Source organism: Callorhinus ursinus, unplaced genomic scaffold, assembly GCF_003265705.2.
Source record: "Callorhinus ursinus isolate GAN/ISIS: 27379988/994484 unplaced genomic scaffold, GSC_fseal_2.0 scaffold16, whole genome shotgun sequence".
In the NCBI taxonomy this organism is placed as follows: domain Eukaryota; kingdom Metazoa; phylum Chordata; class Mammalia; order Carnivora; family Otariidae; genus Callorhinus; species Callorhinus ursinus.
The window spans coordinates 36,965,371-37,109,220 of NW_027397078.1; the positions used below are offsets into that span (position 1 = coordinate 36,965,371).

A 143,850-nucleotide genomic window follows, 5' to 3' on the forward strand; every position below is an offset into this window, starting at 1 on the left:
GTTCCTACTCTTTCTCACAGATCCTCTCCCCTTTCGCTGCGCTCTGCAGGGTGCCCATTATCTCCCCCCGCTCTCTCTCCCCATCCCTCCCTGCTTTTGACTCCCAATCCTCCAGAAAATGGCTGGTGGCCCTATCAAGGCAGGCCACATGGTAGTTTTCTGGACAGCCTCGCGTTGCCTTCCCTTGAGTCGAGCCCACTCCTGCCACTCGCCTATGTGGATGAGTGTGATAACGAGTCTCCAGAGAGGGCCCCGACAGCTCTGCTACCCCCATATGTGCGTGCTGCAAGAGATGACTCCGTTTCCCTCCGCTCGAGTCCCGGCTGCATGTGGTTTACTTTGGCCAATAGGACTGTAGTGAAAGAGACATTCTGGGACTTCTGAGCCCAGGTCTTAGCAATACTGACAGCGTCGCTTTCCTTCCTCCTGGCAATCAGCCACTGTGTTAGAAGTCTGACCACCGTGGCTGGGCCAAGCCCCAACTCTTACACCATGTTGCAAAGAAGACCAAACTATTCCAGAGAGACTGGAAGAGAGAGACAGACAGACCAACTGACCTAGCGGAGTAGCACCGAGGTCCCCGCACGTAGAGGCAAAGCTTTCTGGAACATTCTGGCCCCGCCCAGCTGCCCTGTGATGCAGCCAAATGAATGACCCTCGCTGACACACACGCAGGAGGAGAACGGTCCAACTGAGCCCTGCCCCAGTTCTGGACCCACCATGTTGTCACAAATAACAAATCGTTATTTGAAGGTTCTAAGTTTGGGGCTAGTTTGTTTTTAATAACATCGTGCATAAGGTGAAACAGGAAAAGGGCAACAGCCGGAGAGGTGGATGGAGGTCTAGGAGGTGCCTACCAATGAGGCCATAAATGAAGCCAGGAGGAAGCAGCAACCGCCGGCTGCAACAGACCTGTCTTTCCCTCCTTACGGCATTCCGGCCTCACCCAACCCCTATGAGCCAGTTAGTCTTTGGGGGAGAAGAATGTTGGTGTAAATTGTCGATGCAACCTCCATAAAATCACTTACCTGAGATTTAACCCTGACCTCCACAGCCCTGCTCTTCTCCCTGTACCGCCAACAGAGCAGCCTCACCTGGAACTGCCTCGCCGGGACCAAAATCAAGATCCCCCTCTTATGCCCCCTGAAGGCCCAAGCGAGAAACCTCCTTCTGTAGTGTACCTCCCGCCCCCATCCCCAACCTCAGCTGCACACAGCCGTGTGTGGGACCCTGTGCCAGTAGCCCAGGATTCAAAGAGATGAACCCTCCAAGGTTTGACAGCAAGGAAGTCAACGGAGGAGGAAGATAAACACATAAACCACAGCACTAGCGCACGGCAGTGGGTGCAAAAAAACAGGGGACTCTTTAAGTTTATTTATTTATTTTGGGTGGGGGGAAGGGCAGAGGGAAAGAGAGAGAGAGAATCCTCAGGCAGACTCTGAGCTGAGCGCGGGGCCCGATGTGGGGCTCGATCTCACGACCCTGAGATCATGACCTGAGCCGAAATGAAGAGTCAGATATTTAACCAGCTGTGCCACCCAGCACCCCGGCAAAAGACTGTTTAGAAAAACAGCAGTTTGGGAACTTGGATAAGGCACTGGGGTGAAAAAAATTATTATTTAAATTATTTGAAGCTACTCAGGGCGAAATAGAGATTTAGGTTTTAATTAATTTAATTACATAGATAAAAATCCCTCCAAATAATTAGAGGCTTCCAAAGTTAGCTGCTCAAGGGGCACCCGGGTGGCTCAGGTGGTTAAGCGGTTGCCTTCGGCTCAGGTCGTGATCCCGGGGTCCTGGGATCGAGCTCCACGTCCCGCTCCCTGCTCGGCGGGGAGCCTGCTTCTCCCTGCCGCTCTGCCTACTTGTGCTCTCTCTCTCTCTCTCTCTCTCTCTCTCTCTGTCAAATAAAAATTTTAAAAAATCGAAGTTAGCCGCTCGAACAACTCGAGATAGCGGAATAGTCTGGTAACCATACCCGCAAGAAGACAGCCTCTTGCAGAGTCCTGAGCAGGTCCTGGGAGAATGTGGAAATCAGCGTGAGAGTTCTTGCCATCGAGGATGCTCTGGAGACATCTCAGTCTCGCCCCCATCTGACTTTGTGCCTGAGATGTCTCCAGACACTGAGCTGTGTCTCTCCATTTGGCTTGGCGGGGGGGGGGGGGGGGGGTGGGGGGGGGGGGGTGGGGGTGGCGGCGGGGGGTGGGGGTGGGGATGTCTCTGCAGAGCCCAAGCTCACTAATCCGCCTGAGCAGGTACCGTCCAGAAATGTAGGGGGTTCGTGTGCTTGGAACAACCCTCAGTTAAGGAGAGATGGGGGGATAAATGCCTGCACCTCCCCCGTCTCAGAATGGCAATTCTGGGGCACGTTCTATACCATTCCGTAGGAGTCCCTGGTAGGACTGAGCCCCAGGTGTCCGCAGCTACACCCCCCTCATTCACATGCTCCGTGTTGGTTTCCCCACCCTCCCTTCCTCCCTCCCACTTCCCGCAATTCCCTCTCAAATAAATAACCCGCATCTAAGTCCTTATCACAGACGCTCATCTCAGGGGCTAAGACCAAGCAAGAGGCAGCTGGAAAGGAGGGAAAGAAAAGACGGGGTGCTGAAGGAAGATGGCGTACTTTGGGTGAGAGGCAAACACAAACCGCCCAGAGCCCCCACTGCCCGACGGCTGACCTTGCCTGAAGGGGACCCTGCGGGTTACATGCGGATGAACTGAGCAGCTGTTGACTAAAATCCGAATGCTCCAGGTAGGACTCTGCAAAAAATGTCTCTTTTTAATAAAGGATGCAGAAAGTAATACTGATACCCCTGACTCGGATGGATCTCAAGCCTATGCTGAGTGAAAAAGCCGATCTCAAAGCGTTCCATGCTGTGTGATTCCTTGCATATAAAACCACCTCGAAGTGACAAAATCATGGTGAGGAAGAACAGATCAGCAGTAGTTAGGGCGTAACAGGAAGGAGTTTCTTCGTGGTGATGGAATGATTCCCTTCCCTGACTTCGATGGTTTCTCGAATCTACGCATGCAATTAGATTTCGTAGAAACACACACACACACAATGTCGTGACAATGAATCAGTATCTTTATGTAAGATAATATCTTTGGGGAAGCTGAGGGAAGGATATACAAGAACTCTCTGCTACTTTTCCAACTTCTTGTAAGTTTTAAACTATTTCAAAATAAAAAGTTATAAAATCGAAAAATATTTTTAAAGATCAGAGAGAGAGAGAGAGATACAGCCAGTTTTCACTTTATTCTCCTTCAAATGACTGTTGTGGCCATTTTACTGGCATACAAGGATGAACTAATGAGATAATCCATGTCAAAGGCCTGCCCCAGTATGTCTGGAATGAACATTATCAGTTCTTATGAGTATGATTATGATTGCAAATACAATACAAATTGTTACTTCGGCCACCTCACCAGCCAATAGATTTTAGTGAAGGCATTTATTCTACTGCTTAAGAAAAGGGAACTGAAGAATTGTCTGTTTCTTCATCCTGATTCCTCCTGGCCCCAACTGTTAAAGAGAATTTCAACTTGGCTGAACGTGATTCAAATTGAACCTGGGAAACAGAGGGGCTGATATCAGCGACCAGGAAACCAGTCTTTGATCGGGGCATCTTCCAGTGAACTTTATGCAACGAATACATTGAACCTGATGCCGATGAAAAGAAGATCTGCCTGCCACATGCACAGTTTCCACACAGAAGGCTGTGGGGCTGAGATGTAGGTGCACACGTGCGTGTCTGGGAGCGCCAGGGCATAAGCAACTGTTTGACTAAAAGCCATATGATGGACGGAGAGTCGGGGCCAGGTGGGGAGGCAAAGGCTGCGAGCCGCACGGTGGGAGGTCAGTCACCAGGAGCAGATGTTGGAGACAAAAGCAGGTTAGTGGGAGGAAAGCAGAACTGGCGGAGAGTCTACGGAGTTGAAATCTTTTCACATGAGCAATTAAGCAGATCATCGGTGGGAAATGTTTACCAATATTTTTGAACTATTTTTGTGTCCTCGATGTTAAAGAAACCTTAAGTGTTAGAGTCAAATTTTAACTTAAAAAAATTCTCAAAGTTGTACATTCCCTGGCCACCTCCCTGGGCCGTGTGTGTGTGATATACATACATATGTACATCTATGTCACACACACGCGTGCATATATAAAACATTATGTATAATGCTGAATGCGTGTATATGATATAGATGTACATATTGATAGCCCAGGTTGGTATACAGATATGAAAACTAGCCACCAGTAGTATTTCTTTTTTTTTTTTAAGATTTTATTTATTTATTTGTGAAAGAGAGAGAGAGAGAACGAGCAGGGGTGAGGGGCAGAGGGAGAGGGAGGAGCAGACTTCCCGCCGAGCAGGGAGCCCGATGCGGGGCTCGATCCCAGGACCCTGAGATCATGACCTGAGCCGAAGGCAGACGCCTTAACTGACTGAGCCACCCAGGCGCCCCGCCACCAGTACTATTTCTAACAGAAACGTATATTTTTTCCAGTTTTACTGAGAAATAATTGACGTACATCACTGTACAAGGAGTTCGGCATGGTGGTTTGATTTACATATTTTGTGAAATGATTATCACAATAGGTTGACTTAACATCTATCATCTTGTATATATAAGAGGAGGAGCTTCCTGAGCTCAAAGTTAAAGGGTGAATAAAAGAAGGACGTGGCATCAAGACAGACGAAGTGCTGAGGTCGGAGGTGACGCCATGGGCAAAGGTATGCGCTGGCTTGAGCCGGGAGCCCAGAGGTTGAGAGATTGGGCTGGAGAGCTAAGCAAAAGCCATGCCATGATGGCACCTAAACTCCTTGCTAAGATGTCTGAACAGAACCCAAAAGGTGATGAGGACACCCTGAAGAATGTCAAGTATGTTTGTATATCAAATTTGGCTTGCGGAAGGTGGCTCGGTGTCAGTGCAGGGTACCGAGTGATGTGGAGTCAGGATGGACGTCACCAGGAGGCCACTTAGAGGCAGTTCAGACAAGACATGATGAGAGTTTGAAGTGACAGCAAACATGGACAGGAAGCCACATATTTGGGGGGTATTTAGAAGATAGAATCAGCGGGTCTTGGTGGCCAACTGGTAGAGGAGACATCAGTGCGGACTCCTGAGTTTCTAGCTGCAGGAGAAGGGCATACATGAACAGGACAGACAGAAGGGAGCCCAGACTTGGAGGAGAAGGCAATGAGTCCAATTATGAACATGCACGGTTTGAGGCCCCCGTGAGTGGAGACGTCCAGGAGAAACAATTCTGGAGTTGAGGGTCTAGGCCTCGGAGGAAAGATCCGAGTGTGAAGCAGAGTTTTCGAGATGTTTGCAGCCGACAGCACAGGAATGACTGGCTGACACTTAGTGAGGTAGGTGAAGTGAGAAGAAATTCAAAGCCGGGCAGCGGGGACCGCCAGGTTTACAGGATGACGTGGAAGAGTGAGGGGGCGAGGGGACAGAGAGGGATTTATCAAGGAAATGGGAGCAAAATGCAGGCAGTAGGGAAGCACCTTTCAAGATGGAGAGAGTAATGCTCAACCAGGAACATGTCTGAGTTTTCTGTGGGCTGAAGAAAAGGTGTCATGTGGAAAACACGAAGATCAAGAAGAAAAATATTCAATTTACCAAAAGTAATGATGACTAAGATCCATCTAAGATTAATGTGTTATAGCGTCATGCTCTACAAGTGGTTGAGAGGTTTTACGTGACTTCATATGTGGGCACGTAATTTATGTAGAGACCTTTCTCTGAAGATGAGAAAGACTGTAAAAGCAGGGTCAGTAAACTTGGTCTGCAAAGGACCAGACAGTAAACATTCTCAGCTTTGCGAGCCAGTCGTCTGTCACAACGACTCAACTGCACCGCCAAAGAACAACCATAAACACCATGTACATGGTGAACACGGCTATGTTCTAATAAAACTTTATTTACAAAACAAGGCAGTGAGCTTAATTTGGCCTGAGGACCCTAATTTGATGGCCCCTCTATAGTTACATCTTTCCAGACCTTCCCTCTCTTCACCGTTGGTTGCCAAAAGGAGGGAAGTGAACAAACCATGTTCAGAAGAGCACAGCTTTTCACAGGAAGGACAGACTGATGCCGAAAACGTGTTGTCGCCACTTTGGCCACCACAGACTCTAGTAAACGTTCATGGGAATCGAGAAGAGTTAGCTGCTGGCAGAGAGAAAGTTCTTCTGCCTCTTAGCGTTAATTGGTGCCGCACCTGCAAATTAAAACGCGTAGAATTTTCACTCCAAGCTCCAACTATATGCAAGTGCCATTGTTTTGTTTCTTGCCACTACTCATGTTTTCTTAAGTCTCTTTTAATAGTCTGGGTAAAACAGAAAGAATTCTAATCAGGTACAGACGTGTGTTTTCGTTCTTTTCGCAAACGCAGTGATTTATATATGCAACGTTGACAAAGAGGAAAGGCATTTGAAGTCTTAAGAGGGAAACTCCTCAGGAAAGTCTTCAGTGTATGGAATACAATGCAAGATTGCAACTCAATTAAAATATTAGAAATGTTGTCATCCCTTTAGGGAGAAAAGAGTCAATATTTTGTGTGTGTGTGTGTGTGTGTGTGTGTGTGTGTGTGTGTCTGCTTACGGCACTGATTCATCTGGGTTTTGAGCACTCATCCCATGCAGATGGTGGATTTCGGGAGTGCTCGGCTTAAATATTCCTAGCAATAGTAGAGTTGCACTTCGTGCCTCCTCTGAAGGCTCAGCCATGTGATTCGCCTTGGCCAATAAAATGCGAGCAGATGTGATGCGTGTCCCTTACAGGCAGAAGCTTGAAGAGCCATGGATGGCTCTCTTTCCCTTGGCCACGATGACCAGCAAATTACAGATGGTAAATGTTCTTTCAGCCTGGGTCCCCGTTTCCAGTATTCAATTCTCATCTGGTGGGTGCTCAATTTTTCTGACTAGACCCCGACCAATAAAGATGCTGGTGTAATTTAATACCCTTGTCTGAACAACAGTTCCTCTGAAGAAGGGGATAGACCATTTTTCCGTAAGTATTTTCCACTTTGCGGGCCATATGGTGTCTGTCACCACCATCCACCTCTGCCCGTGTCTCGGGGCGGCAGCCTAGGTGACAGTCAGCGAACGGGGGTGGCTGGGTTCTGGGAAATCTCCCTTTACCAAAGCAGGTAGCAGCCGGGTTGGACCTTCAAGCTATAGTTTGCCAATGACTCTAGACTCTCAACGTACCTCAGTCTTCTATTCTCTGTGTATTTCCTCCTGGCCAGGGAGGGGCTCCTAGACACTCCAAGGAAGGAGGCAACCATAGCTGACACATTCATTCATCGTGTGTGTCTCAACTGCTGCGGGAAAAGCTTGCTAGAAATCAAAGTTTGACTCGAAATGTAGCAGCAGCAGAGGGGCAGAAATTGCTACGGAAATAAACATTTTGGTATCGGGATTTTTTTCTACAATTATGTGTGCTTTTGTATTAATTCAAAATTCCCCATAATAAAAAGGGGGGGCAGGGACGAAAGAGGAGGAGGGAAAAAAATCTCTAATATTTCATGTAAGCTTTTTGGAAGATGATTTCTGGGAATTAATATAATTCATGGCTTTGTATTTGGCAAAATTCACATAAAAAGAACATTATGGCTGGAATCATGGCCAGTATTTTATCTTGGAAATAGCATATGCATTTTTTTTAATGATTTCTCTAGTCCCTGAGAAACTATAAGGGCTCAGCTGGCCCCTTAATCTATATGACATTTTTATGACAATTAAAATATCACCCTAAGGAGGGTCTTTTGTTCCATTGTCAGATTTTATTGGGCTAGCATAAGCTAACACAGCAGAATAAAATTATGCAGCTAATATTATATTCGAAACATCAATTTATTACATTTAAGGCTATACCAAGAAAATACACTGGCCTTCAGTGTCAACCAAACAAAATGAGTCACACAAATATTTAGGATCTGATTATAGTTTCTCCCTGAGAGTAGGTTTCTCTGGATCAGTTAACAAGATTCCTCCTCCCAGACATAATGAGAATTTTAACAGCCACTAAAAATCATCTTATGTCCTTTTGTCAGTTCCTTGCAGTAGTTGTATATAAATTCATCTACCTCCTTCCAAAGAAAAACTGCATGTCTTTGGGGGGTGGAGGCACTGCTTTCTCTCTCCGCCCCCCTCCCTTTTGAACTGTAGCGTGACACAGATATGTGATCGAACCATTACTTCCAACACTTGTAACTGTAGGACTTGGGCCAAGTTGCCTTAGCTTTTTGAGTGTTGGTTTCCTCATTTGCTAAAAATAAATAAACAAGTAAATAAATGCCCAGGATTAAACTCTATAAAGCTCTCAGCACAGTGGCTGACCCCTAATAAGTAGTCAGGAATCGCCAGCTGTTTTCCTTTTTGTAGAACCACTAACTTTTTTCCAAAACTTCACTGCCCCTCTTGATCTAGTTTGATTACCAATCAATAATATTTCACCAAAGATCCTGGACTTAGTCTTAGGGGATCCTGCATCCTTATGCGGTCTTGTATGTGGTTAATCTAGTTAAGCTATAGAACCAACAGGGGAGGGGCACCTGGGTGGCTCAGTTAAGCATCTGCCTTCGGCTCAGGTCATGATCTTGGGGTCCTGGGATTGAGTTCCACATCGGGATCCCTGCTCGGGGGCAAGTCTGCTTCTCCCTCTCTGTGATCTCTCTCGCTCTCACTCTCTCTCAAATAAATAAATAAAAATCTTAAAAAAAAAAGAAAGAAAGAAAGAAAGAAAGAAAGAAAGAAAGAAAGAAAGAAAGAAAGAAGAAAATAACCAACAGGGGAACTCTCAGAATACAATTTCCTAGACCCAATCCCAGTCCCACTGAGTTGTAAGCGTGAAAGACAGGGCCCTGGAATGTACATTTGTAAGTAGCTCCCAGGGCGGCTCTTAAGCAAGTGGCTCGGGATCATCCACACAGCTCGCCTTGTTGCCACGCCTACGGCAGGGTTCACAATCAATGTCATGATTCATTTCCTCACTCAAGATCCTTGGGCGCTTCTCACACCTCTGGACAATATCCAAACTGCACCTTTCCAGAAGACGAACCCAAGACATGCAAGAAAAATACAAAAAATGCACCAGAAAACGTTCTTTCAGTGTTATGATCTTCAGGCTAATGCCACATTTTATTGCCATTGCTATTTTCAGCTGTAGGGCGGACTGAATTCAAGTCAATACAAACCGGAAGATAAAAAGATCGAGCAGCACAGCCTCCCAAATGTCACCGAAATGGAGGGGAGCGGCCCCTGGCATGACAGGCTTCAGGGTTCTATTCACATTCCATCCGTTCTCTTCATCACTCTTTCTCGAGTCATTTCTGCAGAATAAACGCCATCTCTGAGCGGTGATTTCTCACGCAACGTTGAGTTTTCAGTTTGCTGTTCATAGAGTCGGTATTGTCCCAAGCACACGGGCTGGCGGCAGAAATGCTATTCCCCCCCCCAGAGCTCGGACGGGGCCCGCCGCGAAAAGCCCGTGTGCGCAGCCGACCGCAGCGGCCGAGCGGCCGTCCTCCGGGGACCCGCGCCAGCCCCCGCGACACCGGGCCCGCCAGCTTGGACACTGGCCTGGCCGAGCAAGTACGTCTCACGCCAGGCCACTCGGTCCTCTCAGGGGCACGTACGATGACAAAATCAAGCCACGGTCCTCCTTTTACTTCACTTACTCCCTGATGGAGTCCTTTTGGCTCTTGACTGGGTCTTCTCGCTGTTTAAGGGGCGGTCCTGATCAGAGCCCACCTTAGTCAAACAGCAACAGCAGCCCCTTTGGGGAAGAATTTTCCATTCTTCTCTGAATTATCGTTTACAACAACCCTAGAAAATAATCTTATCGCCCCCTTCTAACCAGTGGGGTTAGTAAAGGTCTGAGTGGCTTGTCCAAGGGCGAAGGGCAATGGGTGGAGGGGCCAGTTCTCGCCCAGGATGTAAAGCTCTTAGCGCAGCCTGCCTCCTTCCACGTGGCCATTTGCAAAAGGGTCAAGGAGGCAACATTGATTTTTGCCTTACTTTTCACTGGCCCAGCTTCGAGAATTAACAGTTCTAGGGGCGCCTGGGTGGCGCAGTCAGTTGTGTCCGACTCCTGATTTCAGCTCAGGTCATGATCTCAGGGTCATGGGATGAAGCACCGAATCGGGCTCTGCGCTGAGTGCAGAGTCTGCTTGGGATTTTCCCTCTCCCCCTGACCTTTCCCTCCCCATCCCACCTCATGCATTCTCTCTCTCTCTCTAAATAAATACAATCTTAAAAAAAAAAAAAGAAGAATTAACAGTTCTAAGATGAAAAGTACAGCATAGGGCATAGAATCAATAATATTGCAATAATGGTGTATGGGACAGACGGTAACTACACCTATCATGGTGAGCATTTCGTAATGTGCAGAATTGTGGAATCAATATGCCATACACCTGAAACTAATATAACATTGTATGTTATTTATACTTGAATAAAACAAATTTTTTTATGAAAAATACAAAGGATTAAAAAGCAGAGTTAGCCGTTCTAAATATTTGTACCAAATTAGGTGGGGTGTTTGTTGGAGGAGAAAGACTTTTAAGGGTACACCTCCAATGTTTATGAGAGAATATAAATAGATAGATAAAATAGTGTTTCATAAAGGAAAAAATATCTATGTATATATGTATAAAATCATATATATAAAAAACCTGAATACACATAGAGTTTGGTCCCTTAAGCAAATAAATAACTTATACCCATTTTGCTCATAAACAATTGCTATGGCTGATCCACACTATCATGGTTTTCCTCTTTTCATGTTGCCTAATCTTGATAATGTTTACATAATCAGTCGATGCCCTATTTCCGCTGACGGCTAGGACTGGGGTGAATCTTTTTCTCAGTTGAGACAGACATGTGGCATGGGATGGTCACTGGATGGGGAGGAAGGTGATTCCATCCTGGTTCCAACTCCGCCACAAACCTTTGGTAACTCACCCATGCTCCCAGGCCCCCATTGTCTCCTCTGTAAAATGGGTTGGGCGACCCTCACTCCTTAAAGTCTGGTCCTTGGACCAGCAGCATTAGCATCATCTAGAAGCTTGCCAGAAATGCAAAAATCTCAGGCCCTAGCCCAGAACTGCTGAATCAGTGCCTGGATTTTAACAAGACCCCCAAGATTCGAATGCACAGGCCCTCATGTAGACGGCTTCTGTGAGTATGAGGGTACCTCACCTGGGGCTCTCTGCACCGCCCAGCTCAAATTCCTCACTCAGTGGTTCTCGGCTCTTGCCGAACATTGGCATCACCTGGAGAGCTTTGAAAACTCGGATGCCCAGACCAGTTAGCTTTGAATCTCCAGCAGTGCAGGCCTAGTGAGGCCACGGTTTAAATCTTCCCACGTAAGCCGAAAATTAAATAAATAAACAAATCTTCCCAGGTGATTCCAATATGCAACCCTGGTTGAGCACCTAGGCCTAAGTATTCCTCCCCTGTAGCCCATTCTCTGGTGTGCTTGTTACTCTACCACACATGCTTTTTCCAACCCCCGGGGAGTAAAAACAGAACTTGGTCCCTTCTCTTCTGGCCACTCTCTAGCACTGGTCGCAGGGCAATGACCGTGGCAGCCCAACTTGTCAGCCACTGAGCCCCGGGGATTTGGCATTCACCTTGGACATCTGCAATTTTGGCTTACAGACAGCCAACCAATACTTCTGCCAAAGCACTATAAACAGAACCACCACCTGTAACGATGCCTACTTGTTAAGCTCCTCTGGGGTCTGAGCGCTATAGAATGCAAGGAAGCAGAATAATCACACATCCTGGCCTATTTCTAAACACATGCCCCTTCTTGAGCTCTCGGAAGAGAAGGTCAGCAGAGGTGGGAGGACAGAGAGAGACAAGTCCAAACCAGACCAAAATGGAGGCCAGTCTGGCAGCTGCCAGGTGAAGATCATGGACAAATGAGACCCGGAGATGGACAACGGGTCCTCATGGAGTAGTTCTCATAGCTGCATTTGACGATGCGCCACACTTCCTTCTTTCATGTTCCTGAGGTCCTGGGCTAATGAACTCCGTCATGGATCGTTCCGTGTAGGCCGCACTGTGGTAGGCAGAGTAATGGCCCCCAAAGATGTCCACATCCTAATCCCTGAAAGCTGAGAAGGTGTTACCTTAGATGGCAAAGGGGACTTGGCAGGTGTGATATAGTTAAGGGTCTCGAGATGGGGGATTATCCAGGATTATCCAAACGGGCCCGAGGTCATCACAAGGGTCCTTACACCAGGAAAGGAGGAGGGTCAGAGAAAGGAAGTGACGATGGGAGCAGATTTTGGAGTGATGCCATTGCCGGCTGGAAGGGAGCCAATGAACCAAGAAAGCAGAAAAGGCCAGGAAGGGCTTCTCCTCCAGAGCTTCCAGAAGCTCCCAGCCCTGCCAACAGCTTGATTTTAGGCCCATTTTCAGGCTTGTGGCCTCCAGATCTGTAAGTTAATGAATTTGTGTCGCTTCATGCCACTAAGTTTGTGGTGATTTGTTATAGCAGCCGTAGGAAACTCAGCCCCCAGAAACCGGGAATAAGAATGGCCTTACTGTCACAGTCAAGATTCCCCAGCCAACAGGGGCTAAAACCAGGTTCCTGGCCACCTTGACAGAGTCTCGTGTTAGGAACGTGTCACTCGCTGGGGTGTGGTGCAGGTGACCCAAAGACCTCAGCCCACTGGGCCTGGAGAGGCTCTTCCAGAGAGAGCACCGTCCCCCAAGGGAAGGACACTTTCTCCCCGCCCCCCATCCCAACCATGTCCCTTATTTCTTTAACAACTGCCACTGTCAAAAGAGGTTAGGCTTCCCAGTTTGTCTAACCATTTAAGATATTTTAAGAAAAACGCTGTATTGTTTTGCCAGGAAATCCTCTGTGACAGAGATACATAATCCACACCACCAGGGAAGCCAGCAATTTTAATCCGTTGTTGCAACAGCAAATTCATCCGAAAGATCAGGAGAAGTAATGTTGCCATTTGTGTGCGCACACTTGCATTCGATGACGTCATAATGATGCTCCGTCAATACCCTATTATTGTCTAAGCGTTCCATCAGGCTTGACACACTTTGTTCGAGTTTCGCTATACCTTTTGGTACATAACCATAAAGAGACTTTCACCAGAAGCAGGAGATCTCTCGTTTTGGATGTCCCAGTGATCCCATCAATGGCCCAACGACATCGTATGTCGTTTCTCCAGCAACACCCAATTCTCCATTCTCCACATCAACTGGGTATCGTGCACTTTCATTCAGCTGGGACACTAACTACCCCAGAGGCCGGGGAGGCTGCTCAACCTCCTAGAGTGCACGGGGAGGCCAAGAATTATCCAGCGCCGAATGTCAGCAGCGCTGCTGTGCAGGAACCCGCTAGGGAGCAGGGGTTTCAGGTAAGGCCAACAGGGAGTGATTGCAGACTCTGGGCCGCGGAAAGAAGCTTTCTCAGACAGGGAAGGAGTCAGCTGGCAGGCCTACGCTGTGTGGTCACCACACATGTGTTTTTGCATCCACGTCATTTTAGCTCTCTTGGGATTTAGTCAAGTCTTTTCTGAGTTACGATTCTGTTTTTTTCCTTTATTTTGTTTCCTTTTTTCTCTTAAATATGCTCAGAGTAAATAAAGCCTTTCTCACTTCTGTCAGGCAGAACCAAGATGGAGGGCAGATGTCCCCAGGGCACCAGCATATTTTCCAAGGACAGTGGGATGGTGGTGAGCGTGGAAATTGTGTGAGAGAACCCCAGGGGAAAGAAGCAACCCAGGGTGAAGATTCAGGGGTGCCTGGTCCACCAGCCACCTCCTCTAGAGATCTTCTTTCTGGGGCTAAGACCACAGAAGTTTGGGGCTTGGTTGACGAAGAGGGGCTGGGTCCTTTCCACGTGTGAGTGTCATTACCACCAAAAGTCATGGACCAGAAGGAAACATTTTGGAGACAGCATCTAGAACAGTCTATGGTGTGAGCGCCAAGCAAGTCTGTTCTCAATCATAACCCCCGGAGAACATGGCCTTTGTCTCCGCTTGCTTCAGATAACATTTTGTGATGAGCAACCAGAGGTGGGGGCTTCATAAATGCCCTTGAAAGACGACGGGGCGGTCACTGTCTTCTTGTAATGTTTCATCTGGGGGTAAAAAAAAAAGAAGTTTCCTACCTGGGATGTGGGCTCTTTGGCGGCAAGAGTTCATGTTCAAAACTCTGAGTTGATAGAGCTCATCCCAGCGGTGGTTGGTGGTTTAGGCTCCTGCCACAGCAACATCACGTAGGACTCGCACCACCTGGCTCCTTGAAGGTGAAGGCACTGGGTTTGAATGTCCGATGGAGGTGCCAGTCTTGGGGTGTGGAGGGGGCCCCTGCACAAACCCAACCCGGGGTCACACTGTGCATTAGAGAAGGTGAGCTGGGGGCTCCTCTCTGGGGTGCTCTCAGTTGTGGGGGGGAGACCTGACTCTGGGACAAGGGAATGCTCATCAGAGACATAAGAACACATCACCACGGAAATAGCAGACGCATGGGACTTTTGCCCCTTTGGTGGCAGGATCTGAACCCCTCTAGGACCCTGAGCCAACAGTCTTTCTAGAGAACCAGAATGTTTCTGTTGCCCATTAGTCAGGGTTGTGCTCAATGGGGAGCAGAAGTTAAATAGAATCTGTGCTGAGCTGACCTCGTGGTGAGCCAAGCGGGACCCCAAGATCACCCTGTGTTTAGTTCTCCCAAATCTGGGGTGCATGCTCAGCAGTGAGCTGGATGCCAACTTTGCTCCCAGTCTGTGGGAGGCAGAGAAGCGGGAGGCACCAGAGTCCTCCCTCCATAGCTAGAAAGGTGCTAGCCCTGGGTAATGCTTCCCGGTCATTGTAGTTGTTTCCACTATGACCGGTACCAACCTGTGTGTATCCCTTTAGTGAAATGACACAATGTTTCCATAAATAAATTGAAGTCTTAGACAGCGGGTCAACTCAAAGAAAAAACCCCTCGTAAATAAAAATATAGGTAGGACAGGGCTGTGGCACAAATCGGAAGTTTGTAGGGAAAAGACTGGTATTTGGGAAACATGATAATCTCTCACGTCTTCCAAACTGAAGAGTAGTGCTGTCCCGGAGCAGGGACCGTGAGTTTCTGCTGCAAAGTTCCAGACAAGTAGACCCTCCACTCTGGGTGACCCCAGATAGGTGCAAGTCTAGAAACCAGAATCGTAGAACTGACGGGCCGTTGAAAGACACAGCCAACCTTTTCCCTTTATGGGGGAAAAGGTAGGGGCCAGATTGTTTTAAGTGAGTCGTCCAAAGTCATAAAGTTAGCAATTACTGGAGTTGGAACTCTGGTCTCCCGCCGGCTCACCCCGGTCCATCCCCTCTCCAGATTCTACCCGTTAAGCTCCTGCCCAGCCTTCTAGACAAAGACTCCACAGGCCTACATTTGTCTAAGAGACAGAGCTAGCACACCAGCTCCCACACCAGGGTGCTAATGGAATTTCCAGCCTGGAGATGAGACCCAGAGCCAGCATGTCCAATATCCGGATGGGGTTGTAAAATACAGGAAGCAGGACGTGGGGAAAAAATTGCACATGGTTCACGAGCTGAAAACATTCATCAATCCCCAAACAGTGACTAGCTGTGAAAGAATGAGCCTGTAGGTTACACAGAAAGAAAACTACTTTTAACAAATATTAACTAAGAATCTATGGACAAAGATTTTTCTCTTTTCTTTCTTTCTTTTTTAAGAGTGTATGAACTTGGGGCCCCTGGGTGGCTCAGTCGGTGAAGCGTCTGCCTTCGGCTCAGGTCATGATCCCAGGGTCCTGGGATTGAGCTCTGCGTCGGGCTCCCTGCTCGGTGGGGAGTCTGCTTGTCACTCTCCCTCTGCCCCTCTCCCTGCTCGTGCTCTCTGTCTCTCAAATAAATAAATAAAAATCTTTAAAAAATAAAAAAAATAAAAGTATGAATTTTATGATGTCAGGTTCGTCTATGTTTGACGATTCATTTCTTATGGCAAATATGGGCCAAAAAAAGAGGCAATCAGTTGATTGGACAGACTTTCACATACTCTAAGGGCCAAAATAAACTCCTTGGGTGAGAGACCAGGGGACTCAACCTCATGAAATATTTCACCTCTGAACCTGAGGCCTCAAACCAATAGTGCCCTGGGACACAGTGCACTTCGTACAGAGAGAACAGAGAGAAGAACCGTTCCAGCGGTGAATGACTGTGCCCAGCTCAGCTTCAGGAGAGCTGGGCTGTGATGACCTTTTATATTTTGAGAAGGTCAGGCCATCTGTATCAGACCAACTGTGGCTTATCGTGAATGAATTGTGCCGAACAGATCATGTATTCCAAGTTCGTACCTGTGTTGAAGAAGAAGCCAGCCTCCTCGGCTGTTGGTAGAAGGTGCCAGTATTTCTTCCATTTTAGAGGCGGCGTCAGAATAAGCAGAACACATTCAAGAGATGTGGTCAGAGAGCAGCAGATGCCAACACATGTAATCTGGCAGCTGTATGTCCCAGGAACTAGAAGGTTCCCATTAGCAAAATAATGGGTCATTGGTTCCTAGCAAGTGAAAACTTATTACTCAGAATTTATGAATTGATAATCCTATTTATCACAGGAATATGATGACTCATTATTCCCCCACCCAGAAAGGAAGCAAGTTTTTCCCTTTCTTGTAGTTTCCACTGACCATGTTTTTGAGCAAGGTCGACTGACGAAGATCATTTCCCTTGTTACCATGTACAGGTGTGCCTCACTGCGTGCAACAGGTAGATCCAGAAAAATATGAACACACGACATGTCTGAATATGGAAGTCTACTTTCAACCCCCGATGAGAACAAGCAACTTGAATGAAACTCGTGGCGAATGATCGTCTATCGTTAAGTCCTTGTTCTTCACACTGGTCATTGTCAGGTCTCAGAGAAAACTCCCATTTTTATTTATTTCTGTATTTATCAGAGAGAGCACAAGCAGGGGGAGCGGCAGACAGAGGGAGAAGCAAAGTCCCCGCTGAGCAGGGAGCTGGAAGTGGGGTTCGATCCCAGGACCCTGGGATCACTACCTGTGCCGAAGGCAGACGCTTAACCGACTGAGCCACCCAGGCGTCCCGAGAGCTCCCATTTCTTTCAGGCTGCCTCCAACTCTTTTCTAGCGCAGAAGAATGAACAACTGAATAAGTGCATTCATTCACTAATTTTTGATCTTGTACAATAATGAAGACTCCAACACAGGAACATATGACAAATCACAACCTATTTTTTAGTTTTGCAAGCTTTTTAAAATTTTATTTTCTGTGGTACACACCGTGCTATCTGGGCAAGTAAAAGGGCAAAGGTTGGTAAAAACCTTCCAATTAACTGTGCATTAAAATTCCCTGTGCGTGTTGCCGGTGGACTGGGACTGTCTCCGGAGGGCTGTGGGGCCTAGGGCAGGTCACATGGGGTAACTGCGTCGCCTTGTACTGAGATGTATTTCCTCAGGGGAAGTCGGGTTAAAATGAACTTCAAATATCCCTCAGATCTAGAGAAACCAGAGCTGAAATGTCAAGATCAGGCGATAAAATTGTGATTAAAAGAAGTCATCACAAGATAGGAAAAGTCACAAAGGGCAGTATTCAATTATTTCCTTGCATCTGATGATCGGGTCTCCCCTGTCTGTGCCAGAGGGCGGGGATTCAACGACGAAATAGACACCGCCACGCATTTCAAGAAACTAGTCAATAGCAATGAAAATGCACTTGCATGAGATGCTGGCTAGTCTCCAAGGGCTAAGAAGCCTGGGGGGCCATGGACGGTTTTGCAGGGGTGAGTATCCAAATCTTTAAAAATATTCTTATCATTTAAAAAAATTAAAAATATCCATGTGCATATGGAGATGGATATATACATTTCGGAAGCTGTGAATTAAATCACAAAATCGTTGGATGAATTTGATTTCAGACTCGTTATTCTGCAGCCAAGCTTGGTTCTTCTCACATTCCCTGAATCATACATTAGCAGCTCCTCTTAAAAATACAATGTAGCCGCTTTCCCACTGTGTTTACAACCACGCCTGGCTCTAAGTTCTAGTAGGAGGAAAAACAAGCTGAGAGAATGATGAAGTTCACGGACACGTCATTATAACAGGATAATTAGGTATAGTTTTCTCTTTTAAAGTCACCTGCCTTTAAAACTGGGACTGAGGTAGGACGTTAGGCAGGTAGCTTCTTCCAGCTGCGTTAAGTAGACAATTTCTTTTTTCCTGAAGCAAAATCCTGTAGGTAAGAAAACAGTCCATTGGTGGATTTCAAAGAGAGTTAGTTTATTTTCCCAGCAAGAAATTCAACTGTAAATTCCCCGAAATGATTTAGGTTTGAAATGACTCAATTCTAGAAAACACATGTAGGCCACAAACACCAAGATAACAGAGACTGTTTTTGTCTTGCTTGACACTGTCCCCCCAGCACCCTGACCAGTGCCCGATACGCCGTAGACGCTCCGCAGATGGGAGGGTGGGTGGACGGATGGGTGGGTGGACAGATGGACGGGTGGATGGAAGAAAGGAGTAAGGGAAGGATGGGAGGGAGGGAGGAGGAATGATCAGTAAATTTCGAGTATACCAACCTGGCTCCTTTGGTCAAATTAACCAGAAGTTCTGATCGGCTCCCTAAAAAGCAGTACCTGGACATTATAACACAACCCTACAGTGTATTCTTTGGAGTCTGTGGTTAAGTATTTATTTAACAACATTAAAATGGCTATAGTTCCCTTTCCATAGCATGGTTCATCTCTTCTCAGCCAATCATTTTATTATCTTCACGAAGTCCCAGATTAAGGAACCCCTCTGGCTCGGTTATAAACTGATAGATGAACTGAACAAGCTCCACCTGGCTATCGGAATAAAGCTAAGTGTGCCCAGAGCGTAGGGCAAAACAGGTAAGCAGTAGCCTTCGTGTATTTTCTCTCCACCAGGTTTATTTCTGTCTAGGTTGTGCCCCATTTCACATTTGCTTTTCCAAGTTCAGGGCCAACCCCACTGTGATTTGTGCCCAGAGGTCATCACACTGTGTGTAACGAACGCTAAATCATTACTCAAGAAAAGGGCACTAAGAGCAGTAAGTGCTTGAAACGGAACTTGATTGATCTTTATCCTCAGATAGTGGTTTCTGGCCTCATGATAAGGTACTTCTTTCTCTTTCTATTGAGTGGCAAGTGAATTTCCTTTCGCAACACGCAGTGGTATATTTATCGATTTACTGCATCTGTCCACATGCACCGAATCTTTCTTCATTTAGCCACTTCTTTTGACCTCTGGGTGAGACACTCGGGTAAAGCTAGGGCTCCTCCTCATTGCTTCCTTATCCTCTCACCCAGCATCGGCTCAGTCAATAAACCTTTAAAGCCTGCAACTTTTCGGAGGCCCTGCTCTATGCCCCAGACATATGACCACACCCCGGAAGGAGCTCGTGGCCCAAGACAGGGAACAGAGAAGTGAGTGAATAATTACTTTCACTTGAAAAAACTTCTGTTAGAGAAATATTTGCCAAGGCTCAAGTATAAGCACGGGAAAGTGGCCACAGCATGCCCCTGAGCATGAAGAACCTTTCTCAGACCTCTTTGAAAGCCAAGTTTCCACCTTCGTGACTCAAAACACAGTGAGCAGTCCCATGGGAGACTACAGTTCTCTCCTTAACTGGTCAAAACCACACCGAAACTCCCTCCCGTTTCAGTTGTCTGTTGCTGGGTAACCAGCCACTCCGAAACTTAGTGGCTTAAACCAGAAACGATGTGGCTGTTTTCCTCATGATTCTGTGAGTTGACTGGGCTTAGCTGGTAGTCCTTCTGAGCCATTTGGCTGTATTCAGCTGGCATCTGAGCCAGCTGGAAGGGCCAGGAAGCCTTCACTCGCCTCTGGTGCCCAAGTGGGCTCTCCTCATGGTCACCGGGGGCTTTCTCATAGCACGGTGGTCCCAGGATAGTCAGACCTCTCAAATGGCAGTTGACTTCCAAAGGGAAAGACATTAAAGCGGCCATTCTTCTCAAGGCCTGGGCTCAGAAGTCCCGGAACGTCATATCCTTGACAATCTATTGGGCAAAGCAAATCACAGGCCACAGTCCAGATACCAAGGAAGGGGAAAATAGATGCCACCCCTTGACTAGTGGAGCAGCAGACCTGTACAGGGAGGAGAGGAATTGATGGTGGCCATCTTGGAAGATGACCTCCCCCATTTCCTAATATGGAATAGCCCCTCCCCCTTTTACCTAAGATTGTCGAGTTACACCTATAACGATAAATTTCAATACTGTGCGACAGGTCACATAAAAGAAGTAAAAATTTGCCACCATGTTGTCAGAAAAGGGGAAATAACACTAATTTTGTAAGAATGCATCTGGAAATTCCACACAAAAGTGCAAACCCTTTGTGGTGATCCTCAAACCCTTGAACTTTAGTGGAGGTATTTAGGGCATCTAAATAGCTGCATGAATGCACATGTCTTAGGGAAAAATAAATGGTGAGTGGCGAAGTGGTTTGTACAAACAAAAGTTTTTTTCTCGGACATACCACACAGTTCAGTGCAGCCAGTCAGGTAGGCTCTGCTCCACACAAACATTCAAGGACACAGGTCCCTTCTATATAATGACTCAACATCCGTGGGGGCTTGAAGTCCTCCACTGGATGCTCTGCATTAGGTCATCCCTGAGGGAAAGAAAAAGTAGGGGAACTGTTGATGGGCCAGGCACAAAGATAGTGTACAACACATACCCCGTCTAACAGCGAAGAATTCTGGGAAATGTGAGCAAGCTACATGCCCCGGAAAGAAATGGAAAGCCATTTGGTGACCATCTAATCAGACTTTGCCACAAACTCTAAGTAACCCGTCCCTAACTATCCAAAACATAGATGACCTCTGTTCTTGAAAAAAATAAAGTTTAATTTGTGTTAAATGCCTGTTAGCTGCCATTTAAGAAGAATTAGCTACGAGATATGATTGTGAAGAAATATCTGGGCAGGGTCCTGTGAAGAGCTGTAGAGGCCCAAAGCTTAGACAGATGTAACAGAAACTCCATCCACATCCAAACCCCTTTCCAGATGTCAACCTAAATAAAAACAGTACTGAACTGAAAAAAATGAACGTAAGGAAGTCCAACAAGTTTCTGACTTTTCCCTTGATTATTAGTTTGTTATTTTTTTCAAGATATCTAATCTCACCCCAAGGATGGGGTGTGAGTGTGTGAGTGTGTTGGGGGGTGTGTACTATTAGTGTCCCGAGCCCCTGCACTGTCTGCCTATCAGATAATCATATCTAGCCCAGTACCCAAAGAACAAATGTCAGAAGATAAGGGACAGGAATAAAAAAAAAACTTTGGCAAATGCACAGTCTTCCCTAGCGCCCTCAATCCCGGCTCCCACCCCCCACCATGACCCACCTCAACATTACTTTCAGCCCAACTCTGACCCATCTTGTAGATGGCAGAATGCTGCTGCTCTACATCGTTAAACTTCACGACTTCCTGGGTCCTGGGTAGTTTGGAAGAGAAGACCATTTGAACAGAAAACTTGGGTTTGCATGTGCTCGTTTGTTTTTGTTTACTTGTTTAGCTTGAGTCCTAAAGGAGTCTAACCAGAAGGTTTCTCCATCTAGCTTATTCTGATACTTCAGATATTGGAGGCTGAGATCTCCATACTATTAATATAATTGTGATCAGCTCATAGAGAAGATGGTGCGTCTTTTTGCAAGAACATGGAAATAAGGTTTAGTCAGCCCAGAGTGGGCTAAGCTACAGCAATAAAACTCTCAAAAGCTTGGCACAACACAGGCTCACTTCTCACTTACGCGAAGACCGATGCAAGCTGGCCAGAGCTCACCTCCATCTGGTGGCTCAGGGGTCCAAGCTTCCCCCATCTGGTGATGCTGCCATCATAATATGTGAATCCCCGGGTTGCCATGCTTGGGAAAGAGGTTTGGAAAGGCACACCAGCTTTTCATTTCCCTGGCCCATAAGTGATACATGCCGTTTCCACACACAGTTCATTCACTAGAATTTGTCAGATGGCTACCACTTCACTCCAAAGGAAGCTGGGAAATATAGGGGAGCACAATGTAAATTTGATGACCAATCATCTTTGCCATTTGAGGGAAATAAGTTCGCTATCAGCAAGTTAAACAAGGCAACATTCACATATCAAGGATGCGCTCAGGAAGTCAGGAGCATGTGGGTAAATGGGCGACTGAAGAGCCTGGGAGGCATCCAGAGCTCCGGGAACAGCTTGCTGCTCTGGAAAATCATTGGTTCATCTAGAGATTAACAGGCACGGGCGCTTTTGGTCCCTGGCACTGGGTCAATTTTTCCTTTGCCTGGGAAAGAAAGGATTCCCAAACTGACACTTTTCTCGATGAGGAAAGGTGCCGCGAGGCTCTTGTTTCAACCCCAAATATGATATAGACGTGCTGCCGAAAGGGAAGAGAACTGCAGATACGAGTCTAAAATTCCTGAGATAAAGCTTCTTCTCCCAAAACGGTGACTTGCTCTCCTAATGATGTTATGAGAGAAGAAGGAGAGAAAGACTGCCCTTTGGTGCTTCCAATGAGAAGAGTAAATCATAAGCAGAAAACACCAATTCTCATCATTTTTGCCCCCGATGAAATCCAACCACTGGGTCATGCTGGCCAAGCTTGACTGCTGGCTTGCCCCCATTGGCCCAGCCCTCCGTCTTGAAATGGGCATCCCCAGTTCCAACATTTGAAAGACAGAGAAAATCTCACCAACAGATTGCTAAAAATCCCAAAGCGGCTAACATGTACAGTTGACCTTCGAGCGACTCAAGGGTTAGGGGCACTGACACCCCGCACAGTTGAAGAATCACATATAATTTTTGACTCCCTAAAAACTTAACTACTGGGGCGCCTGGGTGGCTCAGTCTGTTAAGCATCTGCCTTCGGCTCGGGTCACGGTCCCGGGGTCCCGGGATGGAGCCCCACGTCGGGCTCCCTGCTCAGTGGGGAGCCTGCTTCTCCCTCTCCCTCTCCCTCTGCCCCAACTCCGCTTGTGCTCTCTCTCTCTCAAATAAATAAATAAAATCTTTTTTAAAAAATCGCAGGGAAGAAAAATGCGTTTATGTACTGTATTGCAAAAAATCCACGTGTAAGGGTACCACACAGTTTAAGCCTGCTTTATTCAAGATTTGCTGTAATTATTACTTGATACTGTCATGGAAAAAAGAAACCTCTTGTGTTTGCCTGCCTCTTAGTGTTTTGAAATGTCCATCTAAAAACTTCCAAGAACCAATAAGATAATTAGGACTATCAAAAAGAATGCCTTGTCCCTGGTTTTGGTAAGCCCACAATTATACCAGCATCAACTTAGAGAGGCAAATCAGTAAGTGATTGTAAGTGATTCCATCGTGTTATATTCTTTCTAAAGAAAGGCTACTTTTTTAAGGGGGCATGATACCAGTCTACCTATAGATTCGAAAAATGTGTATAATAAAAGCCAAATACGGTGGTGTTTACCCAGGAGAGAGGCAGGCACTGATTCTGACAAATACAAATACTCTCATTCCTTAGAGATAAATACTATTGAGAGAGCTGGGTGGTTCTTCAGAGTCACCGGGACCTGGACAGAGTAGCCCTTGGGATCATCCACCAGCCTCAATGTTTTTTAAAGATTTTACCTATCTATTGGGAGAGAGGGAGAGAGAGAGAAAATGAGTTGGGGGGGGCAGAGGTAGCGGGACAAGCAGACCCCCCACTGAGCAGGGACCCCCCCCCCCCCACGCAGGGCTCTATCCCACGACCCTGGGATCAGGACCCGAGCTGAAGTCAGACGCTTAACTGACGGAGCCACCCATGGGGCCCCCCACCAGCCTCAATTTTAATTCCTTGTTATCTACTCAGTCTTCTCGTTTCTAAGCCAACTCCCCCGATACCTGGACCCCGGGACAGAAGGCTTCAGAGTGGCTGGCGCAAATACTCCAGCCCTATACAAAGTTAGTGCTTACATTTGTGTTCTGTGTTATCCCTCAGTCTCTTAGCAGACTGGTTACCTTGGGTAAATTCCCAAGAGCCCAACATCTGTGGTGACATCGACAAAATAGGCTTTCTATTCTCGAAAACCCGGAACACGGTGACCCCCTGCATTGCCTTAACTGTCAGCCGACCACCTCATCTCGCCTCACTCACCTCTAACTGCACTAGTAAAGCCTCCTGCCCTGGGTGCACCCACATTCTCTCACGGCCACAGGGACTCGGTACAACTTTTAAATAAAGTCATTCTCCTTTGTTGTAGTTTGTAATTTAACAGGAAAGGACACAAAAAGAGCCCAGTTCTTTAAAGTACAAAGTAGCAATCAGATCATCCTTTGCTGGTGAAATTTATCCAGCTACAAACATGATTGTACCATCGTTTGCCTTCCGTCTGCTCCTTGGGACCATGGGAGAAGTTTTAGGATGCTGTATACTGGATTTCCAGAACAAAATACCACAGAATGCCATTACTATTTGTATTCATATCAAATCTCTGCAGTTAGAAGTGAGGTTGATGAACCGGACCCTCTATTTCGTTCCCTCGAACGCAGGGCATGAGAAGTCACTATGGGAATGCATTCTGATTCTTGTTCACTCGGAAAAATAAGGATTTTATTCATTTTTGTTTGCCTGCCAGCGAAAATAACAGCAATTTCAGCTCGGTTTCTTCATACCATATGACTTGGAATTTATGCCTTTTACTTGGCTGGCTTCCGATGGCCATTTATAGACCCATAATTTTATGGACCACCTTCCCATAAAATTCACTCCCAGTTTGTAAAGCCAAGGCCGGTGATGCACAAACCAGGTGTTTGGAGACACATTAGACAGAGTAGCTCAGAGCAATGATAACACCGAGTCCAGGTTAATGACAGGTTTCCTTGGACCTTGGATTTCCAGGCTAGGCAAGCTCAAGCCAACCCCCAGACAGAGCGGCTCCAGACCCTTCCTTAATGTGCCTGTTGGCAGAAGGCCACTCCCATGGAAGGTGGTCTTCGGAATTCACGTGGTCCTACGTCGGGTGCTGCCCGGGGTCAATGGCTTGGTTGTAGCCCCTGACTGCACCCATGTCGAGCCCCTGACTCATGAGAGTGCCGTTAATAAGACATCAAAAGATAAAAGCATAAACTCCAAATCCAGGCCTGCCTTTTATTTCTAGGGCTGGTTTCAGTGTGGTGCGTGGGCCAACTCTGGGGTGGTTCTGAGGAGAAGCACGCGTGAGGTGGCGATTGGAAGCCCTTTGTTGTGCCCCCTCAAAGCTTGGGCTCCTCTCCTTCCCCCTCCCTCCCTTCCTCTTCAAGGTCCCTTACGTCCTGAGTGAACAGCAGTCACTTTCCCAGGTGCCCGTGGGTCAGGTGAGTTCTCCAGGAAGCAGACCCCAAGATGGAGTTAGGAATGCAAAAGGTGTGCTGGGGAGAAACACCTGAGGGAAAAAAGGGAGGAAGAAGGATTAGGCAGAAGACGCTGCCAGACTTGGATGCGGACCGGATGATTTCTCCCTGAGCCCAACAGGCAGAACGGCAAGAGCAAGAACTACCCCTACAGGAGTCCTGCACTGGGAAGAAATGGCTAGAATCCTGGGAACACGGCCTTGTGCGGTCCTTAGCCAGGGACTGCCCTATGAAGAGCACGACCTTGGTTCTCAAGCTGAGGCAGTCGGCCAAACACACTCTTCACAGGTCCGCGGCAAGCTTTTTCTCGGAACTTGAAGGAGGATCTGGGCACCACGTCTCCGTGTCTGCCATAACCAGCCACTTTTCCACGAGGAAATAACCCCACTCCCAATTCCATGTAGCTCTAGCTGGGCAAGGAGTTGAGACCCTTTGCTTTCTGGGTCACAGGGACGAGCACATGCCCCAAGGAGGGACAACTGGAATCAGTTTTGAACATTGGTCATAAGGCGGTGAGGGTCTCTCTCTTTCTCTGTGGTCATGAACTCTACAGACCACATGAGCATATTGCTTCTTGAGGGCACCTTGTCCCCATGTGGGTCAGCCTGTCTGAGGATCAGGAAGACGCAAGCGTAGTCAAGAGAGATGGAACAAGGGACAGAAAGGTAGAGACACGCTGATGGTGGGTGAGACACATTTATGGGCCACTTCAAATCCTCTTGGCCTCTGCCCTGACTCCATCCACTGTTATCAACATTGATTCCATGCGGGCTTGGACCAGCCTCACACAGGGTCAACCTCGCCACCCCGGGACTTCTCTGGGGCTGCAACAAGTTCATTTCCACCTGGGGGCTTCGGTTCTCGTGGCACACCTATGGAAGCTGCTCAGCAGTCACAAGGGCAACCTATAAATGTGGGAGAAGTCAACACCCATGGGCCACGCTTGATGAATGGGGCACAAAGCCAATGAATCAGAGCTTCTCCCTTTTGTCTTTTGAAGACTCCCACATCGCCAGGCAACCCACTCATGCATCTTTCACTTAGTTCTCCTGCATTCCCTTTCCAATGCCTCTCCTACACGAACTATTGGCACATAAGCCTTTGTCTCAGCTTCTTTTATGGAGGAACCCAGACCATGACAGATAACACTCTTTGAACACCTGGATCCAGCTATCCCTGAAACTACTCCCTTGGACTTCCCAATTCCTTGAACCAATAAAGTTACAAAGTTTCTTTTTTTCTTTCTTTGGTGTGTGTGTGTGTTTAAGCTAGTTTGGGTTGAGTCTCTGTGATTTGCAACCCTTACAACCCCATTTTCCTCTTCTAAGTCATTCATCACCCCCATCACATCACCGTGCCTCCATGCTCCCCACACCTCTCCACCCTCCCGGTCAGCCCCAAGATGACGAAGCGTCGCCAGTGACTCGTCCCCATCCATCTCCTGCCACGGACAGCCAGATGCCAAATCCTGCAGCCTTTCGGTATTTCGAACTTATAGTGTGGCTCTTATAGACAACATGTTGAGTTTGAAATACCTGAGGGATCTCCAGCTGCATCCAAACAGGAGGTTAGAGAACCGGTCTGCCGTTCCAGAGATAGGTCAAGGCCAGAGATGCAGCAGAGCTGGTCAAAACCGAAAGCGTGGACAAGGTCGCAGAGGCAGGCTGTACGTGAGAAGGCCAAGGCTGGAGCCCCTTTGGAGGAAAAGTTGCTTGTCATTGCTCTCCCCAACATTGTAAGCATCTTCCTCAAGCCCAGAGGAAATCGCAGCAGCAGAATGTCAGGTGCTGTGGAAGGTAAAGGGGGCCCTAGGAGGTAGCAGAACCCTTGCTGGGAGTCTCTTTCCCCCAGTTCAGACTCCAGCTGTCTGGGCACCAGCGAGAATCTGGATGAGGGAATGAAAGGAAGCCATTCTAGCATCGTCAGCCACACCTCTGAGCGTCAAGCCTCCCTCCAAGACAGTTCCTTTGGGCGCCTGGGTGGCTCAGTTGGTTAAGCGACTGCCTTCGGCTCAGGTCATGATCCTGGAGTCCCGGGATCGAGTCCCACATCGGGCTCCCTGCTCAGCGGGGAGTCTGCTTCTCCCTCTGACCCTCCCCCCTCTCATGTGCTCGCTCTCTCTCTCTCTCTCTCTCATTCTCGCTCTCTCAAATGAATAAATAAAAAATCTTTAAAAAAAAAAAGACAGTTCCTTTGTCAGCACCAATCAGATTACTAAAGACTACTGGCTGGGGCAGGAACACGGCTTGGGCAGGGGCTGAGAGCGGCTTGGGTTCTGCCCTCTGCTCTAGCCTCTACTCTCTAATTGGTTATCTTCGATTTCCTGTTTTCCCATTAAAAACCTCTCCACTTCTGGTGGTTGTTGATCACTTCCACGGTAGAGCAGTGGGTCTGAAACGTACTTAGTTCCCAATTTGTGCACAGCTGGACTCGGGGAAGGTCCCCAGGCTTTGCAATCACGCTCAAAGTGCATCCAGAAGGATTAGAAAGGGGACGGGGAAGAGTTGACATCCCACAACCCCGATCAAACTCGGCTCAGACAAGACTGGTAAGTGTGCTCGGAAGGAGGATACACTATGAGGTTAGCTGAGTAAAATGGGAGGTGACAGCTGATTTTTGAGAAGGCATTTTAATAAAGTTTCTAAGCAAGGAAAGAATACTTGCTGACAGACAGCGGTTGCTACTGCGATAATAGACAATTTTCTGGGGCTTTGACTAGGAAGGCATTTTGTCTTAACCAACGCGTCCATATTGCAAATGCCAGACGGTTGGCGTGGGCAGCACACGGTTCATAATGACATTTGAAACTTTGAACGCTGGAATTCTCTGCTCTTTTATTTTTTCCAAGCCTACTGCTTCTAATCTTTGCCTTTGAGGATTATATAGTAAAAGACAAGATAAATTCATCGGTCACCATTCCTAAAACGTTAGTTTGCCAAAACTGATCTATCGCAGGAATAAACAGAGTCCAGCTCCTGGTGCTCGCGTTTTTGCAGGATCGTGGACTCCAGTGAGGTGGTTGGGGATGTAGAGGGGTGAAGAAGCTGAACTTCAAAACGCAAAAGGCACAAATGTTCCTTTCACCTCCCCAATTCTGCGTTCCTCCTTGGCCCACACATTCATTTGTAAAGAGAGGCTTTACAGCACCCACTTTCCTGAGCCTCCTTGTATTATCTATAAAAACCTGTGGACTAGCTTGGCACAGGGGTGTCAGATGGTTCTTACTGCTTTCAACATCATGATTTTGCAAATGAGGTATGCACTTTGTCCAGCGGAAAAGTACTAATTGAGTGTCTGCCATAAGGTCAGACGAGGGTTCGGCAAAGTGTGGCCCAAGGGCCAAATCCCACCTGTGCTTATGTAGACATCACTGGAACAAGCTGGCGCCGTGAGCCAGGAGACCAGCCGGAGCCTCAGCCTCCACCCCCACAGCCCCCTCTGCGCCCAGACCTGCCTCTGGGGCCAGTCACCACCTACCCGCTGGGGCCTCTGCTACTGGCCTCCCATGGGCAGTTAGCAGCCCAGAACCCTCCAGCTGCCCAGGTTGAGATGGCTTCACTCTTCAAGAGGAGAGGGGAAGGGCGCCTGGGTGGCTCAGTGGGTTAAGCGTCTGCCTTCGGCTCAGGTCATGAGCCCAGGGTCCTGGGATCGAGCCCCGAATCGGGCTCCTTGCTCAGCGGGGAGTCTGCGTCTCCCTCTTCCTCTGTGCCCCCCACTCATGCTCACTCACTCTCTCTCTCTCAAATACATAAATAAAATATTTTTTAAAAAAGTAAAAGGAGGACAGGGGAGTGTGCTGGGACCCGGGGGTCACTGAGGCAGGGAGTAAACTGACCAAGGCAGCATGTCTGTCCCCCGCCAACCCTGCCCCACCCTTGTTCCACCCAGCACCAGGACCCAGCTGTAAGGGGAGGAAGCATCTCCAGCAGATGACAACTGGGCACAGAGTTGCCCACCATGAAAGCCCAGCCCCCCAGGGCAAATGGGGCATGGCGCAGTGGGACGTGTCTCTCATTATCCCAAAACCCACATAATAGCCTTAATTCTGCCTCCTGGCTTGCAAAGCCTAAAATATTTACTATCTAGCCCTTTACAAATTAAGTTTGAGGGGGAATAGTCCAAGATGGCGGAGGAGTAGGAGACCTTAGTTTTGTCTGGTCCCAGGAATTCAGCTAGATGGCTATCAAATCGTTCATATCAAATCCTATCAAATCATGAAACCCTGTGAACACAACAGGAGATCTAAGAAAAGAAGAGCTGCAACCCTACAAATAGAAAAGTGACCAATTTCTGGAAGGTAGGAGATGCAGAGAAGTGATTCCGAAGTGATATACGGGAAGATAAACTGCGGGGAGAGGGAGCCTCCATCAGCCAGCGCCGGAAAGTGATAGAGTAGCGAGCACAAAATCAGAACTTTTAGAAGTCTGCTCTGGTGAGGGACGTCCCTGCCTGAAAGGCGCTCAGGTGGCAAAGGGGGGTGGAATCCTAGATGAGACAGTGTGGTCCCAGGATCCTTGGGGTCACAGAAAGACTGGGGGTCCCTGAGGGTGGCAAAGCTCCCAGGTATCGGAGTGGGGAAGCCGGCTGTAATCAGCGAGCCCAGGAGTGGGTTCTCAGCTCTGGGTGGCCATAAACCCCAAACCGTGGCACGGTCGGGTGATCGCTGTCAGAGCAGGGGCCCAAAGAGTGGCAGACCAGTGAGACCCCACCCCCTCCCCCGGAGGAGCGGCGTGAGTGTGCACCACAGTCTGCAGGGTTTGGAGACTCGAAATGGGGTCCCCTGCCTGAGATACAAATGCTGAGTCACAGGCCGGGTGAGCACAGAATGTGGACGGAGACCAGGGAAACAGGAGTGGTTGATTGCTTTTTTCTGAGGACGCACTGAGGAGTGGGGCCCGGAGCTCTTGGCTCCAGGGCTGGAGATTGGGAGGCCGCCATGTTCATTCTCATCCTCTAAAGCTGTGTCTTCAGGGAACAAAAGCCACATAGAACAAGCCAGAGCCACTTACTTAGCCTGGCCCTCTGGCAAAGGCGGTGCAATTCCGCCCGGGGCAAAGACACTGGATGGTCAGCGCAACAGATCCCTCCCCCAGAAGATCAGCAAGAATATCCAGCCAAGACCGAGTCTACCGATCAATGAGAACTGCAAAACTCCAACACTAGGGGAAATAGTATACAGAATTCATGGCAGTTTTTTCCCCACGATTCTTCAGTCTTTCAATTATAATTTTTTTCCTCTTTCCTTTTTCAACCAATTTCTTATTTTATCAACTCTTTTTTTTTAATCTTTTTTAATTGTCATTTTTACAGTTACACTCTATCCTTTCATTGTATTTATTTTTGTATATATATATATAGGTTTTTCTTTCTTTACAATTTTGGGATGCAGTTTCTTCTAACAAACAGATCAAAATACACCCAGAATCCAGTGTATGGCTCTGTTCTCTTCATTTGCGTGATCATATTCTTTTTTTGTTGTTGTTAAAGTCTTTTTTAATTTTCATCTTTGCAGTTACATTCTATCCTTTCAATGTACTTAATTTTATTTTTGTATATACATGTTTTTCACTCTTTACAATTTTGAGATGTAGTTTCTTCTAACAAACCGACCAAAATACACTCAAGATTTAGTATATTGCTCTGTCCTGTCACCTGTCTGTTTATATTCCTTCTTTTTCTTTTTTTTGTCTTTTAATTTTCATTTTTACAGTTACATTCTATCTTTTCATTGTATTTAATTTTATTTTTGCACATATAAAATTTTTCTTTCTTTACAGTTTTGGGATCTAGTTTTCTAACAAACAGACCAGAATAAACACAGGATCCAGTGTATTGCTCTGTTCTGTTCACCTGTCTGATTATATTCTTTTTTTTTTATTTTTTTTTTCAGTTTTGGGTCTCTTTTGATTTGTTTAGTGTATATTTCTCTGGGGTCGTTATTGCCATTTTAGTATTTTGTTCTCTCATTCATCTATTCTTCTCTGGACAGAATGACAAGATGGAAAAACTCAAAAAAAGAGAACAAGAGGCAGTACCGACTGCCAGGGACCTAATCAGTATGGATATAAGTAAGATGTTGGAATTAGAGTTCAGAATAACGATTATAAAGATCCTAGCTGGGTTTCAAAAAAGCATAGAGGACACTAGAGAATCCCTTTCTGGAGAAATAAAAGAACTAAAATCTAATCAAGTCAAAATCAAAAAGGCTATTAATGAGATGTAATAAAAAAATGGAAGCTCTAACTGCTAGGATAAATGAGGCAAAAGAGAGAATCAGCGATATAGAAGACCAAGTGATGGGGAATAAAGAAGCTGAGAAAAAGAGAGATAAACAACTACTGGATCCCGAAGGGAGAACTCGAGAGATAAGTGATACCGTTAAGCAAAACAATATTAGAATAATTGGGATCCCAGAAGAAGAAGGGGGGGCAGAAGGTATATTGGAGCAAATTATAGCAGAGAACTTCCCTAACCTGGGGAAGGAAGCAGACATTCAAGTCCAGGAGGCACACAGAACCCCCCTCAAAATCAATAAAAATAAGTCAACACCCCAACATGTAATAGTGAAACTTGCAAATCTCAGAGACAAAGAGAAAATCCTGAAAGCAGCTCGGGACAAGAGATCTGTAACCTACAAGGGTAGAAACATTAAACTGGCAGCAGACCTATCCATAGAGACCTGGCAGGCCAGAAAGGACTGGCATGATATCTTCAGGATGCTAAGTGAGAAAAATACGCAGCCAAGAATACTTTATCCAGCTAAGATGCCATTCAAAATAGAAGGAGAGAAAAAAGGCTTCCAGGACAAACAGAAACTAAAGAATTTGTGATCATTAATCCAGCCCCACAAGATATATTAAAAGGGAGCCTTTAAATGAAGAGAGAGCCCAAAAGTAACACAGACCAGAAAGTAACAGAGAAAAAGAGAGATAAACAACTCTGTATGTTTATATACATACAGTATACATACACATTCTTCTCGAGGGCACATGGAATATCCCCCAGAGTAGACCACATACTGGGTCACAAATCAGGTCTCCACCGGTACCAAAAGATTGGGATCATTCCCTGCATATTTTCGGACTGCAATGCTTTGAAACTGGAACTCAATCACAAGAGGAAATTTGGAAAGAACTCAAATACATGGAGGCTAAAGAGCATCCTACTAAAGAATGAATGGGTCAACCAGGAAATTAAAGAAGAATTTTAAAAATTAATGAAAATGAAAACACAACTGTTTAAAACCTTTGGGATTCAGCAAAGGTGGCCTTAAGAGGGAAGTATAGCAATACAAATCCTTCTCAAGAAACAAGAAAGCATTCAAATACACAACCTAAACTGACACCTAAAGGAGCTGGAGAAAGAACAGCAAATAAAGCCTAAACCCAACAGAAGAGAATCAATAAAGATTACAGCAGAAATCAACGAAATAGAAACCAAAAGCACAGTAGAACAGATCAACAAAACTAGGAGCTGGTTCTTTGAATTAATAAGATTGATAAACCCCTGGCCAGATTTATCAAAAAGAAAAGAGAAAGGACCTAGATAAATAAAATCATGAATGAAAGAGGAAAGATCACAACCAACACTGAAGAAATACAAACAATCATAAGAACATATTATAAGCAGTCATATGCCAACAAATTAGGCCATCTGGAAGAAATGGACGCCTTCCTAGAGACATATCAACTACCAAAACTGAAACAGGAAGAAATAGAAAATTTGAACAGACCTATAACCAGCAAGGAGATTGAAGCAGTGATCAAAAATCTCCCAACAAAAAAGAGTCCAGGGCCAGATGGCTTCCCAGGGAATTCTACCAAACATTTAAAGAAGAATTAACACCTATTCTTCTGAAGCTGTTTCAAAAAACGGAAATAGAAAGAAAACTTCCAAACTCTTTCTATGAGGCCAGCATTACCTTGATCCCAGAACCAGACAAAGACCCCACCAAAAAGGAGAACTACAGACCAATATCCTTGGTGAACATGGATGCAAAAATTCTCACCAAGATACTAGCCAATAGGATCCAATAGTACATTAAAAGGATAATTCACCACGATCACATGGGATTTATTCCTGGGCTGCAAGGGTGGCTCGACATAAATAAAAGAAAGAACAAGAACCATATGATCCTCTCAATAGATGCAGGAAAAGCATTTGACAAAGTACAGCATCCTTTCTTGATTAAAACTCTTCACAGTGTGGGGGTAGAGGGAACATACCTCAATATCATGAAAGCCATATACAAAAAGCCCACAGCAAATATCATTCTCAATAGGGAAAAACAGAGCTTTTCCTCTAAGGTCAGGAACCTGGCAGGGATGTCCACTCTCACCACTGTTGTTCAATATAGTCCTAGAAGCCCTAGCCTCAGCAATCAGACAACAGAAAGAAATAAAAGGCATCTGAATCCGGGCGCCTGGGTGGCTCAGTTGATTAAGCGGCTGCCTTCGGCTCAGGTCATGATGCCAGGGTCCTGGGATCGAGCCCCACGTCGGGCTCCCTGCTCAGCGGGGAGTCTGCTTCTCCGTCTCCCTCTGCCTGCCTCTCTGCCTACTTGTGCTTTCTCTCTATCTCTCTGTCAAATAAATAAGTAAAATCTTTAATTTAAAAAAAAAAAAGGCTTCTGAATCGGCAAAGGAGAAGTCAAACTCTCACTCTTTGCAGATGACATGATACTCTATGTGGAAAATCCAAAAGACTCCACCCCAAAATTGCTAGAACTCATACAGGAATTCAGTAACGTGGCAGGATATAAAATCAATGCACAGAAATTATTTGCATTTCTATACACTAACAATGTGACAGGAGCAAGAGAAATTAAGGAGTCGATCTCATTTATAATTGCACCAAAAACCCTAAGAAACCTAGGAATAAACCTAACCAAAGCAGCAAAGGATCTGTACTCAGACAACTATAGAACACTCGTGAAAGAAATTGAGGAAGACAGAAAGAAATGGAAAAACGTTCCATGCTCATGGATTGGAAGAACAAATATTGTTAAAATGTCTATGCTACCTAGAGCAATCTATGCATTCAATGCAATCCCTATCAAACGACCATCAGCTTTTTTCACAGAGCTGGAACAAATAATCCTAAAATTTGTATGGAACCAGAAAAGACCCTGAATCATTGTTTATATTTCTTTGATGTTGGTTGTAGTTATATTATTATATGTAATATATAACATAATATATATTATACACTTTTTTAAAAAAGATTTTTATTTATTTATTTGACAGAGAGAGACACAGCGAGAGAGGGAACACAAGCAGGGGGGAGCGGGAGAGGGAGAGGCAGGCTTCCCGTGGAGCAGGGAGCCCGATGCGGGGCTCGATCCCAGGACCCCGGGATCACGACCTGAGCCGAAGGCAGACGCTCAACGACTGAGCCACCCAGGTGCCCTATATATTATACACTTAAACATTATATGTTAATTGAATTTAAATAAATAAAGAAAAGAAAACAATCAGAAAACAAAACAAAACAAAAACAAATTAAGCTTGAGACCCCTGTGTCCATTCTCATAAACACTTTGTCCAGGAGTCAAATCATGAAGGTGAAGAGGGGGCTGCACAGGGGGGACGCCTCAAGAGCCTATGTTGGGAAATCGGAAGTTCTTAGCATGTCTTCAAAAGAGAGACACAAACTGTATCTTCACAATACCAAGTACACACACTTCTGAGCGTCACATGGACTTCTGACCTTTTGCGTCACTCACACACCAGCCTTGGTCATAGTGGGTATTTGCATGCCACCTACTGGGCACAAGCGGCCCCCATTCAGTGGAAAGGGGGGTTCTCACTCCCACAGCAGGCTGTGTGCGGGACAGTTGGCCGGAGGACTTGAAGTACCCTGCCACAGTCGATTTTCACACTCCTGGCGGAACAGAGTCTCTGAGCCTCTTCGGGGTCGGGGCTGTCCTGTGCATCGTAGGATGTCTCTCGGCATCCCTGGCATCTACTCATGCAGTGGTTTGAATTATGTCCCCCTCAAAAACTATGTCCAAGTCCTGACTCCCAGTACCTGTAAATGGGACCTTATTTGGAAATAGCATCTTTGCAGATGGAATTAAGTTAAGGATCTCGAGAGGCGATCACCCCAGACTTAGGGTAAGCCTTAAATCCAATGACAGGTGTCCTTATAAGAGAAGGAGAGGGAGACGTGAGGCACAGGGACATCGGGGGGAGGCCATGTGAAGCGGAGATGGGAGTGATGCCACCACAAGCCAGCGAGTGCCAAAGATTGCTGGCGGCCACAAAGAGAGGCATGGAACGGATTGTCCCCCAGAGCCTCCCTGCCAACACCTTTCAGACTACTGGCCTTCAGAACTGAGAGAACGAACGTGTCTTGTGTCAAGCCTCCCAGTTTGTGGTGGTTGATGTGGCAACGTCGGGAAGCGAATACGATCCACCGGAAGCCAGTAGCACCCTCCCCCAGGTGGGACAGCTTGAAATGTCTCCAAATATTGCCAAATGTCCCCTGAGAAGCAGAGTCATCCCTGCTTGGGACCCACTGTGTTAGCATCACACTTTTTAAACTCAAAAGGGAAGGAACCTTCTGATCTAAAAAGAAGGAATGCCCGAGCCTGTAAATGCTCCCCGTCACCATACACACTGAACCTAGGTTAGTGGGAACGTGGGGGTGGCAACTGAATCGCGGGAGTTGAAATGCAGAAATAATCCGTGCCTCTCTTTTTCGTTGGTTAGACATTCTCCCCCAACCGCCACTGGACACAAGCAGGAACCCTTTCTTCTTTCTTTTTCTTTCTTTCTTTCTTTCTTTCTTTCTTTCTTTCTTTCTTTCTTTCTTTCTTTCTTTCTTTCTTCTTTCTTTCTTTTCTTTCTTTCTTTTTTTTCTTTTTTTATTGTGTTCAGTTAACCACTGTATAGTACATCGTTCGTTTTTGATGTAGTGTTCAGTGATTCATTAGTTAAGTACAACACCCAGTGCTCATCACCGCACATGCCCTCCTCAATACCCATCACCCTGTTACCCCCTCCCCCACCCTCCTCCCCTCTGAGACCCTCAGATTGTTTCCCGGGGTCCATAGTCTCTCATGGTTCATCTCCCCCTCTGATTTCCCCTCCTTCAGGTTTCCCTCCTTTCCCCTATGGTCCTCTGTGCTATTGCTTATGTTCCACATATGAGTGAAACCACATGATAATTGTCTTTCTCTGCTTGGCTTACTTCACTTAACATAATCCCCTCCAGTTCCATCCATGTCGATGCAAATGGTGGCTATTCATCGTTTCTGGTGGCTGAGTAATATTCCATTGTCTATATGGACCACACCTTCTTTACCCATTCATCTGTTGAAGGGCATCTCGGCTCCTTCCACAGTTTGGCTGTTGTGGACATTGCTGCTATGAACATTGGGGTGCATGTGCCCCTTCTTTTCACTACGTCTGTATCTTTGGGGTAAATACCCAGGAGTGCAATAGCTGGGTCACAGGGTAGCTCTATTCTTAACGTCTTGAGGACCCTCCATACTGTTTTCCAGAGTGGCTGCACCAGCTTGCATTCCCACCCACAGTGTAGGAGGGTTCCCCTTTCTCCACATCCTCGCCAACATTTGTTGTTTTCTGTTTTGTTAATTTTTGCCATTCTAACTGGTGTAAGGTGGTAACTCATTGTGGTTTTTGATTTGTATTTCCCTGATGGCTGGTGATGTGGAGCATCTTTTCATGTAGCAGGAACCCTTTCTAATGCATTCTGATCACTAAAAACTGAGAGAACTATCATCTGCAGTTCTTTGTGAAGTGGGAGGTGAATCCAGCGTCCATCACATGCTCTGAGACCCTCCCTACACAGATGAGTGTCTCCATCCAGGAGGAAGTACGAAAGTTCATAGAGGGGCTATTTTGGTGAAGAAGGGCTCCCAACCCTTGCCTCTTCCACTACCCATTAAAGGGAAATGCTGACTTCATCTCTATTTCTGGGAACAAACTTGGGCCATTTCCAAACAGCGAGTGGCTGTCGTTACTGGAGAGAAGCGTGGGCTCAAGAATCGGGGGGCCCGGTTTCGGAGGAGAGCTCTGCAGTGCACTGGCGGAGTGAGCCCCTCGAGCCCCCAGGCCTCCCCAGCCCTCCCCAGCCCTCCCGGCCTCCCCTGCACAATCATCTGTACGTGGTGTGCTCAGCTCAGAGCGAGTGTTCCGAAGCATAATGAACTTGCAAAGTGCTCAGCCTGGAGTTTGCCTGGCAGAGTAAAGTGTTCAGGAAGTATTTGCCATTATTAACCAGAATGAAGCAGGTTCTCGAATAAGCCAACGAATTTGCTGGGAACATAAAAGTCACTGGTGCGTTGAAGGCACCACCGGAAGTGCAGAGCTGCAAAACCTTCAGGTTCTGGACCAAAACGGAGAGCGCTCAGGCAGAGAATTTTCAATTATCTGGATGAGGGATTAACCACAGATAGGGTGGGTAATCAAAAGCGGCAGTTAATCCAGAAATAACTAGACCGCAATCAGCTGCTGCCATCAAGAATGGGTGGACTTGGCTCCCGGCAGCCGCTCACCCACCTGCGTGTGAGGTCAAGGTCTCTGCTCTGAGAAGCTGCCAGCCACAGAGTGAGAGCAGACCTCGGAGAGCCGCCAGCCCCGACCTTGATTTGGTTACAGTTAATCCACCAAGTTGATTCCCCAAACTAACTGAAAATAGACTGCCAGACATCACAATTATGTTGGATCCCCAAGAAGTCATCCAGAAATACATAGTTCATATCTTTGGGAGGCAACGTTTGTATCCTCCACAGTGCGGAGCTTCTGATGAAGCAAAGGTCGGATCCAAGATGATCATAATCATGTTAGATTACGAGAGAAGAACTCTGTGGTTCTGTCATTTTTAAGATTGAGATTGAAATCATTCTTCATACACATGAATGCGCTCAAGGGATCTAATGCCTACAAAGGTCAGGGTGCACATGCACATACGACTGGAGTTGCAGTCAAAGGCAGCCACGATAACACACGAGAAGTCCGGACTGAGAGAAGTCAGAATAGAGGAGTCGGCTCATCTCCAATAAATCAGGGAAGTCTTCACCAAAAGTACCAAAGGAGTCAAGAGAGTGCGGGGGGGCCAGGTAGTGAAAGAACAGAGACAGTCTGGCTGTCTGGGCTGGTTAGGGACCTCCGAGACATAGGGGGTCACACCCACCAATGACTGAAGGGAGTCACTATACACCCCAGCCCCCTTGGCCCCTGTGGGCGTGACAGCTCTGGGGTGCATACTCTCTAGTGTCCCCCACATCTCCGGCTGTCCACAGCAGCAACTTGCTGGATAGCCCCCTTTGTCGGCTGCCTTTCCCTCTCTGTCCCCCTTCCCCCCCTGTTCCCTTACACTGTTCCCTGACATCACCTTGCAAATAAACGGCTTGCACTTGAATCTTGGTCTCGGGGTCTGCCTGTCATGGCGGGGTGCTTGGGAGTGAGGGCAGAATCACTGTGCTTCAGAAGACAGCCACTGGCCAGGTGGACAGATGACAGTCGGGCAAGGCAAAGGGCAAACAAGTGGAAGACCTGAAACTTCTAAGGCGGCCCAAGACACAATAACGTACCCCTAGGCCCAATGTCCCTACTTGAGGAAGGCGCAGATGAGTGTTTTTCAGCCTTGACTGTGTGCTCTATCTAACGCTAGGTGTTAGCTTTCATCCTTTCGTAACATGTCCTCTTTTCATTTATTCAAGCCTGGCCTTGATTCACAGCCACAAACACTTTCTGAGCCATAGAAATGGTTATATTGCATACAAATATACAATGCACTCGGTTATAAGGCTTTGGGATAAGACCAAGAGGAAAAAGATATATTCCCAGTCGGCGGTGAGCTGGTAAATGTTCTCCAGTGGGGTCGGGGCGGGGGGGCGGAGCCTGGTTTATAGTCTCTGCCGATTTCTGTGGCGTAAAAATTCCCACCATGACCGATTTCAAGCTAGGAATGTCACAGTGACCAGCTCACAAAACTCCTGCGGATTTCACCATCGGTCTCGTGAGCTGGTACAAGTTCATCACACCACTGCTTAGGAATTCATAATGACAATAAATGCCTAGTCTAGGTAGACGATCTACCTTATCAGATTGACCCCAACGTGGAAAATGACTCAATACCACAGAGCTTTGTTTCTTACTCTGGTGACAGTAGCGGGCAGATAACAGGGAGCCAGGAGGTCCTCCTCCGAAGTCATTCAGAGGCTTCCAAGGTCACCCGGGTCATCTCCCTCCCACCCCAGGAGAGCAGAAGACTGCAGCAGATTGCACATGGGAAGTTTTTGATGGGCCTCGCTTCTGCTCACATTCTGTTGGCCAGGACCAGTACAGGGCCACAGCCAACTGCAAGGAATGCTGGGAAATGTAGTCCAGCTGTATGCCCCAGGGTGGGGGTGGGGAAGGAGAGTGCAGACTTGTTGAGCATCGCCTGTCTCTGCACAATCACAGATTTGAGTACACATGTTGTGTCAGGTAGTGTGCTCACCAAGTTTGTACGGGTAGATGAATTAACGTCTTTTATCGCCGAGAGCCGAAATTTAGAGAGCTTAAGTGATTTGCCTAAGGTTGCCTAGGAAGTAGAAGAGCCTGGACTCAAAATCATGTCCATCCTATGCTGAAGTTAAAGCTCTTTGCTTGCTCATCTCTACCTGGCTTCCCCTCTATAAAAATGGTGGCTGGAGGTAATGTGATCCTAAGTCAGAAGCCAGCCGAGTCGGTTCTCCTTTGGAAAAGACATAGTTCTCAGTCTGGCCCCTTCAGACACTGTCTTTTTTCTTCCTGGTGAGCTTAAGTAAGAACGGATTCTTCTGGGTACAAAGTGGGGCCCCATGAGACTTTCTGGCCATTCCAGGGTGCGAGAGCAGACAGCCACCAATAAAGTTCTGCATCGGCAGCTGCCAAGCAGTGTCTGAACAGTTTGTCAACACAAAGTACTCAACCAGGGCGCCTGGGTGGCTCAGATGGTTAAGCGTCTGCCTTCGGCTCAGGTCATGATCCCGGGGTCCTGGGATCGAGTCCCGTGTCGGGCTCCCTGCTCCTTGGGAGCCTGCTTCTCCCTCTGCCTCTCTCTCTCTCTCTCTCTCTCTCTCTCTCTCTCTCTGTCCTTCATGAATAAATAAATAAAATCTTAAAAAACAAAAACAAAAAAACCAAAGTACTCGACTATGCAGACTATTTCTTCTTTCTATAAAATATAAAGTAGTATGTTTATTTCTCCAGTATCCTTCCCCAGCCTTTTGCCTCAGCCTCCTCGAATCCCCAAGAAAGGAGTCAAGTTGCAAACAGTGCCCTGGGATTTGCCCACAAACCCGAGTCCCCCTGTGGGGGTGTTTGTGCTGGTCAACTTCATCCGTCTTGGATGTCACAGCTGAAAGCAACTTTTAGAACCACTTCTCTAAAGATTACGATGCTCTTTCTACGTAGTTATATTCTTGTTCCCCTTCAGATGCGGTTATTAGATGCACCTTTTGGGTAGTTTTCTACAAAAGTAAACAGAATTGCTTAAACTTCTTCTATCTAAAAGAGAGAGAATCTATTAACCAAATCCAGAAATACTGAAATTTAATCTCATTTCTATTCTCTCTCAACACCGAACAGCAAAAGAACTTTCCAGTCAGTGGGGCATTTCTCCCTTTGATGTGACACGTTCAGTAAAGTCATGGGCATGGATTTGCCGAGCCGTTAGTCTCTGCGGCATTTAGAGCCTGCCACACTTCTTTCTGGTTCAGTTTGATCAAAGATACACCAGGACACGTAGAGTCTGCAGACTCGGCTTTCATATTCAGCCTTTGGAAGTTCAGGATCTCTCAACTGAGCAGCCCTTCCCAGGCCATGAAAGACCAAGCCGATTACCATTTTGTTTTGACACGGAGTGTTTTATGTGACATTTTACACAATGGTAGATGGGTCTCTTTTGGGGAAACGCTCTATGTCTCCCGAAAACTCTGCCAGGATTATTTTCTTGATTTATGCCAAAAGGTCACAACGAAAGAGCAGGTTTTCGGCCCTTATCCATTCTTCAAAAATATGTGCTGATTATCATCAATACACAAGCTACTAGGGCTGACGCTGAAGAACGATAATGGAAACATGGCTTCGGGAGTTTGAGAAGCTCACAGATTTGACCAAGACAGCAAATCCTGGTTTTTCACCTTCAGAGGTCCCACTTTACAAAGCAATACTCTATGTTAGCTCTGGGCCAAAGAAATGAAACAGAATCACAAGTGACCCCATTTGCTTCCAGGGATCGTGCTCTGGAATTGACAAGTAAGCTACAATGGAAAGCGAGGGCTGCTCCTTTTAATGCTCAGACTCCAACTTGAATGTCAAAGGGCGGACGTGAAGCCATCGTGAGCTCACACAGTCCCATCCGTCTTGGAAACAGCACGCGCCTGGCAGTTACATCCTCTGGGTCGAGTAATTGCAAAACCAAAACCCAAATCAGATGCTGTGATTTCACCCACCAACAGCCCTGCTCGGAGCCTGTAAGCATTGTTTATACTTTCCCATGTCAGTCTGCCGGAGTCCCCTCTCTGCTTTTCCTCTCCCATTGGCAGCTGGTGCTGTGAACGATCGGTTGAAACAAACATTCTCTCCCAGGGCAGGCCCGTGTGTCCCCTCGCTCTGGGCGGCCAGTGCACGGCCTGGAATTACGTGTGTCTCGGTGCGGTTTTCGCATGAGGCAGGGCAAAGCCTTCAGAGGGGGAGGCTCCGAGGGGGACGGAAGACCAGGCTGGATTCTTCTCTCTGCCACCGCCCTGCCCCCCACGGAGGTGTCCCTTCCCCTTGACTGAGATGCCTCTCTGGGGACAGTTGGGAGCTCACGTTACAGTATGACTTCTGGGGCCTTTGAAGTCCCAGCTGCAGGCGCCAAGCCTTGCAGATTCGGGGCCCGCCCTCCCCACGAAGGGGAGGGCCGCACACGTGAATACAAGTGCTCGGTGAAAAAGGAGCACCTGGCTGAAATCGAAGCAGAGAATGTGCCTTTAGCTCCAAGCAGAAGGGGGTTCATTTAATCACACAAGAATGTTCATCTCTACAAAGTGCTTGATTCAGAAAAACCCAAACCTCAAAAAATAAAAACGAAACCAAAAAAGCCCTTCAGACTTGCCGGCACAGCCAAGGACTGCATGAGATTTTGCTAGCGCTCCCAGGGGCGCCCCCGGGGAAAAGCAGATCAGCAGAGGTTCCGCAGGAGGATGCGCAGAGGTTTTCCTTTCGGCTGCCCTGGTGTCTTGTTCTGCCACTCACGCCCATGCAGTCTTACTTTTTCCATTCCTTCTCGTGCTCGCTCTGGCTCTCTACACCCAGGCCTAATTTCCCGGAGGTGGTGCCTGGGCCAGGCGTGTGCGGGTACGTGTGCATGTGCATGCCTGTGAGTGTGTGTGTGTGTGTGTTCTGGTTTTTGCATCTCCTCTCCATCAACACTTTCCCATTACCTTAGACCAGTGGTCCTCAAACTTGAGCTGCACCTGAATCGGCTGGAGGGCTTGTTAAAACACAGGTGGCAGGGCTCTGGCCCCCAGCTTTCTGAGTCACTAGCTCAGGGTGGGACAGAGGATTTATTCAAATCTCTAACAAGCTGCTGGCTGACTCTGACGTTTCTGAGCTAGAGACTGGCTGGTTAGACCAGTCTGACTCAGAGACTTATCTGAGCTAAGGTGACCTGTCACGTTGTCGGAAAAGGTTCCTGGACTTAAAGTCGCAAGAAGAGCCAAGGAGAGTATGAGCTCTAGTCGGACCACCACCTAGCTGTATGAACTTGGGCAAGTCCCTGGAGCCCAGGGGTTCTCAATCTTGACCACACTTGGGGATCAGTGGGCAACCTTTTCTAAAGGTGATGCCAGACCCCACCCAGGATGCACTGAATCAGAATCTCGGGGCATGACACCGGGGCATCAGTGTGCTGTAAGAGCTCCACGGGCATCTCTCCTGTGCTTTACCCTCTCTGGGCCTCAGCTTTGCCCTCTGAACAATGGGTATGATAGTTTTTACCTCGCAGGACCATCGAGAAGAAAAAACATAAATATTAAAATGCCTTCATAAACGAAAAAGTATGAGTCAAAGTACCTTCCCTGGCAGAAAACAGATTTAAATTTTAACAGAGATCACTAATACCACTGTTAGAGTCTCATCAGGACAGATTGTTTCTGGCACAAGTTAAACTGTTGGAGAAACTTGGAGGATAGAGAAGCATTTGAACATGCTCATCTTATTCCACCAACACACACATCTCTCCTTGCTTTCGTTCTGAAAGCATCTCTTCGTATTTTCCACCCAGTGTAAGAAAGTTGAATTACTCTTGGTCGCTGTCCAGTGGTCTGGTGACCCTGACGGACTCTAAGCCAGGGGTTGGCAAACTTTTCTGTACAAGGCCCAGTGGCAGATACGGTAGGCTCTGCAGGCCCTGCAGTGTCTGTTTCCGCTTCAAAGCAGCCACAGACGGTTGGGAAATGAATGGGCGTGGCTGTGTGCCAATAAAACTTTATTTACAGAACCAGGTGGCAGGCTGGACTCGGCCCGCTGTGCTGTAGCTTGCGAACCATTGCTCTAAACTGTCAGGGAAGACACAAAAATGCTCAAAGTTGATTCATGAAAGCAACGGGGGAGTCTTTTGAACGAAACATGGCGAAGAGCCATTTTCTCTTTGTGCCCGTGTGTGCAGGCCGACGGTGGGCTAACTGAGGGCCCGGCCGGGCACGATGCACCGCAGGGGGACGTGCAGTCTTGCACTTCAAAATTACCCAGTTGGCGCCAGATGTATGCCCGAGGAAGATGACCGCAGTCTTCCCAGGCGTGCGGTTAGGTTCTCTGAAAGAAAGAAGCCAACGCTCCCCCCTCTCTTACGTTGTTGCTTTCTGCTTCGGGGAGGGGGACACTCTTTCCCAGGCACCCAGAGACACCAAAGCCTGTCCACCCTGTCTTTGCCTAACTGTAGAGATTTGCACCCAGCTTTATGAAAAGCTCACCAACACTACCCCGAAGCAGGGTCCCTTTGTCCACGCTTTGTAAATCCCAGGGCTCCCTTCTGCACCATTCGAGTGGGAGGGGAGGGGGACTGCCGCCACGCCCCACCCCTGCACACGCACACCCTCGGCAGCCACCGGAGACACAGAGCATCACGTGGCAGCGCGGTGGTGAGCGGGACAGTTTGGGGGCTGAGAAGTCGGACTTAAGAGACCTCATGCCAACGTCCACAATAGCCAAACTGTGGAAAGAGTCAAGATGTCCATCGACAGATGAATGGATAAAGAAGATATGGTATATATATATATATATAGACACACACACACACACACACACACACAAACACACACACACACAATGGAATATTATGCAGCCATCAAAAGGAATGAGATCTTGCCATTTGCAACGACATGGATGGAACTGGAGGGTGTTATGCTGAGTGAAATAAGTCAGTCAGAGAAAGACATGTATCCTATGACCTCACTGATATGAGGAATTCTTAATCTCAGGAAACAAACTGAGTGTTACTGGAGAGGTGGGGGGGGGGGAGGGATGGGGTGGCTGGGTGATGGACATTGGGGAGGGTATGTGCTACGGTGAGCGCTGTGAATTGTGCAAGACTGTTGAATCACAGATCTGTACTTCTGAAACAAATAATGCAATATATGTTAAGAAAAAAAAAAGAAGAAGATAGTAGGAGGGAAGAATGAAGGGGAGTAAGTCGGAGGGGGAGACGAACCATGAGAGGCGATGGACTCTGAGAAACAAACTGAGGGTTCTAGAGGGGAGGGGGGTGGGGGGATGGGTTAGCCTGGTGATGGGTATTAAAGAGGGCACGTGCTGCGTGGGGCACTGGGTGTTATGCACAAACAATGAATCATGGAACACTACATCAAAAGCTAATGATGTACTGTATGGTGATGAACATAACAATAAAAAAATTTAAAGAAGGGGAAAAAATAAAAAAGGGAGACCTCATGCCAAGTTGCTCTCCACCTCGTTTCTCTGGACAGGCTCCTTCGGGGATGCAATCATCGCAGCCACTGCTCCCCCGTCCCCCTGAAGTTCCCCTTAGAGAATAGAGAACTCTGGATCTTAGAGCTGGACATCAACTCAGGAGGTCTCGCTCGGACCTGCCACCTAAGGGAAGCGCTCAAACTTCACTCTGCACACAAACCTCCCGGGGAAAATGCAGATTCTGGCTCAGCAGACCTGAGCGGGGCTTGGAATGCTGCATTTTTTTTTTCTGATGTAATAAATATAGAATTTATGATCATTTGGTTAAGAAACAAGGCTGAGGTTTCTCTTCACCTATTAATCACAAAGTATTTGACTAAGATAGGAAAAAACATGAAACTGTTTAAGTTGTTAAAATTAAACATTTTAAAAAAAGATTTTATCTATTGCCATTGAGGTGGGGGGAGGGAGGGTGTGCGAGCAGGGGGAAGGGCAGAGGGAGATGGAGAGAGAGAATCTCAAGCAGGCTCCACACTCAGCATGGAGACCCACTCGGGGCTCGATCCCATGACCCTGAGATCGTGAGGGCACATACTGAATGGAGCCCTGGGTGTTATACGCAAACAATGGATCACGGAATGCTGCGTTTTTGACCAGCTCTGGCGATGCCGAAGAGGCCAGTCCCTAAATACCATTCTGGTTATCAAGCGCAAGGTCCCAGCTGCACAGATGATGTGCTGGACGTCCATTAAAGGTGACTCACGTCTCCCAGGCCGTTCAGCTCTGCAAAGAAACTAAGAAGGACACTTCCTGGACACTCACGCTCCCGCCCCCATAGCAGTGCTCCCCAAGGACAGGTCTTTGGAACCCCAGTCCCAGGAGAAAGAACTTTCCAGTTAGCTAGCCACAGAATCCACTCTTGTCCTCGGGCACCTATTGGCGTCGTGCGCGAGCACGGGATTCTGGGAGCACTTTGGCAAGTGCGTCCCCACTGCAGGCGGACCTACTCCTTCTCCCCAGTCCTCTCCGCACTATTGAGACTCCTGCCCCACGGAGCAGCTGGACACTTGGCAACTCCCCGGAGAAGGTAAATCACCCACAGCCATTGCCGGAAATGCTCATCTTTCTGGGGACGGACTGAAGTTTGAGAAATGTCAGAAAAGGAAACCAGTCCGTCGAAAGGCAGCTAGCTCCAATTTCCGCTTGGGTTAGTATTGGCTGGAAACAGGTGGGAGCCCCGAGTGAGTGTGAAATGAACACGGAGCCCCGCAGAAGGAAGGAATGTTCTACCAGCAAGCATCCTCTGGACTCAACCTGTCACAGGCAGCCTGCGGGACGAGAGTTTATGTATGTGTTTCCAATTTCTCTGACAGAATCTGTTTGGATTGAGGGCGGCTGTTTAATCTTTGGAATATGTGTTCCATAACAAACGCTGGAATCACATCGAAATTGCTCCCTGCGCTCTGTGAGCCAAACCCTGACTAAAGGGGTTTGGAAATCCCCACAAGGTGCTCTTTGCTTATTGCTCATTCGGAAAGAAAAGACCATTTCTTTAATGAAATGCAATGTTGAGGAACTGCCAAGAATAGATGCTCCCTATCTGCTTTCACATATGGTAGCTTCTTTCTAGCCAATTAACTACCAATGAACTGGGGACGAGCTGTAACAGGCGTGCCGGGCTCCTCTGCGCTGGGCCAGAGCACGTTGCCCCAGGAGGCCGTGGAAGTTTCTGGTCCCGTCTCAATTCATGAAAGCCCAGGAAGAAGCCTGCCTGACCCAGACGTTTATTTGCGAAGCCATTCTGGTTAGCTCTAGCTAAGCTCCCAGAATTAAAACTGATGGGTTGTCACCTTTCGGACAAATCCTGTTTGTTCATTCTCCCCCTCTGGTTTTTAACTACATCGTGTTGAGGGGAAATAGCCAAGGCCCACAGAAGGCTGGTCTTTCATGACTTTTACTAATGAGACTTATTTCTACATTAACACCACGCTGGAGAGATTTTTGTCTGGAGGTGCAATGGTATTGGGTTTTACGTTGTCTGAAAAGAAGCAAGTTACACACAGTCTTCGTGTTTCGTGAACTCTTGCTCCAAATTTTAAGCTAATCAATAGTTCAGTACCACGCCTATTTATGCTTTTCTGCTCTCTGAGCCGATACAAAGCTACAGAGAAATGGAATTTCTTACCAAGTGATTTCTTTTCTAATAATTTACCATTACTTTGGAGTCAGTGAGGCTTTTTTTTTTTTTCTTTGTATTCCTTAAGAGATCTGAGGTTTTGTTTTTGTTTCTTTTCGAGTTTTTGGAAATGACTGCAGATAGAGCTGGAAAGAAGGCAACTGGTTAGCCCGATCTGTGTTACTCATTTTAGAGGTCTTACAACTCAACTGAAAACAACATAAAGTTAATTTCCAACTGAAGCTACCCGGAGGGCTTCATAACGTGAAATGGTCCCTGCCAAGTGCCTTATGTACGTGTCTCTTGTTGAACTCTCACAGCCACGCGGCTGGTCAGGAGCGACAGCTCACTCGACAGAGATGGGATAATCTCGGCTCAGAGAGGTTCAGTCCCTTTGACAGTGTCACACAGCCAAAAGGCAGTGGAGCTGGAATTCAAGTGCAGTCCTATCACTAAGCCTGACTCCCTGAAAACTCACTATTGAAATTCTGTCAGAATGTTGGTTGTTGGCTCTCAGGGTATCATTAGGCCATGGAAGCTTCCAGGCAGGGCTTTAATACCACTGATACGTGCCAGTGGCCTGACCTAGGTCTCCAACCTCAACGATTCCCCAGAACTCTGGACTTTGGTGTCCGACAGAGCTCTCCAACGGAGCACTTCACCTAGTCTCGCCCACGTCAGTGAACGGCCACGTAGTCGCGCCATTGTATACCCACTCCACTGGCAAATCTGTTGGCTCTACCCGGAAATATGACCAGAGTTCAAGAGCTTCTCTGGGACAAGCCTCCATCATAACTCGTGTATTTGAAATAGCCTCCTAGCCAGATTCCTGACTTCCAGTCCCGCTATACAACAGCCAAAACGGTTCACGTACAATGCAAGTCAAAGCACGTCCTTCCTCTAAATTCCTTGTCTGTACCTGGCCCTGTGACACTTGGAAGCATCTGCTTGTATTAGCCTCCCACCGAAGGAAAAACAAAACCAACTTCAAATACCCCACACTCATCTCTCCGCAAGCACCATCCATCCCGCAGCCACTCACCCCTGGTGGGACCCCAGGAAGTTAGGCCTGTTTCCACCTCAGGACATTTGCATTTGCTGGTCCCTGTGCTGAGGACGACCTTCCCTAAGCTGTCCCCAGGCTGGCTCCCTCCCCCAATTAGAAGGGATTCCTCTCACTGCTTCTTCTAGATCATCAAAGAGATGTGGGCATTCTCTGTGTTTTTTCCTTCATATTTTTGTAAAGTTGAAAATTAAAAAAAAAGCAACTGGCAGGGAAGGACATAATTTAAGCTCTTGTGATTCCCGAAGTCATAGATAAGAAGTTTGAAGGGGGGACAGAATTAATGTTAGACCATGGCCCAAGCTGTCCTGCCCGGCCTCCGTGCACAGGGCAGAAACACAGACGGCCCGCAGACAGTGCTCCTGCCCCACCCTTGGACGTTTTTATAGCCCCAGTCTGAACTGTTATTTGGCCATCACCCACCAGGCTAAGATCAAGGGATTTTAAAGCTGACCAAACTGACGTCACCATCTTGCGTGAAAATCTTAAGAATCAGTCTTTAACTTCCCCGGATACTTGAGCCGTCACCGGAATCAGGTTTCCAGAGGGTCTGCTGGGCAGAAACATGCTGCGAAATCAGTATCTCTTCCACTTACAACATGCTTCTTGAGGACTGTGCTTGTTTTATTTTAAAAGTAAAGTTCAAACATTTAATTTTTAATAAGGTGCCAACGTTTACACAGAAGGTTACAATTAAAAAAAAAAAAAACCACATTGCTGTGTGGTTGTTCCAACACCAAATGCGAATAGATCTCATAAAAGTCGCATGTAGGCTCATTCCCAGCACACCTAGGACGGCAAATAAATAGTTATTACTGCACCGGTGAAAATGGAGTCTGGTTAATGTTCCCAAGTTAGATACACATGCTCCTCCCCACCACCACCCGCCCCCCCATGTAAATCATTTCAAAGGCTCGGAGTGGAGGGCGATAAAACCCTGCCCACGTGAAATGAGAAGGAAGGCGTACTATTACAATTATGTAACTCGGTAGTGCTCCTCCTTGCGTCTCTCATCGCTTCCAGCTCGGCATCTGATAATGAGCACAGAGCAGATTTGCACATGTTGATAATGTAAAGTAACCAGTTCTCACCTAAGCGAAACAAATTTTGCGAGTTTCTGGGACTTTTTAGGGCCAAAAATAGATCTACTGAGATGTCTTCTCCTTTGTAAGGTTTTTGGGAAGTACTAAATAGAGGACTTGGAGATTGCCTGGTGGTGAGTAACAGCAAACACGGAATAGTGATTTGCTCCTAACACATTTATCTTTCCATGAATGCCATGTGCACATCTGCAGTCCCAGGGGATGCGCTGAAAAACGCAAGAAATTTGAATGTCCCTTTCGGGATACGCTTTATTTGGTGGCTGTCCCTTCTACAATGCATTTCCTTCGTAGCAGAGAGGGAGAACAAGCAACAGGTTGATGTGCCTCGTCAGAGAACTCCTTTTCCATTCTTCATTTATGTTTATTTACATAAAACACTGACTCAGAAAGAATCCAGAAAGTTCTACAAAGGCCTAAAGGCTTTGGTTCTGGAAAAAGATAAAAACACATTATTCCGAGAAATGTTTATTTTACTTCCACATCTCAGTTCTACTCCTCTTGCTCATCAAATCACCACGTAAAGTGGACGAAGTTCTACATCTGGATACAGCAAATACCTTCAGAATCCCTACCCGCGAACTTTCACAAGAAAGAGTGACAAAGAGCTTGGGAACCAGTCCCCCATCGGGTTTTGTCTGGGACCCCAGGCCGGCAATCAACTCCCCCATCCTTGACCTTCACCTACCTGTCTGACCCCGGCCTTCTGTCGCCAAGAGCCCGAACCCCACAACAAATGAGAGGTTCGACTTATATGAAGGAAAACAAGGCTATCTGAGTCAAGGAGCACTCCCAGTGGTTTCCCGTGAGCCTGTGGACTCCTCTACACTAGGCACTGGGGAGGACACAACACAACGCCCCTCGGCGACCTTGGCCCAGAGTAAACTGTCCCTTCATCCTTCCATGGTCTTGGCTGGAGGAGGAGGAAATTCTGTGGTTTCACTGACCTTTGGCCATCTGTTCACTTGTTTCGTGTTCCCTTCCGAAGCTCCTTATTTCAGCTAAAAGGGCGTCCTGGATTATATAAATCCAGGCTATGACTAACGGTCTTTTGGGAGGCCACGTGGAAGTAAGAGGGAACTACAGGAAGCAATCTTTAAGACCGTTTAGGATTTAAAGTCCAGAAGAATCCAGCTTCACTTGCATGTGTTCCATGGAAACCCCGGTAACAACACTAATATTAGGATCTGTTACTCGATACTTACATGCCGCGAACGAGACACGAAGATTGAATTCTCTACCACTGACTGGTATTTCCACGATGAAGTGGCTATTCGATATTAGTTTGGAGGAGCCAGCATGAGCTGACTTAACTTTTTTAACCCAGAGAACATGTCAGTACATTTTCTTATGCCGACTAGAAGTTTCTAGGTTTTTATTAGGGCTAAGAAATGATGGCTTCTGACTGGCAGTTCTAGGTCAAATCTGACAGAAGGGGTGGGAAACTATGAGGTGAGAAGAGAGTGTCTAGAGGGTTTAGCAAGAAAGAGGGTAAGGGGGACAGGAAGGACGACAACAGGCACCCAATCCAGCGGACAGCATTCCCTCCCCAGGACCGACGCCCCTTCCTTATTAAGAGAATCTAAATTTCGTTCAGAGACTAATATGTCTAGCTAAAAACCTTCCTTCCCACATTCACATGCAGCTAGGGGGAGTCATGTGACAGAATTCTAGCCAATAGATGTAAGCTGAGCATCTCCGGGAAAGTTTTGCTTTCCTGATACGGGCACTGCACCTTGGCACGGGTCTCTTCCTCCCTCTTCCTGTCTAAGAAGCGGACATCCTACCTGGCAGCTCAGGAACCACCTTGTGGCTGGCTCAGAGGCAATGAGCCAGAGGACAAAGGATGGCAGGAAACAATACCAAAGGGCATGAATCCTTGATGATAATACGGAGAGAGCCGAGAGTGCCCGACCCCCGGGTTTCTCATTCAACTCTCCACTGTCTGTTGGATTTTTCTGTTATTTGCCGCCAAACGCACACCTGCTACGTCAATATCTGGTAACAAGGCTGCAAAGGATGAGGGCCTCCCAGTGAGCTGGGAAGAGCCAAGACTGATGTGAGGGGGAAAGTGGGAGCAATCATACTCACACAGATCACACCATGGACCTAAACCACAGCTATGTGCCTTCTCCCAGAAAAGACCAAAGTCCTGACTAAAGAGATAAATGCACCATAAGTTCAATACAAAGGTGCCCAGTGCTCAAACTTGCTGTCTACGATTTAACTCTGCCCTTCTGTGCTCTGCGTACAAGCATGAAAGTGCACGCTTAGACATTAATGCTGGACGTTTTGCATCCTACGGAGAAGATAATGGAACAGATTTAGAATCAATTTAGTATTTCTCTTACAATCCATTTGGAGGAGTTCCCACTGAGACTTCGTATGCCTCACCCTCTCTGCAGCCATATTTAATAAGATCTGAAAGGAAAAATAAGTAGTAACACCGGGTGGCCTGTTTTGACCCTCACGTACGCTATTTGGAAATTAAAAGCACACTTACGACAAGCTGGCAGCATATAGGATATGGCCCATGGAAAGTGCTGGACTGCTCAATATTTAGGAATGCACGGGCAACAGCAATAAACAGGTGAGGCACATGCAACACATCTGCAACACAACAAGCAGGTGTGTATACCCTCCAAATCAGCACGAGTCCCTCTGCATGGGAGGAAATATGGGCAGCACGAAACACGCCAATAGTTCATTATGCAGTCCCGAGATGCTGGTCTTGCACAGATAAATGATTTCTTCATACTCTGTCACTGCAGGAGACCCTGGATGTTGGTTCGGAAACTGATGGAGAAGCAAAACGCTAGGCGGAGAACAGGAGCAAGAAATGGGACGGTCATGAGTGGACCAACTGGCAAAAAACTTTCAGCTTTCACTACGTTCCAATTTAATTTCTCTTGTCTTTTCCAACAGAGCAAGTGCAAATATCTTTAGTCCGATTCAGTAAAATAGCAGCAAAACTTCAGGAACCAATAAATAAAAGATGCTGACAGGCCAATACTCCTTTGCCTTTTGGACTCAAAGCTTCACAAACATCAGCCTTAAACACAAGGGGCAAACGTTTCTGGACTCAGCATTTGTGTTCCGTGTCCCTGGACAAACCACATCGTTTACACCCACCCCCAGGCCCCCCTGGCAGTTAATAATCTCATTAAGAAACACAGCTGGAAACTCACAAAGGGTTAAAGCTCTAAAATGCCTACTCATTGATGTCTTTTTTTAAAAAAGGTTTCATCCTTCTTCTTTTCAAACAAAGCTTTTTTTTCCCACTGCCCCCAGCGTACAATCGTTCATTAGGATAACAACATATCATTTGTTTATTTCTTTTAAAATGACAGTTGTGTTTTTCTCAAAATAAATGCCACCTTGTTTCTAATTAAACATGATGGATTCAGGGTCCTGGTTTGCCATCTGGGCCATATGTCTCAAAACATCCTTTTTCGTGATGATGCCAAGAAGTCTCCTGGAGAAGAAACAAAATAGAGAACAGGGGTCAGCTCTGCAACATTGACTCATGCCTGCCCTAACCCCAGGGCCTTTTCCACTTGGATGCACAGCGAGACATTTCCCAGCTTTCCTGGCAGTTGGGTGGGGACAACTGAGTCCGCTCTGGCCAACGGCACGTAGGTAGAGACAGAAGATGCCCCTCCCGGGTCACCTGCACATTTCCTGACACTGTCTCTCAGGGGGCGACCAGAGGCAGAGGAGCCAGTGAAGGACTCTGAGGTCACAGAGGACTGACCTAGCAGCCACCAGATTCAAAGACCTGGGTCCTTGGATGACTCTGTGGTGCAGAGCCCACGCCTGCTGAAGCCCACACTGGACGTGACGTGGGGGGGGAAATGAATCGCTATTGTGTTAGGCCGCTAAGATGGCAAGCTTGTTAATTAACAGCAATAAACCTACGGTGACTAATACGCTCTCCTAACTTTCAAGACGATAATCAATTGAGAAAGGGCTTGTGAAAGCCATTGTCGAAACTGGACCACATCACAGAAATTGCAAGTATAAGGTATTTTAAGTATAAGATAACAACCGATCCTATTTTAAATCTATCATACTGGACGGGTAAAGTCTGACATTCATGTCTCCGGCCAGACACGTGAATGGCCTCCTCTTCCAAAATTCCATTGCTTTCAACTTGCAAAAACAAGGCCTCTTCCCAAGGTTCCTTGTGTAAGGCCCCCTAGACTACACACTGCACAACCCCAAGGAACAGCGTTCACAAACATGACAAGGTAAAGAGTGCCCTGGAGTGTGCAGAACGCACTGGCACAACCATTCCCGGCAGCCCTTGCCTCAATCTCGATTTTATTAACTACTTAAATGACCACCTGCTGGTACAAATCATGTCCCCTCAGTAAAGTAAAAGGTTTGAAAGAAGGGGATGTGCACAGCTTCTCTGGAGAAAGAAAGTTCCACTGGCCAAATGAGTCTGCAAGATGCTGCTCGTCCCGTCCTCAGCACACCCAAGAAGAAAAAGAGTGAGAAGGAAACAGCGTCAGGCTAACGCTGGTATACTGCGCAGCTGTTAACATGCAAGATTTCTACTCTGTATCTGTGTAAAATGACGATATGCCCCCACGTCCGAAAACACAATTGTAATACACTGTGATTTATTTAATCAAAGCCAAAGTAGTCAAAGTCATCTCCTGTGAAACAGAAGGGAATGTGAAGAGGGAATGCAAGTATTTGGAGCAGCGTTCGACTCAGTTACCTCTGGTGAAATGGATGCTGGGTAGTGAAACTGTCAGGCTAGAAGTCTGACTTCTTTGTCCCTGACCACACTGGACCGTGACCAACCCTGAAAAGGTGACTGTTTTCTGGTTTTAGTTTGCCCATCTATGACCCTGGGGGAGACAGCGGGTACCACCTGTTCCCCTCTATCTCATGGGAACATCTGCAGGAGAGAGGAAAACTGCAAAAGGGGACTTGAAAAGCATGGATGTCAAAGCGCTGAAAGTGTCAGGACTCTACCGTGATGATCCAAAAAACAGGGGGAAATGTACAAAAGCGAGACAGAATTAGCAAATCGACATTCTGGAACCCCCAACATAATAATTAGTTTAGTCAATAATTATCCATGGATTCCAAAACCACTGGGTAAACGGTTGCTGGAAAACCCAAAATTCACCTGGTCTCAAAGGATCCCTCCACAGATTACGTACAGAGAGAAAAATGTCCCTTTACAATGGAGGGCTCTGGCCACCACCCCCTTATCTAAGTGGCAGAGCTTATCACCAACAGGGCTGGAAAAGCTGACATTGTGACGTCATCTATGTTGGCATGTCGCCAGAAACTACTTCGACCAAATCAAACCACGGGGAAGCAATCAGATTCAGAATGTGAGACTACTGATCTGGACTCTTCAAAAAAAATCTGTGTCATAAATAAACAAAAAAAGGGCAGGAAACCGTTCTAGATGAAAGACGACAGGGGCAAAACAACCGAATGCAGTGTGTGAGCCCCGAAAGAGTTCTGGGTTGAAACTGGATACGCACTGGATATTGAACGATATATTGAGTCATTGTTAATCTCGTATAATTACAGTTTAGTGGTGATCTAAAATAATTTCCTTAACTCGCAGAAGACGGATGCTTGATTCATAGCTGCCAAGGTTCGAATGTCCTTCAGTAGGTGGATGGATACCCAAACTGTGGTCCCTCCAGACCAGGGAATATTATTCAGCGCTAAAAAGAAACGTGCTGTCAAGCCATGAAAAGCCACGGAGGAACTTTAAGTGCATATCACTAAGTGAAAGAAGCCAGTCTGAAAAGGCCACATCCAACTCTAGGACATTCTGGAAAAGGCAAAAGTAGGGAGACAGTAAAGAGATCAGTGGTTACCTGAGTCGGAGGGAGGGGAGGAGGGATGAACAGGGAGAGCACAGAGGATTTTTAGGGCAGAGAAACCACTCTGTGTGATACCAGAACGGTGGACACAGGTCATTCTCCATTTATCAGAACCCACGGAACGTACCACACCGAGGGCGAACCCTAACGCTAACTAGGGACCCGAGTCAGCGTATCAGTATCAGTTCATCAAAGGCAACAGACACAACAAATGCAAGATGTTAATAAGGGAAATGGAGGGGACAAGAGAGTTTAGGTAAATGGGAACCTTGTACTTTACGCTCAATTCTTCTATAAACCCAAAACTGCTCTAAAAAATAGTCTATTAATTAAAGAAAACAAACCCTTGTGGGAGAAAAGTGGTCCCCTGAAAGGAGAGGGGTGCTGGTGCAAAAGGCTAAAACCAGGAACTGCTTTCTGGTCCAGCCGTTTAGAGCTACTTGGCTTCAACTGTGTTCATGTATTACTTTAAACACATTTCTAAAATTTATCAAAATGCAATGAGGTTGAAGATGTCCCATAAAACAAGATGCTGCTCTACTAAACCGGCCAAGCGGAGTCGGAGTCCTGACTTAGCGGAGGCGGCCATAACGAAGCACCACGGGCCGGGTGGCTTGACGACAGAGATGACCGTTCTCACGGTCCCAGGGGCCAGAAGGCCCGGACCAAGGTGCTGGCGGGTTGGGTTTCTCCAGAGGCCGCTCTCCTTGGCTCGCAGTCCTCACGTGGCCTTCTCCCTGGGCCCGCACATCCCTGTTGCTTCTTGCCTCTTCCTGTCCTTGTAAGGACGCCAGTCTGATCGGATCAGGGCCCCAGCCCGAGGACCTCATTTAACTCTAATTACTTCCTTAAAGACCCCATCTCCAAACCCAGTCACGGTGGAATGTGGGGCTTCAACATATGAATTTGGGGGGACACAATTCAGTCCACACAGTTCTTCCACTTCATTTAAAATCAAAAAGGGACAGTAAAAAGGCGAGCAGCTTGTCCCTGTAATGCGCCACTAAGAGAGCCGGGGTCGGAGGAGAAATGGGAGGCAGCGTGAGCAGCGGGGTCCACGGAGCAGGGGCAGCTAAGGGACGGTCCTCTGTGGGGGGCGGGGGGCCCTCTGCTGCTGGCGATCGCCAACTAGCAGACAGCCTCTCAACTGACACTGCTCTTTTGTCCTTTGCCATTTTCTCCTTGAAAGCCTGGCTCGGGACCTTGCCCTCTAGAACACCTGGGTAACGCCACCCAAATCGGATTATGTCCGTGTTCCCTAGTAGATGACGAGCTCCCTGGCTTTATTATTGTTTAGACACCTTTTGAGCCTTTGCCAGGTCTCAGCCAGAGACACCCAGAAAGAGGGTGATGAAGCGAATGTTACTTTGAAAAAGTAGGACTTGTTAGTGTTTGCAAAGCCATGAGGACTCTGCTATCTCACACACACACACACACACACACACACACACACACACCCCTCCCGTATCTGTAAAGCCTGGTCTTGTTGCCTTCCTTCACCCTGGAGCAGTCTGGACGACGTTCTCTTAAAGCTCTGTAACTATAACACGGGAAAGTCAAGCTACTCCACAACGTTTCTGGGGAAATACGAATTCAGAGCGGTCTTGGCTTAGAACAATTCTTGCAAAAGAGGAAAGCTGAACATCCACCCGGAAGGACGCAACATCAAATCCAGCAGAGATCCTTAGTGGCGCGACGTGTCCTATTAAATCAAGTGTCTGAACTTCCAGCCCCTTTGGGTGGCAGTTCAAGTGAATCGAGGGAATGATAAACGGCCAATCTATGACCATGAACATATCTAATTAGAATAGCCGGGCTCTTCTGAGAAGGCCACCCCGTCTAAGTCCTGGGGGCCCACCTAGCAGGCCTGGGGAAAGCTGACTCAACCTCCCCCGCCCGCTCTGCCGGTCGAGAATCTCTGTGGGGAAGACTGCACCCAAATGCAGGCTTAGCCACCGGAGGCTCCGTAGACTCGGGGCCTTCGGGGCACAAAGCCTTCCGTGGTTCCTGGTGTGGTTTCACGATGACCTTTGGAGTCCAGGCCCCGAGAAATCCTGCAGACGATGCAGGTCCACGGGACGAGCTGGGGCTCTCGACGCGAGCAGGGAAGGCACATGGTGACGGAATACATCAAAAACGCAAGCTGGCTCAAGACATGCCTGCCCTGGCTGAAAGCCCAAGGAGATGAAAGGCCCGCAAACAAGGATCCCCTTGCCAGCAGTAACGTATCAGCATCTGTGTTTGTTTAAAATATGTAGAGCGAGAGAGAGTGCGATTTTGTTTTCTCGCTGAACATTCGGAGCCAATTTCGGCACCCTGATCTTCACAGGAAAACCTCATGGGGCTGCGTGAGGTGTGAGCGGGCGTTAAGGGCAGAATTTCCTGCCAGAACTGGAAATTCCAATGATAACTGACATTGGATTATTATTTTAAAGGAAAAGAGAAACTGCTATGCACTTGAGACGCCACGGGTGATCACGGTGGTATTTATGCCGGGCGCTGGAAATTCAGGTATGTAAATGGGCTAGAGCGTTTGGCAAAGTGGAGTCCCCGACCAGCAGCAGCACCCGGGAGCTTGCTAGAAATACGGATTCGCAGGCCCCTCCCAGACCCGAGGGATCAGTAACTGCAGTGGCCCCAGCACTCTGGCTTTAACCTGCAGCTTTAATCCTCTGGGGGAGTTCGGCAGCCCACTGAGTACCTTTAAAAATCACCAGCAGAAGTGATCTCTAGCCCCAAACATTTATTTGTTGCTTACCGATTGTCCCTCCCATGTGCAACACACTCCCCTAGCTGCAGTCAGAGCTGAGGACACCTGTCGTGGGGGCTAGGCGTCCTCTGGGTCAGTGTGCACATTCGGCCCCTTGCACAGCCAGCACAGTAGGAAGGAAGCGAGTGAGTAAGGAGGGCTCACTTGGCTGTTCACGGGCACCTAGTCCACAGTCACTGAGATCCAGAGCGAGTGACCTGGGCCAGTGAGTCTTCGTTGCAACGCGGGCCGTCCCGTGCACTGCAGGCTCTCGAATAGCATCCCCGGTCTCTACTCACTAAGGGCCAGGAGCATCCCCTCTCTCCAGCTGGGACATCCAAAATCTTGGGGGGCAAAATCACCCGGGTTGGGAACTGCTTGGATGAACTGGAGCATGGGCTCCACGGTGTAAACTACGTTAGAGAGTTATGGCCTCGACACGGTTAGGGTGCCAAGGTCTCCACAGCCCCAGCCCACTTCCTCCCGTCAGCCTATAGAGGAATATGCTGGGCGGACAACCCTAGCTTCCAGGCTACCCTGACTGAGCCAGTCTCCTCCTCTACCCAAGCCTCCGAAGCCGTGGGATTTGGGGTGTACCTCTGAGCCCAAAGAAGGGCCCCTGGGGCACGGCACCTCTCAGGCCACCATGAACCCTCCATCTTTGCAATGCTAGCTTCCTGGCTTGCGGTAACACAAAGCGAAAGTAATATTGCCTCGGCAGAGACAAAGCCATGGGGGCCACCAGATCTCCCAGCTCGTCGGGAACGGTTGTTCTGAAAACGTGTGGTTGTTCTGAACAGATTGCTGTATTAGGGAACAATCTGAGCATAATGTGAACTTCACATTTGCTTATGGGTCATGTCATCCATGAGAAATTCCAGGTGAATGCAGAAAACTGCCCCCAGCTGAACCCAGGGGCACAGGAATACGGTTGGCCCCTGAACAACACCGGTTTGAACTGCATGGGTCCACTTACGTGCAGAGGTTTTTTCAAAACATACAGGACAGTACCATAAATGTATTGTCTCTTCCTTATGATTTTCTTAATCACATTTCATCTGGCATCCTTACTCTACGAATACAGTATACAGTACACTTCCAGACAAGATGTGTGTTAATCCACCGTTCATGGTATCGGTAAGGCTTTGGTCAACAGCAGGCTACCGGTACTTAGGTTTGGGGGGAGTCAAAAGTTCCGTGTGATTTCTGACGGCTCGGGACGCTGGCGCCCCCAGCCCGCGGGCGCCCCGGGTTCCACCGGACACAGCTCGCAAGCCACAGCCCTTACGGTACCCACTTCTACAAAAAAACTTCGGCACTTCTTCAAGGTACAGCGATCTAGGTATCGTAGCATTTACGTAGTTCCTAAGCACTCACCGGGCAGAGGCTGCGCTCCGTCTTACTAGGTGCGCCCGGTGAGCGCGCCCTCGTCTCCTCGCGAGCCTGGGCCCTTCACTGCCCGCGTCCGCGCCGCGCCGACATGCGGAGGCTTGCCCGGAGCCCGTGACAGCACAACAGGCTGTCCCTTCTCCCCGAGCCAAGTGTCACCCGGGGCGGGGGCTGGGCCCACAGAGAAGCAGCCCAAATCCTTCTCCTTTGGCTCCTCCCCTTTTTGACTCAAACCCTCAGCCTCGGGCCGGACAGCAGCCCCACCGGGAGGTCGGCTGCCCCGCGAGGCCCCCGGGGACAGAGACCGTGACTCATTCGTCTTGTTCTCCTTGGAGTCCGGCCAGAGCACTCACCCACTCCGTGTCACCAGGCACTGCCGGAGCCCCAGCTTCCGGAAGATGTCCACCACCGTCTCCATGGGGGTGTGGTCCGTGACCGTGAACGGGCTGAGGTTGAGGACGCGCCGCAGCTTCAGGGGGTGCGGGCTGTTGGCCGGCAGCTCAGGGGGCTCCTCCGTGAAGTACATGATGGAATTGCTCACGATGCCCTCCTGCCTCTGTCTGGCATTCTCTAGAATGGGTGAGCAGAACAGTTAGCCACACAGAGGCCCTTGCTTAGCAACTCCCTCCAGCCCACACCCACAGGAACATACGCTTTCCCTCTATCTGCATCCTAGAATCCCACAGAGAAGGGGTTCAGAGGGCAAATGCCACGTTCTTAATGAAGAGCTTCAGCCAAACATCTGTGAAATTGGCATCTCCCTTAAGCTAATGCCGTGCAAGGGTCCCCCTGCTGTGACCCAATCGTTCATTGCCAAAGTTTTGACAAGTGGGCCTGAGCAGGGTGACTTCTTTAGGAGAATGCACTGCCTCCTCCTGGGCTCCGGGGCACCCCAAAGGCCCAGGGCCCTCTACCCTTGCTTTCCTAACACTCGCTCACCTCACCATGGGCTCAAGTTGGACATGACAAGAAACCTCGCTTAGCTGCCCAACGACCTCAAGTAAGTTGTTTTTCCTTTTTTTTTTTCTTTTCTTTTCTTTCTTTCTTTCTTTCTTTTTTTTTTTTAAACAAACTGACCTTTAACTGGCCCAAATGGCATTACGAATCCTGAAAGGAACAAAAACCAATAGGACCATCCCAGGCTCACAGCCCAGAAATGCAGCTTAATCCCAAATATGCCCCTTGGGACCAAAGAAATAACTCCAGAAAAGCCACATTCCCCCCACCTCTTGGATCTCCTCTCTTAAAAATGGACCATTTTGTGGATTCCTCAAAGAAAGATAGTAAAACCGTTATGGTAACAATTAGCTTCTTTCTATCTGTAGGCAAGGACATGCAAAAGCAAGCCGAAGAAAAGTAGGGTAACAGGAACTCATTAGAAATACAGCTTTATGCAGTACTAGAAACCCAGGCTATTTTAAGTCACACATGAAATAAATCCATCGGTCTCAAGATATTTCTCCAAGGCGATTTTCCTTCTGTTGGAATTTTAATCTTTCTTTTGGTTCATGGGAAAAGGTTGGGAAAAATGTACAGTGAGGCTTGCCTTAAAATGGATCCTGGTTTCTATAATACATTTCTTGCCTCCTCAAAGACTACCATTCACCGATATTGTTCTTTGAAAAATAAAAATCTAACTGCCTGCTCTAAGGCCGTTTATTGCAATAGAGTACTCTAATGGAAAACTGGCAGCATTCGGGGTCAGGCTGAGTTTGAAAAAGGGTCTCTGTTTAAAAGAGGAACAGTGGGCCCGCTGGGCAAATGCCGGCACATTATGTGGGTCAGGTTAAATGTAGTTACATCAAATGGGATAGGATTCAACCACAAATACCAGATGACGCTGAGGCACAACATGTTTTCAAGTGTGGATGCTACGTGATACACACCGCACATTTCTCTCCTAAATCACCACAGTTCTGGCCCAGAGCACGGAGGCGAGGAGGCAACCATCAACACGTACTTAGGCGCTGCTCCTTCTCGCAGACCGAGAATTCTCTAACAGTCCCACGTGACAGGAACCCATCTATTTCAACAATGAGGTCGACTGGATCAAGGATCAGTCTTCATCAGGACTGGATCAAGCCACAAACCTCAATCAAGTACTGAACACACGATTTGCTGAACCCCTCCTAAAACCAAATACAATTGAGTAAACTGTCGATCCACTTGTCGAAATAAATAACCACCGTCTAGTTCCTCTGAGTCTCCTGATTGGGTTAGAAGCCCTGATTCTCCCAGCAGCTAGTTCAGTGATTTCCTGCTCACCAGTACATTCCCAGCGCCTGGACAATGCCTACTATAGAGTAGGCACACAACTGCTATTTGCCAAATGCATGCATTAATCAATCAACAGGTGAATGAATGAGTGAGTTCTACTAAATGTCAGCGGACTTGGTTCTGCCTGCCGTGTGGAACAGAGCCTATTTCACGTAGGAGACACTGCGAAGGAAAGCCCACGAGCTGTTCACTGCCGCAAAGCATCGAAGGCCCCAGCTGGGCTCAGAGCCGGAGATGTGGGCCATGTTCCTTGCTACTCCAAGAGTGGCAACTGCACCTCTCTCTGGAAGGGCTCGGCTAGGCCACTTTGGAACTCTACTAGCAAGACTTATCTGAACGCTTCCAACGGTGCGAGCGGGGGTGCTACATACAGGCCAAAAGCTGACGAATGGAAGAACCAGCAAGAACGCTTTTTGCCTCTCTCTGCTAGGGTCAAACATCTAGTCCCGGTTTGGACGGGAAATCTTCATCAGTCACCACAATGCCTGCGACAAACTACAGCATATATGCTCACAGAGAGCGGAGGCTGACTCCTGCCCTGACCCCCCCCCAACCAGTCCTCCCAGCGACTAGAACAGTGCCAGCACACGGTGGGTGCACAAGAAATAGTTCCTGTAGGAAAGCTTAAGCCAACTCCCCAACCCGGGGATGATCCAGTGCTACAAGAGTGTAGACTCCCAGACCCCAGGGACTCAGGGAAGCCTGTGTTGGAAAAGAAACCCCCCCCAAAATGCCCAATGTTTACGTATGTAGAAGACCCAGAAGATAAAGAGGGAAATGCACCAAATATTAACCATGGCCTTCTATGCTGTTGGGAAAGTGGGTGCCTTTTTTTATTTTCCCTTTTGCTTCTGATTTCCCCAATATTCTATGAATATGTATTGCTTTTTAAAAAACGGGGGCGCCCGGGTGGCTCAGTCGGTTAAGCGTCTGCCTTCGGCTCAGGTCATGATCTCCAGGTCCTGGAATCGAGCCCCACGTGGAGCTCAGAGCTCAGCGCTCAGCAGGCACTCTGCTTCTCCCTCCCCCTCTGCCCCTCCCTCTGCTTGCGCTCTCTCTGTGTCTCTCTCAAATGAATAGATAAAATCTTTAAAACAAGCAAACAGGAGGATGGGTTAGCCTGGTGATGGGTATTAAAGAGGGCATGTTCTGCATGGAGAACTGGGTGTTATGCACAAACAATGAATCATGGAACACTACATCAAAGACTAATGATGTAATGTACGGTGATGAACATAACATAGTAATAAAAAAATGTTAAAACAAGCAAATAAGAATGTAACAAACTTCACTTTTAATTGTTTTAAAGGTTAAGCTGTTCTTAATACAAGAGGTTTGTTATCTATTGTACCAGAACTAGTATCAGTGGCCACAGCTCCTGAAAAATGAGATACATTTTGTGAGTACCTGCTAAGGTACCTTCCACTTTTCTAGTGGACAATACGATGGCAACGCCAAGCACAGAGAGGGGACTTCAGAGTGCTGGTAAAGTAAATTTCACAAACTATGACAGACCAAGAAATTTTAAGGCCGGAAATAATCACATATTCAGGAAGCTATTCCCATGGCTTTTAGAGCAATGGTTCTCAACCGGGAGCAATGCTGCCCTGACCCTCAGGGGACATTTGGAAACATCTGGAGCCATATTTGGTTGTCCTAACTGGGAGATGGTGTTGCTACTAGCACCTAGTGGTCAGAGACCAAGGATGCTGCTAAACATCCTACGGTGCACAGGACAGCCCCCACGGGAAAGAATGATCCGGCCCCAAATGTCAACAGTGTTAAGGATGAGAAGCTCTACTTTGGAGTCATCATATTTTTAGAGAGAGAATACTCTTATCATCCTGTTCATCAAAAATGCTTCCATGTAACAGATGTCATTAACTAAAAATGTTAAAGTGGAAAACTGAAAGCAACTGTAGTGGTGGTCAGTACAAAGAAGATGTGATAAAAGTAAAATAAAATAAAAACTATTTAGAAGAACAACCAGATGATTTTATGGTTAAGTTACAGTTTACTGCAGCACGGAAAAGTCCCTCTGTGCGTGTGTTTCAAGCCCCAGCAGACGACACCACTGTTCTCCGTGGCCTATTCCAATCATGAACAGCCCTCCCAGGAAGAAACCGCCTTATCCCTAAATAGCCCTTCCAACAGATCTGACACTTTGTTCAGTTCTGGACGCAGATCCCTTTCTGCAAGTAAGCATCTTGCACATGCTGGAGAGCCATCATTAAATCATCCACCAGACAAAAAAAAATGAGGGTTCCCTTAGCTCTTGCCTGTGACTCTAACTTTCCATCCCTTTAATCATCTTTGCGGCTTCCCGCTGAGTCCTCTCTGAACCGGTCCTCACCTAATTGCAGAATTCAAGACTAGAAGAGTCTGAGCCCTGCTGAGCACAGAAAGAGCCTCATGTTTGCAAATAGCACCGAGAGGCAAAGTCCCATTTACCGGGAATTTGCACATGGGTCACACATGGCCCCATGTGTCAGAATGTGATGGGGAAGCGCGCCACATGTCCTAGGTGGGGTAACCGCTCCCTAACAAGGACATCGGCTATGGTCTGGTATTCCAGAGATGGTTGGAAACCAAACCATTTTCAGCTTCACGTGAGCAGTTGCTACAATTTTCTTTCTTTTTTTTTTTTTTTTTTAGATTTTATTTATTTATTTGAGAGAGAGAGAGCACAAGGAGGAGGAAGGGGCAGAGGGAGAAGCAGACTCCCCGCTGAGGAGTGAGCCCGACGCAGGACTCAATCCCAGGACCCCGAGATCATGACGTGAGCCGGAAGGCAGACACTTAACCGAGTGAGCCACCCAGGTGCCTCAGTCGCTTACAAATTTTAACATGATGTATAAGAAAAACCCTTATTTGCCTCATTTACCATTCTTGTTCAAATTATCTTGGTTCTACCTATCTATAATCTTTGCTCCTAATTCCCCTGAAAATGAAACTGGCATGAGACGGTCACTAGATAAATGCTAAAGTCATATTTCTAGAATCACGAAAGACCCCATAATTCTGCAAATACAGGTCACCAATTTCTCCACCAGGGTACTGGGACTCTGCTATTTCCATAGATCAGGGAAACAGCTTTTCTGATTGCTTAGAGTGAAACACCCCTTGCCTTTCCACAAACCACGTCAACAGCAGCTTCTATACTATTATCAGTCTGATTGAAAGCATACAGGTATTATTTACACGGCGTGTTGCCTCTTCAGACATTCCAAACATAGCTTCTAAGAGCACGCTCCGTCGGCAAGCCTAAATTTCTTCACTGCCCGGTTGATGACAATTACTGCTTCCCACTTGATTACAGTAATGGGTTTCAGCAAAATTAGTAAGCTGTCTCTTAGCAGGTGTGCCCGGAGCTGCACAATAGGTAACGGATCCAGTGATGTTACTTTAGTTTTTAAATTTCAGCTTTTGCTTAAAAGACTTGAGGGACTGCATAAATTTTTCAAGGCTGCTGATTACATTATTTTAAAACAAACCCAACCCTGCTCACACGGCTTAAAGCAAACCTCATTATTTATAAGGCAATATTTACGCCCAAAGGCACTTACCTGTTAAGCGACAGGACTTATAATAAAGACAAGCATCACTGAACACATACGCACGAATGTGCTATCGGGTCTAAAATACAAACCCAGTTGTTGCCTTGGGGGAGGTAAATACGTTTGAGCAACAAACTAAAATTAGAGGATGTGGCTTATCCAAACTTATTTTTTTTTTATTATCCAAACTTATCTTTATAAAGCCTTTGATGAAGATACTTTAAAGATATTTGAAAAGCTATTTAACATCACAAAGAGATTTCAGAAATTGAGAGGGCGCGTCAGAAATAGTTAACCAAGGGCAGGGATAAGCAAAGGGTCGTCTGGTGAAGGTGTGTTCCCAGTAGAGCGTGCGGCAATCCTACCCGGGCTCGTCCCACCCCGGCGAACTTCTTAAACACCCTGGAAGGCGACATACGTGGTAAAGTCATCAAGCGTCCAAACGAGCCGTGTCGTGGGCCCCAGCCGGCCGTGAGATGCCGGGATGGGGCGATCACGGCAGCAGGCGGGCTGAGCGGGACGGCACCCTGGGGCGGGGGGCTCTGCTGGTCCCTGCCGCCTCACGAGCGCAGGACGGACTCCACCGCGAGGGGGTTTCCGTGGCTTGCTGTCCTTCTTCCCAGGTCTCCACGTGGCTCACACCCAGGCCTTTATCTTGGGACTCCTACCTCCCACCTCCCTTGCAGGGCAGGCATCCCCAGGCTGCGGACCCGGCAGCCTTGCTTCTCTGAGCCACTGCCTTGGGCACACCGCACCCGGGCATCACCCGCCTGCTCCTCTCCCGGCCCAACAGCCTGCCCCTCGGCCCCGCCGCTTCCAGCTGGCACACCGGGGGGGGGGGGGGGGAGCGTCACACGGAACGGACCCGCGGGCCTCTGAGTACTGAGTGGGACATAGCGCCGCCAAGTGAAGCGAAGGGCTTGTGCGGTGCCCAGGGAGGCGGCTGGGACGGAGAACTCACCCTCGACGTCGGGAAGCCTGCCTGAAAGTCTGTCTCTGAGAGCAGCTCGCCGGGGCCAGTCCGGGCTCCCCCGCCTCCATCCTTCCCAGCTTCACCTGACAACTCCCGAAAAAGGCGGCAGCGGCGGGCCACCCAGCAGGGGCGAGCCCCAGAGGCCGCGTGCAAACGCCGCTGTCACTGTCCAGCCAAGCGGGTCTCTCCCTAGACATCGTTCCTCACAGCAGCGCCTGGGGACCGGCGGCAGCAGCAGCAGCAGCAGCATTCACCGGGAGCTTGGGAGAAATGCGGCCTTGCCCCCATCCCCCCAAACCTACTGAGCCAGAATCCGCATTTTAACCAGATCCCCAGGGGATAGGAATATGCGCGAGAAAGCGTGAGAGCCCCGACTTAAAGCCCTCGGACCTTTGCAGTCTCTCTAACCTCTTTGGGAATTCAGGGGGGACAAAGGAGGCCACTGGCCTCTTAGGACAGCCCGAGCGTCCCCCTCTCTACTCACTTATCGCGAGAATCAGTTCCCTCCTCTGGGCAAACCCAATGAGGCGCTCGGAGTCCCTGGAGACCACCACAGGGAAGCCGTTGTAGTCGGTCTCCTTGATGAGCGTCTCCACGTCCTCCACGGTCATGCTGTCCTGGGTGAGCACGGACAGAGGCGGCTCGCCCCGCCGTGGCCGCATGACGTCGGTGGCCAGTGTGCGGTGGGTGAACTCATCCTTCACGTCCAGAAATGGGTACCCATTTAAGTGGATATGAGCCTCGTAGATGCCTTCTTTCCCAAAGGCATCGGCCACCCACTTGCTGGTCACGGCTGCCGCCATCAAGGGCACAATGTACTCCAGACCGCCCGTTAATTCAAACATGATGACCACCAATGACACCGTCATCCGGGTAACTCCACCTGCAACCGAAGACAGGAATACAATTCTGAAACTCAACTCCAGACCCTAAGAGGGCACGAACTATGGAAATGGACAAGCTGGCTCTAAATTCTCCAGACACCTGTTCTGAAGAGACGGTCCTACACGTTGCCCATGGCAGACCTCTGAAACGCCGGCCAGGCTCTGCTGAATGCAGCCTTGCCCCAGCGGCCATAAGCCACATCTGACTGGGGGGCTTTTCTTCAGTGAGAAGACAACTGGGTGGTCTCTTCACCCAAGACCACAGGCCTGGCTTTTTGGTGAGTGGATCCTATGTGGGCTATGCAGGTTTCCGACACAGCAATTGTGGCTCTGTTCCAAAACCCCGTAAGCTGGGAAACTATAGAGATGCTTAGTGGTTATGGACAGGAGAGGGGCCCAACTTTGTATCCCTTGGTATTAGAAGAAGAATCCATACCAACTCGTACTAGTCTTCCAATGAGCTTAAACTGGAGTTTCTCGATCTCAGCACTAGGAACAACTGGGGCTGGATCATTCTTCGATGTGGGGGCTGTTCTGTGTATTACAGGATGTTTAGCAGCATCCCCAGCCACCACCCACTACATGCTAGTAGCACCAGCCCTGCAGGTGTGACAACCAAAAATGTCTCCTCCATTGCCCGGTGTTCCTGAGAGGCACAACTGCCCCCCCGTTGAAACCACTATTCTGGATGGCCCAGCTGGAAGATGGTGGGGACTCCGTCATCACCCGGGGCCCTGAATGACTGACTGGAGAAAGGCTCTCTACTAACTTACATTACACACACACGCACGCATGCACGCACGCACGCACAGAGCCAATTCTCATTATTCGTGGTAGTTATGATCTACAAAGTTGCCACAAACACTGAATGAGCAAATACTGAATCGCTGCCCTAGGGGAAACACACGGTTAGGTTCCTGCGAGCTTCTGCTCACAACATTTTGGTCAACCCATCAATACAGAATCTTATTTCATGTGTATTTCTGTTTAAAGACACCTTATTTAATACATGTAGATGATTCATTAACGTGGAACTCATCACAGCCAACAGCACTGTAACTCCTGCCTGAGAAGACTTTCTCCGACATGCCTATTTTCTCCGTAAGACACATCCCACCTTCCTGTGCTTAGGATCCCCAGACAGACTTTAGCACTATGTTTGGGGGCCATTTAAAACAACAAAATCATTCACAAAATGCCAAAAAAACATGACACTGACTAGACCACGAAAAGGATACTTGTGTAGGGTATCCGCGCGAAAACAAGAGGGTGGGCCTTCACACCTCGTTCCCCCGGAGCTGGGAACATACGTGCTACAACACCTTACACTTTCCACTGCTCTTGCGCATGTCCGAGGATGACAGCCAACGCCCCGCGAGTATTGGCTTAGGGGTCACAAACACATTTTAGCACGTAGGCAAATCCCCAAATATGGGCTCCACAAATAATGAGAACCGACTGCATATGATGAGCAAGCTCTAAGCCCTGGTGTGTTAAGCCACTGAGATTTAGCGCCTTACCTGTGACAGCAACACAACCTGGCCTATCCTGAGAATGCCAGCACTCGAGCCCATGTCCTCCTTTCTCACCGGGGCCCGAAGCCAGCGCAGCCTGGCGACGGCGCTTGGCCTAGCTCAGCTTTCCTTGCAGCCCGGCCCGCCCCGGCCCGGCCCACCTGTGCCTGTACCTAGGCAGGCCGCAGCTCCCACCATGGCATAAAGTCCGGGGGTGACACAGTCTGCTCCGGGCCTGCACCAGTTCCTGAAGACGATCCAGTCATGGTGATGGTAAGCAAGCTGCTCCACGCCGATCCCCACCATCCTGCCCGCCATGGCTCCCACGGCCATGCTGGGGATGAAGAGGCCTGAGGGGATCTCCAGGGGCACACAGGGAAGAGAAGTATGAGGGAAGGTCTGCATGCCCGCTTCCCCACTCCCGGTGAGCAGTCGTGCCCCCCACAACACGCTCGCCCTGCGCTTGTCTTCAGAGGAGGGGCAACGCTTCCAAATGGAGGTCCACGAGGACAAAGCGGGACAAGTGGCTTCACCCGTTTAGTCAGTCCCAGCTACTGTGACTTGGACAGAATGCAGTCTTACACTTTCGTTTCCTCTCCTTCAAGAGGGGGCCTGGTTCTCCCGCTGGGGATTAAAGAATGAGAAGCCCCACTGCAAATAACATTCGAAGTGTACTCACCACTTTCTCTCTCCCCTTGCGAATCATTCACATTAGCTTTTTTAAAGTTAAATGTCAAGCCGCAGCATGAGAATGGAAGAGAAAGGCACGCGACTGTTCACAAGTCAAACCAAGCAGCTCGGTGCCGCTGCCCAGCACCTTTGGAAGCTTCTCACGGGCTCCCTGTCCCGTTGAGGATACAATGGCCCAACACCTGCCAGAGAGACAGGGGCCATTCCCTCTTCCTAACGAACTACTTTCCAAGAAGTATTCTGAATATTTTCATGCCCGGTGAAAGGCAGCAAAGAACCAGAAGGTCTATGTAGTAAACTAGAAGATTTTGGTGGCAGTGTGTTTCACATTTTGCGGTATGGAAATGCGCTTTCATTTATCGAGTGATCGGACATGGGCTAGAGAATGTGCCCGACTCTCCATGTTCATGGACACGGCAAGTGATCGCCAATCCTGCCTGGGAGTTGCCCAAGATGGTCATCGAGCTGAGGATGGAAGTGGATTTATAACCAAATTCCAGGTAAGTTTGGATCCTCGAGGATGATTTCTAGACTTTGGGATGTTCCTGAAGAAGAAACTTCCTTTCTGAGTGCCCCCCCCACCCCCGATTCCTAGTCATTTAACTCCCTGTAACTGCAAAGTAGACTTCTCCCAGCAGGCACCAGAAGAGGCTGCTAGCATCTTCCTCGGACACACAAATAATCCCTTTGCTTGGAGATGGCAGATCAGAGACAATTGGCTGCTTAATAAAGTCCACCCACCCCTGCTCCTAAAGCAAAAATTCAGGTTTGTGTTTGACCATTACACACTCAAGTACACAGCTTCTTAGCCTTTTTAAAATGAAACAAATCATAAAAGTCCCACACAGAAAGCAATAGTAGGGGAACGCTACAGGGGTTCTGCAGGGTTTGAAATGTTCTGCTTCGGCTCCTGGGTGCTCATTACACACACAAGCGTGCATTTTATGAAAATTCCTCAAGCTACACACAGCTCTGTGCGGATGATATACTCTGAGCCTTCGCTTCTTCACTTGTAAAGTGATTACAATCTAGTTCTCAGACGTGTTGCTTATCAAAAGCATTGCTTCTTGGTGATTAAAAAGAATGTCAAGTGCCCGGCACGAGAAAACGGTCAGTAAGGGTCAGTTGTTTCCCCCCCCCCCCCCCCGGTCACCATTTTACCCTGGCGAGGAGGTGATGAACTGTCCCCCCCGCCCAACCCCTCCTTCCCCCTTCACTGACCTTCATGCCAAACGTAAAGATGGTAATGACGATTTTGAAGATCAGCGCCAGGGCCAGCTGCCACATGGCCGTGTAAACCCCGACGCCGGCCGGCCGGTCCGGGATGTCATCCACAGGCCGGGTCATGTTGGGGTCATTGATGTAGTCACAGAGCTGGGAGGACTCGAGGGCGCCGCAGTCATTGAATAGCTCGGAAATGAGCTCACTCGTGCTCCGGCGCGTGTAGGGGTTGGGGTAGGCGCTGATGGCCGTGATGGCGGTCACCACGATGACCTCCAGCACTGGGTACTTGCCCAGCTTGGTGGTTTTGCGCCTCCTGCACCAGGCGATGTTGCAGCGGATGAAGAGGGTTCCCCACAAGCCTCCAAAGACCCCGAGGAGGATGAAGGGGAAGAGCTCGGCCATATACCAGGGCGTGTGGTATTCCACGTAAAAGAGAACGAGACGGCTGTTCCCAAAGGGATTGATGGATCGTAGCGTGAAGGCTGCCACCAGGGCCGCGAAAAAGGACCTCCACAGGGTCTTCAAGGGAAAGTAGTAACTGACCTGGGACGAACAAGGAGAAAATGAGACTGGCCGAAGAAAGGGCTGCCCTGAGCCCCCAGCCCCTGATCGGCAGCCACCCAGTGGCGCTTAGCGGGACAGTCACACGGACCAAAGATGGGCAGTACTAACTTCCTCAGGCTAGGGTTCATTATCACCAAGGGGCACCAACAAAGTATTTAAAGGACTCAGTATCTAAAAGTGAAACAGACACTAGTCAAGATGTGTCTGAGCTATTTTTTAAGAGAAATGAAAATACTTCATCCTAATTTTGTTTATGTCACAAAGACCCTCTTAAAATCAAATACACCTCTGGATCTGATTCTACAGACAACGGAATAGGTCAAGGGTTGGAAAACCCTGGCCCAGCAAATGTATTTATATGGCACATGAGTTAAGAATGGATTTTTACGTTTTTAAATGCTGAAGGTCAAAAAGAAATATTTTGTGATATTCAAAATATTCAAAAGAAAAGCAATATTTTGGGGCGCCTGGGTGGCTCAGTCGGTTGGGCATCTGCCTTCGGCTCAGGTCATGATGTCAGGGTCCTGGGATCGAGCCCCACATCGGGCTCCCTGCTCAGCGGGGAGTCTGCTTCTCCCTCTCCCACTCCCCCTGCTTGTGTTCCCTCTCTCGCTGTGTCTGCCAAATAAATAAAATCTTTAAAAAAAAAAAAAGAAAGAAAAGCAGTATTTTGTGACATGTGAAAATTATATAAGGTGCACACTCCAGCATCCACAAGGAAAGTTTTATTGGAATGGGGCCATGCCCATCATGTGAGTGTTGTGTGTGGCGGCTTTCCCGATATAATGACAAAGCTGAGTAGTTCCAACCAAGACCGGAAGACCCACAGAGCCTAGAATATTTACTCTCTGGCCCTTTGCAGAGAACATTTGCTGACCCCTGGAATAGATCCATTCGGGGTGCCAAAACCAGAAATGCCTCATTAAGTTATTAGGAGAAAGAGAGACTGCAAAATGCACACACACACAAAAAAAAAAGGCAATTTTTAAAATAATACTGGAAAACATATTTAACAGCAAAAACTGTGGCTTCTTAATGAGCTGCAGGAATCTTGTCAATACTCCTTGGAATGCAGTCCTCAAAGGGTTGGAGATGGAGGTCTCCCGCTGTGCTAGCCATCGACATGTTCCTCAGCCCCCGAAACCACGAATCCGTCCCCCCACCTGCCACCCCTCCTCACCTCCTCAAGACTGAAGAGCACACCCCCGATTGGAGCCCCAAAGGCCACGGAGACTCCGGCAGCGGCGGCGGCGGAGAGCACCTGTGAGGCAAAGAGCTCTGTGTAAGCCCCCAGCCCTGCCATGCAAACCTGCGATGCAGGCGAGCCGGGACGGGGCTTCCAGAAGAGGCCATCACTGCAGACCGGAGCGGAGCCGGCTCACCTCGCGCCTCTTGCCCTCGTTCTTGCTGTACTTGGAGAAAAGGCTGCTGAAGAAGTTGCCACAGCAGCAAGCCACATGTACCAGCGGCCCTTCTTTCCCCAGGCTCAGGCCGGAGGACACCACCAGCACCAGGGTGACGGTCTTGATCAGCAGGGTCCACTTCCCCAAGTAGCCCCTGATGATAAAGCCGCTCAAAATGGTCTTTATCTGAAACAGAGGATGGAGAACGAGGGTGAGTGAGCCGCTTTGAAGCCGCAGCGAGGGAAGTAACTAATTCCCCAGCACTAGACTCAACTTGATCACACCAAGGAGAAGTTACTTTAGTTTTGGATCTGACTATAATTTCATATTAACAGAATTTATAACAACATATAATTTTATATTAATGTTAACTTGAAACCATTCAACGCGTAGCACATCTTAAGAATTTCTAAAGTAGGGGCGCCTGGGCGGTGCAGTCGGTTAAGCATCCGACTCTTGGTTTCAGCTCAGGTCCTGATCTCAGGGTCACAGGATCGAGCCTTGCGTCAGGCTCCATGCTCAGTGCAGAGTCTGCTTAAGACTCTCTCTCCCTCTGCCCTTCCCACCACCACCACCACCCCCACCCCCACCCCCGCACTCTCTCTCTCTCTCTCTCTCTCTCTCTCTCACATGCACAAATAAAGAAATATTTAAAAGAAAAAAAGAATTTCAAGAAAAAAAAGAATTTCTAAAGTAGTAAGAGATCATAATGAGGACTGAAGAAGTAATTATCAGGGTCTCATTTTCTTTATGGCATTTTATCCTGTTCATGTTACCCTCTGTTGTGTTGAAGAGAAACATGTATCTGTTGATTTTAACTGTTAATTTTTGATTATCGAGGGAAGTTCAAGATAAAGAGACAGAAAGCTGGCTAGCTCTGTGACAAAGCAAACAGAACAAAATGTCAGCTCAGCTGTAGGTCGGGGTCGGCAAACTATGGCCCGCGGGCCAAATCCAGCCCACTGCCTGCTTTTGTATGACCCATGAACTAAGGGTGCTTTTAACATTTTTTAAATGTAGTTTATAAACAAGACTACTAGTCTTTTACTGAGAATAGTTGCTAGATTTTGCCTCTCAGCTTACAAAGCCTACAATAGTGACTCCCTGCCCTTTACTGGAAAAGTCTGCTGACCCCTGCTGCAGGCCAGGGGTATGGGAGTTTACTGCGCAATTATTTCAACTTTTCTGTAGGCTTGAAAATATTCTTAACACGATGTTGGAAAAAGAAGAGGCTCAACATTCTAACAACACATCTCCAGGGGACGTAAAGATGATTGACGCCAGGACAACTCCTTCCCTTCCGTCGAATCCTGCCCTCTGGTATTGAGAAGGACTTTGACTACAGGCAGAGTCATCTTGCTCCATTTTCAGATCTGCCACATTTTGTAAAGGCCAAAAAAAAGGCAAATACTGTCTTTCTTCCTAATGGTGCAGTTCACCTTACGCTTTTAGAATTCAACTGGCCGCCAATCTCAGTGATGAATTTCATATACTGGGAGTCCTCTTTACCTAAATCCCCTATCTTTGGATACAGAAGTATCACCAATGGGTAATTTTTTACCCTCCACCTCTCCCACAACTGGCTGAAATGGAGTGAATGTTCACTGTGTCAGCTGGCAATTTACAAGCCTATGATGAGTGAGTCAGCCAATGAAATCTGTGGTCAATTTCGGTTTTCCCGCTGTGTTAACACAATGGGACAAGGTTATCTCTTGTCAGTATCAGGATATTTGCATATCTTCAAAGTGCCTCCTAGTGGACACTGCTCTGCGGAGAAATTAATGTCTCAAAAAGCTATTACAGTCCTCAAACCCTTCTCAAGGCCTTGACGCCCACTGGAATCACCTGGGGAATTAGATACCAGTGAGCACTGGCTCTCCCTGTGGAGATCTGATGCAGTTGGTCTGAGGTGTAGCCCAGGCATGGGATACAGCCATGGGATATACCTGGGGATACAGCCTCCCCAGGTAATTCGAAAATGCAGCCCAGGTGGAGAACCACTGCTCCATTCCTGAAAAGAGTACTACAGGTATTCCTAATTTCTCCTTACTCAGGGGACGGTCCCAAATCACTCTGGCATCATGTCACCTTTGGCGATTTGCGGCGGGTCGTGAAGTGAGCTAATCCTCAAAATTTTAAAGGCGTATGAATGGAGCAACTGCACCTCAGGCATTATTGATAGAGATCTGTTTCTGAATTCACGGAGAAAGACCACGCAAGTGAGCGTGCAGGCACGCATTTCCCAAGAACTCAATGAGCTCCTTCCTTTAAAGCACGAGTGAGGTCTTCTAGCTAGACAGTCGGACAGTGTTTCCTGAACTAGCCTCTAACTAATGGCAGACAGACTGCTCGTGGTGAAAGTGGTCTTTAACTAGTGGCAGTTGGCTTATTTGAGCCCATGCTCGGGGGATCGCAGATCTCTTTATTTAAGGGATGTTTTATTATGCCTGCCACAGTCCTGCCCTTTTGTGTTGCCTCGAATAAAATTATCTATAATTTTTTGTCAGTTAGTTAATGTGGATTTGGACCCTAGGGTACAGTTTAAGAATGTAATACCATTTAGAAGATTACAAGCATCTAAATTACCTGAGCCTCTGCCAGCCACGACATGTGGTGAAATGAACAATGTAATAGGTATTTTGTAATTCTCTATAATGATTTTATAAAATCGTCATGATCAAATTAGGGACTAAAAAAAGCAAATTCATTCCCGGGAAATGCCAAAACCTAATCACTTACTTAGTATGAATTAATAGAGACTGCATCAGGCAGTGCTTTCACAGGATGTATTGGGGTGGTTTTGCAACTTGCTGGTGTTAAAGGTAAAACCTTTCTGGTAAATAAATATTTGTGAGAGTGCTCACTTTTTGTAATGAACTGAAACATCAATTCAAAACAAGTTTTAAGAGGACGTGATTTCTTATAGAGTCAACAGGGGTTCTACCAACAAAGCAAACAGCAACAGAAAGAGGGACACACTTGCCTTCTTCTAACTCCGGATAGCCAAGAACACTTTTCAATGTGCTTTAGAGAGCTTAAACAAGAGCATTTATTACACAAAATAAATGTCCTCTAAGTCTGCATTTTTAAAAATGTTTCCAGGGGCGCCTGGGTGGCTCAGTCATTAGGCGTCTGCCTTCGGCTCAGGTCATGATCTCAAGGTCCTGGGGTGGAGCCCCGCGTCGGGCTCCCTGCTCAGCGGGAAGCCTGCTTCTCCCTCTCCCACTCCCCCTGCTTGTGTTCCCTCTCTCGCTGTGTCTCTCGCTGTCAAGTAAATAAAATCTTTTAAAAATAAATAAAATAAATAAATAAATAAAATAAAACGTTTCCAAAGGAATGTCCATTCCAGGCAATCAAAATGTTTCAGAAGCAAATGCTAGGGGGAATGAGCAATTTGTAAACGTGCCAAAGGGCACCACTGCCCAAGTCCACTCTGACACTTCAAGTCACATGACATCACCTCGGACGAAGAGTTTATTTTCTAAATACCTCAGTGAGTATCTTTGCTAAAATGAGGGAGAATGGGCCTGCATCTCAATTCGAGTGAAGTCGGTTTACACAGCTAGCCGGGTTTTGCCCAGGAGGTTCTTTTTATGCATGAAACATTTATCTACATTTCCTTTTTACTCTGTCCCTTTCCTCCAAGAGCTGGACCCTAAGGTCAGGAGTTTGAAGCTGTCCCATAATAATAGTGAGAATTCTGCTACTACTGAGTCGTGCTAACCAAAACTTAATTATAAAACCTCCATGGGGTTCCTGGCACTTAAAAAGATTATTGTGGGGGCACCTGGGTGGCTCAGTCAGTTAAGCGTCTGCCTTGGGCTCAGGTAGTGATCCCAGGGTCCTGGGATCGAGTCCCGATGTGGGGCTCCCTGCTCCGTGGGGAGTCTGCCTCTCCTTCTGCCTCTGTGCTCTCTCTCCCCTCCCCCCACCCGCTAGTGCACACTCTCTCTCTAATAAACAAAATCTTTAAAAAAAAAAGATTATTGTGAACTCTTTCACAAATGGAGAAATGAATCTGTTACATGTAATATATGGTTAAAAGTGTATTAATAACACAAGCACCCATGGGCCCACCAGCACATTTCAGAGAAGAGTGCGCACCTATGAAAGCCCTGTGTTTGCTTCCTCAGTGGAACCTTCCTGCTCCCCGAGCCCAATCATTTCCTTGCCTGCCTTTATACATTGAGCATACGTGTGTGTCACTAAACAGTGTGTGGTTTCACTGTGGCTGTTTGTGGACTTTGTATAAATAGAATCATACTTTATATATTCTTTTGCCACTTTTTTCACTTGCTACAGCTCTCCTGAGTTTCATGCACACCAACGTGTGCGTGCACGTCCCCCACATAGGGAATATCATGCTCGACTTTGGATTTAACTCCTTTCGAGTTCAGCTGTCACAAATAGATGCCCACTTTGGACGAAGACCAAGTCCAGGCAGCCCCTCCCAGACAGAGCTCACGTCCAAACCCCTTGTCTGTCTACAAGATCACAAGCTGAGCCATGTGTCTCTGGTTTTTGGAAGGGGACGATGGGACTGCCATCACCCCTTTTATTGCTGCTTTAAATTTTCCAATTCCCCATTGGCCACCTGCTCATTTTGGAAAGGCAGCTTGGGTCCAAAAAAGCCTACTGTCAGGCAGTGGGGTCATCAAACTGAGAGGCCAACACCAGTCTGTGCTCTTGAGCGTCCAGGGGGCCTCGGGTCTTAGATACCAGATACGACACAGTCCGTTCTGCCATAATGCTGGTTTTGAAAACACAGATTTGTTCCAGTGTGATTCAGGCATTGGGGAAGAACTAGAGCATAACGTAAATTCCGTGTCTGTTTATGCCCAGTTTCATCTGGGAGAAACACGTAGCTACACAGAAAATGGCACCACCAGAACGGAGCTGGGCAGGAAGGCACAAAACGCACACAGTGTGGGCCTCCAACGTCTACTAGGTCACACGTGCGCTAGCGAGTCTATGTTTCTTAACTGTTTCACATGTGTAAACCGGGCTACTGGGTTTTTTTTTTTTTTAAGATTTTATTTATTTATCAGACAGAGAGAGAGCACAAGCAAGGGGAAGGGGAGAGGGAGAAAGCAGGCCTCCCGCCGAGCAAGGAGCCCGATGCGGGGCTCAATCCCAGGACCCCGGGATCATGACCTGAGCGGAAGACAGATGCCCAACCGACTGAGCCACCCAGGCGCCCCTGGGCTACTGTTTTCCTAGGTTTCTATCTTTTCACATGTGTCACTGATGAAGTTTCTGAGTGTTGTGCTCCTGCTGCCGTTTGCCCCGGCAGGGTGGAGCGCTTGCCCGTGCCATGCTGCACGGCCCGAGACCTGTAGGAATGCCCGTGCTGCACGGGAGCAGAATGGACTCTACGAAGGCAACAGCATGGTGCTGCGGCTTGCTCTTCCAGTTCCTGCCGCAATATGTCAATGCAAACCAACAAAAAGTCAGCATGACATACTCTATTTTTCTCTCTTTCCTGGAACAGGACAACGTTGGGCTTTGCTTTTGACAATCTTTCAATTACTCCAGCCCTTTCCAAGAACTGCCTGGAACAGCGGCTGTGTTGGCAAGTACCACCAAAGAGTGTGGGTGCAAGGGAGCAGGCACCAATGCGGGTCTGTTGCCACCACGGGTCGCATCTTTAAACCCACCATCTCCACCTCTAGGGGCGCTGCTGAAGCACCAGCTTGATTATCGTGAAAATATAAGAACTTTTTTAAAAACATGTTTGTTTATTTGTTTTAGAGAGAGCAGGGGGAAGGGGCAGAGGGAGAGGGAGAGAGATTCCCAAGCAGATGCTGAGCTAAGTGAGGAGCCGCACGCAGGGCTCCATCTCACGACCCTGAGATCGTGACCTGAACTCAAAACAAGAATCAGTTGCTTAATCGACTGAGCCACCCAGACACCCCAGTATAAGAACTTTTCAACTTATTTCTGGCTAAAATGTTCACTGTCTGGCCTTTTGGAGGAACTTGCTCAACTATCATTATTGTAGCCTCCTAGGTCTGAAGTTTAATCTCAAGCATTCCTCTCTATCAGTGAGGTCACCTCCCTCACACTCGGGTTACATGGAAGCGCTAGACGATATAAGAGCTCTAAACTCACAGGGGTGCATTCACAGCGCATGCCCTTGAATGTGGATTTACGTTTTTTTAGAGACTGCTATTACCCTGTCACCAGAGGAGCAAAACGTGGCAAGGGAGTTGACTCATAAGAGAGTTGACTCATCAGTCAACGTTCCGAGCAACAAATCTCCGTTACTGTCTTTTTCACCTGACATCATAGGTGCACTGAAAAGTTTCTCAAGTGCCGCATTTATGTATGTGGTTAATGAACTCGGATCCCACAGGCTTTAAGAGTTATGCCTGGTTTGCAAAGACAAGAATTTAAGTGTTCTGAGAAGCAAAAGCGCATAAATCCTGAACACGGAGCATAAATCCTGAAGCCAGACAGCTGGGCTCAACTTGTAGCCAACCAGCTGTGTGACCTCAGCCAAGTTGCTTAACCTGTCTGTGCTTCAGTTTCCTCATCCATTGCATGAAAAACAGCAGAACCTGCCTCACAGGCTCACTGTAAGGACTCAATGAGTTAACAGATACCAAATGCTCAGGACTGTGCTTGGCACCTAAGTGCTACGTAAGTATTTGCTTTTCTCATTATTGGCACAAAAGAAATTCAGCCACCACTCACCTCTGGTATACCCGAGCCACAGGCATATGGTGCAAATACGCGCACCAGGGAGACGGCCAAAAAGGCGAACAGCAATGCCCACAGGATATACATGAGGTAATTCAGAATGTAAGCACTGGCACCCTGAACAACACACACAAAACGAGAAAGAACACGTGAGCCTTGGCAGAGCCGAGCTCCGCCCCCCCCCCCCCCCCCCCCCCCCCCCCCCGCGGGCAGCGGGAGCTTCCGGGGGCTTGCGCAGCCTCGCCTCCGGCCCTGTGTGTCCGCAGGGAGGCCAGTGCTGGTTTCTGAGCCGTTGCTATTGCGAGGGCAGGTACACACCAACCCAGTCCCAGGCGTCCCTCCGGGAGCTGTTTCCACGTGCCCTCCACCGGGGGAGATCTCCGCCTGCATGGATGCGGCGGACCGCACGCGGCTGGCGTTGTCACTCGCGCTAGAGGTCATGAAAGGCATGACGCCGAAAATTCTGCCGCGGAGCCCCTGGAAGGTTCGTCTTGTCTCGGCTGCGGTGCACCGGCCTCCCTCGGCCTTCATGAAGGCCACATCCACGCCGGGGCAAGCGGCAGAACTGTATCCCGCTGTGGTCCCGGACCCGCAGCATCAGCATCCCCAGGGCACGCGGGCGAAATGCAGACTCTCTGCCCCGGGGCTGCTGAGTCAGACACCCCGGGGGGGGGGGCGGTGAGGGGGGAGCAAAATGTGTTTCAGCGAGCTCGCCAGGCACTTTTAGAGGGAAAAACACGATCACCTCCTTCAGAATAATGCACCGAATAATAATTCCAAATTATCTGATGAATGAAGAATGCTCTCTGAACCAAACACGCAGTCTGGGGTCTTTGATGCTGAGGACCTGGTCTGCTGGGTGGAGACATTTCTCTCGGCCTCAGCTTCTTGCCACCATCTGGATTAGTCAAGTGAGGGGCCAAGGAAAGCGAGGTCACCTACAAGTCAGGCTATGGATAGGGCCACATGTGCGTCTATTAAATGCAAAACCACGTTCCAGGAGACCTGGAGGCCTTTACAATCACATATATTCAACCCTAAGCGAGAGAAATCAGACTGAGGAATACTTTTCACCCACTTAAAACCGTACTTTTTTGAGACTAAAAATAACTTCTCATTCTTGCTAACAGTGATTCTTTGAATCAAAGTATAAATCTTAGAAACGGTTGAAAAGATGGATGGCCATATTTCCCCCCCAAAAAAACGTAGTGCAAATAGGAGACAAGAAATAAAATACGGTGTCCAGCCAATTCTGCCTGCCCACTCCCATCAGCCCAAGTAGAGAATTTTTTGCAGAAGTAATGGAGGGCACTGAGAATGTGTGAGATTTCAAGACCCCTGTCTAACTTCGGAGATTGGAAGGAATTAATTTTCAATTCCACTGAGGAAGAGGTTTAGCAAAATGGCCAAGTGCACTCCACGTATCTTTCAGCTGTGGTATCGGGCAAAAAAAAAAAAAAAAAAAAAAAAAAAAAGGGTGTGGTCGCAGGGGGGGGGGAAGGGATGAAAGCACATCCATCTTCCAGAAAGACATCCTCGCGTCACCCCTCCTGTGAATCTCACTAACCTAGCTCCCCGACCCCACCTGGGTTTCTGATCTGTCCATGACCCAGAGTCACTGTAAGCGCCACTGAATTCAGTTACAAGTTAACCTTCTTCCCAAATGAAGACTTTTGGACAGATGTGAAGCTCTAAGCGCCGTGAAGGCAAGTGCCGGTCTGTAGTTCACCGGGACACTCCTATCACAGAAGGCCCAGAAACATCCTCCGCAATGCACTCCTAAAATGCACTGGAAGACGAGTACTTAAACCATACTGAGATGGCACATCACACCTGCTAGGATGGCTAGACTCGAATCCAGACAATCACAAGTGCTGACGAGGAGGTGGACCAACAGAAACCCTCACACGCAGTTGGTAGGGTTGGAACATGGCAAAATCACTCCGGAAAATATTCCTCAAAAGGCTTAACACAGAGTTGCCATAGGACCCAGCAATTCCCCGACTAAGTCTAGACCCAAGAGAGATGAAAAATATGCCCACACAAAAACTTGTGTACAAACGTTCAAAACAAAATCATTCCTAACAGCGCAAGAGCGAGAGCAGCCCGTGTTCCTCAACTACGGAGTGGATAAATGTGGTCTAGCCATACAATGAAACAGGATTCAGCCACGAAAAGGAAGGGAATGCCAATTTATGCTACAACATGAATGAACCTAAAAAAAAAAGGATGCTGAGTGAAAGAAGTGGGACACCAAAGTCCACATCGTGTGGGATTCCACTTGGAGACACAGAGATCAGGGGTTGCTTAGGGCTGGTGGGTTGGGAGGAGTGGGGAGTGGCTGCTAACGGGTACAAGGTTTCTTTTGGGATGGTGAAGGTGTTCTAAAATTGTACTGTGGTGATGGTAGCACAACTCTGTGAATCTTCTACAAGCTAGTGCTCTGTACACTTTAAATTGGAGAACCATACAGAATGTGAATCATATCTCATAAAGCTCATATTGTGTTTTACAAAAGAAAAGATAACTTATCAGAAGGTATAAAAAGCAACCCTGCTTCTTCAGCACAGTCAGCAAACCACTGTCGGTAAGAGAAACAAGACTTTTATGAACATATACATATATCGTGCATGTGAATCAGTAGGGAAAGCTTTTCCAGCTCTAGTTGGCACATCAGAGCTGGAAGAAGCCAAGTCACACTGGGACTGAGCCAAGGACAGTTATCAGAACAAACACTGGAAGGACAGAACAGACCCTGGAAGGAAGCCCAGACAGGCACAGAAGGCCCAGTGGTGTTGCAAAGCACCCATGAAATGGCGGGCACCGCCAGCCAGGACCCCAGAAACCCACCTCCGACTGATTCACCAGCAGCTCCGACCATTTCTGCCACAGGGGACACTTGTCCCTGTCCTCAAAAGTGGTCTCGTTGGAAGTCCAGCAGCACTGCTCGTGGCTGTACCAGAAGGCAGACAGGCAGACCCCCTCCTTCAAGTCGGTCATCCAGTCGACGGCGAGATCGATGACCCCAGCCAAGGTGCCTGGAAGAAGCAGCAAGAACCACTCAGAGGAACCATCCTGTGATGAGGCAGGAGAACACAGGGCCCGGGGGCCGACGCGGGAGCCCAGCAGCCAGGCGCGCCGAGCCGGAGGCCGGTGCGGGGGCGACCTCACTGCTGAAGGGCCACGGAGAGGTCTCCTGAGCACTTCCGCTGTGGGCAAGGCCGTGCCAGCCCCGTGAGAAACAGAGGCCAAGGGTAGGTGGTGCCCGGGTGGCTTAAATCCAGCAGGAGCGACAGACATGCAGGGCTTAAGTCATCACAAGCCACTGGGGCCAAGCAGCTTTTAGAATTGACCCCTTCCAAATTCTAGAAACAGGGTACACAGGGCCTATAAATGAGGTAACCCCCTCAGTGGCTTTTGGGGCCTGATGCTGGGATCACAAACATTAATATTTCTCAGGCAAACCTGACAATTCAGACAAAAGGGAGGCATAAGGACTATAATAGCCTCATCATTTAAGTAACATTTTGCCACCAAATTTGGAAAATCCCACTTATCAGAACTTTCTGGATTTTTTTAAATCATGGATAAGGGATTGTGGATCTATATAAGTAAGTAACTACTTTAAAGGCGGGTAGAAGTGAGATAAATAAGTGTGTGCAGTGGCCCACAGAAGGCTCCCTTGGATCTCTTTCTAGAATAACCCATTCCAGAGTCTTTTAGGGAGGCAGGGAACACTTTCAGGCTACTAAATTTTTCAAACTTTTACTGGATCCTTATAACAACATCAATTCTCCATCTGCATCTGCACACCTGCACCAGGGCTTACCCGTCCCTGCTCTCCTGTTACATCAAAAGCTGCCCACTGTTCTTGGGAGAACGCCTGAATCCTTAGCAGGTGGCAGACTCGAAGAGCTGGCCCCTCATACCCTTTCCCACCTCATCTCTTTCCATCACTAACTGCCCCCATCCCACCCACACCACGTTCCTGGAGCGCACCAGGCTCTCCTTTCTACACCACCTCAACCAGCACTGTCCTTCCCAGACCTGCCAACCTCCTATTTATCTTCCAGATTCAATATTGACATCACCTCCTCTGAGAAGCCTCTCCTGATTTCCTAAGTCTGGGCTAGATGTCCCTCCCAGGCATTCCCCCATCATCATACCTCTCACATCCTAATCACATGAGTGTGTGTGTGTGTGTGTGTGTGTGTGTGTGTGTGTACAGTGTCTGATCCATAAGTGCGGGGGGGGGTGGAGATCCTGTTGTGTGGTTTGTACGCCAAGTAGGGGTCAGGCCAGATGTCCAGACTCTGTGTCCACTCTAAGTGGGCAAGGGCCACCTGCCTTGTCCACTGTTGTGTCTGTGTTGGGTACGTGGCAGGAACTTTATATCCATAAATCCATAAATGAATGAAAATCAGAAAACCCAGGTCCATCCATTTACTCAAGGGGTAGTTACTAAGCACCGAGTTCCTATGTGCCAGTCCCTGTTCCATGCCCCAGGGATATGGCAGGGAACAAAGCCGACTCAGCTCCCAGTCTTCATGGACGTGCACATCGGCGGGGGTGGGGGGGTGGACAGGACACTGGACAACGTAAGTAAATCAGGGCTCTGTGAGAAGACAGTTAAGTGCTAGGGAGCACATTACAGCATGTGACAAAGGTGCAGCCCCTTTGGAGAACAGCCTGGCAGTCCCTCAAACAGTTAACCACAGAGCTGCCATCTGACCCAGCAATTCCACTCCGAGAGACGTGAAGACACACGCCTGTGCGAAGACTTGCACACGAATGCTCACGGCAGCACTGTTCACGGCAGCCAAAAAGTGGAAACAGCCCATAGGCCCATATTGCTGAACGGAGAAATCGAATGTGGTCCAGCCACACAATGGAATAGTATTTGACAACAAAAAAGAACGGAGCACTGATGCCTGCTCCAGGACAAACCCCAGAAACAGGACGCCGAGTGAAGAAAGCTGACCACAAGACTACATACTGGAGGATTCCACTTATACAAAATGTCCAGAATAGGCAAATATGCAGACACACAGAGTTCGATGAGCAGCTTCCTGGGGCTGGGAGGTGGCTGGGGGCAGCCGGGCTTGATAGCTAAGGGGTATGGAGGTCCTCTGGGGGCTGACAAGAATGTTCTAAAATGGAGTGTGGTGATGGTTTTACAACTCTGAATATGCTAGAAACCGCAGCACTGTATGCTTTGACAAGGTGAACTGTATGGAATGTGAATTATATCTTAATAAAGCTTTTACACAGACACACACAGACACACACACACACACACACACAGACACACACACACACACACACAGACACACACACACACACAGACACACACACACACACACACACACACACACACTGGGGCAAGGGGGATGAAGCTGCGAGAGGAAGAGGTGACTTTTAGAAAAGGTGGTCAGGGAATGCCTCAAGTGTTGTAAGACATTTGAACAAAGACCTAAAGAAGGGGCGCCTGGGTGGCTCAGCTGGTTGGGCAGCTGCCTTCGGCTCGGGTCATGATCCTGGAGGTCCTGGGATCGAGTCCCGCATCGGGCTCCCTGCTCGGCGGGGAGCCTGCTTCTCTCTCTGACCCTCCCCCACCTCAGGCTCTCTCTCATTCTCTCTCTCTCAAATAAATAAATAAAATCTTTAAAAACAAAAACACAAAGACCTAAAGAAGGCGAGGGTGGGGTCCTGTAGATATCCAAGGGCGAGACCCGATGATCATCCCAGATTTCGTTTGCAATCAGCTCATCCCTCCCCCAGTCTTCTGGGCTGACTTGCCCGACAGCGCCGCGTGGCTCGGCTTCGGTCGGTGGAACAACAGCGACACCCAGTGGGGACTCCCGATAAGCGCCCCGCAGAGGAGCCGCCGCTTGGGCCTCTCCATCATGGGAGTCAAAATAAAATGTCCAGGGTGTCGCTGAGGAGAGAGGACTGGCCAGGCAGGGGGACCCCCTGAGTCCTCCCGCACTGTGAGAACAACTGGGGAAGAGAAAAGTGAAGGGGACACAATTTGCTGGCTTTAGCCAGCACACTTTAGCCACCTTCACTGCCAGTGTCATCCCCTTCTCACCTTCCTCCTGTATTCCTCTGGGGGGGGGGTCCACAGAGCACCCTTCGGCGGGGGTGCTCAACCCTGGCTGCGCAGTAGGATCACAGGTGGAGGGGGCTGGGAGAAAGGAGGGGGGCTTTACCCAATGCTAGGGCACCATCTCCGGGGATACCACTGACTTGAAGCCCAGGCAGCCAAATTTTTTGCTTCCATTCCCCAGGTGATTCTTCCTGAAAGAACTGGAGGAAATTGGGTTGACAAGGAAACCAACTGGTCAATACCAGATTTGTTCAAGAGAGCCCAGTCCGGCTCTTACGTTAGTCAATAAATCCATGCTGTGCTGTCTGCTCTGGCGAGACGCTAGAACATCTATTCCAGATTTCTGCATTCCCTCTCTTTACTTCTCCTGCCTAGAAGCCAAGAATAATGATACGGTATACAGTTTCTTAAATCTATTCTAAATAAAGACATCAAAATTCACAGAAAATTCCTCCCCTGCCCACTTACAAAGGTGTTGGTGGAAGCAGTCAAACAAATTCGTGGCAAAACACCATATAGGCATGAAATCGGATTCCCTGCCAACACTGCTGCTGGTCTATACCCGGGCTGCCCCTGGGAACAGAAGGCTAAAACTGGGGACATGGGAGGACAGCCACCGTGAGTAGAGGGAAAGGATCCCCCCTTCAGCGCCGGCTGCCCTCGCTGGCAACCAAGCCCCTCCCACGACTGTGTACGGGATAAAGGAAGGAATGCCCAGAAATCTAAACCCTCTGTAATCACACAATTTGTATCTATGCCCCGTTAGTATTCTGTCTTTCTTACAGCATTTCCTATATTCTGCCTTTATGACAGCCATTTGCTGATCAATCCTACAACCGCAACTATTATGTTACTACAGGTAGGTGATTTTTATTAAGGGAATTGCTGTTAGTGTGCTCAGATTTTTTTTTAATCTTAGACATTAGCCTTCAGAGCCTCCTAAAAGGAAATAATGTCTCAGGACAGAATTTCCATGGAGAGCTGGTACATCTGATATTAGAAGGGCAGGTTTCCCCACCAGATACGCCTCCATTCACTCTGGAAAACATCGACTACTTGCAAGCATGATGCTGGGATTATAAAAATGGAGGATGCAGAGTCCCTGAGGGTCAGAACAACGCACGGGCTGGACATATTTGCCCTGGGGCCTACCTCAGGCCCTACAGGTGTCTCGGATTATTCTGAGTATCCTAGGATGTGTACGATTCACTCCAGGGTCCGCCAGTACTGGTAAAGACCACTCTCAAATGGCACTTTATTATTAGAGATCAAAGCGTTCCCATACTTGCTTGCCTTCTACGTAACCCAGTACTACAGAATGCAAACTATGTGCTTTCGATAAAATCCAGTATGGCCATAAACCTGGGTGCCGTGCAGACACGGCCCTCTAATTACAGCTTTTTTCCAATGACCGCATCTGGGCCCATGCCTTGGGGGTCTTGCCTTATTGATGATACGCTTTATGTTAAGTGTATGGTCGTGTAGTTTGCTCTGAGGCATTTCAAGTAATAAATCGCTTGCACGGGGGTAAAAGAGAACCAGTCCATTTTCAGAACACCAGCCTGAACAGGAAGAGTTGGTGCTCTGGGGCTCGGCGGCACCTCCAGCCCCGGCCCCGGGGGCGGGGGGGTACTGCATGCGCCCCTCCACGTACCCGCCAGCAGGCCGATGAGCAGCATCACCACCCAGCCTGACCAGGCATCCAGCAAACTCTTGATGAACTCCCATATGGACTCCTTGCTTTTGCTGGTTATCTAGAAACAGAGACACAGTAGTTGATTCGGGATACATTTTCCTATTCACGCTTCCTTCCCTGAAACCGTTTCCTCCGGGAAATGGGGTGAGTGAGAAAACAAATGTAATTAAGCGACTAAATTGCCACTTTCGTCACCTTACCCGCTACCCGGTGCAATGACAAAACGGGCTTTCGGGTTCACGCAGCTGCAGAGATGCCATCGTAGCCACCAAAGACTTAGAATCCCCCCCAAATTCACTTAATTAAAAAAAACTTCCTCAGTGTGATTTGAACTTTGAGGATTCAGAAGCCACTCTGAAGGGAGACAGCCATTCGTCGTCACCATTTTAAATGAGAATTACCACTTTAACCCTCACCTTAGGGCCTGCTCACAAAAGAAGCTCTTCAACAGAGTTCATTTCCTTCTTTTGTTTTCAAGGTCAAAGGTTAGCAGCAAGACCTCTGAATGGGCTAGCCCGGGTCACCTTCAGCAGGCGGGTGAACGCGTCCGAACACACTGTTCCGACGCCATTCCTCCCTGAGCTCCTTAGAGCATTTTCTGGAAAGATTTTTGACTCTGCGGGTCAGCTGGCCTCTGTCCCAACTACGCAGCTCTGCTACGGGGGCACAGAAGGAGCCATGGGGAACGTGCACGTGAACGGGCACGGCTGTGTTCCCCGGACACTCTCCTTAGCAGAGCAGGTGCCAGGCTGGACTGCGCTCGTGGGTCAGAGTTCAGCAAGCTCCGCTCCGGGCCGGAGGCTGCCCCCTCTGCCACTGTCCTCCACACCGGAGCCAGGAGGCTGGCTCATCTTCCGGACTCCCTACCCCACTCCTGCCAACTTGCGGGAAATGATGGGACCCAGCGGCGCCCCAGACGTCACTCCCCGTCCCGCTCGGAAGGTGCTCTCCCCGAGGCCGCCGACAGTCCCCAGGCTGCGGGGCTGCCTCCTACTTTACCTCTCCACGGAGAGTAACCTGGCTGGCCGCCCCGGCCTCACCACTCTCTCCTCCTCTGGCTCGCGACCACTTTGCCCGTTGCCCTCCTTCACCTCTCTCCCCGCCTCTCCCAGCTGTCTGTCACAGGCGCCCCGCCGACCTCCCACTGCACCTGCTAAATCTCGGCAGGGCCCGGAGTTCCAACCCCCCCCTTACTTCTCCCTCTCCGTGCACACCCAGGCCACCTCGGCCACTTCTCAAGCTTCGGCGCCCACTCACGTGCTGGGGCCTCCTCCTTCGGCACCGCAGCCCTGACCGCACCCTTGAACTACAGAGTTCTCGCCGCCTGCCAACCACCCCCAGCTGCAGGCTGGGTAAACAGCTCGAAGCCAAAGTGGCTGAGACAGAACTCACCGGCCTCCCCCTCAAATCTGTTGTTCCCCTTTCCTTCCCTCTTGCCAACAAGGGCATCGCCCCCTTCTAACCGCGGCCCGGGCCTCATCCTGGACTCCACTCCCTGCCTACCCCCAATACCCCACCCCAAATCCTGTCAGGGGCTCCTCTGAATAACTCTTGACCCCGAGCCTCTCTCCATCTGCACTTCGCTGCCTTTCGTCAGACCTTCTTCCTCTTTTCTCCTGATTTCCAAGCTTCCTGTTTCTCCCTCTGCAATGCATTTTTCTTGTATTCTGTGACCATGAAGATGAAACCCAAACCCACCTTCATGGCCTACTTGGTCATTGCCGGGGTGGCCCCCTGCCCATGTCCTCCCGTCCTGTGAGCCTTCCCCCAGGCCAGAGAGCTCCCGAACCACCTACTGTGCAGTGTTCTCTCATGCCTTGGTGACTTAAAAAAGGGCCCCTCTTGATTTTAGAATCTTTTCCCCTTTCTCCACCTAGCAAACTCCTAGTCAACCTACCTTTCAAGGCCCAACTGAAATGTCACCGTCTCTAAAAAACCCTTCCCTAACCATCCCTCCTGAATGTTCCCACAGCACTTCTACCGAACTTTATGGTGGCCACTAAAATAGAGATTGATCGCCAACTAGCTGCCGGGCACTGTGGTACGTGCTTCCATACACAGGCAACTCAACTCACTCAATCTTTAGATATAATGGCCTCCACCCTTAGAGAGGAGAAACCAGGGTCTAGAAATGGCGCCCCAAAAGTCACCCGGCCTAAAGGCATCAAGGGCAGGATGTACCTGATTTGTCTGCTTCTGGAGTCCCCTCATCGCCCTCCACACCGTTCCTCCGTATGACGCAGCCTCCCACCCAACGCACGTAATCTCGTTATTACCTGTCCACATCTCTGCCTCTCTTGCTAGCCCTTCTCTCCTTCAGAATCCCGCCCAGGAGGTGACATGTGACCTACCCCTACCTCAGCAACTGCCCCACCAAAACACGGCCCAGCCACCTGAAGGGAGCCCCTTCGACATGTCTTTATGAATGCCACCTACCTTCCTGTGTCTGTCGGTGTCCCGGGACTTTTCCCGCAGCCAGTCGATGGTGTGGAAGTCCTCATACGTCCCCACATCAGGGAATGGCTCATCGAGGAAATCCATCAGGTTTCCAGAGCCGCTCATCGCTCCTGCATTGACCATGCTAGTTACACCTGGGAGAGAAAGCCTGGGATGAAAACCATCACTCAGGATTATCTGCAGAGACACGGCAGAACAAGCCACAGGTAGTACTTTCTTATGCAAGAAAGAATTGCTCCCGCACAGGTACCTCTGCCCTAATGAAATATAGATACAGCCCGTCTTAGTCCTTTCAGGCTGCTCTGACGGAGTACCGTACACTGGGCGGCTTAGAAACAACGAAAATGCGTTTCTCACGGTCCTAGAAACTGGAAGTCCAAGATCAAGGCGCTGCAGGGTCGGAGTCCGGTGAAGACCCCCATCCTGGTTCACGGGCAGCCATCTCTTCACGGTGTCATCACATACCGGGAACAACAGTGGAGCTCTCCGGGGTCTCTTTTATAAGGACACTAATCCCACCGATGAGGACTCAGCTCTCATGGCCTGATCACGGCCCAAGGGCCGCACCTCCTAACCACCGCCCCGTCGAGGCTTAGGTTCCAACACGTGAATTTTGGGGAGACACCAACCTTCGGTCTGTAGCACAGTCAAGTTTTGTTATTTGCAGCCGCCTCGTTCTATAGAGTCCCCATGAACACCGAATTAGCGGCTACCAAAGCAATGTCCCTAAGTGATACGCAGGGCTGGGTTCCTACAAGCCTCTGATCACGTTTTTGTAAGCCAGGCAATATACAACCCTGCTTTTTTGTGGTTCTGTTTTAAGACATCTTCTTGAATATATACTGCTGATTCATTTCCACTGAGGTCACGGCCGCAGCGCTGCAACTCATACCCAAATGAAGCTTATCTGCCCAACGGCTTCTCTCTACAAGGCGCACTGCAGCCTTCTTGCGTGTGGAAACACCAGGGGCGCTCCAGCCCTGCGTTTTGGGCCCACGACAAACAGCAAATTACCAATAAAAAAAAAAAGGCACAAAAATGTGAAAAACATGGCACTAAACAATCTGTACAAAGGACACTTGCTTATAGTCGGAGAGCTGAAGTAAGATGGCAGAGCCAGGAGGGTGCCTTTCGGGCGACTCAGACTTTTTGCCACTCTGCACACGCACATGTCTGTGACTAACCAGGAGAGCACCGCATGTATCAATTTGGGGTTACGAGTACGTCTTGGTGAGTAGACAAATGCACAAATGCAGAACCACAAAGTAAGATTGACCACACAAATTTCTGAAAAACCTCAAGTTCTGCAAAAGCAAGGCATCAAAACGAGAGGGCCAGAGGGGCAAACAGGGTCGAGGCCTACCACTCCAAATCCAATCACTGCAACCGAACCAATAACTGGTTCTCTTGTGAGATAAAGTGCACCACTCAGGCAGGCGGCCTACGTGTCATCACTGAGGATATTCAAACCCTACAGCTAGAGCAGAGTGAAATGCTGGCCAGGCATTAACCCACTGGTGGAAGCCAAGACAATCCGCAGAGGGCAGAGGCCCTGTGTAGGGGCTGCAGGGTGGAGGCGGGGAGGGGGGCCCCTGGAGACGGACAAGGCATAGACGACAACCTACCACATGACCCGTGCTATGGTCTGAATGTGTGTGCGCCCCAGAAACTCGTATGTTGAAATCCCATCCCCCTGTGTGATGATGTTAGGAAGTGGGGCCTTTGGGAGGTGACTAGGTCAAGCAGCCCTCGGGAATGGGATTAGGTGTCCTTATAAAAGAGACCCCAGAGAGCTTCCTCACCCCTTCCATCGTGTGAGGACACAACGAGAAGTCTCTGACGGAGGAGAGGGCCCCCACCCAACCGTGCTGCCCTCCCCCCGCCCCGGTGTCAGACTTCCAGCCTCCAGAACTGTAAGAAATGAATGTCTCTTGTGTAGAAGCCCCCCAGTCTGTGGGATTTGATCATAGCGGCGCAAACAGACTAAGACAAGCCAAGAGCCATGCCCGGCTAGCAGCACACCGCCCTGGGCAAGGGAGCCGTGGATACAGGCGCTCACTTTTAATTTTTCTTAAAATACAGTCAAAAGGGCTCCTGCTGCCAGGACAGTAGCCAAGCTGAGAGTTTCTCCTTTTCCTAAGATAACAATTCCACTCCCACTCTCCTGGCTCCCTGGGTCTGGAAAACAACCGCAAATAAACCAAGACACCTTCCATGTTATACCACCATCAGAGCCTGATTTACAGATCACATAGGAGCTAATTTGAGATGAAGAAAATGCTTTGCAGCAGGACCAATGCTCCCCACCAGTTAGCAGGAAAAAAATAATACACTCTCACAAAGACAAGAAGTTGGAATAAGCACTAAATAAAAATTACTTTGGCAAAGAGCATGGAAATTTGAATTATAGGACAAGACCCACAAAAGTGCTGGAGTAGATGGTTAAAGAGGGGAAGGGTAGTTATAAAGATATTTGAGCATAGGCTTCTCTCATTGCTTTATGTATTTTTATATCTGGAGGACTCAACCACGACCTGATGAAACTGCATTTTAATCAAATTGAAAAGTCGCTATGGGCAAAGTGGGGTAATCACCTTACAAGCAATAAAGTGGTGATAGTGAGTGATTTATTGACCGTCTGTGCAACTCGGCTGCTTTAAAACTTTAAAAGTTTGAGGTTTGAGCCATGCCAAGCTGAAAACTATACCTGTTGATGAGTACCCAGGGAAGAATCATGTTGCATAAGTCAGTAGCAACCAATAATAAAGGGGAAGGAGTAAAATTAGAAAGCAAAGATTTCGTTCTCATTTCTACAAAAACAAGGTGGTAACAGTTTTGTATTATATGCGGTACAGAAAATCTCTGATGGGAAAAATAAGGGAGCTGACTGTTGACCCACAATGGGCAGCCCTCGTGAGAAAAACCAAGCCAGCAGATAGAAGAGCAGCATAGACTTGGACATTCTATGAAAAGGGAGTTCACGTTACCTGAAAGGTAACCAAATCTCTAGTCAAGCAACAACTCCAGGAAATAATGGTTGAATCAAAAAGTCACTCTCGGGAACAATTAACATCTTTGAATTTTGATGGAGCATGTCATGGTCGTGACAATTAGACACATAATTGGTAAAGGAAAATAAACAAGATCTAACTTGTAGATCTAATCAGGGGCTTTCCTGGGAGCCCAGAAGGAGGTGCTGAGGTCACTTCTGATGCCCAGACCCTCCTGGGAGAAGTGTAAGAAGAGGGCATCCAGGTTAGAAAAATGGAAAGAGGGGCGCCTGGGTGGCTCAGTCGTTGAGCGTCTGCCTTCGGCTCGGGTCATGATCCCGGGGTCCTGGGATCGAGCCCCGCATCGGGCTCCCTGCTCCGCGGGAAGCCTGCTTCTCCCTCTCCCGTTCCCCCTGCTCGTGTTCCCTCTCTCGCTGTGTCTCTCTCTGTCAAATAAATAAATAAAATCTTAAAAGAAAGAAAAAGAAAAATGGAAAGAATTCTATCTGGAATCCATTTGGGAGATGTGGATGGATAAGGAATGAGAATCCAGCCAAACACGGGAGTGACAAGGGGTGAACTCCAAGGACTTGCTGAGAAATAAACTTAACCTAGATAAGTTCATCATGGAACAAGGAACAACCCCAAATGGATACAAATAGTCATTTGTACCTTAGCAAGGAGCCCTTGCTCCTCTCAGTCTGTTTTTATTTCTTCACTCCAATAAGAGCACTTTTGCTGACAGATGACACCCATGCTTCTGGCCTCAAGGCCTTGGTTCCAGGAAGGACAACATCCTAGAACCTGGATCGGAGATCCCTACTTGGTCTGGATTGTCCAGGTCAGGGCTCAGCAAACTGCAGCTTGTGGGCCAAATCTGGCCTGCTGCCTGGTTCTGTAAATAAAGTTTTAGTGGAATACAGCCATGCCCAGGCATTTATATATTGTCTACGGCTGCTTTTCACATGACAAGAACAGAGTTGAGGAGTTATAACAAAGACTATATGGCCCCCCAAGCCTGAAATGTTTACTATTTTGACCATTTACAGAGAACATTTGCTGATCCCTGATCCATGCAGTGGACCGATTACAAAAATGGCCATATTTTCTACCCGTCCCTGGATCTACCGCATTTTCAGTGGGACTTCCCAGGTCTTCCTCATTAAGAGGCAAGAGTCTATTTCTCCACCCACTGAATCTGGACTTTCCTGTGACACGCAGCAGAAGTGACTAGCATGCATGTGCGAGTCTAGATCCCAAGAGGTGATGCAGCCTCTGCTGGCTGGTCTGTTGGTGGTGGTGGTGTTTTTTTTGGGGGGGGGGGCGCTCTGCCTCTGCCATGAGAAGCCTAGGCTAGAATGCTGGAAGATGAGAGACCACATGGCATGGAATGGAGCTGGATCAGCTCAGCTAAGGCCATCCCAGGTCACCTAGGCCCAGCCAGGCACAGGTTCCTGAGTGAGCCCAGCCAAGATCAGCCGAGTTTGGCCCAATCAAATCACCCAGCCCACCCACAGACTGTGAGAAAAATAACTGGTTATTGTTTCAGGCCGTTGGGTTTTTTGAAGGGGTTGTCATGTAACAGTGTTCAGCACTGTTGCTTGGGCTCCGGAGGGAGAGGAGCAATGAAGACAGGTAAGTGAGCTGGGGCACCGTGGTCGGACTTCCGGGAGGAGGAGAGGAACAACGACGGAGGATACAACTGCCAACAGAAATGGGATGGAATCAGATTTCATGCTGGAGGCGCCTGGCCCGACAAAGTAACACCCGTCCCACCCAACCGTACGTACCTACAAAGGGAATCTGGAAGACACACTGCGCACCTAGATCTTTTATCCAATCCTTTCAGGCAAGAAAGTATCTATCGGTTTGGTCTTGCAGTATGACGGCTCCAAGAGGCCGGGGTCCAAGGGTTCACCAGCGGATGATAACCACAGACCCTGTCCGGTAAAGCTCACTTCACCCAGCGCCCGATGAACACAGCACGCATTAACTGTGAGAGTATCAGTGATGTGATTTATGACTTTGATACTGAAAACAACTCTAGATGGCTTGGCTCACCCTCAAAACAGGGATCTGTGCCATTTAAAGGAAATCTGGACTTTGCATAGTCGGATATTGGCAATAAAAAAAACGGTTTCTAGAAGATGAACGAAAGCAGGAAATCACCCAGATCAAGGTAAAGAAGGACAGGTTCTAAGTCTGATCAAGGCCACGCTGAATACAGAGCACCCCAGCTAGACTAGTAAGGATCACCAGCATGTCAGGCAGAGGAAACTCATTCGTCTGAGCGTGCTGTGTCCTCTACCTAGAACAGCTCTCCTGTCCCGACAGGAAAGCTCCTATTCACCCTCCAGCATTCTCCTCTGTTTCGCACTCTCTGTGCCACATGCATGAATTTCCCCAGAGAGAACTGGGAGCTTCCTCCTTGGCAATCAAAAACATTCTCTTTTTCTCTCGTGTTTTTAAATGGTTGGTAGTTAACAAAATAATAACACAAGATCCACCGTCTTAACAAATTTTCAGGGTACGGCCAAGGTACCCCGTGCAGAAGGTTGTACAGCAGATCTCTAGAAGTTTTTCGTCTTCCCTCACTGAGACTTTATACACACCGAACCAAGACTCCCCGTTTCTGCTCCGCCCCCCCCCCCCCCGCCCAGCCCCCCGGGAGCCACTGCTACCTTCTGCTTCTATGAGTTCGGCCCCTTGAGACGCCTCATACAAATGAAATGATGCAGTGCGTCTTTCTGTGACCGGCTTATTTCACTCCGCGTAACGTCCTCCAGATCCATCCGTGTTGCTGCCTACGGCAGGACTTCCGCCTCAGAGTCCAGTGTGTGTACACGTCCGTTTTCTCCGTCCACTCGTCAGCTGGTGGGCATTCAGGTGGCCTACTTGTCTCTGTCGTTCTGCCAGTGGAGCACGATGCTTCTGCGGCTAGGTAAGGGGCACAGGCCTGCTGGTAGCTCTGGCACCTCGGACAGGGGTCTGGGAGGGAGCCGATGCCCAATAATGCGACCCACTGCCTGTTTTGGTAAATCAAGTGTCAGGGGCACACGGCCAAGTGCCTTCGGTCACGCCGCGCCTAGGGCTGCTTGGGGCTCCCACGGCCCAAGGGAGGGACTGCGACACGGGCTGGGAGGCCCACAGGGTGGAAAATCCTGCCCACCCGGCCCCTCCCTCGAAACACGAGCTAAGGCCTGAATGGCAGCTAAGTTACCACAAGGGGACGGGCAGGGGAAAGGGGGCCGGGACAGGAGCGGTCTCTACCGCGCCCGCCCTGGCAGCCCATCTCCTGGCCCTCAGCCCGTGGCCACCGGCCCTCACCGGACTGGAGAGGCTCTGCGTCTTTTCATCTGAGTTCGGATTTTCTGTTCCATCTGCCCAAGTCATCTGGGAATTAGCTAATAGGGAAGCTGGCAAATAAGACAACATGGTCTGATTTGGGAGAGGAATACTGGCAGAAAAACTGTCAGTGTTTTTTTGTATGGCGCATGAGCTAAGAATGTAAGACAAAAGCTGGAAATAAAAGATTCCATTTATATAAAGTTCATAAACAGGCAACACTAATCTGTGGTGTGAAGGTCTGGGTAGTGGTTACCTTTTGGGGTGGGGTACGGCCTCCTGGGAGGAGCCAGAAAGGGCTTCTGGGGGCCAGTCGCATCCTGTTCCTTGACCTGGGTGCTGGTTACAGAGGGGAGCTCCCTTGGCAAAAATTCATGGAGCTGTACACTTGTGATTTTTGCATTTTTATAGGTAGATATTTACTTCCATAAAAAGCTCAGCTAAGAAAAGGGATTTCAGTCTGGCAGCACCTCAAAAGGTTAAACACGGAGTTTCCACGTGAAGCAGCAATTCCACTTGCAGGCTTAGACCCAAGGGAACTGAAAACATGTCCGCACAGAGACTTACACACAAATGATCAGAGCAGCATTATTCCCACTAGCCAAAATGTGAAAACAACCCAAATGCCATCAACTGATGAACAGGCTAGACCCCAAAAATGCAACTAAAGGACCTCACCAGCAACATTTCAACCTGGAAGCTTTGGGAAAATTGAAAAGGTAGTTTCTAACACTAACGTAAGTGCAAGTGCGCGCACACACACACACACCTGGAGGTTTCTGTATCCTACAATCAGAAGTTTCTCCAACTAATTAGCTATCCTAATGCTTCAAGACTGCAGACGCCCTTGGCTCGTGAATAAAGATATGATCATACCACAGCTCTTAACAAAGTGTCACAAGATACCACACAAAAAGCTTAGGACCCAAGGAAGAAAGGATCTAAGAATATGGAGTTCAGAGCCAGATCCTGGTCAGACGGCACCCAAAAGAAAAACAAACAAACAAAAAAACCTCAGAAAAGCTTCACTTCCTACATCTTTGCCAGAAGTTCCAGAAGTCATCCCACGCAGCCACTACGAAGCCCCTTTTCTTGCAGCCCTTTTGCACTGGCCGCTACTGTAACGGCCACCAGGCTGGGGGCCCCCGGTCAGGGAGGCTGCTTTGCCAGCCGTCCTTCTGCCCAGGTGCCCTGGAGTGTCCGGGAAGGTCCTGTGGGTCCAGGACACACATGCGGGGACTGCCTCCTCCTTCCCCCATCTCTCTTCAACGTGTAAGTCCCACCTGCCCTCCAAGAGAGGGCAGGACCCCTCCCCCACCCTGGCCGGCCTCACCGGCGGTCCTTCCCTCGGCCTCCTGTAGCCGGAAATCCTGCCTCAGGTTCTGGAAACCTCGTACGTCCAGAGCCCACGGCTCTGGCTCCCTGCTCTGAGCGACTGGAGGGCCACTCCCTCTCTAACCCACGGCCACTCCTCTGTCACCTTCGGTGGCTTCTCTTCTTCTCCCCACACTCTGGCTCAAGTGCTTCCCAAAATGTGCCTGCAGTGGATGAGTCACCTCGGTGCAAGGCCTGCGTTACCGTGATCACCGGCATGACCAGCTAACCTCACTCCTTCCTGGTCTCGTCTCTCCTCCGAGGGCGGCCAGGCCAGCTCCTCGCCCGCACTCGGTTCTCTGACGGGGGGGGGGGGGGGATCCAGAAGCTTAAGCCGAATGAAGATACCGTCCACCCGGCTGCCTTCTTTCTGAGCCAGGATCTCTGTGCACACAACACCACGACACACTTACGGAATGTAATCCAATACAAATGCACTCTAGCTTCAGATTACACAACACAGCCTGGTTCTCTTACTTCGCTCACGTGGACAGAGCAAGAAAAGGGTTTTTGCCATGAAATTTGAAGCTGTAGCACACATTTGTTTATCTGCCATTTCTGCTGCTCTGAATTCAAAGACTAAAAGAGGAAGTTTAAAATACAACAAATGGGGGTGCCCGGGTGGCTCAGTCCATAAAGCGTCCGACTCGTGATGCTGGCTTAGGTCATGATCTCAGGGTCCTGATCTCCTGGGTCGTGGGATCCAGCCCCCCAACCAGCCCCAGCGTTGGTGCTGGGCTCTGCCTCAGCACGTAGTCTGCTTGAAATTCTCTCCCTCTGCCTCTTCCACCACTTCCACGCCTGCACGTGAGCGCTCTCTCCCTCTCTCTAAAATAAATAAATATTTTTAAAAAATAATTTCAAAATAAAACGGGGCGCCTGGGTGGCTCAGTCATTAAGCACCTGCCTTCAGCTCAGGTCATGATCCCGGGGTCCTGGGATCGAGCCCCGCGTCGGGCTCCCTGCTCAGCAGGAAGCCTGCTTCTCCCTCTCCCACTCCCTCTGCTTGTGTTCCCTCTCTCACTGTGTCTCTCTCTAGTCAAATAAATAAAATCTTTAAAAATATATAAATAAATAACTAAATAAATAAAAATAAAACATAACAAATGTACCGGGATTTTCTGTCCCCACAATACACACACACACACACACACACACACACACACACACACACACACACTCTTTCCCATCCAGCCAACAGGCAGACACAGAAAGGCAGTATCCATCAGTGGCTCTCCCTGTGCCTCCAGGCCCAGCGATTGGCCTGCACAGAGTTCCTGCCACACCCGAAGGAAGTTATAGGGAAGCCTTGACTTTGGTCTCTTCGCCCAGTTATAAAACCACCACATGACCACATGCACATGAACTGCCCTATACATGTGGCTTTGCTGTCCTCACCCAATTTCTAGAACAACTACTGTATCTGATGCTGCCAGCACCCCACCCACATTCCTCAAAACCTTCCAGTAAGCTCCAGCTTATTTCCAACTGGATCTCTATGCCTGAATGCGTTATTAGGAGCAGGTATTAACTGATGACTCTCAGGAACTGGTGTATAAATATCCCCACTCCCTTACCCCCTGAATGGAGTCATTTCAAGGCATGTGTTTTATAAGGCAGAAAAAATTGACCACTGCAGGCCTGAGCCTGCTCTCCTTAGAAAGGCCTGCGGGCAAGGTTGGCCCTTGGCTAGCAGGTGGGAACTTGCATTTCAAGAGGGTTCCCACCAGTCCCAGAACTGATGAGAATGGCTCAGTGTGCCTACACTGGTTGTCCAAATAATGTTATTGATGCTGAACTCCTGCTTTCTTTCTAAGAGACTGGAATTTTGATAATGAGCCAGACAGAGGGTGCCTATAGGACCAACCTCCAATAAAACTCATGGGTACTGAGACTCTAACGAGCTTGCCTTTTCCCTTTGCTGATTGTGCCCTATATGCCTTACTATAATAAATCATAGCCAGGAAGACAACTGTATGCTGTCCTGTGAGTACTCCTAGTTGAACCCAGAGATGATCTTGGGGAGCCGGGACACAGCAAGCTCTGTTTCCTAGAGTTTGCAAAGCGTAGCGTTGGCCTCCAGTCACCTATTGGGTGAGCTGCATTACCAGCCCAGCCTCTACTGGCTGCCTTCTTTTCCGGGTCACACCTCCCCACGCCCCTCCCAGGAGACCCTGCGCCTCCCACAAAGCTCCCTGCACTGGGATCCTTGTCTCCGGGGCCACTTCTGAGAGAATCCAAATGAAGGCAGCATGGCATTTTCTACTGCATCAACCAGCAATGCCTTTGCCTCTGTGAAACCCATGAGTGAGGTTTTTATGGCTCTGTACAAACGGGCAAAACCTTCACGACCTGGGGCTAAGCGAGGAGTTCTCAGAAATGACACCAAAAATATAATCCATAAAAGAAAAAACGGACAAATTATACCGATGGGCAAAGTCAAACTTCCCATCCATGTAAGAATTCAGAAAAACTCCCAGATACACTCAATTGATTGCAACAGATGAACAGTCCACCAACACAGGGGGTCCAGGCTGGGCTGCGGACTCTAGCAATTCTGGGACAAGCTGAGCATCGAAACGGCCTGTCCTACGCTCCTGCACAGAACACTGGTGGCCGATCACTGCCTAGACCGGAGATACACAAATTGCAGTGTGCGTCAGCATGACCAGCGGGGCTGGCCAGGGCCCACCCCCCTACTTTCAGCTTCAGCAGGTCTGGGGTGGGGCCCAGGGATCTGCATTTCTAACAAGCTCCCAGGGAGGCTGACTGATGCTGCTGGCCCACAGATTGTACTTGGAGAACCACCCGCCCCGTCACCTTTGGTCCCCTCCTATTCTCCCGCTCTCCTGCATGCCCTGCATCCTTCCCATTGTGTCTTAATCACTAAAATTTTTAGTATCAATCTTATTTATCAATAGCATTTTGTTGGAATAATTACTTACAAGCTTGCTTCCTCCCCTACCGGATTGTGAGTTCCTTGGGGTCAGAGGCCTGTTACTCACCCTTATTTATTATCTGGACATTGACAAGTGTTTGCTGAGGCCCGCTCTGCAGTAATCCACTAAACCTAAAAAAGCTTAGCCAATCACCATACACTATCTCTGTTCTAAAGAAACCATTACTAATACTACAATCCATCGATAGATAGAAACTCTATGGAACAATCAATGCGTATTGCCATTTAAAAAAAGAAAAAGATTGTATTTATTTATTTGACAGAGAGAGAGAGAGCCCAAGCAGGGGCAGCGGCAGGCAGAGGGAGAGGGAGAAGCAGACTCCCCACCGAGCAGGGAGCCCGACGCGGGGCTCCATCCTAGGATCTCGGGACCATGACCCGAGCTGAAGACAGACGCTTAACTGACTGAGCCCACCCAGGCGCCCCCAGTTAAATGCTTTTAACATCACTGCACAGACATGCTCAAAAATACACACAAGAGAGATTTTATCTGTGCATACACTTCGGACGAAAAGAATATATAAACCAAGCTGAAGTCACTACACATGTAAAATGCGAGTGGCTTTAAAACGTTTCTTTGACTATATGTCACCTTTCACACGCACCATCCCACAGTTTTATGATTTATAACAACGCAAGTCTGAAGAGCATGACGAGCTTTCCCTACTAGGTTTGTAGGTTTTTCTCCTAACTGCTCGATTCGTCTTGATTTTCCTTTATTATTTTTCACACGTGGAAAAAGTTGAGCTGACAAATATGTAGACAGATCTCCTCCCCCAGTGCAGCTGCCCCGTGGCCTGGCTGATGCCCAACCACAGGCATTTGACACCGAATCCCTGGGGCCTGGGGAGCGGACTTTGAACCCAGTGTAGTGGCTAAAAGCACCACGAGCGGAGCCGACCCTTCCTTTAGGCAAACCCTTCCTCGCCATTCTTATCCAAGTGGAGGAGGTGATAGGGACATGGGTTGAAAACTCCCTTTAAACTCTCTCAAGACGTTTCTCTGGAATAAATTTTGATTAGCTGGCCAGGACATTTGCTATAGCCGTTCCAGTTCTTTTTTTTTTTTTAATAAAGATTTTTATTTATTTGACAGAGAGAGACACAGCGAGACAGGGAACACAAGCAGGGGGAGCGGGAGAGGGAGAAGCAGGCTTCCCGCGGAGCAGGGAGCCCGATGCGGAGCTCGGTCCCAGCACCCCGGGATCATGACCTGAGCCGAAGGCAGACGCTTAACGACTGGGCCACCCAGGCGCCCTGTAGCCATTCCAGTTCTACACAAAGATTTCAACTATTAGACTACAATCCCAGACACAAGAAGCTCAGCAAACCCCAAGCCGCAGAAGTAAATAAAAAAGCAAACCAGACCACACCAAGGCATATCATATTCAAATTGTTAAGACCAGTGAAAAGGAGGGTATCCTAAAAGCAGCAAAAGAAACAAGACACCCGGTACAGAGAAAACTCTTCAGCTACATCCAACTGTGAGGCCGAACAACGTAGCGCTACACGCACTGAACAAGGATGAAGCTTGCAACCCTAACGTCGCACGAAAGCCAGACATGAAGGGATACACACAAGTCCACTAATATAAAGTTCCAACGAGCACAACGAATCTGTAGTAGCAGATGCCCTTGGGCTGGGAAGTGACGAAGAAGGGGACCTGCAGGTGGCTTCTGGGGACTGGTCATGTTCCAGTTCTTTTGGGCCCTGGGTACCCAGGTGTGTTCACTGGGTGAAAACTCAGCAAGCTGTGCATTTCGGCTCTACACACTTTTCTGCACATGTATTTCAGGGCAAACTTTACTGAAGGGCAACAAGAATTGAGTCACACTGCCTCACTTTACCGAAGGTAGACCTGTAGTTGGCACGCTACGACACTTCCTTGATGTGCCGGTGATGTACCTTCTTTTCTCTTGAAATATCTATCACATCAGCTCTTACAAAAATGACCTCCCACCGAAATAATTCACGTGAAAAGTCTGAACCATCTGACAAAGCAAAGGCCCTGGGGTTGGGCCGACCCGCCGTGCAGCGGGCAGAGGATATGGGCTCCACGCTGCATGGACAGGTCAGGATACGTTTCCCCCGCGCACGAGGTAAAGGGGAGATGGCCACATCCTTCATCGGCAAATGCCGGGTGCTCGCAGTGACAGCCAGACGTCCAATCCCCACTGGCATCTGGGGGTTATTGCACGAAGTCTCCAGGCGATGCAGATGAATACGGGCATATACATTGTGGAAAACGAAAAAAACCAACACACTCAAACTCATCATCAACACCCCCCAACTTACAATGAATACACCTAAACCTTGCATGAAGCTCACCGGATAGAGGGTGGGAGAGGGGGAAGAAGGGAGGGACAGAGGGAGAGAGACCACAGCACGAACAAAGAGGGAGCAATGAGAGAAGGGTGGAGCTTCAGAAGGGGCAAGAGGGAGGCGGCCACAGCCTGGGGGCTGACCCAAGGAGCGGCCAGCGCTAGGCCCCCTCCCACAGAAGTTTGGGTTCTTACCATTGTATCCGCTCTCCAGTGCTGGGAAACAAATTACCCCAGAGCTTAGCAGCTTCAAACAATAAACACGTATGATTTTTCCAGTTTCTGTGGGTCAGAAATTCAGAAGCAGCTTGACTGGGTCCTTCTTTTTTTTTTTTTTTTTTTTAAGATTTTATTCATTATTTGAGAGAGAGAGAGAGAGAACACGAGCAGGGGAGCGAGGCAGAGGGAGAGGGAGAAGCAGACTCCCCATTGAGCAGGGCTCCATCCCAGGACCCTGGGATCATGACCTGAGCCGAAGGCAGACGCTTCACCGACCGAGCCCCCCCGGGCGCCCCTGGTTGGGTCCTTCTGGCTGCAGCCGATGGAATCAAGAGGACACACTCACAAGCTGGCCCGCGGACGGGGCTAGCAAGTCCGTGCTCGCTGCTGCTGGGAAGCCTCAGGGCCGCTCCCTCCTGCAGCTCGGCAAGACTGCTAGAGCGTCCTTAGGACGGGGCAGCTGGCTTCCTCCAAAGCAGCTGATCCGAGGGAGCAAGGAGGAGGCAGTAGAGTGCCCTGTGACCCACAGCCGTGGAAGGCCTCCGGCGTCACTGGGACGGTCCCCTGCTGGCCGCACAGGTCAGCCCCGAGTGACCAGAGTGGGAGGAGACCGCATGCGGGCCTGAGCACCAGGACACGGGGTCACTGGGGCCCACTTTGGAGGCTGGCTCCCACACCAGTCAAAGCTTTTCATCCTGGGCTCCCGGGTGGCTCAGTCGGTTGGGCGACTGCCTTCGGCTCAGGTCATGATCCCGGGGTCCCGGGATCGAGTCCCGCATCGGGCTCCCTGCTCAGCGGGGAGTCTGCTTCTCCCTCTGACCCTCCCCCCTCTCATGTGCGCTCTCTCTCTCTCTCTCTCTCAAATAAATAAATAAAATCTTAAAAAAAAAAAAAAGCTTTTCATCTCACCTCTCCACCTTGCCTGAAACCACACCAATTTCAAATTCATTTGAGATCACGGACTCTCGCTTTTTTAAAACGCAGACACCTTTAGATGAGGGGCCATGATTCATTCGCTCCTTCCAGCCGATCCTCCAGACTGGGTTCCCCAGAGGCACTGACAGAGGAGCCCCCTGGTGGCCATGTGGCAAGGGGCCAAGGGCCACAGGTCCAATGAGAGTCCCAAAGAGAAGGAAGCTCAGAGCCAAAGGACAGGCAGAAAGACTGAAAATTAACCTTTGCCTGGAGCCAAAAGAGACAGGGGAGGGCCTCCTCCCCGCCTCCTCCTTCCCTCCCTGCTTCCTCCTTCCTCCTTGGCCCGCCTCGGAGCTCCTAGCACATCGCACGCCTTCAGTTAGCGCTTGCCTTGCACAGGACTGGGGAGCTGGTGCGGGACCGTGACCCTCCCTCCACGGCACGCCTCCGACGGCCCCAGGGCCACACAGCTGTTTGTCACGATTGGGAACACAGCCTGCGTGTTGGAAAGGGGATGAGGCCAACTGCATGTGGCCTCAAGTGACACAACAGACTGAGGTTCTGACATCCCCACCGCAGAGGCAGGGAGGGGAGGCCCGAGTCTCTGTGTTCCTGGTGTCAAGGGCCAAGGAATGAGAGTCTCCCCAGAGACTCCTCCACACAATAAGAACTTTTTAAAGATTTTATTTATTTCACAGAGAGAAACACACTGAGAGAGGGAACACAAGCAGGGGGAGTGGGAGAGGGAGAAGCAGGCTTCCTGCCGAGCGGGGAGCCCGATCCCAGGACCCCGGGACCATGACCTGAGCCGAAGGCAGACGCTTAACGACTGAGCCACCCAGGCGCCCCAAGGACAACTTTTCATAGGACTCCGTGTGCCAGGCACCATTTTTAGCACTTCACATATACTCAGTCGCTCGGGCTCTCGACATTCTCTGCATTAAATACTGTCACCCTCAGGCCCACGCCACAGATAAGCAAACTGAGGCAGAGGAGACGTTCGGTCACAGGTACAGGTCGCACAGAAGGTGAGTGGGGAGCCAGATTCGAGCCCAGGCCCCGAGGGCCCTTCCTCCCCAACAGCCTAGCAGGCCTTGGTCCTCTCCGGGCCTGAGAGCTACCTGCCTCCATTGACGGGGCGCTGCTGGCCGCTCCTCGCCTGGACTGTGCGGAGCTTATGCGGAGCTAACGGGAAGGCAAAGGCGCCGGGCTACCCTCTGACCTGTGAAAATGCTGCCATGCTAGTCCCCTAGGGCTGCCCGAACAAACGGCCCCAGACTGCTCGGCTCAAGTAACAGAAATGTACTGTGCCACAGCTCTGGGGGCCAGAAGTCGGAGACCAAAGGGACGGCGGGGTCGCTTCCTTCCCAGGGCGCCGAGGGCGAACCTGTCCCAGCCTGTCCTGGGCTTGTAGAGGGCGGTCTTCTTCCCACGCCCCTTCACGCTGCCTTCTCTCCATGTCTTACCGGGACCGCGGCCATGCTGGAGGACAGCGACCTTAATGACCTCATTTCAACTTGATTACCTCTATACAGACCCTATTTCCGAAGTAGGTTGCCCTCGGAGGTCCCGGTGGGACCCCAACGTATGAATTCTGAGGGCCACGATTCAGTTGCTGAAGACAATGCTGGTGGGAAAGAGCACTCTGGGCCCCTCCCGCTCTGGGGACCTTTTCAGACGGAACTTCCATTGACCCTTTCCTCCACAACAACCCATTTTCTGCTTATGTGGGGTATAAATAAAATTTAAGCAGACACTCGAGATCTCTGTAAAGGCTAAATGCAGGCGGTCATCGAACGCGGCTTTGGGGTGTTCCTCCTGGAGCTCTCAGAACAAGGCCACCGGCTGGCTTAACTGGGTTATCAAGGTGAGGGCTGACACGTGGTCCATTCGAAGGTTCTGGACAAAAGGGGTGCTGGTGGAAGGCATGACTAAGCAAAGAGGAAAAATAGCTCGTCTGTCATCTCTGCGGTTGGCCCTCCTATCTACTCACCACAAAGCCCTCCCAACCAAGCAGCGCCTCCAAGGGGTACCAGGGAGGGAGGAAAAATGTTTCACAGTGAGGCGGGAGAGACACGAAGAACCAAGAGACAGGGCAACAGAGCCAACCCACAGGGAGACAGAGTAAGAAGTGCCAGGCGGGCACAGGGGAGGCGGCCTCAGCCCTGAGAAAGGAGCCGGCAGGTGCCGGGCCGCCGGGCGAGGGGCGGACTTCCCAAGCGGATGAACAGAATGCAGCAGGTGCATGCGATTCTCCCTCCAGCCAAACCCCACGCCGCCCCGGGCCTCCGAGCCGCTGCTTACGGCAGCGAGCCGGACACCGTCCTCAGAAGGTCAAGGGCCTCCATAGGACTTCAGGAGGGCTCACGGTCCCCTCTGACAGTGAAGGCTCGGGTCTCAAACTTCCAACGCAACCGACGACCAGGCTCTCTGCTCTCAAGAACGGCACCAAGACCTGCCCGACAGCAAGCAAGAGCCTCGGTGAGTGAGATGCAGTGTGAGTCTGCCCGGAGGGAAGGACCGGCGACAGTGCTGCGAAGTAAGTCAGAGGCCTGGGCCAGCTCATGTGGTCACCCAGGTCACTGGTCACCCGGCCACCATCCCAGCCTCCTCACCGGCCACCCCGCTTTCTCTCTTGCACACCTCTGACTCTTCTTACGACAGCCAGAGTCACCCTTTCAAATGCACGTCCCCGCGTGTCACTCCCACAGCCGAAAGCATCCAGCAGCTTTCCAGCACACTCAGAATAATCCAGGATGGGTGCCCCTCCTGCCATGTCCCTGCATGGTCGGCCCTGGCCACCCCTCAGGACACCTTTCCCACCATGTGATCTCTGGGCTGCTCTTCTCTGGACCTGCCGACCTCCTTGCTGTTCTTCAAATGCCTTGCCTCAGGCCCTCTGCACAGGCTGTTCCCTCAGCCCTGAACCCTCAGGGCCTAGAAAAATCCAGGCCTAGACACATAGCAGGGATCCAACAAATATTCGCTGAACAAGGAAGTAAATGAGGGAGTGAATGCATGAATGAATATTGAGGCTCATATCTCAGGGAAACATCTTTGCAGCCAGATATGAAAGCGGACATATCATAGGATTCCCATGTGTATGAAGTTCAAGAACAGGCAAAAGTAAACTGTGCTGACACAAATCAGACTAGCGGCTGCCTCTGCCAGAAGGTTTGGCTAAACGAGGGTGAGATGGGGCCCTCTGGGGGTGCTGGGAATATTCTCTGTCAAAACCACCTGAATTAAAAATCCATGCATTTTGCTCCACGCAAATTACATCCCAATAAAGCAAACCAACAAAGCACTATATACATCCTAGAGATGGGTGTATTTGCACATTTTCAGAAACCATATCCCATGCAAGTTAGCAGTGGCGAGGCCCCGGGGACTGGGAATGCGAAGAAAGCTTCGATTTCTTTCCATAACTTTGATCCTGCCGGAAACTCTCACTAGGTGTATGTAACACGGAAAACGAGTCATTCAAAAATACTCCTCACGATCTGTGAAGGAAACCCACTCCTGCCCTTAGAAAGGAAGGTTTATCTCGGCCGTCCACTGAAAGGGTGGTTAAGCAACCGTTTGATAACAAGTTCTCCCCGCAGCCAGCACGGCAGCACCTGCTGAGGGAGAGTGGGGGGGCAGACTGTCCCCCAACACCTGCCCCCACGGGTGGGGGGAAAACGGATAAGCCTCGCCGTGAACTAACACCACTCGATCTGCCTCGGGAGGGTGGAGGGGTGGAGGAGAGGTGGTGTGCTGGGAACCGCTGCACCAGCAGGCTTCAGGTGGGGCCTCGGGTCCTTCGGGGGCACCTAGAGCTCAGGTTAAAAATGCTCCCGCTGGGCCTCACCCCAGACCTACCCAGTCAGAATCCCCACATGTCCCAGAGTCCACATTTCTTTTCTTTTTTTAAAAGATTTTATTTATTAATTTTATTTATTTATTTTTGAGAGAGAACGTGCAAGTGGTGGGAGGGGCAGAGGGAGAGAATCTCAAGCCGACTCCACACTGAGCGCGGAGCCCGACGCAGAGCTCGATCTCACGACTCTGAGATCATGACCTGAGTCGAAACCAAGAGTTGGATGCTTAACCAACTGAGCCACCCAGGCGCCGCCCCCTTTTCTATCTTGTTAAAAAAACTTGTTATTATGGACATTTTCAAATACACAGAACATTATCCAGAGAGTCCAATGAACAACACCAATCAAATTCAGTTGAGTGTTCCCATTTGGCCATATTTGCCTCACCTTTTGCTCTCCCCGTTTAACTGAACCATTTACAAATAAATTATTTATCTAGAGCAGTGGTTTTTCACAGTGTGATCCAGGGATACCTTGGGGTCCCCAAGACCCTTTAAGGGATCCATACTGTCAAAAATATTTTTATAGGGGCGCCTGGGTGGCTCAGTTGGTTAAGCGTAGTGTCTTCGGCTCAGGTCATGATCCTGGAGTCCTGGGATCGAGTCCCGTACGGGTTCCCTGCTCGGCGGGAGCCTGCTTCTCCCTCTGTCTCTCACCGCCCCCAACCTCTCAAATAAATAAATAAAATATTTAAAAATTTTTTAAATATTTTTATAATAATCTTAAATTGTTATTTGCCTTTTTCTCATTCTCATTCTCTTGTGAGTGTACAGTAGAATTTTCCAGAGGCTACAGATTGAATGTAGAAGCAGAGATGAGAATTCATCTGTCTGGTATTCAGCCATACATTAAAGAGATCTCCAAAAATGTTTTTAAAAAGTTTCAGTAACTTGTCACCGTCATGACACTTCATCCCTAAATACTTCAGCGTGCATCACCAAAAATAAATAAATAAATAAGACTTGTACATACTCACATGTTAGTTACCTATTGCTGTGTAACACATCCCCCCAAACATGGCAGCAGGAAACAAACATGCATTATCTCACTGATTCTGTGTCAGGAATCTCGGAATGGCTTAGCTGGATGCCTACCACCCCACAAGATTATCACATCTAATGAAACTTCCAGTAGTTTCCTTATATCATCTAACAGCTGGTTACATAAAGATAACCCCAGGTGTCCCCAAGTGCCTATTACAGATGTTTGTTCAGGCCAGGGCCCGATCAGGGGCTCCAAGTTACATCTCGTTATTGTCATGGACTGAATGTGTCCTCCCAAAATTCATCTGTTGAAACCGACCCCCTAATGGGATGGTGTTTGGAGACGGGGCCTCTGGGAGGTGATCAGGTCCTGAAGGCGGAGCCCTAGGGATGGGACGAGTGCCCTATAAAAGAGACCCCAGAGAACTAGCTATTCAGTCTCTTCCTGCCGCGTGAGGAGGCGAGGAGAAGGTGGCCGTCTGCGACCCAGAAGAGGGACCTCACCGGAAGCCAACCTTGCCGGCCTCCAGCGCTGTGAGAAATCAAGGGCTGCTGGGGAGGCCCCCCCCCCCCCCGTCTCTGGTCTCTGTCACAGCAACAGAGGGGACTGGGACACTTAGTCTCTTAAGTCTCATTTGATGGTGAATACCCTCCTTTTTCAATCTTCTTTCACGATTTGGACTTGCAGCAGAGACGGGGCCAGAAGGCCCAGCAAGGATGCCAAGCCCCCCGTCAGGCACGGGGGAGCGGGGGACCGGCTCCGGGACAGGCTGAGCGGGGACCCGGCCGCCCGGCCTCCCGCACAGCCGCTCTCTCACACTGCAGGCCAAACCGCCCGCGGAGACCGATTTTTATGGGGCCCGGACGAGTGAGAGAGAAGGCTGCCGGCAAGGCAAAGGGGGGGAGGGGGGACGGGCACAGGGCGGTCCCAGGCCCCGGGGGATGGCGGGGGGGGGGGTGTCTCCCGGCCATTCTAAGCCTCCCAGGGCCAACCGCGCTGCACACGGCCCACACCTTGCAATGCCACTGCCATCACTGCTCCCTGTCTCTTGGGAGCCTTCCAGCTTGCAGATCCTCTGACACCCCTCCGATCCCCCCTCAAAAGCCAAGGAAGAGGCAGGATCAGCGAGTACCGAGGGCCCCAAGTCATGGACCCAGCAACTGCTCCAAGAGGGGAAGTGATGCAGACAAAGCCGCCCTCCGGGGTCAGAGCCAGACGCTCGAAGCAGGTGAGCACGCTGCCCGGGGCGGAGCGGGGAGGCGGGTGGCGTTGGGTTGCGCGGGCAGTTGGCGTCGGCCTCCTGATGCTAGCTACCCGAGACGCCACCACCAGCTTCTCACCACGGTCGCTGCCGGCACCACCTCTGCGCCACGCTGCCCACCCCCTCGTGCAGCTATGGAGGGGACTGGGCTGGGAGGCCTGTGCCGGGGTCTCAGGTGACCAAACAGTGGCGCCCCGGAGGCGCCAGCGCACGCTGCTCTTGGGCCGGGCGGCCCCTCTCCCTGGCACTCTCCTCTCTGCCCAGCTGGCTTCCCAGCCACAACTGGCGCACAAACAGGCCTCCCCTTTCGGACAGAAGCTACTTCTGGAACCCCACAGCGTAAAAAAGTTTGCACATTGTATTTTCCGATATATAGACGTGATGAAAGGGAATCGGATCTCTGATCAAAGGCTTAGCGTCAAACAAATCATAAGAAAATGAATTCTAGAATACTGAAGCCAGAAGAACTTTTAGAGATCATCCAGATCAGTCGTTCTCGACCAGGGGCAATGCTCCCTACCCCAGAGGGAGAAGTGGCAGCATCTAGAGACATTCTGGTTGTCACGGCTGGGAGAGGGGCGCTACTGGCACCTAGCGAATGGAGCCCAGGGATGCTGCCCAGCCTCCCACAGTGCGCAGGACGCCCCCCGCCCCCCGCAACAGATTGAATCAGCCCCAAAGGTCAACAGTGCTGAGGCGGAGAAACCCTGATCTAAATTTCTTGGTTACTTTGAGGAAGAGAAAATTGAGACCCAAAGACACAAAGTAACGTGCCCAAGGTTACACAGTCCGGAAGCCAGAGCAGAATCCAGGTCTCTACATCCAACTCTATCACCCGTTCTGCTCTGTCTAGGGCTGGATGAGGGAGAAGGAAGGAAGGGACCCGAGGATCTTAATCCCTGTGGCCAGCCTGAACCAAATGAAGGAAATTGCAATAAACAAATTGCTGAATTACTGCAGCAACACATCAGGGTGTCCAGACTTTGTGAGAAATGCCATATACAAAATTACACCGGATACAAAAATTGATTCGAAATAGATTAAAGACTTGAACATTAGACCTGACACCATAAAACTCCTAGAAGAAAACCTAGGCGATAAGCTCCTCGACATAGGTCTTGGCGATGATTTTTGGAACCTGACACCAAAAGTCAAAGAAACAAAACCAAAAATAAGTAAGTGGGACTACATCATATTAAAAAGCTCCACACAGCAAAAGAATTCATCTACAGAATGAAAAGGCAACCTACTGAATGGGAGAAAACATTTGCAAAGCATCTATCTGATAAGAAGCTAATATCCAAAATATAAAGAATACAGTTCAACAGAAAAAAAAAAATCTGATCAAAAAATGGGCAGAAGATCTAAATAGACATTGTTCCAAAGAAGACAGGCAGATGGCCAACGGGCACATGCAAAGATGATCAACATCACTAATCATCAGGGAAATGCAAATCAAAGCCACAACTAAATAACACCGCACACCTGTTAGAATGGCTATTAACAAAAGGACCAGAAATAATAAGCGTTGGCAAGGATGTGGAGAAAAGGGACCCCTCATGCACTGTTGGTAAGAATGAAAATTAGTGCCCCCACTGTGGAAGACAGTACGGAAGCTCCTCAAAAAAACTAAAAATAGAACTACCATACAACCCAGCAATTCCACTTCTAGGTATTTAGCAGAAGAAAACAAAAACACTAACTGAAAAAGACATTCACACCGCTATGTTCATTGCAGCATTATTTACAATAGCCAAGGCAGGGAAACCACCTAAGTGTCTGTCGATGGATGAATGGATAAAGAAACTGTGGTATATATTTACAATGGAATATTATTCAGCCATAAGAAAGAATGGGGGTGCCTGGGTGGCTCAGTCGTTAAGCGTCTGCCTTTGGCTTAGGTCATGATCCCAGGGTCCTGGGATCCAGCCCCGCATCGGGCTCCCCTGCTTTGCGGGAAGCCTGTTTCTCCCTTCCCCACTCCCCCTTGTGCTTGTGTTCCCTCTCTCGCTGTGTCTCTGTCAAATAAATAAATAAAATCTTAAAAAAAAAAAAAAAAGAATGAACGAAAGCTTGCTATTTGCAACATGGATGGACCTCGAGGGCATTATGCTAAGGGGAAGTAAGTCAGGCAGACAGAGAAAGTCAAATACTGTAGGATCCCTCTTATACATGGAATCGAAGGGGGAAAAAAGCTCACAGAGAACAGACTGGTGGTTGCCAAAGGCAGAGGGGTAGGGGGTGGGAGAAATAAATTTTTTTTTAATTGAAGCTTCAAGCATGGTTGGATCCAGGAACTTGAAAATGATTAATGAAAAATGAAGCTCAGTTACCAGCTAGGTAATGAAAATTGCTAGCTAGCTCCTTGAGAATGATTTCAGCCTGAAACGTGCTGCCAAATCCGGCTCGTCCCTGACTCCTCCACCAGCGGGAACAGCAGAGGCACCGCTGATGGTTTAACCCCCTCTGGGGTGAGCAAGGTGGCTCTCGCAGGCCTTCAGGATGTGTGCAATTGCGAAACATTGACCGATTTCTTAAACAGTAACTAAATACTCCCAGTACCACGCCCAGTGCTGGAGATGGAGGAATGAACAATACATACACAAATCCCAGGCTTCCTGGACTTCATATTCTAGCAGGGAGAAACAGACTCAAAACACAATAAATAAGTAAATTACTAAAAAATTTAAAAAGAAGAAAAAACCACAATGAGATACCATAACTACCTACCAGAATGGTTAAAATTTTTTTGAAAACTGACAATAACCAAGGGGCTGGAAGGGAATAATTTACATATGGTAAGACTCATTCACTTAAAAAAAGATAAACACAAAGAGATTACCCCTACATACCTATGAGCATGGCTAAAATTAAAAAAACAGAACAAAACCAAGGTGCTGGCAAGGATCCTGAGCAACTGAAATTCTCATACATTGCTGGCAGAAAAGCAAAATGGTACACCCACCTTGGAAAATAGCTTGGCATTTTCTTATATAAGCACAATTTTTTAAAAAGATTTTATTTATTTATTTATTTATTTATTTATTTATTTGACAGAGAGAGACACAGCGAGAGAGGGAACACAAGCAGGGGGAGAGGGAGAGGGAGAAGCAGGCTTCCCGCCGAGCCGGGAGCCCGATGTGGGGCTCGATCCCAGAACCCCGGGATCATGACCCGAGCCGAAGGCAGACGCTTAACGACTGAGCCACCCAGGCGCCCCTATAAGCACAATTTTTAAAAAAGACTACAGTAACAAAGACACAGCTGTAGAGACAGAAACATGAATGTGTGGATATATAAGTATATAGGCGTGGGTATGGACAAAGACATGATGCTGACATTTGGATCTCTAGGCTAAAGTATGCAAGGGTACGTCTCAGTATCTTGCCAGCTCATTTTCTGACATAGCATGAATTTCACAGAAACATTATTTTGATTTTAGCAAAATCAAAGGTAAGTCTCACTGACTTCACCCCATCCCCATTTTTCTTTGCTGACTTCACCCCATCTCCATCCCCGTTTTTCTTTAAACAGGGCTCACATCCTCTTTTCTCCTTGATGTCTTCTGAATGGCAGTCTTATAAAGTTCTAAGTTGGAAGAGAATTCCCCATTGTTTTTATAGCTTCACCTTACTGTGAAATAAATCATCAGAGCACATCAACTGAAATTTGGTTAGAAAATAAAGCAGAGAGAGGAAAAAAAAAAATGAAAATAAAGCAGAGAGAGGAAGTCTATAATCCCCTTCTTAGAGCCAAAGCTATCTGGGCTGCCTGACAGTAAGCCCACCGTCAAGGGGAAAAGAACAAAAAACCTTTATATTACCAACTAAAATAGCACTGCTTTTTAACACTGTCCTCCAACAGTTGCTGGGGAATCAAATTATTCATGGTGTGAGTTCCAGTACAGTTTACTGCCACCCCAACTTCCAGAGGGGTCATGTTTTACAGATTCTCCTCCTAAGGGTGCCCACCCGTGTCCCGGCCTCAGGCCCTATTTGAACCAGAGAAAGGCATGTAAACAGGTCAGAACGCTTAACAGAGTCCATTAAATGCCCCCCCACCGGCCAGAACTGAAAAGTCACCTGACCCCCCTCCATCTGCCGCTGAGTCATCAAGCCCCTTCTTCCAGCAGGCTAATTATTCAGCACGGAAATTAAAAAGAACACTGGGAATTCTTCAGTTCGGGCGTTCATCTCCACCCCACCCCCTTCTAAAAACCATTTTGTTCTTCAGAGATGTAGCTGATTCGCTCTTACACTCGCAGTTAATCTTCGGAGGCTGCATTTTATTTTATTGGATACTGTTATTTTCCAATCTACTTAAAACACCTGGAGGGGGAAAAATGCGTTTCTGACATAGCCCCTTTAAACGCCGGAACCTTGCAAAATAATGCAAAACGATTTATATTGCACATTGAGCTCTTTAAATTGCTAACCAGTAAGTTTCCATTCCATTCAGAGCAAAGCAGCTTTTGCTTTACAAGAAATCAGGCTAAATACTGAGGACAAACCCCTGGAAGGAGAATTAGTAAATGTGTCATTATTCAAGAAGCACAATGACAGCTAGAAAACAGTTAACGGTTATCTTTGACGAGCCCCTTTCTCTCTTCATTCCAGATTTTTTTTTTCTCTCCTGAGCAAGAGGCCCCGGCGGTCTTCCTGTCTGGCCCCTGCCCACTTTCCCGGATGGGCATGCCAAGCTCGAAGCCACGCGTGGGCCTGCAACACCCCCCCCACCCCCGGCATCCCCGCCTGGTGCATGCAGCAGCCGCAGCGGCCAAAGACCCCCACTTTCGCTTTCTGGGGCGCCGACGGGCCACAGGCCTGCAGGCCCGGGCTGCGCCGGCAGAGTGGGCGCCGCGCGTCTCTTACCTGCAGTGCCGCATGGCGCATCCCCGCCGCCCACCTGCACAGCATCCTAGAGCATCCTTTCTTCGGCGCGACGGCTGCGAGCGCGGTGACGTCAGCGGAGGCGGGCCCCACGCCGCCACGTGACGCCCTCGGGGCGAAGCGGGGAGGGGGTGGGGGGCGAGGAAGACCCTGGAAGTCCCCGGAGGTGAGGAGCAAGTGGCCGGGAAGCCCCGCTCCGGCCTCGCTTCTGGGCCGTCTGCTGGATGTGCGCAGCTTTCCCGGCCTTTCACCGACTGTGGGAAACAAGCAGCACACAGAAGGAGAAATCCAAATGATTACAGGCTCCAAGCATGTAATAGGATTTCAAAAGAGTTAGCAAGAAAGGGATTAGTAATGAAAGGGAACAATTTAGGGTTTTATTTTTAAAAGTCTTTATCAAAGGCAACGGAGAAATAAATTTTGTGTAAATCAAAATGACAGTTAAAATAAAAAGTGCATGGAAATACCTAGCACAGAGGTTCAGTGTTTCAAGTCATTCATCAAATATATCAAAAACACTTTAATTTGAAGCATATTCATTATTGGATATTATGCCAACTGCACTGATAAATAATGCTTTTATTTACTCTCAGTAGCTACATTCTAATACTAACTTGCATTTGCCACAGGGGGGAAAAAGGGATACCACATACTCATACTACTTACTGGAATATTTGCTTACTTAAAACAAAGCACTATTGCATGAGCATGGTTGTACTTGTGTGTTTTCTTAAACCTTCTGGCAAGGAATCTGATCTCTCAGACATGAAAGAGTTCACAATAACTCATTATTTCACGCTTTTTAATTTTTATCACATTCTGCAGGAGTCACGTTACTATTACAGAAAATATGCACGACGTCAACATTTCTCATTCACAGCTGAAACAGCCTTGCCTAGAAAGCCTTAGAAAATTCCAACAGTGATCATGTAAACCTGAAATGGCATTTTTCAAACTTAAGCAGTGAACCCATTAAGTTTTCTTCTGCCAAACCATATAAACGGTTGTGAAATGTGAAAGGACAAAAGCAGAAACTGGTCTTACTTGTATTCCCGTTTCATATACTAGTTTACTTTCCATAGAGTTTAAGTCACAATTTTAACATCGCCTCACCTGCTACCCCCTAAAGAGATGTGAAATAGATGGTTTTACAAGCAGGCAAGAGTTACCTACTTGCTGTTTATTCCAACCGCTTTGGTGCCCTTCTATGTTTAACCCGGGCCCTTTTCCCACCATTCCCTCCAGACTAACCAAATCTCCGTTCAGAAGGTCAGCCTCTAATTTGGGACATAAATATGGGCCCTTGCCGCTCACCACGATCTATAATTTTCTGCACCGGATTTTAAAACCCAACAATGTGGCCGGTCGTGTGGTTTTCTAGTCACTCCTCTGAAGCTTATTTTTCTAGGTGATAAGTAACTTACCTTTTGCTTTCTGGTTCCGGAGATACCTAAATAAATAAATAAATAAATAAATAAATAAAATGCTGGCGCAATCCCCCGCTCCCGTGGGTGGAGGGTCTAATGGAGACGGAATCTGACAGGCTCACTCCTGCCCCAGGCAAATGTCGATTTCATCCTCCGGCGCCCAGGGAGGCCCCACCCCCACCCCCCGCGGAGCCGGGCTGGGTGGTCACGTGCTGGGCCCAGCCACTCAGTCCGGCCCAGGCAGCTGGGTCACGTCTGGGCTCTGGATGCCCGCCACGCCGGTCTTGTTCGCCTCCTACACCCGGCCAGAGGGGAACCTAGCGGCCGCGACACGGGACGCCCTGCCCCGAGAGGCCGGGCTGCACCGGCTACTGCGACAGAGCGCCCGGACTCACCGGGCCGTGCGGAGGGCGGGGGTCTGTAAGATGGCCTCCTGCGGTCTTTGAAATGACTTGCTCGGTGGTGTTCCGGCTGGGCAGAAATGAATCGAGTAAAGGTACCTTCCTCATTGTGGGGCGATTTTTTTTTTTTTTGCCAATAGGTTGGTTTCACCTTCTCTTTTGGAGGGGATTGCTCAAGTGTAAAGAACATTACAGCAAACAGGCGGTTCAGAAAAGGCCTAAAACGGCCATGTCATTTTGAACAGAATGACATAACTTCTGTCAAAAGTTCAAAATAGCCAAAAGAAAACCAAATGAATCACTGAAGTAGCAGTCAGTAAAAAAATTACTGTGCAGGCCCCAGAAAGTTTGCAAACCGGGAGCATTCAAGCCAAAACATGGAATGAGGCTCAGGGCTGCGTGGTTATAAAGCAGCTTATCCAGTGACAAAGCTGTGACTGTTTATTCTTCACAGTGATTAGTTACAATATTATAATTTTCAGTGGTTACCGGTCATATCAACCTTGGGAAGCAGTTCAAGTTTTGCTTATCATTTCCAGAGACACAAGCAAGAAACGACCAGGTCCAGTTAGCCTTGCAGGATAAGCCAAATTAAGCTTCGCCAGCATGACCAAACTGCTTCTGTCTGCTCAGCGACCCTTCAAGGTTGGTCTCCCTTTGTTTCTAAATTTTAACGGTTTCCCCTGCTTTGGGTCATAGCTCAGCAGGCTCAGAGTATGACCAGCCATTACGGGCGTTATTCTCCACTACCATGGTTGGTGACTAGTCAGGCTGGAAGATCACACATTTGCTGTTTCCATTAGTTGAGTCATCAGGCCAGAGGGCCATGTAGTCACTATCTTCATCATTCATGTGGTGGTTGTTGCTTTCATCCAGTTGCCTGCTCTTGATGGATGCCATCTGCCATGTGATTGGCTGCCAACAGGCATTTAAAAGCTTCGAGAGTCTACAAAGCACAAGAAAGGCCAATATGATGATTGTAGGGAAAACAATAGCCAAGCATTGAAAACTTCCCCAGAGCAGAGATACCCAGGAGCCAAGGTTTAACTAACCAAATAAATCCAATGGGTTGTAATCAGATCCAGATTTTACTTTACTAAGTCAATCTGCCAAAAAAAAAATTTTAAGTTATTTACATAGGCATAACGTGATGTATTAGCAAACACATATCCTCACGATGACCCGAGGCAGGATGAACTTGAGAATGTTGTATTTCAGGAAGTGGCCTTACGCATGGGCTTAGGCATCTATATGATGTGAGCAATCAGGTAATTTAATGAGAGGCATTTCTATGGAAACAAAAGAAAAACAAAGATGTAGAGTTCAAGCAAATTAGAAATTCCGTTTTCTGAGTTTGGAGAGCAGTCGGTTGAGAAGATTTCTAAAAGTCGGATTCTAAGCATCTTTAGATAGAATGCAAGCAGTGCAGTCAAGCAATCAGATTTTCGTGTTTGCAGTGTGAATGTCCCCGGTGATATTTTCGAGCAGGTACAAAGATTGTCGGCACATGGGCTGCTGGGATTTCTTTGAAGTTTATATCAAGTTGTCCAGTTTCAGCTTGCATGGCTTCGGGGTGGGGGGTGGGGGAAGGCAGGTTTAATTTCATAGTGATTCCAAGTGAAAGTAGTGGGAGAAAATTGGCCTTTTCAGCCGGCCACACAGACCCTTCCGTTGCCTTTGATAAAGACTTTTAAAAATAATGATGACCACACGACCGGCCACATTGTTAGGTTTTAACCCAACTAGTCTGGAGAGTTTTAGCCAAATATTGGAGGAAGCTAGAACTTGGGATCCAGTCCAGTTTACAAGTAGAAAATAAACCTCAGAGATGATTAACAGCACTAGAATCTAATATCCACAGGGGTGTATTACTGAAACATAAATTTCTCTCCATAATCATTTCCATTTCCATCAAAGACAACCATGGCAAGACTAAATTGTTTTGCAAATTAAGTTGACTTTTAATAAGCTTGGCCTGATTATTTATGTAAGTGCAGCAGGAATAGTGATAGATCATGTTCTTTCAGATCCTTTTAAATCTGCAAACAAAACATTAAAGAACCAGCAGTATTTTAAATGAAGTCACAAAAATTCTAATCATCTTCATTAATTCATTTGGTCTCCTGTAATTAATTCTTGTTGATCTCGATCTTTTTTTAGTTGGATCAATTCATCACTTTTCCATGAAAGTTTTAGAAATTCTTACCCAGTTCCGTGTTACGATCTTAAAGTCATCAGAAACCTGTATTCTACAGAGTACTTTGTGTGTGGGGGGAGGGGGTCTTTTTTGTGAATCTCCTCAAAGATAAAGCATTTTTGCAGGAACATTTTTGCAACAGCATCAGAATAAAACAGTAACTATCTGTAAATGGTAAAAGGCTTAAAAAGTGGCAATGGTTAAAGATCAGATGAGAAGTCATTATGATGCAATTGACAAGAAAATTTGGTTATTTCTCTGACATACCGTATTTTAAGACAATAGCTGGAATTATGACTGATAACACTGTGTCAGTACATCAGATCCCCATGAACTTCATATACTTTCTGGAACGTTTATATTAATAACTTCCATATAAATATTTCCTAAAGAAAGTTTAGCATGGCTTCTTACTTGAAAATGCTTCCCGTGAAATTTAACATACCATTAAAAAGTTAGTTGGAAAAAAAACTTAGCTTTTTACATGAAGAAGACAATTTGCTTAAGTAACCTGATGAAGACAAAACACAGAATCTTTGTTTTCTGGGCAGATTACATGAAAGGTAAAGAAAAACCTTTGTTTGCAATTGCTTAGTAAGAGCAGACCAATAATCTAAGAACACTTTGTCCTTTTAACAGAGAGAAAACCAAATTCTAATTGTGCACCACTGCACTTTTGATATTAAAAGTCTTCCCTTTTTTCTTTTTAATATAAATAAATCCATTTTAATGTCAGTCTGCTTAGCCACACATAAGATTCCTTTCTCAAGAGCCCTTTTCCGCAAGCCTTCTACAACTTTCTGTATCCATTTGGGTTTTGTCCTTTTCTCTTTCTTATTCTGGAACAATGATTTTCCTTTAGGATGAAATTACTTTCTTTTTTCCCCCCTTACCAAAAATGCATCTCCATCCCTCATACCTTCTTTTACCCAAAACACACCTCCTCCTTTTCATATGCAGTCCCTTTCGTCCTTGTTATTTCTAGTAGTTTTGTAAAATCAAAAACAAAACAAACAAACAAAAAAACTAAAAGCAAGCAAACAAAACCCTCTTTTTTCTGACAACTTCCACTTTATTAGTTCAAATGTTATTTTCTCGATTTCAAAAACTTACAAAGCTTATCTAGGAAAGAAATGGCCCAAGGCCGGCGCTAAGGAATAATCACAGATGTATTCAGGGAGGACGACGGCACAGTCGCCTCTGCACCACGTTCAGTGAATATACATCCCTTCTGTATAGTACACTTGAAACAAACCATATGCTTTCTGTAAATTACAGCATGAGATTCACTCGTGTCTCCTCCGGGCTCGTGCTGACATTGCTCTGTGAGACTGCGGACGATACGACAGGCAGGGCAACAGGATCCCCACGTTATTGCTGAAGGCGCTTGCTCTAAGCTGAGCAGACAGAATACAAATTCGAAAGATGGAACAGCAAGGTCCAAACTGATGGCACAGCTGTAAATTGCTGGGAAGCCGCCATCAGAATTCCCAGCCTTGCAAGCAGTTACAGGAAATGGGGGAAGTGCTTTTAGATAATTTTTTTTCTTCTTTCCCCCCCTTTTGTTCTTTTTCTCCTTTTCTTTTTCTTTCTTTTTTTTTTTTTTTTTCCAAGGGTGGTGTTTCTTGCAGTGGCCTTTTTAGCCGGCCACACAGACCCTTCCGTTGCTCAGTTTACTGTGGTGGAAGAGCGGTGGCTTTCGAACACGTTGGATCATTCCACAGCAAGAAAGAGAGTGTATGTTACGGCCCAGCACCTACTTAACACCGATAAAACCATGTAAGTAACTGAAATAAAAGTTTCATCAACTGGCCCGTATTTCCTATGTTGAGTATATGCTATGCATGCACTCTCTTTTGCACTTTATGAAATTATCCTTTTATCTGTATGCAGATAATAAATCCAACTATAAATGATAGATAAAATTGAAGAGACGTAGTATCCATTTATCTAGATAGATGTAGATAATACGTGTATTTTCGATTTAAATAAATGCTAATGCTCACTCCCCAAGGGTCTGGGAGCCCAGTCTGAGAAACAGGAAGTTCCAGTAAATCCTAGCGCAGCAGGAAGAAGCTCGCCTGGGAGCCCATTGCATCTCACCCTGCACAGGGGCGCCTGCGCTCCCCACTCCCCGGAACCGTGCAGGGCTTGTGCGCAGTTAGCTTACGCTTCTTGTTCCAAGTGCTCTGACTTACTCTCTTCTCGGTTCATTTTGCGGTCGCAGCCCTTCTCCCAACTTTTTGAACTATTTGTAATTTTTGCTTTCCAGGGAAACCTGGGAAGCAGGCCACCGTGACCTGTCTATCGTATATCAGCATCCTGTGGTAGATCAGCAAACTGATAAATACATTTCAAAATTATTGGAACTATATTCTTTCTCATAATAATTTTTTTCCGTGGTTATCAATAGACCCACATATTACTTTCTCTCTGTAAAAATTAAAAAACCAAAAGTAGATAAACTTATGTTTCACATTTAATGTTCATCTTATTTGGAAATGAGTTTAGATGTTCACTGAATAGCCATCATTTCATTTAACGTAGCATAAACTTTGCCCTTATTTTTACACTTGTTTAAATTGCTTTCTTTTAAATTTTATTTTTATTTATTTATTTTTTAATTTTATTTGTTTATCTGAGAGAGAGACAGACAGAGATGGAGACAGAGAGCAGGAGCTGAAGGAGAGGGAGAAGCAGACTCCCTGCTGAGCAGGGAGCCCGATGTGGGGCTCCATCCCACAACCCTGGGATCATGACCTGAGCCGAAGACAGACGCTTAACCAACTGAGCCGCCCAGGCGCCCCAAGATTTTATTTTTAAGTGATCGCTACACCCAATATGGGGCTCAAACTCACAACCCCAAGATAGAGTTGCACCCTCTACCCCCTGAGCCAGCCAGGCCCCCCCTAAATTACTTCTTTTTAACAATGATGCTTGGATTAGACATCAAATAGTTAACTGTTTTTCTTATTTTTTTGTTGACAAATTTTGGAGACGGGCTTGCTTCTATTAAACCAACGAATTTGAATTAATTTTTATTTATCAAAGATTATCGCAGATCGTGTGAACTTGAAAAAATATCTGGGTTACTTTCTACATTTCTGAGAGTATACTTGATTTATATAAACAAATTTCTTTAAGCCAATTAAAATAGACTTCTTTACAAATTAGTTTGGGCAATACCATCCAGAGGTAGAAAAATACCACACGTCTATAATATACATACACAGACGTACAGATAATCTGACACACAGAGCTCTTACAGCTTTTGTTTTACAAAGTTTAGCCATGTCTCAGATACAAAACTCAAAAAAAATAGTTAGATCCAAACTGTGTTTCTGGCACATACACTAAGTTAAGGTTACATGGTCAGATGACCAAAGTTTCTACTGAAGATTTGTATTTGCACGCTACATGTGAGGATCCTTTCAGAGCTGTCTTTTGAGGTCATTTTGTCTTTTAGAAGCTTCTCGGCCTCTCTCTCCCTCCGGTCCCCTAGTTTGTGAGACGAGACTTTCAGGCCCGGGAATCTCTGGGATACCTTCCATGGCCAGCCCTCTACGATTCTAACAGCTAAGGACGTTTCATCTGCCGGAATATTCTCTCTCCCACTTCTCCTGTATCGTAAGGTCCCCGTGAAACTGTACACATCGTATCTACCAAGTCACTGCCTCGAAAGGGGGCCGAGTTAGGGGGCCAGCGTGCGTGAGATGCTGCAATGAGCCGGGGCACATCTCGGCGCGGGGCCGCTGCACTCCGAGACCAGGAGGGGTGATGCAGATGCAGGAGGGGGGCCGGTTCGTCCCTCCTTCAGGTTTAAGGGCGGGTCGGTGCACACGGGAGATGAGCAGGACGGTGTCTCCCGGGCCTCTTGGGGGAGAGACGAGAGCCAGCGTGCCCCTGTGCTGGCACGGGACGGACACCCGCTCCGCGCGGGTTTGCGGTTCGCGTCAAGCAGGCACAGCTCAACTGCATCCTTGCTCACGATGGGCTGCAGGGCAGGCTGCCCCCAAATATGCCACTTTGGCCTATTGATTGTTTTGAATTTAGTTACACGAGAAACAGTGGGCGCAAGGACTCTCTGACCTCCTCTGTGCCCTGGAAGCAGGACCTAAGTGTCCCCCGGGAAGGTGCCCGCCCTGTCCCGGGAGGAAGGGAGACAGCCTTCTTGCCAGAGATGGGGAAGTCAAGGCCGAGAAGGCCGTGTAAGCAAACCGGCTGCTTCTTCGCTACTTCGCTACCCCAAGCCCCAACTTTTGTCAGTTCTTCACAGATTTATGGTTTCTTTGTCTAAAAGGCGTAAAAGCTGCCAGCTTTGCTACTTCTTGGAGTCTCCTATTTCTGCGGGCTCCCATACGCACACAGTTACATTTGTTTTTCTCCTGTTAATCTGTCTTCTGTCGATTTCATTATTAGACCAGCCAAAGAACCCAGAGGGAAAACTTTCCTGCCTCTACAATGTACTATATTTTTACCTACACGAATACCGTTATACATGAACGTAGAAAACAATTAGGTAGCAAACCCACTGAAGTCTCAACCAACCCTGGAATTTCCCTGGCTGGTGGGATTAGGGGTGTTTCACATTTTTCTTCCTTTTAGCTTAGTTATATGTCCTAATTTTTCTACGATTACTGTGTATTACTTTTGTAACAAGAAACAGTTACTGCTTGTTTTCTTGAAAGCACTACAGTAGACGAGATGATCATGGAATAAACAATTTTGGCTGCTTTTTAATGCAGATTTCATTACTCGAAGATTCTCACATCTTAACTGCAAAACCCCGAGGGAACAATTCCTAGTCATCCTAGATTATTCTGCTCATGAAAATCTTCAGGAAAGAAGATGCCAACCAAAAACTGGTGGTAATGTTTACTCGTCCGCTGGTCAGTCTCAATTTCTCTTCCATAGAAATTCCTTTCTTACTCTGCTCCGTGTGGAGATAGAAAGCTAGTCCTTACCCAGCCTTCACGAAAACAATTCTCCAGGTACTTGTGTAGCAGTCTCTGAGCTTCTATCTTCAGTAGCGCTACTGGCATCTAGTGGCGAGAGGCCGGAGGTGCGGCTCGACCGCCCACGGCGCGCAGGGCGGCCCCGCGGAGAAGGTGCAGGCCCCAGCGTCCCTAATGCAGAGGTGGGGAAACCCTGGCTTGAGATTCCTTATCAAGTATGATTTGATGCCAAAAAGGTTCCGTTTCCCAGCCATTTTTTAGAGTTCACCGTTGCAGGGGTGCCTGGGGGGCTCAGTCGGTGAAGTGGCTGCCTTCGGCTCAGGTGGTGATCCCTGCCCGCTGGGGAGCCCGCTTTCTCCCTCTGCCTACCTCCCTCTCTCTCTCACATACAAATAAATAAATAAAATCCTAAAAAAAAAAAAAAAAAGGAGAGGGAAAAGTGACTGGTGTAGACTCTAAGTACACGCAATCCTGCCCCTCCTGGGCTTTCTGAGCTGTGGTCGTAGACCCCGGCGGGCGCCCAAAAGCTGCAAATGTGGGCCATGTTACCCGACATCCATCGAAAGGGGTAACCTTGAATGATGTGACAAACCACAGCTTTAAAAGCCCTCTGTGCTTTTGCAACAGAGCTGTTGTCAGGGAAGTGGTCATTCTGGGAAGCCTGAGAGAAGACCCCGGGTAGCACTAAGGGCTAAGAGAATCCTTGCTTCCCCTGAGAATTCACGAGGCTGCTTCCCCTCAGACAATAAAGACGGTGTGGCTAGCAGTGTGGGCTTTTTTTCTCCTTGGGTGCCAGGAACCTCAGATTGTGCTCAGACAATTCAATAGGCCTGGCCCCTCAAGTTGGCATCTGTACAGCGGCGTGCTGGCCAAGTTCAAGAAGGCAGCTCTGTAAGGGTGCGGATGGGCGGGGGGAGCCCCGATTTGCAGCGTCTGCAGATGACAGTGGCCAAAGTTCTCCCACCACGGCTGGCTTCCAGCTACGGAGGGGGCACCTGGAGAGTAAGATAGTATCTGCACACTTCCTATGTAGGCGGTACAAGGAAGCTGTTTTATTGCGCCTGGGCAGGGCACAGCTTTGCCCACCCAGGACCTGATCTTCGAGAAAAGCTGTCACTTGTCCCAGTGCTTTAGATTGGATATATGAATTTTATAAAATTGTACTGCTTCAATAGGGAAGCCACTAAGCCACAAGGTGCTGTTTACATTTAAATTACTTTAAAGTCATAAAATTTAGGGGCGCCCGGGTGGCTCAGTCGTCAAGCGTCTGCCTTCAGCTCAGGTCATGATCCTGGGGTCCTGGGATCGAGCCCCGCATCGGGCTCCCTGCTCAGCGGGGAGTCGGCTTCTGCCCCTGCCCCTGCTGCTCCCCCTGCTCGTGCTCGCTCGCTCTCTCTCCTTCTCTCTCTGTCAAATAAATAAAAATCTTTAAAATAAATAAATAAATCCTTAAAAAAATTTAAAAGTCAGTTCCTCAGTCCCCTTAGCCACATGTCAAGTGCCCGATAGCCACACGCACTAATGGCTACACCATTTTAGCACAGATATAGAACAATTTCATCATCACAGATAGTTCTATTAGTGCTGTAAAGCATTTCTTTTAAACTGATTCCATTGCAATAAGACAATTTATGTTTATTACCCGGGGGATTCGGCGGGTAATTGCAGGGTAGGAAAAGCAATCTGGCCAGAGCGTCTGTTTGTGGGAAGGACGGAAAAGCACGGATTCCAGAAGGCCCTGGGCCTCTAGCCACAGGTCCCGGGCAAGAGGGTTCCAAATGCCACAAGATGTGCAGCCTCTGCCTTCGGACTTCACTAGGGGCCAGCAAATCTTGTTCCAAAGTGAGGAGAGTGCCTGGTCCCTGCTTCAAAGCAAAAATTGCGATGCATGACAGGAGCACGCACATTAGAACAGAGTGTTTCCGTGGTCAGGTAATGGCCCTCCCAAAGGTGTTCACACGCTGATTCCACATGTCACCTCACATGGCAAAAGGGACTTGGCAGGTGTGGTTAGGTTAAGGCTGCTGAGGTGGGAGATGATCCTGGCTGATGGGGGGAGGGGCCCAAAGTCATCACAAAGGTCCTTACAAGAGGGAGGCCGGAGGGACGGAGTCAGAGAAGGAGATATGCCAACAGAAGCAGAAGTCAGAGCCGTGGAGCTTGAGACGCTACACTGCTGGCCTGGAAGGTGGAGGGAGGGGCCAGGAGCCAACAAATACAAGTGGCCTCGAGCAGCTGGGAAAAGCAAGGAAACAGATTCTCCCCTAGAGCCTCTAGAAGGAACGCAGCCTTCAGATTTCTGACCTCCATCCAGAACTGTAAGAGAATAAATCTGTGTTGCTTTAGCCACTAAGTTTATGGACATTTGTTACAGCAGCGGTAGGTACCTAATAGAGGCTTGACTCACTGATTCGCCCGGTTCATACTGATTGAACACCCAGGCTGCACGCCGCCCCGGAAGCAATGCTTTGGACTGACCCAGTGCCTCTGCCCTCAGAGTTTACAGTCTCTGGGGAGATAGCCAGGAAATGAGCCTTTCCCATCGACAGTAGGCAGCGCTCTAACGAGACAAGTCCCGGGTGATGGGGAAACACAGTGTTAGGGGCCAAACTGTGTCCCCCCAAATTCACATGCTGGAGCCCACCCCAGTACCTTAGAATGTGAGTGTATTTGGAGATAGGGTCTTTTAAAGAGGTGATGTACATTAAAATGAGCTCATTAGGTTGAGCCCTAACCCAATGACTGGCGCCCTTATGAGAAGAGGAAGAAATAGCAGGGCTGCAGGCACCAGGGGCGGCCGTGGGAAGAGGTGGCCAGAGGACGGCCGTCTGTAAGTCAAGGAGAGAGACCTCAGGAGAACACAACCCTGGCAGGCACCTTGATCTTGGACTTCTTCTTTGTGGCAATGTATTATGGCAGCCTTACGAAATTAATATCCTATGTATGTACGTATAAATCAATCCATTTCTAAACCCTAATTATGCAGAATGTACTGCTTTTCATGGAAACGTTCACAAAAACTGACTATGGAGGGGCGCCTGGGTGGCTCGGTCGTCTGACTCTTGCTTTCAGCTCAGGTCGTGATCTCAGGGTCAGGAGATCGAGTCCCGTATTGGGCTCTGTGCTCAGCAGGGAGTCTGCTGGAGTTCCTCTCTCTTCCTCTCCTTCTGCCTCCCCACCCCCCCCATGCTCGCACACTCTCTCTCTCTAAATAAATCTTTAAAAAAAACTTATCATAGGCCATAAAGGAAACCTCAATAAATTACAAAGAATAAAAATAACACAAACAGGATTTTCTATTTTGCCACGAAAGTAGACATAAATAAAAATCCATCAAGACCCTTGTATCTGGAAAAAAATTAGAAGACGTGTTAATAACACCTTTTGGGTCAAAGGGGAAATACAAAGCGAAATTACAGAACTTCTTAGTGATAATGATAATGAAAAAAAACTCAACAGATTAGTTGACAGAGAAAATGTATAGCACTAAATTGGTTTAGCATTATAAAACTTCAAATAAACACACCCAACTCAAACAACTACCCAAATAAGGCAACTAAGTAAGACGCAAGAAAACAAAGGATTCATAAAAACAAAAACAGTATTTCGTAAGACAGAAAAAACAATAGAACAAATGAACTAAAAACCTGGTTTTATTTATTTATTTATTTATAAGTCAGCTCTACGTCCAATCGTGGGGCTCAAACACACAACCCTGGAGATCAAGAGTTGCACATTCCACTGACTGAGCTAGCCAGAACCCAAGCTGGTTCTCTTTAAAAAAAAAAAAAAAAAAAAAAAGTCCAAAAATAATCCAATAACCTAATCAAGGAAAAAGAAGGGTGAAAACACATATAGAACGTAGGAAATGCCAGAGGAAAAGAACCCTCTCGAAAGGAAGGCAGCGCCCCTCAAAACAATCCTGTGCACTCTTGACAAACGGGAAAACAGATGAAATGGGTCATTTTTAAGAAAAATACAACTCTACCGAAATTGACCTCAAGGGACGGGTCTAAAAAGCTCAATTTCCACAGAAGAAATGAGTAAGTGATTTCAAGAGCGTGCCTGTGATAAAAAGCACAGAGCACACCCAAAAGGCTCCTCAGCAGAATGCTTCCAAACTTCCCCTCTCAGAGCCAAGAAAAAGAAAAACTTCCACATTTACTTTATTTTTTTTTTAAAGATTTTATTTATTTATTTGACAGAGAGACAGCGAGAGAGGGAACACAAGCAGGAGGAGCAGGAGAGGGAGAAGCAGGCTTCCCGCGGAGCAGGGAGCCCGACGCGGGGCTCGATCCCATGACCCTGGGATCATGACCTGAGCCAAAGGCAGACGCTTAACCGACTGAGCTGCCTAGGTGCTCCCCACATTTACTTTTATAGGGAACCGCACTGACCCTCAAGCCGGCAAAGACTGCACTAAAAAAAAAAAAAAAAATTAGTGTAGCAAAGCAAAAATTATAAATACAATACTAGCAGACCAACTCCAAAGCACAGGAATGTGTATATATCATGACCAAATGGAGTTTATTTTACAAAAGGTCACTATTAGGAAATCCAGTAATACAATCAGTCATATTTTTAGAGCTAAGGAAAATCATATGATCATTTTAGTAGATGGAGGAGAGGGATTTGAAAAGCCCAATACACATTCATGTTGAAAACACTCAAGAAAATAGAAATTCACAGGTTCGTCCTTTACGTCATAAATGTGTGTGTGAAACTCCCTTCCTGAAGGCAACATTTTATTTAATGGGGAAACACTAGTTTTTTCACTGAAGTCTGTAAAAAAGGTATATAGTCTTGTATGCATAGTATTTATCTTATCTTTATTTTCGGTCTTTAATAAAATAGGCCAAAACCTCCCAAGAAATGCCTAAAATAGAAATGAGTAGAACCATAAAGCATTCCTGAAAGACACAAAATTTGTCTTGAACAAATGGAAATATGTGTAATACATTCTCAGATGAGAGGATTCAACATCATAAAGATACCAGCTCTCCCTACTTTGTAAAGTATTCTGGTAATGATTCCATCATTTCCCTCCACGCCTGGGGCTAGACGAGTTGATTATTAAGTCCATTTGGAAGAACAAATAAGCAAGAATAGCGGAGAAAATGCTGAAAAAAAGGGAAGAGGGACAGCCCTCACAGATAATGGAACATATCAAAAAGCTGCTATGATGAAAGCAGCCTCGCACACGTTTAGACGCCGCGGAGGTATCATTTCTCATCTCTGGAGTGGCAAGTGCTCAAATTGTGAAAACATTTCGCCGGTGACCTTGTGGGGAACCGTGCATACAGCGCTGGTGAGAACACAATATGGCACAGCCCCTACGAGAGAAATGTGGGGATACCCAGCAAAATCCCATGTGCCTTGATGCTTTGACCCACAGCTCGCACTTCTAGGGATCCCACAGAAACCCCGGCTAAAACAAGAAAAAATGTCTGCAGAAGGCTTTTCATTGCTGAATTATATTTTTAATACCAAAAAACCAGAAACACAGGTGGGTGATTGGATAATTTGCGCCGCGTGCAAAGGTAAACGGGAATGGAGGGGCCTGTAGGAGCCACTCTGGGGGGTGTGGGGATCTGATGAATGTATCTGGCATGTGGAATGGATGGGAATTTGGGGGAGCCAGAAGGCAGATGGTAGTGGGTTAAATGGTGACCCTCTGAGAGGTCCCTCTTTAACCTGTGAACATGACCTTATTTGGAAAAACTGAGTCTTTGCAAAGGTAATTAAAGATCGTGAGTTGAGATGATCCAGGACCAGCCGGTGGGCCCTAAAGCCGATGACGCGTGTTCTTAGGAGATGAGGGAGGAGTAGGCAGAGAGGCCCAGAGAACGTGATGAAGATGGGGGCACACTGATGGCACGGCTCTACGGCCAGGAACGCCAAGGATGGCAGGTAGCCCCCAGATGCGGGAGGAGGCGGGGAGGACCCCTCCCCCCGACCCCCAGAGCCTTCAAAGGGAGCACGGCCCTGCTGACTCCTTGATCGCAGACTTCTGGACTCTAGAACTGTGAGAGAGGGAATTTCTGTTGTTTTAAGCCACCAAGTTTGTGGTGAATTGTTATAGCAGCCAATACAGATGTCGGTGATCTCTGAGATAGGTCTTTAAGTGCAAAAAGCCAGGCCGGGCTGCGTGTTGGGTGTGCTGCTGTTTATCCGAGGGGGCAGCGAATACGAACACAGGTGTGGGCGTGCTTGCGTATATACACTCACAGGTACGTGTGTGCACCTTCCCGCACATACGGCTCTGTATACGCTTACATATGCTTAGGTATCGGCTTATAGTAAACAATGAACAATGCAAGGAAAAACAATATTCCCCAGTCACCTGTAAGGAAAAGGAAAAATGGGGTGGAAGGGCAAGAATAAAAACAATATACTTTGTTTTGTATATTTGTCTTTGGAACCATGTCAGTATTTTACATAATTATAAAATAAAATTGAAAATCCAAAATAAAGTGAAACACATGTGTACCCAAGTGATAGCCACACAGAATGGAAAGATTCCAACTTACTTTAAAACACCGTACATTTGAGTACATATTCCTAGTGAGATACACCTTAAAAACTAAAAGAACTGAGAGAAAAATGACAGTTTCCAGTAATTAGATTATTGGCCGTTGCGTTGGTTCTGTTATTCTGAAACCGGTGTGTGTGTGTGTGTGTGTGTGTGTGTGTGTGTGTGTGTGTGTGACATATGGGATAAAGTGAACGAGTAATTATGTGACATTGTCATCCCTTTATCCGGAAAGAAAAGAAAAGAAAGAAAATATTATCTATTTAAAAGGCCTAAAAACAATGACCAGCCCAGTAGCAACTAGTATGAAGCCTCCCTGGAGAAATGCCCATTTCCAGGTCAGAAACGTGTGGTCATGCGGGCTAGCAAGCAAGCCAGCTTAGACCCCCGGGGGCACACAAAAAAGGACCCAGGAGCCAACCAGGAGAGGTTCCCCCCCAGCCAAAGACAGGAGAATTTAAGCATCAATAAGGACAACTCCAATGGATTAAAGCACACCATTTTTTTTTTTAAAGATTTTATTTATGAGAGAGAGGGATAGAGAAGAGCCAGAGAGCACAAGCAGGGGGAGTGGGAGAGGGAGAGGCAGGCTCCCCGCTGAGCAGGGAGCCCGATGCGGGGCTTGATCCCAGGACCCTGGGCTCCTGACCTGAGCCGAAGGCAGATGCTTATTAACCATCTGCGCCACCCAGGTGCCCCAATAATTCATTATTTGCAAAACTGGTCAATAAAGAAACAAATTAAGCATCTATCTTGGTTTACCCAAACTGTACCACTAGGTAACCAAATAGATGGGTTTCTCTTTATAAAGGTATTTCAAAGTAAGTTTTAAAAAATTAATAGAATTAGAATATCATCACTGTGCAACCTAAGTGAGTTAATGGATCTAGGCATTGATTGCCAAGTTTCAAACATTAAAAAAAAAAAAAGATATCGTAAGTCACCTGATGGGTGAACATAGGAATTCTCGCCACCCGTTCCCTGCCCCTCCCCCCAAAAAGGGAAGGAAATGAACTGGAATCGGATCAAGCTTCTAGATTCAACAACAGCTTCCCCCCCCCCCCAGTATTTATTCGTTGAAAACAGAATTCCCAGGAACATGTTAAGCTCCACCACAGGGAGCCAATCAGCAAAACCCAGAACATGGGAGGCTCTGAGAACATGCAGTCTTGTTTCTTCAACAAATTACCCTGCTGTGTTACTACAGATCCTGTAGATTGAAGACAGACACAACTACAATGCGGTACCACGTCACGCCTACACGGGTGGCCACGATCAAATGGACATGTGTTGGTCAGGATGTGGAGAAATTAGAACCCTCGTGCATTGCTGGTGGGGATGGAAAATGGTGCAGCTGCTTGGGCAAACAGCCTGGCAGCTCTTCAAAAGGTTAACCACAGAGTTACCGTCTGACCCAACAATCCCACCTTTAGCTTTAGGCCGAAGAGAAATGAAAACATACATCCACACAAAAACTTGAACATGAATGATGGTGGCAGCATTATTCATATCACCCAAAGAGTGGAAACAACCCAAATGTCCATCGACTGATGAATGCATACACAAAATGTGCTCTATCCACACAATGGAATATTCTTCAGCAATAACAAGGAACGAAGTCTTGCCACCAGCTACAACATGGATGAACCTGGAAAACCCAGCGCTGGAAGAAGGAAGCCAGACACAAAAGGCTACATATTGCTTGATTCCGTTTATATGCAATATCCAGGATAGACAAATCCACAGAGCCAGGAAACAGGTTAGTTGGTTGCCAGGGGTTGGGAGGGAGAATTGGGGGTGACTGTTAATGGGTCCGGGATTTCCTTCTGGGGTGATGAGAAAGTTCTACAATTGATTGTAGTGACACCTGCATAATTACAAATATCCCCAAAACTGACAAATTACATGCTTTAAACAGGTGAACTATATGGTATGTGAATTCTATCTCAAGAGAACTGTCACCAAAAAAACCCCATAGGCATAAAAAATCCCCATAAATATATATCTGGATTCTGTTCAGTGAAAAAATGACACATGAGACAGTTGGAAAAGTGAACCCTGGATATTTAACGACATTAGAAGTTATTAAATGTTAAAATGTGAGGATTCCGTGCATGCTTTTCTCTTTTAGCAATACATACTGAAAGTATTTACAGCTGAACTGAGAAGGTGTATGGGATTGGCTTTGAAACACAGGAAGGGAGACAGGTAGGGGTGTAGACCAAACAGTCAGCCATGACTGATCCATGTTGAGAGGGGGGAGGGCTGCATGTGTGTTCGTTTTACTATTCTACTCTTATATCTTTGTTTTTATGTTAAAAAAAAAAGTAGTACTTCTAAAAAAAGATTTATTTAGAGAGAGATCACATGCACGGGGGATGGAGGGGTGGAGGCAGAGGGAGAGAGAATCCCAGACTCCACACTGAGCACAAAGCCCAACACGGGGCTCGATCTCACGACCCTGAGACCATGACCCGAGCTAAAACCAAGAGTCAGACGGTTAACCGACTGAGCTACCCAGGAGCCCCGAAAAAACTGGTATATTCTTATATATTTAAGTCCACGTAATTACATTTTTCTTAAAAAGAAAAATCACACATTTCCATTCTGTTCTTAAGGCAGATTAGTTTAATTTTATAGAAGGAATACTTTCAAACAATACAAATGACACAATTAGGGAAGAGTGACAAAAACAGAGATGAATACTGATTATAACTTATTCCCACGACAGGAGGTTACTTATTTCAGCAGTGACAATTTAGTGATCGGATGACGTGAAGACCAAACTCCCTTTGACTCACTGCACTGCTTCTAAAGAATCCTGGTGGCGGACTTGGGATTGTCTCTGGGCCAGAAGTGCTGGTCAAACACGGCAGCTTTCTTATCCCAAAGCACGGTTATGGGCAAATTCAAACAGACGATGGAAACAGCCCTTCCGACAACAGGACTTCACTTTTCTGACGTGTGGGCTATTCGCTGGGGGGTGGCGGTCTTCACTAGAAAGAAGCTGCAAAACCAGGTCGGCAGAGAGAAGCCAATCATGGGACTTCTGTCTGCCCGCTGCCGGCTTGGCTGTGTCGCTGGCCACGGGCGCTGTCAGCCCGGCCGGCAAGCAGCACAGAACCCATCACCCTCTACCTCCCCCATCTGTCTGGCTTTTCTCTCCTGCTCACTCTGGTCCCATTTGGGTGCAAAGGCAGACCCTTGCAGGGAGGCGGGAGAAGTCAATTAGAAGTGGATCTGGTGGCAAATCCAAGTACTCCTCAGACTGCCACTGGAGTAGGGACTGTATGTGTTTCTGGTGGGGCAAAGAGCTTTTTTTTAAAACAAAACAAAACAAAACTCACACACACACAACCAAACTCTGGGGTGTGGGGGGCGGGGGAAGCACCCCAGACAGAAGCCTAGATCTACTGGGCAGTGAAGTTAATTGAAACCCCTGGGTGGAGGGCCTTCTGTATTGGCACAGTGGATGCCACCCCCCCCCTTGCTGCTAATAGGGGTCGGCAGAAAAGTTGCCTCGAGCCCCCATCCCATGCAGAGAGCGCTCCACGTGGTAGGTGCTAAGGAGCAGCCACCAGGCAACAGTTCCCGGGGACCTTTCTGTAGCCAGGGAGCAGGGCACCTGAGAGGTGCATGATTTGCCCTCCACACGCCCAAGTCTGGTGGCAGTTCTTCTTTGGAGTTAAAGGTATCATCGGCTGGGGGCACAGAGGAGGCCTGCCATTGTCCTCACCTGCTCGGCAATGCGCTCTGCTGGGGGGGCCGTTCTGGCAAGCTCTGGGACTTGGCGCATCTCTGCCTCTGTTGGGGGTTACGTACCCAGAGAAATTAGCCAACAAGAAGCAGCGCGACTAGAGGCGGAAAGAGAAAGCCAGAGCTGTGTGCTGTGAGAGCACGGTGTCTTCAGTCCTCGCGCCAGGGACAAACCCCGTCTGTGACAGGCCCCGTGGCAATGAAACGCTTGTACAAAATTCAGTTTTAACAATGTAAAAAGGCAGGCAGGTTATACGAGGGGGCGGTTACAGACTAATGAGGAGAGAGAGAGAGACCCTGATTCAAGGTGGGCATTTCCCAGGGAGGAGCAGAAAGATCTAGGAAGAGAGTTCCGTCTTCTTGTACGGTTCGTGTGACCCCCTCATTCACTTGTCTGAGGCCTCGGAAGGGCGAGTGCATTTCATATATAATAAATAGGCGTTTGGCAAAATATTTAGATCATTTGACAATTTAAAAGAATATTGGTATATTTTTATTACATTTTATTACATAAAATTTTTTTCCCTCAAGAACTACTTCTAAGATTTCTTAGGAAATACTGGGTAGACTCCAGTATGGGGGGGGGGGCGGAGTTTGATTTAAATCAAATACTCTCCTGTCAGTGACTCACTGGGTAACTGCCGGTTACCCACGCATGCTTGCCTCCTTCCACAAACAAGCGCCTTCAAAGGCCATCACGTCTACGTTATAAGCGCTGTGTCCATCCGTGGACTCAAGGATTCTCTGAAAACGCGCGCTCCTAGTTCTCGTCACTTCCCTTCATGACAGAGTCATAGTGCAGGAGCTCCACGCTGCCTCGCTGGTCATGATCGGATGGGGCAGACTCAAAGCGGGGGCTGCCTGTGGTCTGGTGAGGGCAGGCAGTGTGGCCAGCCACGCTGGACCGGCAGGCTGAAGGCCGGGGGCCTGCCTCAGACTCCCAGTGAGCACACAAAGACGCACAAGACAACAGGAGAGGCTGTTGGTGCGCAGTCCGCATGGGAGACAGCTCGGCAACGCACGCGTGGCAGGTGAGCGGCCCCTGGGGCCGCTGCGGGTGGGGTCAGAGGCGAACGCAGAGTACGGAGTGTACAAGATACATGGTAAATACACATATCGGAAACTGATGCAAGTGACGAATTCAGCAGAGTGTTTGCGTTTTGGGCGTCAGAAACAAAACCGGCCCCAAAGTCCCATTCTACTGCATGACAAATACTGAAGCACAAAATTTTAGTCTTAAAATACATCTTAAAGTCAGTATTTTCCTTCAAGGAAAAAAAAGTACTATAAATAAATTACAATACAGTGAATTTGCCTGAACTCACTTTGTTTCTGTCTTCCAGCCTTTAAGTCAAATAAATCAGCGTAAAAACTGTACACTCTTAACACGATAGTTGATCTTTTATAAAATAACCTGTCTTCAGAGATGTCAATTTCACAACAAGGAAAAACCAAGCCCTGTTGCCGTCACTATTATAAAATATATATGTATAGATATATGTGTGTGTTTTTTACAAAGTGTGTATATTAATAGCTTTGCACAAATATTTTAAGGACAAATTTAGCTAGTCTAAGAACTTCATGAAAATAAACCAGGCAGATAAATACTTCATGTGTACAAAGCACTATATCAAACATCGTCGGCAGGCAGAGGAGGTACGTTAATCCTTGGTCTTGTAAAAAATGCTATCTTCTCCCTGGGATTGGAAAGAATTACAGGTTAGAAGTGGATATAAATGCAATGAAAGCTCTCATATCAATGACAGCTTCTCTTACTCATACAAAAAAATTGAACTTCAATTCCTAACAACACATCTGTCTGTGTACGGATTCTCTGAATTTTAACAGATGTCAGGAAGCCCCATGAGGGCAAGGGTTTGTCTGCAGTGCCTGCCATATAGTAGGTGCTCTACAAATACTGGCTTTATTAACGAATGAATATGAAAAGCTATACAAATGAAGGAGTTCTAAATCATGACTGAAGGAAGACAGTTACAGTGTTGTAGGTTCCTTTATGATGGGGATGTGAAAATTCAGGGTATAAAAAAAATTAAGGCTAAAAGACACATATTATTCAGCCATAAAAAGGACTGAGGTCCTAACACACACTACAACACAGATGCACTTCGAACACATTATCCTAAGTCAAAGCAGCCAAGCACAAACGATCACATGGTGCGCCCAGAACTGGCAAAGCCAGAGAGAGCAAAAGCGGCCTGGTGGGGGCCAGAGGCTGTGGGGAGGGGGAAACGGGGAGTGGCTGCTTCATGGGGATGGGGTTTCCTTCTGGGGTGAAGGAATGTTCTGGAACTGGACAGGGGGGCGGTTCCACATCACTGTGACTACACTAAACGCCATGGAGTCACTCGCTCTATTTATTTATTTATTATTATTATGATTTTAAAGATTTCATTTATTTATTTGACAGAGAGAGAGAGACAGCGAGAGAAGGAACACAAGCAGGGGGAGTGGGAGATGGAGAGGCAGGCTTCCCGCCGAGAGCAGGGAGCCCGATGCGGGGCTCGATCCCAGGACCCTGGGACCGTGACCTGAGCCGAAGGCAGACGCTCAACCACTGAGCCACCCAGGAGCCCCGAGTCACTCACTTTAAAACAGTGACTTGTATGCCATGTGAATTTCGCCTCGATTTTTTAAAAAGTCAGACACAAAAGAATATAGATGTCGCTGTTAATTCTCCTCATACGAAAAACAAAAACAGGGAAAACTAACGTATGCCATTCAAATTCAAAACTGTGGTTATTCCGGTGTGGGAAATCAAGGGGGGGGGGAGGCGCCGATAATGTTCAATTCTTGCCATGAGGAGTTGTGGCGTCTCACCGAACTTTCATATGTACAAAACGCACGCTCTCCTGTATGTCTGTCATGCTTCGATAAAAAGTTAAGTAAAAAGGCAAAGGTGATACGTGTGAATATATATATGTAAACCACTGTGTTGTTCACAATAGCAAATATTTGGAAAGAAGGTTATAAAATAGAGTAGTTGGGCAAATTATATCTTAGATGAAACATTACAGCCAAAAAAGACAACAGATTATGTGGAAACACAGGATATTTTTATTTAAAAAAAAGCAAAATGCAAACTCGGACCCACATTATGATGACAAGCAGCATGAACAAAACCAGAACCAAAAAGGATCAAAAGAAGAGAAAGTTAAAATGCTAACAGCAGTGGGGATTCTGCTTTTATTCTGAACTGCCCGTGGGTTTTTTAAATACTCACTTTACTTTTTATGACCACAAAGGTATGACAGTATAAAAGGGAAGCAAGGAAGTGGGCCTGCGGCCTTCCCTACCTGAAGGTCTGCACCTGGACGGGCTCTCTGCGCTTCTGCCCACGCAGCTGGCAGACCCCTCTGGAGGCCTTCTTCAGCATCTTCTCAGCTGCCTGTTCTTGATGGAAGTCAAGTTTGGTCTGTCTTGTCTGGAACGGCACCATTGGATGAATGAGGCATTTTTACTTCTAGTTTTAAGGAAGAAGGAACAAAGCTACTCCCAGCCCTGGGCTCCCGAGGGGAGAAAGGCCTGCCCCATCCACACACACGCCTGCTACAGGGCATCTTCACAGGAGCTACTGGGGTCCTTGGGGTCATGCCCGGCAGACACCGGACCCAGAACATTCCACTACAAAGCAGAGGGTGGCCATGCCAGCAGGAGGGTCTGGGTGATCCTTCCCTCCAGCAGCCCCCCCAACCTGAGGCAGCTGTTGGTGCCACTGGGAACACCAGCTGCCTGGCCCACGGAGAGAGAAACCCAGCTCCTGCAGACGAGCACTCGGAGTGTTCATGGTGCAGCGCCATTGTCATGACCAGGCGGGCCCAGGACACCAGAGGGACCCCGTGGCAGGCCCCTCCAGGCAGGGCCCCGGCCTCTCACCTGCCTCTCTGCTTCCTTCAGCAGGCTCCGGAACCGCTCGTCCCGCAGCACCCAGTGGGGGAGGTCTGTCTGGCCCCGGTGCTGCGCGTCTTCTAAGCGCTGCCTCAGTTCACGCAGGGTGCAGATCTCCTCGTTCAGCTGCCTCTGCCGCGTTCTGGAGGCCTGGAGATCCAGCTCCAGGTCCAGGGAGGTGCGGGCCATGAGCTCGGCCAGGGAGGACCTGCAGGGCTGCGGGAGACGACAGCTGTGAGCACACACGCTGAGCCGGCACCGGGGCGCCGCGCAGCCAGCGAGCTCGGTCGTCTGCGAGGTCCTTCTGCAACGAAGGCGGACGGGTGTCTCTCTACACGTGGCCGGTGTCAAACAGATTTGGGCGAGATTAATAAGTCTCCAGTTCAACATCAAGTTAGTGACGCTAATGGTCTGCTTTAATGGTGACCCGTGCATTTGCAAAAGTGTGGGGAAAGAGACCATCCCATATGGAGCTGGTGGGGTCAAAAACGGGTATAATCTTACAAGTAAATAAATAAAAAATGGGTACAATCTTTCTGAAGTTCTACTTGACAATACACATCAAGCCACAAAATGTGCATTTTCTTTGGTTCTGAAATTTCATTTTGACTTGCCTTTGAAAGGCACTACTCACGACATGCAAAAGTGATCCAATTCAAGTTTAGGACAGAGAAAACCTAAATATGTAACAAGAGAAAACGGATTAAGTGAATTATAAGGTCAGCATAAAATACAGCCACTGTAAAAAGTAGAAAAAATATATTGGAAAATCTTAAATGATCCATGGTATAAAGGGGGAAAAGCATGTCGTAAACCATCTGAGTACTTTTTGTTTAAGATTATACATTCACACACACAAGCTGTCAAAACCTCTCCTCCCCATATAAGCCTCAAGGAAGCAAACCTGCAAATGTTTAAGAAAAGTCCTAAGATGAGAGAAGGCTTCTTTGTGTGGCACTGAGAAAAGTATTTCCCATCCAACGGGAAACGACCTCAGGAAAGGCAGTTAGTGTAACACACACCAGCGCTGTTCAGTGGGCTGGAAAACTGTAGGCTTTTTACACGCACGTGACACTATTCTGCCCACGTACGGGACTGGAATGCAAAGATATGGTATGATTTAAGAAATACAAATTCACTTAAAAGCACTGCTCAATTCACAGTAGAGCTCGGCGGTTCTCAACCAGGGATGGCTTGGGCCTCCAGGGGGCGCTAGGCAGTGTCTGGAGACACGTTTGGCCGTCAAGGGGTGGGGGGGGCGGCGTGCAGGGCAGTCCCCACAACAGTGACCCAGTCCGAGGTGTCAACAGTGCTCTAAACACAGGCACCACACGGACAGCTGGATCCACTACTATCTCTTTAAAAGAATCTTAGCCTGAAAAAGACAAGGAACTACTCGCTTACAAACAGAAAGCAGCAAAACTCTGTAAACTGACGCCGTGTGGAGAGAACACTCGGTGGGTAAAGTAAATGCAAGCAGCAGGAAAGGCCTTTGTAGAAGACTGCTCTATGCTGAAAAGCACCAATTTCTCAACTATGCATACTCCCTCGTCAAAAGAGAACCTTTTTTATAGGTTGGTTGGCTGTTTGTTAATCTATTATATTTAAAAATGTAAAGATCATGAATTATCTTAGATCATGATGTTATCCTAGGAAATTAAGAGTGGTAACATTTTGACATTATATAGGCTTCTAAAAATTATATCTCAATAAACAAGGAAATAAATACCTTTAAAAAAAAATATTACCTTTAAATTAATGTTACCTAAAATATTACCTTAGGAGTTCTGTAAAAATAGCTCCCAGGGTAAGTCCAGGCTCTGTTATTAGTTTACGCGGCACGCACCTGCTTATAGCGAAGGGTCCGTCTTTCCAGGGTGTTTCGGACAAACGGGGACTTCCGGGGCAGTGTCGAACTGTCGCTGTCACTACGATAAAGCTGTGCCAAAAAGAATGATGTTCAGAAACACTTTCTCAGAAGTGCAACCTTCATTCTCTCTGTGTAGCTGAACTGCGGGATTTCGCTCCTCCTCGCGGGTCCCCGAACGCGCGGACGACGGCGGGCACCTCCACCAAGCCTTCCGGCCTCAGTGAGGACGCAGCGTTCCCCACGCCAAGCATCAAGTAAAACTAAAGACAACCCAGAACAGACCAAATACGCAAACCGACCCCCCACCGCCCCTCACGTTACACGTCCTTCTCATTCACTCTGTTCCTGGCTTTGCCAAGAGCTGGGGAAAAGTGACTTTCCAAAAAGAGACCCCGCTCCTGGTAGGAGGACAAGCCAGCACCACTAACGCCCACTCTGCCAGTCAAGGGAAAAGGTCTGCGTCTAAAAAGACAAATAAATAACACCTCCTTTATGGGAGCCAAGACCTTCGGCGGCTGGTTCTTGCTTCCAGATCAATGCGTATCTGTGGGAAAGGCAAAGTCCTTGCCTTCGTGGCCTTCTTTTCCACGCCAACTAACCCCGAATAGTCCGGAAACGCCGTGGCACGGCGGCGTATATGCGCCCTCACGCCATCGTGACCGACAGACGAAGACTAAGCCTCTACCAGCGTCCCCTGTACGTGCAGGCTCTTACGCAGGGCACAGAACCCCGCACAGGAGCCGGAAACCTTCCTCTGGGGAAGTAGAGGACTTCCTCCTCCACGCACCGCCCTTCTGACCCAGCGGACCCGAGCCCACTCGGTGCTGGGTCGGCAACAGCCCACAGTGGGGAAGGGAGCTGAGGGCAGCCCTGGGTCTAGCGCCTCCAGGTAGGTGTCTGGTTAAGCATGAGCCCCCCACGGGGCTGCAGCCTCATGGGGCAAGGGTGCCCGAGCCGGATGCCGTGGGACCCAGGGCAGCCACGACGGGACACCTGGCTTCTGTGGGGAGATGCGCAGCAGGTCTTGGAAATGACCCAGGGGCAGCTTGGGGCCCCCCCACTCCCGCCACGGGGTAAAGGATTAACCTTGCTCCAAGAAAGGTTTGGTCCTTGCCCAGCTCCTGGGAAGTGACCCGTAACCCCCTGGGACGTCCTGCCTGACTGTCTGTTTACCTGGGGACCTCGAGCCAGGCCACACAGTCTCTGCTAACAATGTGACTTATAGTGGGGGCCTTAGGCCCCCAGCTTGACCTCTAGAGACGAAGGTTAGGCATGCAGGCAATCAGCTCTGCCTGTGTGACCAACCTCCCACAAAACCCCAGGCTGGCAATACTCCATGTGCGGCCTCTCCCAGCAGTGACAGGTGACCAGAGCCGTCCGCACAATCCCACTGGAAGAGACCCGGAGGCCTGCGCCAAGGTCTCTCCTCAGTGTTGCCCGATGTGCCTCTTCCCTCTGCTGACCTTGGTCTATATCCTTGCACCGTAATAAACCACAATAGCGAATCTAACGGCTTTGCCGAGTTCTGTGGGTCCTAGCAAGTTCCTGGGCCTGAGCACGGGCCAGGGGACCCCTGAACCATACTCCCGGTGTCTCTTGCACACGTCTCAGCCCGTTTCTCTCGTATGACCGAACTCTGGTTTTGCCCAACCGGAGCCAGCTCCTTGGCAGTCCCCGTCAAGGGAGCCCAGTTCGGAGGCGGGAAGGGTCAAAGCTCTCCTCGATCCAAACAGTCCCATCAGGCCACTGTGTCATGACCACTGACCCTTCCAATTGCCTTCTCTTTCCTAATCCGTCCTGTCACTGTCACACCACCACTGCCGGCCAACCTCCAACCTCCATCCTGTCCTCAAGGACCACAGCGGGGTTCTCAGCATCAGAATCATCAGGGGTCTTCCCCGAGCTCCGATGTCCAGGCCCCACCCTGACCCACAGTGAATCTCGGGGGTGGAACCCAGGCACCAGCATTCTGTGAAGCACCCGCCTCCACTGCCCGGCACAGCCCAGGCTGAGAACCACGCAGTGTCTCCTGCCATCACCCTTGGGGTGAGAATTTACGGGCTGGGGGGGGTCAGAACCCCGTCTCAGTGCCCCGAGTCTTCAAGGCTGCCGTCCACCCTGGGACCCGGCTAAGCTACACTTCAGGACTTCCAACCACTCAGTGGCCTGACTTAACAATCTCCACCCGATTTGGGATATTCCCTGTTCCAACCTGTTACTCCTATTCGCCCAGTTTCCCGCGCATGAGTTGGTACACATACAAACTGAAAATCCGGGGAGAAATGTATCAGAATCTTGAAGAAACCCAGAGTGAGATACGCACGGGCGAGGGGTAGATGGGCCACCATACTGATCACATAGCCCCCCACGCGGCGTGCGCATTATCGGCACTTGGGGGAACACACAGGTCTTTCAGCATGAACAGTAAAAATAAAACATGACAAAGGGAAAAAAAAAAAAAGAAAAAAGAAAAAAGAAAACGTTCCAGTCAAGAGGCAAAGGAATTTCAACTTACTCTGCAAACGTACTGGCTTCGTGCTCCAGGGGAGAAGGTCTGCGAACGCACAATTGTGCTACTCCGAACGAAAGGCGACCCGCGGGCCCTGCGGCTGGGCCTCTCCTTCGGAAGACTCGCTACTTCTTCTGGGAAGACATCTTCTGTGTTGGTTTCTTTATCGACCTAGAGAGTAGTTCATTATTACCATGACTTTTTCTAGAACATGAGCAATAAGCTTCACATGAACCTCCCTGGCCTTTTCCACTCAGAGTTCTAACTGGCATTTCACGCTGATGTCCAAAACGATTTTTGATAACCCTCCCCGCTACACACGCAACTCCTCCTATAAGAATCATCTCTACTCTCCAATTGCTTGAGCCAAAAAAAAAAAAAAAAATCTTCGTGCCATCCTGGACTCTGCTCTCTTTCATACACACTGTATCTGGTCCGAGATCAAATCCTACTGGCTCCAGGTTTATGATGAAGCTTGTTTTTTTGTTTTTTGTTTTTTGTTTTTTATTTATTTATTTGACAGAGAGAGAGAAAGCACAAGCAGGGGGAGCAGCAGAGGGAGAAGCAGGCTTCCTGCTGAGCAGGGAGCCCAGTGCAGGGCTCGATCCCAGACCTGAGCCGAAGGCAGACGCTTAACTAACTGAGCCACCCTGGCGCCCCATGAGGACGCATGGTTTGACCACTTTTCACCAGACTTCCCTTTGGGTCACCATCATCTCATGCCCAATTGGCACAGGAGGCTTCTGGCCAGTCTCCCCAATTCCACACCTCCTTCCCCCCCTTCAGTCTCTTCTCAATCCAGCAACACGGGAGATCCTGGTAAAGCCGAAGTTAGACCCAGCAATTCCACTCCTAGACATTCACTCAAGATAACTGAAAATAGGTGTTCAAACAAATACTTGCATGCAAACATTCACAGCAGCATTATTCATGTAGCCAAAAGGTAAAAACAGTCCGAATGTCCATGCATAGATGGATGGATAAACAAAGGGAGGCATACCAATCAAGGAAATACTACTCAGGCATGAAACAGAGAGAAGCTCCCAGAACAGGCAAATTCCTAGGCAGAAAGCAGATCGCTGGTTGCCAGGGGCTTGGGGAGTGACAGTCTCATAGGTGCGAGGCTTTACTTAGGGACGATGGAAATGTTTTGGAACTAGACAGAGTGGTGGTTGCCCACATTGTGAACATACTAAATGCCCCTGAACTGTTCACTGTGAAATAAGTTCACTTCATTTACTGTAAATTTCATGCCAAAAAATTATTTTAGAAAAAGAAAAATCATGGGGCACCTGGGTGGCTCAGTCGGTTAAGCGTCCAACTCTTGATTTCAGCTCAGGTCGTGATCTCAGGGTCAGGAGATCCAGCCCTGCGCTGGGCTCTGCGCTCAGTGTGGAGTCTGCTTGGGCTGTTCTCACCCTCTCCCCCCCCACCCCACCCCCACCCCCACCCCCTCGCATGCACACTCTCTCAAAAAAAAGAAAAGAAAAG

General features: G+C 48.3%; 2 protein-coding genes and 1 long non-coding RNA gene across 9 annotated transcripts in view; 1 reads left to right on the plus strand and 2 right to left on the minus strand.

The window, feature by feature from the left end:
- Window positions 1–52,940: 52,940 nt before the first annotated feature.
- Window positions 52,941–116,504, minus strand: CLCN4 (chloride voltage-gated channel 4). 6 transcript variants are annotated; one of them, XM_025857726.2, is made up of 14 exons: window positions 116,487–116,504; window positions 116,231–116,256; window positions 114,789–115,060; window positions 89,667–89,821; window positions 87,189–87,288; window positions 82,276–82,463; window positions 79,420–79,542; window positions 72,703–72,909; window positions 72,501–72,581; window positions 70,754–71,299; window positions 69,016–69,202; window positions 66,929–67,327; window positions 59,991–60,207; window positions 52,941–53,110 (listed from the first exon to the last, which is right to left on the minus strand). In XM_025857726.2, exons 4-14 carry the CDS (start codon window positions 89,808–89,810, stop codon window positions 53,020–53,022), a joined length of 2,283 nt encoding a protein of 760 aa, XP_025713511.1. In that variant the 5' UTR covers window positions 89,811–89,821; window positions 114,789–115,060; window positions 116,231–116,256; window positions 116,487–116,504; the 3' UTR covers window positions 52,941–53,019. The 6 variants fall into 6 exon arrangements, with proteins under 6 accessions (XP_025713511.1, XP_025713518.1, XP_025713510.1 ...); XM_025857733.2 differs by lacking the exons at window positions 114,789–115,060; window positions 116,231–116,256; window positions 116,487–116,504 and adding exons at window positions 93,350–94,379; window positions 94,468–94,617; window positions 95,359–95,832; XM_025857725.2 differs by lacking the exon at window positions 116,487–116,504 and having other exon boundaries at window positions 116,231–116,394.
- Window positions 116,504–121,242, plus strand: LOC141374297 (uncharacterized). Its single transcript, XR_012381073.1, has 3 exons — window positions 116,504–116,729; window positions 120,446–120,610; window positions 121,104–121,242. It is a non-coding gene; the product is annotated as an uncharacterized lncRNA (long non-coding RNA).
- An 11,681-nt stretch (window positions 121,243–132,923) lies between these two features.
- WWC3 (WWC family member 3) overlaps window positions 132,924–143,850 on the minus strand; it is a 115,982-nt gene continuing 105,055 nt past the window's right edge. For both annotated transcript variants that reach the window (XM_025857721.2, XM_025857720.2), the window contains 5 exons: window positions 142,366–142,530; window positions 139,827–139,919; window positions 137,969–138,196; window positions 137,389–137,516; window positions 132,924–135,771 (listed from right to left, as the gene is read on the minus strand). In XM_025857721.2, coding sequence (XP_025713506.1) covers window positions 135,705–135,771; window positions 137,389–137,516; window positions 137,969–138,196; window positions 139,827–139,919; window positions 142,366–142,530 — 681 coding nt within the window. In that variant the 3' untranslated portion in view covers window positions 132,924–135,704. The remainder of the gene's footprint in view (window positions 135,772–137,388; window positions 137,517–137,968; window positions 138,197–139,826; window positions 139,920–142,365; window positions 142,531–143,850) is intronic.

Excerpts from the sequence above, each read along its gene's own strand:
- CLCN4 (XM_025857726.2), bottom strand. The coding sequence starts at position 89,810 with ATGGTCAATGCAGGAGCGATGAGCGGCTCTGGAAACCTGATGGATTTC. Across the intron at positions 60,208-66,928 it reads GGAACTGATTCTCGCGATAA|AGAATGCCAGACAGAGGCAG; the intron begins GTGAGTAGAGAG and ends CACCCATTCTAG. Across the intron at positions 53,111-59,990 it reads TGCCTGGTGACACGGAGTGG|GAGACTTCTTGGCATCATCA; the intron begins GTGAGTGCTCTG and ends TTTCTTCTCCAG.